At 40.5% G+C, this 140,859-nt stretch overlaps 12 protein-coding genes across 14 annotated transcripts; 4 read left to right on the top strand and 8 right to left on the bottom strand.

The window, feature by feature from the left end:
- Positions 1-4,541: 4,541 nt before the first annotated feature.
- Positions 4,542-8,016, top strand: LOC141012141 (potassium channel subfamily K member 5-like). Its single transcript, XM_073485544.1, has 5 exons — positions 4,542-4,727; positions 5,350-5,461; positions 6,509-6,675; positions 6,791-6,959; positions 7,088-8,016. The coding sequence occupies exons 1-5, from the start codon at positions 4,542-4,544 to the stop codon at positions 7,777-7,779; spliced, it is 1,326 nt and encodes a 441-aa protein (XP_073341645.1). The 3' UTR covers positions 7,780-8,016.
- Positions 8,011-12,156, bottom strand: LOC141012142 (serum paraoxonase/arylesterase 2-like). The gene is made up of 9 exons (XM_073485545.1): positions 12,065-12,156; positions 11,737-11,804; positions 11,440-11,495; positions 11,149-11,314; positions 9,086-9,209; positions 8,793-8,993; positions 8,597-8,678; positions 8,361-8,489; positions 8,011-8,283 (listed from the first exon to the last, which is right to left on the bottom strand). Exons 1-9 carry the CDS (start codon positions 12,145-12,147, stop codon positions 8,122-8,124), a joined length of 1,071 nt encoding a protein of 356 aa, XP_073341646.1. The 5' UTR covers positions 12,148-12,156; the 3' UTR covers positions 8,011-8,121.
- A 1,362-nt stretch (positions 12,157-13,518) lies between these two features.
- On the bottom strand, positions 13,519-18,322 carry LOC141011978 (serum paraoxonase/arylesterase 2-like). The gene is made up of 9 exons (XM_073485344.1): positions 18,215-18,322; positions 18,005-18,075; positions 17,868-17,923; positions 17,067-17,229; positions 16,345-16,471; positions 16,009-16,212; positions 15,830-15,911; positions 14,358-14,486; positions 13,519-14,244 (listed from the first exon to the last, which is right to left on the bottom strand). Exons 1-9 carry the CDS (start codon positions 18,289-18,291, stop codon positions 14,083-14,085), a joined length of 1,071 nt encoding a protein of 356 aa, XP_073341445.1. The 5' UTR covers positions 18,292-18,322; the 3' UTR covers positions 13,519-14,082.
- Positions 18,323-20,040: 1,718 nt separating this feature from the next.
- Positions 20,041-26,848, bottom strand: LOC141011874 (casein kinase II subunit alpha-like). 2 transcript variants are annotated; one of them, XM_073485205.1, is made up of 15 exons: positions 26,766-26,848; positions 25,946-26,037; positions 24,983-25,058; positions 24,674-24,802; positions 24,478-24,589; positions 24,296-24,397; positions 24,142-24,192; positions 23,956-24,015; positions 23,740-23,823; positions 23,541-23,651; positions 23,327-23,428; positions 22,221-22,321; positions 21,982-22,130; positions 21,756-21,845; positions 20,041-20,892 (listed from the first exon to the last, which is right to left on the bottom strand). In XM_073485205.1, exons 4-15 carry the CDS (start codon positions 24,772-24,774, stop codon positions 20,777-20,779), a joined length of 1,179 nt encoding a protein of 392 aa, XP_073341306.1. In that variant the 5' UTR covers positions 24,775-24,802; positions 24,983-25,058; positions 25,946-26,037; positions 26,766-26,848; the 3' UTR covers positions 20,041-20,776. The 2 variants fall into 2 exon arrangements, with proteins under 2 accessions (XP_073341306.1, XP_073341307.1); XM_073485206.1 differs by lacking the exon at positions 26,766-26,848 and adding an exon at positions 26,276-26,293.
- Positions 26,054-29,970, top strand: LOC141011876 (uncharacterized). Of its 2 annotated transcripts, XM_073485208.1 has the most exons (11): positions 26,054-26,261; positions 27,614-27,734; positions 27,822-27,880; positions 28,018-28,050; positions 28,171-28,218; positions 28,454-28,501; positions 28,631-28,681; positions 28,868-29,290; positions 29,375-29,413; positions 29,487-29,558; positions 29,783-29,970. In XM_073485208.1, the coding sequence occupies exons 2-10, from the start codon at positions 27,691-27,693 to the stop codon at positions 29,543-29,545; spliced, it is 804 nt and encodes a 267-aa protein (XP_073341309.1). In that variant the 5' UTR covers positions 26,054-26,261; positions 27,614-27,690; the 3' UTR covers positions 29,546-29,558; positions 29,783-29,970. The 2 variants fall into 2 exon arrangements, with proteins under 2 accessions (XP_073341309.1, XP_073341308.1); XM_073485207.1 differs by having other exon boundaries at positions 26,054-27,734.
- A 226-nt stretch (positions 29,971-30,196) lies between these two features.
- On the bottom strand, positions 30,197-31,578 carry tyrobp (transmembrane immune signaling adaptor TYROBP). Its single transcript, XM_073485209.1, has 5 exons — positions 31,469-31,578; positions 31,358-31,378; positions 31,124-31,261; positions 30,953-31,026; positions 30,197-30,855 (listed from the first exon to the last, which is right to left on the bottom strand). The coding sequence occupies exons 1-5, from the start codon at positions 31,503-31,505 to the stop codon at positions 30,799-30,801; spliced, it is 327 nt and encodes a 108-aa protein (XP_073341310.1). The 5' UTR covers positions 31,506-31,578; the 3' UTR covers positions 30,197-30,798.
- Positions 31,579-34,000: 2,422 nt separating this feature from the next.
- Positions 34,001-37,075, bottom strand: hcst (hematopoietic cell signal transducer). Its single transcript, XM_073485655.1, has 5 exons — positions 36,991-37,075; positions 36,417-36,493; positions 36,215-36,235; positions 35,858-35,992; positions 34,001-35,566 (listed from the first exon to the last, which is right to left on the bottom strand). Exons 2-5 carry the CDS (start codon positions 36,460-36,462, stop codon positions 35,523-35,525), a joined length of 246 nt encoding a protein of 81 aa, XP_073341756.1. The 5' UTR covers positions 36,463-36,493; positions 36,991-37,075; the 3' UTR covers positions 34,001-35,522.
- Positions 37,076-42,385: 5,310 nt separating this feature from the next.
- On the top strand, positions 42,386-51,769 carry nfkbid (nuclear factor of kappa light polypeptide gene enhancer in B-cells inhibitor, delta). Its single transcript, XM_073484567.1, has 12 exons — positions 42,386-42,533; positions 45,224-45,360; positions 45,466-45,499; positions 46,765-46,952; positions 47,041-47,222; positions 47,589-47,694; positions 47,789-47,935; positions 48,030-48,081; positions 49,010-49,167; positions 49,492-49,608; positions 49,753-49,917; positions 50,024-51,769. Exons 1-12 carry the CDS (start codon positions 42,518-42,520, stop codon positions 50,093-50,095), a joined length of 1,374 nt encoding a protein of 457 aa, XP_073340668.1. The 5' UTR covers positions 42,386-42,517; the 3' UTR covers positions 50,096-51,769.
- A 4,002-nt stretch (positions 51,770-55,771) lies between these two features.
- LOC141012051 (FXYD domain-containing ion transport regulator 6-like) lies at positions 55,772-66,141 on the bottom strand. The gene is made up of 9 exons (XM_073485431.1): positions 66,054-66,141; positions 63,342-63,398; positions 60,838-60,861; positions 60,587-60,613; positions 59,030-59,104; positions 56,799-56,835; positions 56,259-56,293; positions 56,105-56,141; positions 55,772-56,019 (listed from the first exon to the last, which is right to left on the bottom strand). The coding sequence occupies exons 1-8, from the start codon at positions 66,058-66,060 to the stop codon at positions 56,137-56,139; spliced, it is 267 nt and encodes an 88-aa protein (XP_073341532.1). The 5' UTR covers positions 66,061-66,141; the 3' UTR covers positions 55,772-56,019; positions 56,105-56,136.
- Positions 66,142-70,122: 3,981 nt separating this feature from the next.
- On the bottom strand, positions 70,123-112,654 carry fcgbp (Fc gamma binding protein). Its single transcript, XM_073485454.1, has 45 exons — positions 112,524-112,654; positions 109,411-110,550; positions 108,990-109,318; positions 108,309-108,903; positions 106,783-107,378; positions 106,151-106,697; positions 105,505-106,055; positions 104,880-105,429; positions 104,468-104,664; positions 101,962-102,100; positions 101,110-101,411; positions 100,387-100,963; positions 99,090-99,673; positions 98,374-98,941; positions 97,385-97,950; positions 96,684-97,245; positions 96,369-96,568; positions 96,049-96,184; positions 95,613-95,932; positions 94,966-95,533; positions 94,295-94,887; positions 93,648-94,215; positions 92,428-92,978; positions 91,803-92,352; positions 91,527-91,726; positions 90,414-90,791; positions 90,051-90,322; positions 84,085-85,316; positions 83,621-83,973; positions 82,184-82,763; positions 80,202-80,800; positions 79,517-80,093; positions 79,133-79,398; positions 78,685-79,023; positions 77,958-78,531; positions 76,753-76,893; positions 75,780-76,108; positions 75,117-75,696; positions 74,415-75,013; positions 73,454-74,021; positions 72,742-73,340; positions 72,077-72,644; positions 71,767-71,966; positions 70,530-70,910; positions 70,123-70,413 (listed from the first exon to the last, which is right to left on the bottom strand). Exons 1-45 carry the CDS (start codon positions 112,564-112,566, stop codon positions 70,123-70,125), a joined length of 20,958 nt encoding a protein of 6,985 aa, XP_073341555.1. The 5' UTR covers positions 112,567-112,654.
- Positions 112,655-112,861: 207 nt separating this feature from the next.
- Positions 112,862-127,078, top strand: LOC141011959 (uncharacterized). The gene is made up of 8 exons (XM_073485323.1): positions 112,862-112,916; positions 118,408-118,468; positions 118,934-118,969; positions 119,929-119,961; positions 122,080-122,154; positions 122,273-122,341; positions 122,561-122,603; positions 123,872-127,078. The coding sequence occupies exons 2-8, from the start codon at positions 118,417-118,419 to the stop codon at positions 123,912-123,914; spliced, it is 351 nt and encodes a 116-aa protein (XP_073341424.1). The 5' UTR covers positions 112,862-112,916; positions 118,408-118,416; the 3' UTR covers positions 123,915-127,078.
- Positions 127,079-127,467: 389 nt separating this feature from the next.
- fxyd5 (FXYD domain containing ion transport regulator 5) lies at positions 127,468-134,550 on the bottom strand. Its single transcript, XM_073485684.1, has 10 exons — positions 134,458-134,550; positions 133,068-133,113; positions 130,952-131,047; positions 130,572-130,712; positions 130,432-130,482; positions 129,739-129,807; positions 129,298-129,327; positions 129,135-129,209; positions 128,268-128,313; positions 127,468-127,797 (listed from the first exon to the last, which is right to left on the bottom strand). Exons 1-10 carry the CDS (start codon positions 134,506-134,508, stop codon positions 127,746-127,748), a joined length of 657 nt encoding a protein of 218 aa, XP_073341785.1. The 5' UTR covers positions 134,509-134,550; the 3' UTR covers positions 127,468-127,745.
- Between the last annotated feature and the right edge of the window lie 6,309 nt (positions 134,551-140,859).

The raw sequence follows: 140,859 nt of genomic DNA, 5'->3' as shown, positions 1-140,859 counted from the left end.
AGGATTTTATTCTTTATAAAGAAGGTTCAACAATCAACAGAGTGGCATGCGGTCTGAAGAAAGAAGAACAAGATGAGACAGTTGAGAAACCTTTTTGTTAGAAGAAAGGAGTGCCCTGTGTCCTTCTTATGTCTGTACCAGGTTCCGTTCCCATAACAAGAAGCACATATCTCTCTTTGTGCAGACAGTACAAACATTCAAGGAAGTGGGAAGAACATAGTGAGGACAATGTAAGACATAATAATGATATAAGAACAATATAGTAATACAATTTTCCATTACACTCCTCCCTTTTGATCATATATTGATCACTTTAAGTATATACAAACTACACACAAGACATCAAACCTAAAAATTCCCTCAGGATTCAATTTACGTTATCACATATTGTGTAGTTGAAAAGCAATAATAGCTGTTTTTGTGGAACATAGACATTCCTAGTATTCATTGCAAGCTGGGAGGAGGCAAGACACATGTAAATTACTGATTATGTCATGTGATTATTTCCAACAAAAATATAGAACACTGCATATATTTGATTCTTAAGCAAACACCGACTAATAAAATAGATAAACACATCTTAAAGAAATTTATCATGCTAAAATAGATGCAGGGACGCAGGCTCGCTCCTCTTCAGCCCCTGCGTTTTGCACGCATAGAGGGGGCCACTACCTTGGAGAGGTTACTAGCACGATCACAAGGTAGTATGATGTCATCTTCTGCTGCAAATCCCTGAGTTGATCTTTATTCATCACATATTTTATGATAAGGAATGAATAAACAATAATCACAAAAGTATAGCTGCAAACATTTGAGAAAAATGATTAGAGAACTTATTACTAAATATCAAAACTTTTCATAATAATATGAGCTTGAGAAAAATAATACTGGTATCACACACGGTGACTTTATTAGTCTCCGTGTGTTATTTCAACTCACCACATTTTACATGTCTTCATCATCAGAGTCAGGATAAGGAGGGGACCAACCAGGGTGAGGGAACAGATCAAGAGAATTATCTTCTGCATATGGAAGTGGTCCCAGTGACGCCATCCCAGTTGATGTTGAGATGGACCTATCTATGGCTCTAACAATTAAACCTCTAATACAAGGAATGATGCAACAACCACACAGTCCCATGAGAGTTAGTGCTACAATGATCCCAGTGAGTAGAGACAAGATCAGTGCTTTCCATTTACCAAACATTGTATCAAACCAGCCAAAAGTGCTGTTAATACCAGAATTTTCAGCAAGTTCTCCACGAAGAGACCTCAGTCCCTCAAGAGCATGGGTGACAGATCCATCTGGGGCTGTGTTGTTGGGAATGAAAGTACAGCAAGAGTCACCAAACATTACACAGACGCCCCCCCTGTCAGCCAGCAGCATGTCAAGCGCCATTCTGTTTTGCCAAGACATCAGAGATGTCGCTGACATCTGCTCCGCTAGTCCAGTGAGGGCATCATGCGTGTCATTAATAAACCTCTGTTGGTTGTAATAGATGTAATTTATCCAGTCCACATTTTTATTTAGTGTACACCACCAGCAAAAGGCTGATTCAAAGCCTGCAACAATCTGATTTCTAGCTTTGAATTCATCAGGGACACCACGAGGCACCCCTATAGCATCAATGTACACTGTTTTGTCAAAACTGCCAAGTGGGTTAGAGAAACGTTTCACCCTGTAATTTTGGGAGTGATGGTATTCTCCAACCGGCCACAGGTGTACCTGCGAAGCAAACATGGTTATTGCACATTTAAGACGTGTCTGTCCAACATTGACACTGCCATAGGTGCGGTTAAAACAGATAAAGGAAGCACCTGGTGCCACTTTAACTTGTCCTGCAACTGGTAATGGTGGGGAAGGAACTGAAAAACGGGGCAGCGGAGGGCAAGATTTGAACAGTGAGTGGCTGTACCTCCAGTGAGGTTGTGTAGATATTCTAGTGAGCAAACAGTCTACCAGACACACTACAAAGGGACCCACTCCTGGTTTGGGTTCAGTGCGACAATGAGGATTTCCAGGCAGACTGACCAGTGACAAATTTGCTGTGTAACCTTGACAAATGAGGCATGATGAGTTTGTCGTTGTCCCTGCATCCACTTTCCTCTTTCCACATACTAAAGGCTTTCAAATGCCTTTCGACCTCCCCCAGTTTTTTATGTGACACTCTTCTTTTTGCGTTTATCTCTTTTATTTTAAAATTAATCTTCTCCTCCAACAGATTCAGCTGTCTCATGCTGAATGTCCCTCCACAGGGAAAACCAAAATCTCTCACCCAGACCTGTAAAGGCTCTATAGCCACACTACCATAATTAACTTCCATGTAACTTATGTTTGGGGCAGCCAGGTCTGGTCCTACACCAGCTTCCTGGTTTTTGCTGGATTTACCTCCCATTGTTCTACTTGTCACTCGTCCCAGTGCACTTTATATTTATCCTTAAGACCCGGTCGTCACCGTGAATTCAGTTTGTTTACGCTACAAATTCTGAAAAAAAGCAGCCAACCAGCGGTGGTAACCTTAAGAGACCCCTTGTCTCCACCTGGTTCCACTCGGCCCTGAGTTGGCCCCCAATCCAGCGGTAAAACAGCTTAATAGGAAAAAAACACCTTTTCTTCCTATTAGCTCCGGCGTTCCCAGAACCCGGTATTACTCTGCCCTGAATTGGTTCGAGTGATCAACAGAAATCCAGCAAAAATTACTAATCTACTTAATTTAATTTAATATATATATATATATATATATTTTTTTTCTCTTTTTCCCAAACAATATTATAAATTATTTATTCCCTATTTTTCTCTTAAAGAAGTTTAATTTATTTCAGTATCTCACCGTTTGTTAGGCAACGTGGTCCTTTTTCCCTCAATAAGGATTCCAGTGATGACGGTCCGGGGCCTCAGCAGTCAGTCCTCTCGTCTCTTAAATTTTTTTTTTTTTTCGAGGTAGAGGCTGGAAGAAGTTTCCTCCAGGATGATCAGTCACTGTCCGCTGCAGGCTCCAGATCCTGTCACACAAGGAATCCCACTTCTGACACCAAATTGTTGTGGAAATTTGTCTTATTTGTGAGATATCTGAAATAAACTTGTAGCAAATACCAGTTGTCTTTTAAGGATTTTATTCTTTATAAAGAAGGTTCAACAATCAACAGAGTGGCATGCGGTCTGAAGAAAGAAGAACAAGATGAGACAGTTGAGAAACCTTTTTGTTAGAAGAAAGGAGTGCCCTGTGTCCTTCTCATGTCTGTACCAGGTTCCGTTCCCATAACAAGAAGCACATATCTCTCTTTGTGCAGACAGTACAAACATTCAAGGAAGTGGGAAGAACATAGTGAGGACAATGTAAGACATAATAATGATATAAGAACAATATAGTAATACAATTTTCCATTACACACCATTAAAGTGCCCTCTCGGATGCCCCGATGGTAGATAAAACGCGATAAAGTGCCCTCACTGGTGCCCCACCACATACAGCTGGTGCCCCCTTTATTTTTTTGCCCCTGCCCCTCAAACATCCTTAGTCTGCCACTGCCCACACATAAATCCTAGCTGTGGCTCCATCTGAGGACCTCCGATATCTCCTTAAAAAGCAGCGTGTTCCCAGGAGATGCAGTACACTTCAGTCTAGCAGCTGCTACAGCTGGAACATCTGTCTCGGTGTTACCTAAAACCCAGGGGTAAATTTGGTGGAGTGTCCCTTTTAACCCAGGAAATAGGCTACTGATGTGTTTATTCATTTACTTTTTTTAAATTTGAAATTATTTTTCCATAGATAGATAGATAGATAGATAGACTGCAGTACCAGTATACTTCCATTCAAATTTCTTGTGCAGTATATTGTCACACCTCTCACCCATTATCATGCTGAGCAGCCACGATCCACCCAGTTTACACACTTAGCTGCAGCCTTCTGGATGCTCGCACTTGGAGATAAGAGCAACTGTCACCACCAGCACACACACACACACACACACACACACACACACACACACACACACACACACACACACACACACACACACACACACACACCATTTTATTCACATGCATGCTTCACAACAGTGTGTGAAACCATATTCGCCCTACGTTGCCCCCTGTTGAATGTTTTTCTTATTGCATCTTGCAGTGTTCTGCAGTCAGGAGAGAAAGGATAGATGGATTTACATAAAGGAGTGGAAGTTTTACATTTTAACAAGTCAAGAATGTGTCAATTTGGCACAAATTAAGACAATTAAATGTGGGTTTTTTTGTGCAAAAAAAGTGAAACCATAACAGTAATTTACTATAGTTTTATGAAATAGGGGTGTTTCTGTTATTTTCTATTTGTTAATATCAATAAGATAATAAGAGGATTATTTATATGTGCTGTTAATAAGTTTTACAGCACCTGAGGAGTGTAGAGTTTGTGTCATTCACTTGGAGCAGTGTAACACAACCCATTATGATTGACCAGGAAGAAAGCAGAGCGGGTAGGATGACGACAGACCTGTGGAGGAATAATGAGAGCCTGCTCGGTGCCGCAACACTGAAGTTATGACTTTAGTATGGCTGACAAGGGTCCGTTTTTAACTTCGTGTATTATATTCTACCTGTCCATCGGGGCCGCCATATTCCAGATCCTCGAGGAGCCAAACTGGAAATCAGCCACAGAGAAATACAAGCATGATAAGGAGTACATTTTGAAGACGTATCCCTGCTTAAACAAGACAAGTCTGGATGAGATTCTGAAGGTATGGATCCGTCAGTTTTTTAATAGTTTGAAATGCTTAATTTGTCTATTTATCCTGACCAGATAACTGCAGAGCTCTCATCAGCTCTCATAAAGTTATTAGATCAAAGTAATAAAGTCAGACAATTCACAGATGTTGGCCTGCTGGGTGATATTAGATCGTATTTCTCTGGTAAATGTAAGCCCGCACATTAAAAGGGAAGTTGGTTGTGTTTGCGTGTCAGGACACTTCAGTCAGTCAGAACCAGTTTTTCCTGCTCAGGAGCAGAATAAAGAAAACACCAACCTGCAGCGGAACAAGTGAAAATAAACATGACTGAAACTTTTGTTTCTGGTTATATTTCCATGTTGCAGATGAAAATGATAAGCAGTCACGATTTACGCAACGTGCTGTGCTGAACCTGAAGGTGCGCGTCCCCCGAAGCCACAAATATTTGAATGTTTGCCCAAGGTGTGTCCCGCTTTAGTCAGATGAGGCTCGGCTCGTTTTAAGACATCATAAAGAAATAAAGGACAATCAATACGTGTGTTATCAGTGTAGTTAATGAGTAGTAGTTGCAGCGGTAGTAGGAGTTTGTGAATGGGATTTTGTTGAGACAGATTTCCTGTTGTTACTCACACAGATAGTGTCAGAGGCTGCGGGCCAAGGTGTGACCATCACCGGGGAGAAACCCCGAGAGTCCTGGGACTGGCCCAACTCCGTCATCTTTGCTTCCACCATTGTCACCACTATAGGTTTGTATGAAGTCTACAGTCACTGACTCACATGATTATTTCTTTTTTATTATTTAGATCACAAAGAAAGTAATTGAATTTTGTGGAAGGCCCACATTATTTATTTACTTACTTTTTTATGTGTGAGAGTAAATGTTTCATAAATGCATTTTGCAAAGACGTAAAGACAGAAAAAAAAGCTCAATACTACTTTGTAATCAGATTAATAAATGCTTTATACATCAGTCATAACGAACAAAAACAACAGTTTCAGCGTTTATAACCCTAAAGACTAATTTTAACCCACAACCCTGATTAAATATACATTTAATACATTCAAAACGTTTACAACTGCAGAGAATTGAATATTTTACCATTACAAGGCACCAAGTGTGCGGTTAATTCTTCAATAGACGTGTAGGCCTTCAAATGACTGAACACTGGAGAGGTCTTCCTGCAAAATGAATAACTAGCAAGTTAATAAAGACAAAGCATTTTAAACACCAGTAGGATGATACCCAGTGGCAGGGCCAGATTAAATGGACAGATTACTCTGGGCAGACTGCCCCCTATGTACACATTTTGGTTTAAGTTCCTTAAATGCCACATGATTATTATTACACTCACTAATTTAGTTAGGTATATATTTTAGCTTATCTATTTATATTTTGGTATTCATATGCAATTGGTTTGTCGTGTACTTGTATAAGTATAACTAACGTGTGTGTTTAAAAATGAATAAATAAATATATAAACATTAAAAATAACGTTTTAGACTGAAGATTCTTTTAGGTGTTTCTATTTAAAAAAAAATTTTTTTTTAAATGTATGTTAAACACTTACTCTCCTCCATCTGGACAGTAAGGTCCTCCATCTCGCCTACATCCTGCCCAGCCCAGTAGCTATTTGTTCAACCTGGAAACCCAAATTTTATCCTTGCTGCTTCATAAAGAATTCATAAATGACTTATTAACCATGAAGCCAATGGTTACTTTATATAAACCTATTCAAAAATGTGTTATAACTCTCACTTTTTTTGTGTTAATATTTTCTACTTCTGATTCACAGGTTTTGGTAATGTTGCTCCTAAGACTAAAGGTGGTCGTGTGTTCTGCATCCTGTACGGTCTGTTTGGGATCCCCCTGTGTCTGGTATGGCTAAGCACGCTAGGTTCATTCTTTGGAGACCGGGCCAAACGTCTGTCCCAGGTTCTGATCCGCAAAGGTGTTTCAGTGGTAAGAATCTGATTGAAAGCTGAAGTTAGTCTGTTGTTGTGTGAATACTGTGTTAAAAAGCAGCTCCATCGTGTAATTTTGATGAATATGTTTTTCTTTTCTCCCGTCTTGTCAGAAAAAGGTCCAGTTAATCTGTACAGCCTGTTTCCTGCTATGGGGGCTGTTTGTGCACCTGTTGATCCCTCCAATTGTTTTCATGTCCCTGGAAAACTGGAGCTACCTGGAAGGCCTCTACTACTCTTTCATCACACTCACAACAGTTGGTTTTGGAGATTATGTGGCAGGTAAGTTGAATTCATTGCAGAATGTAAGTCATTTAATGATTCACTGAGGTTATTTGTGGGTCTAAACTTTTTGTTTCGCTAAGTCCTTTGTTATAAAAGTCATGTCTTTGCATCGACTCTCGTTTCAGGTGTGAATCCAGGGATTGTCTACCCAACACTGTACAAAGTATTTGCTGAGTTATGGATCTACATGGGTCTGGCCTGGCTGTCTCTCTTCTTCAGCTGGAACGTACACATGGTGGTAGAAGCTCACAAGGTGCTAAAGAAAAGACGACACAAGCACAGACACCATGATGATGATGAGCTGCAGCCCGAAGAGGACAAGCACAACCAAGATGCAAAGCCGACCGTTATCGACATCTTCGACTTCCCGGAGAACGAAGACTACAGCACTGTCATCAAGGAGATAGGATCCACGGCACATAAAATAAAGCCTGAAGAGAACATAAATCGCTCAAAAAGCTGCAGCGACATCTTGGCCACCAACATCCTGACCCTACATCACTCGCCCAAGCACAGACGCTTATTCAGTATCAGTGAAGTGTTCGCGAATGATAAGTCTGTCGTGGGCAAAGGTGAACAAAAAGAGGGTCATTCTCTAATACAAGATAGCAACAAAGACCCTGAGCTTAAAGAAGAATTGGGGACGGATAATGAGGAGAATAAGGACAGCTGTACATCTGCTTCAGAAATTAGCGGTATAGTCTTCACTGTACCTGCCAAAGATCCTACAGAGGAGGAAAGTGTACAGCATCCTAAAGGCGGGGGGACTAGGTTTACAATATCCAAGGTAGTAGAAGATAAAGGTGAAAAAGGCTAAAAGATCTTCTCTAAAAATCGATGGAAATGAGTTTCATGTAAAAGTATCAAGAAAACAAACAGAATTTTGTGGAAATGTCACTAAATGACTCTATAAAAACTAAGGCTGCGCTGCTAGACAGTTTCCTGCTTTACAATGACATTATTTCAATCAGATTTCATTTATAATCTGCACACAATGAGCCAGTGTACAGCATGTAGCAGGTAAAATATCACCACATATCACCATCACTTTGCAAACGGTGGATCAAAATTTTATTTTTACATCCCACATCCATCCAAATCTTTTATTACATCATTTCCATTCTTAATCAGTAGTGATCACAGGCACATAAAACACAGATTATCTCAAATCACAGCGCAGGGCCCTGTGGAAAACAGTGCCAATGAGCAACTTTCCTTCGTAGGGAGCTGCTACACTGGAACCCATGATCTCGTGGCCATTATCGGTGTACTCCTGGCTCACCACCGGCTGCTCTGAGTGAATGTTCTTGATCAGGATGACCTGGAGGAAACATGAATAAAAATATCAGGCAAATTCAAGTAACAGTGTTGATGTATCATTTCATTAAAAACACTAACCTCGGAGCCAGGTGGATCTTCAGGGTTATACTTTAAAAACTTCATAGCATTGGGATGACAACCCAGCCATACGTCCCCTGTCCTCTGGTCCACCTCGATGTTGTCGCAGAGTGACCCAACAGCTACCGACTGGTTGGAAACATTACACACAGTAAATGAGAGTTGAGCTTGTTTAAATGTCAAACTACCTTCAGTTCTTTTTGCTTAGGGTAGAAAATGAGAAAACACTGCATTACCTTAACATACACTAATCGTTCCCCTTCTCGTCTCTCAAAAACATCTATCTCATGGTCGAAGATGTCTGCAACATAGATATACCTGCAAAAAAGAGCAATTATGTGTTATTATTTTAGCGTTATATGGGAAAGATCGCTGTGGAATTACATTCAATAAAAAAAGGATGCACATGCAGCGAAATGAACTGAGAATAACCGTTTGTCAGGTGATATGTTGATGCCATTTGAGGTCGCAAAGCCATCGGCTGCCACCCTCACTTCCGCTGGACTGTAGTACACCACCTCACACCAGGCGTAGCCCAGGATGATGGCCAGGGAGTTAAGCACGTCATTGGGAGTGGAGCGATCATTTGTGGCGTAGAAGCTCTCTACCCCGACTGCGACAATGTCATTTACACTGAAAGACATGATGGATAAGATATGAAGCACGCAGAGATCATCAGATATCAAATGTGTGAAACCGTGAGAGGTGTATTATACAGTACGTACCTGTGGAGTAGGGGGTGGGTAATAGTTTTAAGGTGCACAAGTGTGTCGTCCTGAACAAAATGAAAGATCTCTACTTGGCTTTTTTGGTCCGGGTGATTGACAACAAACAGGTACACAGAGTCATCTGCATACAAACAGCAGTGTGTTGTGTGTTATTCTCCGCTTTCACCTTTAGAATATACATTGTTTTCACGTTTTCATTCATACTTTGACCCATGTTCAGCTCATACCATTGCAATCGTATGTTTTACTTTACTGTAATCCTTAAAATCTTAATCCTGGCTGATTTGGTGACACTCTTGGTTACTGTGATAAGTGTGTTTTTAAGGGCCCTGACACAACAGGCAGACAGTCAGCCATTGGCCAATGTCGGAGGCGTCGATGAACAGCCGGCTGAGCAAGTAGAGTCAGCAGCCGAGCCCATTGGTGAGAGAAATCACTCTGATGCTAAGCGCATCTGTTTTTTCGCCTCTTCACCAGTGGCATTTGCAACTTTTTATCAGACATAGTCTCAATTAGAAGTGGCTATATTAGCGAGAGTGGTGTGACAATGGTAGGCATATGCTGCTTTATCATAACAAAGGTTTGTACATCAGCAGTACTGAGTCTTTGATTACAGACTACTGCCACTGGGTGGTGTGGAGAGTCATGACCTCCCACGCAGGCACCGAACATAGAGCTAGTAGGCCCTTGGTTTGCTTGGTTCGGTTTGGTGTACAGGTTACAAAAAATGACCTTTTCCTGTGGCTGCTTCAACTTTAAAACATCTATCTTGTATTTTTGTTGTTAATTTTTATTACTTTTTCAAAATTAGTTTTCACTCTGCGCTTCCTTCTTCCCTAATTTATAACCTTTTTATTTCAAGAGTTACCCAACCAATAAAAATTGGATTACCACTAATTTAGTCAAATGTCAGCATATGAGGTTTGCTAACCAAATCTGCTGTATCATAAAAGAGCCGCAAATAGCCTTCTCTATATCTGCTGGGGTCAAGAGTCAACAGATTCTTTGCCAGGTGCTTTCAAGAAAATCTGTGGTGATAACAACTGATTTCCAATTCTGTTCCTTGCTCCCCAGCAGGTCTAGTTTATTCTGCACGTGAACATTTTTCCTTTGCTTTTTTCCAGCAGAACAGGACAGCAGATATGTTGTAGACATGTTGTTAAAAAGGGCTGCCTCTTACAATCTGATTTCCAAGTGAAATTATTTAAATGTTGTTGGTTTAATGTAAATTATTGACAACCTTTACCAACAGCAATGATACATTTAAAACATATTTTGGGGGATTTAGACCAGTATAATGAATATTTTCACTCCAGACCAATCATACAACATGTTGCTTGTCACATGACTTGTACCAGCTGAATTGAAAAACAAATTATTTTAATGTAATATATGTAAAATATATGTAAATACTTTATATGAGTAAGCACTTTTCTACGACAGGCAGTGTTTCCTTGATTAAACTCATATAAATTCACTGGTGTCTAACGCTTAATGTTAAGGTTTTTACTAAATTTGATTCCTCTTCATCTAGTTCAGTTGTCTCACATGATGTGCTGTGGGATTTTGCTGCAGCCACACATTATTATTGCTACATACAACTATACAACAAGTAGACCTAAAGAATGAGTTTTTTAATTTACTGTATCAGTGCTTGACACGCAGTCATTTCTGAATACAGAGGCAAATTCTATACTAAAAAAATCTTTTAAAGATCTAATTTTTTGACCTGTCTGGTGTGTGTTGCTGCTTTTATGTAATTTTACAAACTTTCAATTAAACTGTTGAATCATTTATGAGTGATATAGTTCTTTGTCAATCTGGCATTAAACAAATATGTACAGAGTCATTAGATAAGACGTGTTACAGAGGCGAGGCTGTTTTGCACGGCTTTTGAACACAGGTGTGCCTTGAGATTTTGTCGTTCCCTCTGGTGTGCCGTGGACACAGAAAGTTTGGAAACTGATCCAATTCATTAGGTGGTAAACATTTTATGCACAGGACATTTCTCTCTTTTCGTCTTTCTATAGTGGTGAGGTTGCACTTGATTTGTACTTCACCTGCTTCATCCGTGTATACACTAATGCCATGAGGGTTGAAGGTGCTGAGGTCCAGGTCTCCCTTGATTTGCAGCTCCACAGGAGTTGGCCTTGGGTGCAGGAGGTCCAAAATGTAGACCTTCCCTGGTGCATCACAGAATGAATGTAGTGCGGGATGCTTCAACCCCTGAGTGGAAAACACTACATGTTACAGATCAGATCACACAAACACTTCCTCGCTGTTAATACAGCATAGTGCAATGATGCAGTAGCTATGATTAATGCAAGTATCCTAAGATTTTATTAACATACTGTGCTTATAAAGGCCAGTCCATCTCTTAGTATTGTGATATCCTCTGCCCCACAATCTGTAAAAAAACAAAATACAATTTGTTGTACTTTTCAGCTCTTAATCCTTGACCACCCTAACATTACCACACCACAGACACATGACCTACTGCCGGTAAACTGGACTTCAGACTCTTCATGTATGATAACATTTTACATATAAATAGCCCAGAAACATGTTTAGATTACAGAACATTTTGACAATGTAAACAACAAACTTAAGACACTGACATGAAAATAAAGCCAAGAATGTCTACTTACCAATATTCTTTAAATATTGACAGTTGAGGTGTTTCACGGGCACTTCTCTGGAAGCAAGGCTTAATTCCCTGCAGAAGAAATTAAATATAAAAAAGCCTTTCATAGGAAAACAAATGCACAGCCAGTCTACTGTGCCATATTTTTGAACCATGCCATTAGCAGAGCTTGGATCATGATAAGCTGGTCCCTCCCTATATACCCATACAGTACTAGATCTTTTACTAACTGTGGTAACAAACAGCTGTCAACACTGAGAAGCAGTTTCTAAACTTCTACAACACCACCGTATGTTGTTCCTAATTCACTTCTACAAATTATAAACACTTACTTCAGCTTAAGAAATCTGTGTCCAATGAAAGCTGCGAGGGCAGCAACAGCAGCAGCAATCAGTAGTTTCTTCATGGCAGCCATATTCCTAAGTCAAAGGTTGCACTGGGATACATTAAGAGTGTTTTAACAAAGCTGCACCAGAGATGGAGCTAGTGTGTGGACAAGAAACCCTACTGGTAAAACTTTATAGTGAGGGAACAAGTCATATACTTAACTAATGCATGACTCATTTTAATTCAATGCCATTAATTCATGAAGTAACTGTGAATTAACATTCCTTAACTGATGATGTATTAAATGTGAACTAATGACATAAAGTCATGGTGACCTTGTTAATGGCGAGTAACAGGATCTCTACATACATCCAACGTCATCATGACTCATGCATTTGTAAAGGATTATCTAAGTATTTGTACCCTTATTGTGAAGTGTTACCCTGGGATGGAATGTAACTAAGTACATTTACTGAAGTACTGTACTTGAGTACCATTTTGAGGTACTTGTTCTTTAGTTGAGTGTATTTACATTTTCTGCTACTTTATACTTCCACTTCATTACATCTTAGAGGCAAATATTGTACTTTCACTCCACTACATGTATTTGATAGTTTTAATTACTAGTTACTTTGCAGATTGCAGGCTGCATCAGAGCCAAAGTATTGCATTTTTAAACTCATTTATTATTTATTTCACAAAAATGCTGAATATCAGATCTAATAAATAATATGCAGTGTATTCTACTTTTACTTGTACTTTTGATACTTAAGCACATTTAATATCAGTTACTCTAAGACTTTTACTCAAGTACTAGTCGTACGTGTGACTTTCACATATACCAATGTACATAATATTTGAACACAATATCTTTACTCAAGTATGACTTTAGGGTATTTTAAACAACACCACCTGCATCTACTTCATGATTACATCTTGAAAAACTTGATGGTGTGATCCAAATTGGAATCAGTTATTCCAAAGAAAAACTTGTCACCCAGATATGGACCATCTACCTTTTTTTTTGTTTTTACAGTTTGATAAGTCACTATTTAATTACGGATCTGAATCACACTCAATGTGTGTCGGCACATCTTAGATTAAAATATTCAGGACTTTAGAAAACATGAAAAGCAACTGACATAAATATATCAAAACAACAAAAAGTCATATGTGCAATATTAATACTGTCTGTATACAGTGGTGAAGGTACTGTATAAAGTAAGAGGGAGGAGGCTGGACAGACCCGAGTTTCTTGTGGAATGGGAAAACAAGATATGACTTCGGTAACTGAAGATATGCAACACAGTCGCATCAACAGTTGAAACGCTGTTTTTAAAGCATCCTTTTAACTGCCTACATTCACATATTTTGTGCAGTCATCCGTCTGTGGACACACTGCCAACTTCTTTTGTGCACTTCTATTGAACCACAAGACAAACCACAGTTGCAGCACGACTCTCTTAAATTGTTTTATTTACAATTCAATACATAAAAGATGTGAGAACTTTAAATCAACAATTAAACACGTGAAAACATTCAGGAATACACCACATATGTAAAGATTTAGCATTTAGCATAGGTAACCAGATAAAAATATTCTTTTCGCCACACACACACACAGCAGAGCAATTATATGACTTTTTTTTTTTACATGTTTAATGTAAAATGTTGTTTCACAACTACTTCTTTCCTAGTAGTTCAAGTATCTTTAGTTCAATAACTTCCACATTTGACACCATTTTCAAACATCCTCCACCTATCTTCCTCCAGCTCCTCCTGGGGGATCTTCAGGCACTCTCACACCAGCTGGGTCTATTATCAGATCCCGTACACTACAACAAGGTAAAGCATTTTTCTTAATAGCTGTCATATCCATGCTATCACCAACCAATTCATCATTGCACCGTCTGGTTTAAAGCCTTGCAAAGAGGTGAGTCTTGATTTCCTTCTCTTTACCTGAAGTTTTGATTTATTTGTTTTCAAGTCTTCTCCTTTAAACCATATACCAAAGAGGCACTGCCTACTTCAAATCACAGCACAAGGCTTTGTGGAACACAGTGCCAATGAGCAACTTTCCTTCGTACGTTGTTGCTACAGAGGAGCCGACGATCACTTGGCCATCATCAGCGTACACTTGAGTCACCACTGGCTGATCAGAATGAATGTTCTGGATGCGGATGACCTGAAGGAAACACAATCATGACAGTGCATAATCTCTACAGTGAACGCAGCAAAAAAAGACTTTATGTTCAGTGTTTTTTTGTAATGTTGTCGGACAAAAGCAAAAGGACAAACCTCCGATCCAGGTGGGTCATTGGGGTCTGACATGAAAGCTTTCCATACATTAGGGTGACAGCCCAACCACAGGTCGCCAGTTTCAGGGTCAACTTCAATGTTGTCACAGAGCGAACCCACAGGCAAAGACTGGCGAGGTGCCATACACAAGGTTAGAATTCATCATCAACATTCATCACGTCTTGATTACCTTAAACAATTGTTTTGGAAATTCTGCTTTATTGACAGTGACAGCTGGCCAGACAGGAAAGACAGGATCTCTGGTGTTAGTCATCTTAAATTACAATTCTAGCACGATCAGATTTGTATCAGTGTATTCTGCTTTTGCAGCGCTTTAATCACATTACATGAAGAATATTTGCCATCAGTGCCTGATCTTATTTGTCTTGACAAGTAAAATTTTTTTAAATAAAATCCATACAACTTGTGAGTTTATAGGAATAACCTCAACCAACTGCATTTTATATAATCAAAGTTCCTTCATCATTGCACATTGATGTAAAAACTGTAGCAACTAACAAAGGTCTGTAAAACCTCAATCCTCAAATAATGCTTTAAGGCAACTTTTTCTTTTTATTAAAATTCAGCGTTTAGTAATGCAAGCTAGACACAGTGAGCAAAAACGTAACCAAAAGACGTCAATTCAACGTCTTTCAAAACGTTGAGTGGCGAGCCAGGATGAACGTTTTTGTGACGTCATTTCAACGTTCACCATTTATGTTGTTTACAATGTCATTTTAGACATCTTTTCAACTTCAGAACTTCTTGTGGTTCAAAATGAAAGATTTTATGACAGCCAATTTGTACTCCATGCAGCAAAAGTTACAGGATGGTCATAAAAACTTTAATTTTGAAACACAAGAAGTTCTTTAGACGTCTGTAACTGAGGTTGAAAAGATGTCTAAAATTACATTGTAAAAATCTTCATTCTGGCTCTCTATTGGACATCAGTCAACGCCATTAAACATGTTGAATTTACGTCTTTTGGGTGTTTTTGCTCAGTGGGGAGCTGGATAATAATTTCAGGTTATGATCATATAGTGTTATTGTTTAACAGGATTCTGATGTCTGAGTTAATTGCTCCCATGCGTTTGTAATTGAAAACTAAAACATGAGTTATTGGCGTTTTTGTATAAGTAAAGAATTTTGTCCGATAAAGTCGAACAAAGTTAACTGTAACTGAAATCAATTTATCTGATATTTTATTTTGTATACATCGGCCATGCTGTTGTGTCAATATCTGATCAATTGACTTCAAACTATACTGGCCCAATTAGTGTCAACAGCTTAAGACCTTTATAAATAACTTTAATACTCCACATACAGTTTAATATCAGCATAATAAAAGTATAAAGTGTTTAATTATTAAAGCTGATGAAACAAACTAATTAAACAGATTAAAAAAAACATTCTTATAATGTGCTGTGAGAAATAACTGCATGCTCATATAGCTGAACATTTTAATTATTTACCTTCACAGAGACCAATCCATTGTCTTCTTTCCGCTCCAGCACGTGCACATTGTGGTCAAACATATCTGCCACGTAAACATGCCTGCAGTGAGACAGAACATCAAAATGAAGACATTCAGACAGAATCTGAAGCATACTGACTGACCATATGCATAACCCTACACGTCATTCTGTCTTACTTTTTGTCTGGTGAGAGGTTGATGCCATTTGAGAAGTAATATCCCTCAGAGACCACTTTCACTTCGTCAGGACTGTAGTACACAACGTTAGACCACGGCTGCGCCAGAAAAGTCTCCACAAAAGCTTTAAGGAGGGGATGAGAAAAGTAGTGATCGTTGGTTGCGTAGAAGGCTTCTGCTCCCACTGCAACAATATCGTTCACGCTGGAGAGATTAATCAGATTGAAAAAAGACTCTTATCATTAATCACAATATAAATTTGTTTTAGTATGAATATGTCATACATGGTACTATAGTTCATGGTAGGCACGGTTTAAATTCGTCTCCACACTGTACCTGTGGAGGAGTTCATGTTTGATGGTTTTCAGATGCACCAGGGAGAAGTCCTCCTCAGCAAATTTGAACAGCTCCACTTGGCTTTTGTGTTCAGGGTGATTGACAACAGAGAGGTATATCGCATCGTCTGGTGTAGAAACATCAAAAACATTGTCAAGAAATACTGTCAAACACATTCAAAGGGGTGTGTGTGACAGACATGCATGACTACAAATAAAAATAAAAAAGGATTATCAAAGCTTTTATTGTAACAGCGACTACAATGAGAGAACCGGGGCCGACACTTATTGGAGGTCTGAAGTGCCAGTCCCCACACACAGTTACTGATTGTGTGTGTTATTATATCAACATATAATATGAAATATACTGTCACACCCAAGATACCGTAACAAGCTTTACTGCTCCCCTGGAGCTCACATTGTACCCACTGAGATTATCAGAGCAGGTGATCACAACAGGTTTGTCCACATTCTCGACACGCACACACAAGCCCAGATTAACAAAGACATCAATAGTAACGGTCTTTGGTGACAGTCAGCTGAACTGAAAATGGTATTATTATGCAATTGTGCTATTCACGTACAATGCAAAATTGCTGATGCATAAAAAAAGCAGCAGAAAGCCGCAGGTAAAAAGGATGTTCGCCCTTTAGGCTCCATCTTGTCAAGACTTGTGTGTGACATGTGTGCAACCACAAGAAAGTGAGTTAAAGTTCTTGTTACCACTTGGATCAGTGTACAAGCTGATGCCATGAGGGTTAAAGGACTCCAGATCAAAGTTTCTTGGCATGCGCAGCTCCACTGGTTTCATCCGTGAATCTTTCATATCGATGATGAAGAGCTTTGCTGTCACATCTTGGGATGTGAGTCCAGGATACTTCAGACCCTTTAGATATTAAAAATATATTATTATATTACAGAAGGAAATGATCAGGCATTAGCTCACAATCAGTCGCAACAATGATGAGAGTTTTGTTTTTCTTCAGTTAGGGAGATGTTGGCCAAGTACGTGCAGTTTTAATAGGGGTCATGAAGGAATTTTTGGATATTTGGAGACCATCAGAGGGGTTGAACCAACACTGACTCGATGCTTTGTTGAGTACATTAATAACAGAGGTGCAAGGTCAGTCGATTATTGATCAACAGGAAAAAATTGATCATTTAGATAGTCGATTAATCATTTATGTCATTTTTCTGTAAAAAAATATCCCACAAATTTGCTTTCTAGCCTCTCACATATGACAATTTCCGGCTCTTCTCTGTCTTAACTCATTGTAAAGTTAGTATCTTAGAGGACATTTAAAGATGTGACCTGAGACACTGGGAGGGACATTGATTATATAACTGTCAGAATAATCAGTGATGAAAGATAATCATTAGTTGCAGCCCTGTTAAAGAAAATAATAAGTTTTCCTTTTTGCAACTAGTTTAGTTGAGGCCTTGACTTTTCACACATTAAACAGCTGGAAGAGAGCCTGGTCTCAATTTTACCTTCAGCCACATTTGGCAGCATTCAGTACTTACAGTGCTGATAAAGGCGAGCCCGTTTCCAAGGATCGTTATATCCTCTGAACCATAATCTGAAAGCAGTTGTACGGTTCATGTTAGTGCTCATGTCATGTTTTTTGCAGCAGTTTTCTCTGACGTTAATTTTGCTTTACCCAGATTTTTGAGCTCGACACAGTTGGGGAGGTGATTCTGGACCAGCTCTCTTGTAGCGAGGGTCCTTTTCCTGCAATGTTTGGATCACAGAAGTCATATGAGGGCAGGTGACCACAACAACCAACTTTGTTTCCCTGCAGAATAAAACACCCATCAACGCAGCGAAACAACAGCCCTGCTGTCTGAACATGGACGGATGTGTGCTTTACCTCAAGTTGACGAGCCTCTCCCCGAACAGCGCCGCCACGGCAGCGATTACAATCGAGATGCAGACCAACTTTCCCATTTTTTGGAGTCAGGACGAGCAAACTTTACAGACAGCTTTTATAGCGTCCGAGTCCTGCAGCTGAGCGAGGCGTGCCTCTGCAGGCGCGAGTAATGCTGCATTCCAGACGCTCGGAAATATGAAAACGAGTCCGCACTTAAAGGGGAAGTTCATCCAAAACACAGCAAAGCAGCGCTGCAGCGCTCTCCTAAACAACTGAAGTAGATGGGGACTTGTTTTAAAACGTAAAAAAACACAACTATAAGAAAATAAAACACCCAGCGTAATCCAAATCTCCGGAAATTCGAGATTAAAAATTGATTTGAAAAGACAATTTACACCCTTTTTGCCGTTGACATCTTCACTGAGTGTAAGGGTGTAAATAACACCTTTTCAAATTAATCTCAAAGCTATGTTTTACAAGTTCCCATCCACTTCAGTTAGCCTGTTTGTTTGCTGTGAAGCTACAGAAAAGTTTTGTGGACTAACCTGACTGATACTGACTGAATTTTCATTTTTGGGTTTATTTGAGGATCTCAGGCCGGCAAACTGAGGTATGCTCCTTTAAATATCTTCTTAAAACTTTATTTTACTTTATGGCTTTTCCTTAATCTGATGCTATTGTTATTTATATTTATCTAATTTTTTCTATCATAAATTCTAGGTTTTATTTCGTTTACTTTATGTTTTTGTGACTTTGTTGTTGAAAGGTGTGCTATAAATAAAGTTTATAATTATTATGAACTTATCTTTTTTATTTTTTTCATCTCTTGCATTTTGTGCATTGCAACATTTACATCTTAAATTACTTACATCTTACATTACTTTACAATGTTACCATGTCTTGAATCATTAGATAAAATACAGGACATTTATGTTTGTTGTCAATGGCAGGCTCACCAAACTCACTTTAGCTCGATACGTTTTTTTTATTTTGTGTAATTTCCCACATACGAGAAGCACCTGAATGCAGCATGATTTGAAAACACGTCTAAAACCCGCTTTAATGATGCAGTTTGCATAAAAGCTGTGCAGCCAGTTCAGTCTGTTGGATCAGTTTAGGTGTGAATAAGCGTGGTGAGGGTTAATTACAGCTTCAATCCTTGTGGGACAGTAGCAGCAATACTTGTCCTCGTCAGTCAGATGCTGTGAACGTAAAATGGGCTTCAACTGCAGAGCTGAACTATAAGTGACCTGTTGACCATAGGTCTGATTCATATGTAATGGCAGGAGTCATCTAAGTGTGTAAGTGTACTGGGAAAAGCCAGTTTGGTTTTGTCACTGCCTGGTCTGCAGCAGCCTTCATTGTTCTCTCAGCAGGGAACATGCATGAGTCATGCAGACATATCTTCCACTTTACTGTAACTAGTTGGAGTCTAATGTGGTCTGAGGTGTTCATGTACTCCCCCTTTTTTGGCGAGGACAGACAGCTGTGCCTAAATGTGGTTCACTGCTTTGCACATTCAGCTTGTATCATTTGCCTCTGCAAATTAAAAGACTATGTAGAGAGAGAGAGAGATTAAGGATATAAGCACTGCACACTCACTTTGTTCAAAGCAGAATAAGAGATGTGAATTTATGAACACAGCGCTAAGAAAAACTGGGGATTCCACTTTGTTACATAACTTATTTGGTGCTAAAATTAATTATCAAAGGATGACTATCTTGTGGGATACACGGACTACGGTGCTCTGCTTTGAATTCACTCACATAGTGCCAATGCAACCAGTCAACGGACGGTATACTCAAGAACATGTAGTCCCTGCAAAACCCTGTTTAAATTGTTTATTTTTGAAGTTGTTTTTGTAGGTGATGACTCCTCCCAACATAAAACAAAAAAGTTACAAAATTGTCTATGTAATCAAAATCATGTGTAAGAGACTTCATAAAAAACAAACATGAACACATACATACACATATAGAAGTGAAAGTAACATAAGATTGGCAAACTATTGACCCTGTGATACTCAGCATTGGGTGCATGCAACCTGACAGTAACTGTAGAATATCTACAAAAAGTCCAATTAAAGAATTATAGCATCTAACAACTTCAAAACACCAACAACTCCTGCACATTACATGTCGTGTGCAACCAGCGAGCACTGTTAGGTGGGGCACACCGGGTTCCTGACTCTGTTTTGTGAAGTCGTGTAAAGGTTCACAGTGTAATACAGCAGGATCCCCATCAAACAGTTTCAAGCAAGACTGTATATTTGGAACATACAAAATAAATTTTATTATCCATTCTCTTCATGTCTACATCTTATTAGAATTTCTAGACAATGGCATTGTCAAATAACACACCCAAATTAATTCTAATAAGCCTGACAGGTGCAACAATACATTTCTGTCAAGTCCAGGTGTCAAGATATAACTGAATGTGAAAAGCAATTTTTTAAATCTTCTTTGTTATTTTCCAACATAAAAAGGGGAGCCATGGCCCTGGCTAGGAGAGCTAGGCAGGACATGGCCATGAGCACACATAAACACAGGTGAGGAAGTGGCTTCAGGGTTGAGCCCCGGTGGCTGCAGGGACTTGTGTGGCCAGAGTGTTGGGAGCAGAGATGACGGGTGATCCAGCAATGTTAGCCAGTGGCTGCGAGGAGGACATTGAGGTGATGCCTAGGAGACAGAAGGAGGCTCATTAATCATATTTATACGTCATCACAATCTCAAACTGGAGCTTTAACTTCAATGGCAACCAAAGACACAGTCGTATTGTGAGATAAGTTTCTTTGAAATCATTTTCAGATGATCCTTATTGTAAAAGGATCATCTGAAAATGCATGCAAAGAAAGTTTTATGTCTCATTTGAGGCCCCGCAAAAATAGTAAGATTATGGAGCTTTATTCAATGAAACTAACCAAAACTTTTACTCCCAGGAACTACTGTTTGAGCAACAATAAAGTTGCTTCAGCCGGTTGTCACCATGGTCTAAAGACCCGTGAAGATTAGGCAAATTAGTTCACTGATGTATGAAAAGCCAATGGCTGTTTTTAAACTAATTTTTACATTCGACTAGACAACGATGAACGTCAGCCATCTGTCATGAGCTTTTTTCGATAACTCCATGTTGATGCGTCGGAGTATGATGAATAATAATAATAATAATAATAATTTAAAAAAAACGTTTGCGACTGCAGATTGTTACAAATGATGGCTGAAGTAAAATGCTGCGAGTACTCAACCAATCACAAATGTTCAGTGCTGCAGGCTCCACCCCCCAAATTTGGGAAAGTACTACCCCCCAGAGTAGAGACTATTTGGGGGGTAAAATAATGACCCTGGACCTAATTTAGACTCTGGTCCCTTTCGTGGAAATGCAGCTTTATAGATGTAACATCCTATGCAGACTTTCACAATCTGACTTTTACTTAGGCTGCAAATTAGAGATCTAACTTTCTTAAATAGATTATGACATATAACATTTAAAATGTAAACCGTTTCTTTAATCGGGGCTGTCCATTCTGAGCACGATTACTTACCGGCCATCATACTTGAGGAGCTGACTGGCGTGGAGCTGGCAGCCATCCCTCCAGGAGTGGCCCCTCTTCCCTGATCTTTAACGATGGGATCTGAGAACAGATCAGAAGTGGGTTTGAGCAATAAACCAAAATACATGTTTTAACATAGTACACAAAAAAAAAAAAAAAGGATTTTAAGCCGCAGCAGGGAAATAAACAGAATGTGCAAAAAAAAAAAGAAACTTACAGAAGTAGGGATGATCCATGGCCTCTCTGGCCGTGAGGCGAGCTTGATGGTCGTAGCGCAGCAGTTTGTCCAGGAAGTCTAGCGCCTCTGTGCTGACCAGGTGCTGGTTCTCGCTGTGCACAAACCTCTCCCACCTTTTGCGGGAGTGTCTGGAGAACAAACGGTGAATCGGGTGTTAATGTGAGGTATTCATCAGCCAAAATATAGGTCCAAACATTCAAACGGCTACAATGCTTTACCTTCCGAGAATGTCATTGAACCGTGGATCCAACTCAATGTTGTACTTGTCAATGTAGTCGTACAGGTCCTCGGTGCCCAGTACTTTTGCAATTCGCACAAGCTGCAAGACAGAAGAAACATAATTATACACTTGAAAGAGTGAAGTTATAACTTAAATTCATGAAATCATATGAAAGGTATTGAGGGGTCTGGATTCTATTGCAGCCTACAGTGTTTTTGTTAGATAGGTAGTGGGTTTGTATGGAGAGTATACACCGTCAATAAAATAGGTAATTGTGGGAACCTAATAATATGTGAATTAGTGCCGTTAAATCAACAATGTGCATGTTTCATGAAAATATCTGTACAGTTTTAGAAGATTTTTTTAATCATCAAACCTAACTGAACCATTGGACATCCCTCTGATTGTTACATTGCCTACAGTCATCTGCAGCGTTAACGTTATGATTAAATTATGACATTTTAATGGCCGCAAACTTACGTTCTTTTAACAGGCAAGACTTAGTGTCATGTTGAGGGTAAAACTAATTAATTTTTTAAAGAAATTACACATGGTTTGTCTGGTGACTAGAAAAATATTTGGAGCTCAATCTCTGTGCTACTGCGCACCAACAGAACTCAAACACCATTTCAAACAAAGTGTCACAGGCACAAAGAAAAACTAAGCCAGGAGTGCCATGGAATAAAGTGGAAATGCTGCGTTTAATGCTTAAGCGTAGGTAGGGAAAACCTACAACACAAATAACACCATCCAAGGGGGTAAAATGTGCTATGACCAGTATCTGCGGGTACACACCTACATTTGTTTTTTACCCCCTTTTGTTTTACATTCAGAATACAAAATAGGGAAATGTTACTAATTAATATGTCCACCCTCACTCATAACTGCTGAGATAACTTTGAGAAAGACTTAAAATCCTGGTGCTCAAGCAGAGCTGTGATGTAGCCAACTATTCAGTGTAAGAAGAAAGTGGTTTGACCGCGTAAATAATATGCATTACGCAAGGTTGAACAAAAATACAACACCACACACTGCTCTCTTTAGGCCACAGTTTTATGACCACAGTCATCAAAAAATGCATTAAAGAGACCTGATTTTTCCTACCTGATCGTAGTTGTCATGACCATGAAAGAACGGTTCCTTTCTGAAGATCATGCTGGCGAGCATGCAACCCAAACTCCACATGTCCAAGCTGTAGTCATACATCTGCAAATCAGAGAGGGATGAAAAGGCTTGAACAATACAAACTAATTCTCTCTTCCTTTAATAATATAAATCCAAAGCACCATTTTGACGAAGTTGTGTACAGGAGCTTTACCTGGTAGTCTACCAGCAGTTCAGGTCCTTTGAAGTACCTGGATGCCACTCTCACGTTGTATTCCTGGTTTGGGTGGTAGAATTCTGCCAAACCCCAATCGATTAGGCGGAGCTGGAAGTAGAAAAAAAGTGAGTCTATTTTCAAAAATTGTAATGAGTTAATGTTACATGAGGGAAATTGTCAGCATGTGAGACAATACCTTTCTGTGTTCATGATCGATCATTACGTTGTGTGGCTTGACATCTCTGTGCATAATGCCCATACTGTGGCAATAATCCAGAGCCTATCAGGTTTAAAAGGAAAAAAAGATGTTAATAGATTTTAAGCTTTGTATGTTTCTGGCAAATAATAAACAACCAATGCAGACCATGAAATGGAGCGTAACAAATCGAGCGTGCAAAGGGCTGTTTCTTACCTTTAAGATTTCGTACATGTAGAACCGTATGTCAAAGTCAGATAGGGTTTGATACAATTGCTGGAAGAAAATAAATAATATAAATGTGTGAATACAAATATACATACAAATATGCCATGTGTAAAAAATTATTCAGTATTAGCAAATGTAAAAAAAATGTAAAAGTCAAAAAGCAGCAATATTTACCTTGAAGTCTGTGTTGTTCACATGTTCGAAGACCAGAGCAGGGGTTCGGGACTAATAAAAAAAAGAACACGAACAAATGTGTGATTATGAATGAAACCTTGCACATACTTAAGTGCTACATTTTTACAATGCAAAAAAAGAGGATAATAATTACCACAGGATCCTTGACGATATCTAACAGTGAGATGATATTTGGGCCACCCCTCAGATTTTCCAGGATCTTTATTTCTCTCTTGATTTTCTTTTTCTTGACAGGCTGGGAACAGAGGCAGTCTTGTGAAGTACATTTGCAAATCAAATCAAATAATCAGGACAATCAACTGATTATCCACATACCTTCAGTATTTTGACGACCACTTTTTCATTGTTTGTGATGTTTATGGCTTCAAACACTTCACTATATTTGCCTCTGCCTAGTTTTCTGACTAGCTGATAGTCATCCTGGTTCCTGAAAAAAAAACCCACATTGAACAATGCTGAGATATTATCAACAAAGAAAAATAAAACAAATAAAACTGAGGCAATCACTTACCCCCATTCAACAACATGGGACTCATAGTCCCAATATTCCCGAGGTCTCTGTGTGTTTACATCGGGGTAAACTCGAGAGCGGCTTGGGACAGGGCCAGACATATTCTACACAGGATCTTCTCTAAATCTCCTACAACAAAACAAACATTTGAAAAAACTGAGTTACCTAAAATGACAGCAAAGATAACAACTGAGAAAACAGTCAATTCACAAGAACTGCGTACTAATGTACAATGGTCTGCACTCAAGGATAACAGAAAACTAAAATTAAGGTGATATAACGTAATCTAATTACCATACAGCACATTACCTGGGAGGTTCCCTCCAGGATGATGTGATCGATGAATCGGAACAGGAGCAGTTGAGATGCCTTTATGGTAAGAAAGCTACACGGGCATAAAGATATAAAACACACAGGTGGCTTACTACAGTCTACACATGGGACGATATGATCATTTAATGTCACGATGACCCCGTCCAACATAAATGTGATTCATATTATTCCGATAATCATCAAAACATTCTTAAAACTACTGCAATCACTTAAACCTAACATTTTGTTTGAAAACAAATGTTTTTATTGCGTCACTGATGGGATGCAGATCTTTTTTTTGAAAAACAATTAAAAAAAAAAATCTTAAGCAACCATATATCCTAAGGTCCCCCTTCACAAATTAAGGACAAATTAATAGTGGTACCCTCATCTCCCTGTCATTTACAAACATTGGATTTAACTTGTTTTTTTTTTTTTTAGGGGGGGGATGCAATGTACAAGGCATGCCCTCAGCCGGGGTGACACACATAGGCAATTCAAAATAAATCAGGAAATCAATACAGGACTGTACACCAGTGAGCCAGACAGTCTTTTCAAGTCAGTCATGTGAGGACATTCATGATTATCTCAATAATGAAAATTCACCGCAACCAATCTATGTTTTTATCACCATCTGCAATTAAATCTTTTATCATCCCATCCCTACTACAGTCCAAACATCCATATGAGTTCAACCACATATGTAGGACTGAGAAACGTTCAAAGATTAAGAGATTTTCACATAAACTTTTTGTTCCCACTGTTTCACAGGATGTTGATCTAAATAAGAGAAACTCATTTGAAAGTATACATGTTTTTAACGTGCTACAGGAAGGTAAAAAAAAACAATCTCACCGACTAAAATGGCAGCATGTTATTTAACAGAGATATAACACAAATCAAAATTAAATTATCGGTGTTTAATGTGTCTAAATGCAGTGGCATGTAAAATATACAAACCTGAGTGTTAAATGGGGGCATCCAACCAGTCTAATCAGGAGGTACAGGGTTCAATACAGTCATCACTGGGGGCTACACCAAGGCAGTATCTCCTGTTGGAAAAAAAAAGGACAGAAAGTAGGTTGATTAAAATCAATGCTGTCAATTAAGCAAACACGAGCAAACTATGTGAGCTAGCGTATGCAAGCCAGTACAGCTACGAGGCAACGATAAATTAATGGGTTTATGAGAAGCATCCAATCGACAAAGGGTCTCTGCGGTACAAACCACTCGTTTAGTTACAGCCGGTTTGCCCGCTTAGTACTTTAATGAAAAGGTGAGTGTACGCACAAACCCTCTGTGGCCCAAGGCCTGCACAAGTGCAGTCAAGCTAACAGCTAGCTACCAAGCGAACCGGGCAGCTGGCTAGTTAGCATTAGCTCGTCAACAGCAGAGGGAAAAGCCGGTTGGAAAGTCACAACTAGCTCTCGGCTACATTATGAGATTTTCACGGCGAGAAATAAACAGCCCGCGTCAAAACAGCCAGGAAAAACATTCTGGCGGTCGTTTTTAGTGAAAAGGCGAACAACTAGCTTCGAAAAAGATATTTCCTAAAGCTAAAAAGTGCTAAGCTAGCAGGCTAGGGGAGTGAATAGCCTGCTGGCTAGGCTGGCGAGGCATACTGACTGACAACGCCTTGAAAAAACACCCTACAAACACTGTGATCGAACAGTAGGACGGCACCGCGGTTGTGTGACTTGTTCCCAGCTTTCCCCCACATATAAAACACTGAACAGTGGCTCCAAACCTGCGACGATTTGCGGTTAAATAACACGATTACCTCTCAGCGTTGTTGGGACGTCAATATGGCGATGCTTGGGATCAAGAGCTTAGTGCGAATAGCCTCTCCCACAGAGGGCGCTCTCCTTTTTTCTTTTTCATGGGGGGACTGTAGCTCTCTCTGCCACCAACAGGTCTGATACAAGCACAAACTTTTATCTGCAGTCAGTCTGCGTGTGTATTCAGTCATTTTGTGATAGTTACTTCAAATATTTGTTAGTCACAGTCGGTGTAAATTCACCAGAACGTCACTGTTAGCAACATGTTTGACCACCACAGGCCCTGATTTAACACTGTTTAGGCCATATTTCCTCCTATTGTTTCATTTTTTTAAAATATATAATGGAGAAAGTACATGAGATTGCAAATCAAACAGTTACATAACAACATACAGTAACATAACTATATCTATACATCATCTCTTAACTCCCACAACCTCCTGCTCTCCATTTTTCAGGATATCTCTACAGAGAGACTTTTCCAGACTGTGCTCAGTAGGGCCTGTTTTTAAAAGGTCTTTGTTTGGACAAAATACAGGTGACAGGGTAAATGGACAATGGTGAAATAGTGACAGATAACAATACAAGGTCTGTGGCATCATTTCAAAGGATAGAACAAGCCAGGGGGCATTTTCCTGAAGTGGCCGACCACCTGTAATCAATACATACCAGAGAGAAAGGCTAATCCTTTATGTGAGTTTGAGTGGTGAGATCTTCTGTTTTCATCTTGAATTGATATAATGAATGGGCCCTTGTAAATGTATCCTGTAGCCTGATTGTTGCCAGTCTTGCACTGTTAAACACACAGAAATAGTCACTGACTGCAACTCAATCTGATACATCTGGTCAGAATCTATAATTAACTGGAGCTATTAAAGGTGGAAAATCAGGATAAAGCAGCGGTATATAAAAAGCCTGACAGCACTGATGAACAGTGGACACAGCTGGGGACCAAAGTCAACAATGAAGCTGTAAGTCTTTCTATTTTGTCATTGACACTGCCATAAAATTCTGTATAAGCATTTCAACCTTTGAATTAATTGTTTTATTTGTTTCAGCTTCGCGTGTTGTCTCCTTCTTTTGTTTGCAACTGCGGTGGTAACGACCCCCATCAGAGGTAAATCCATCTGAAGATCTTGAGAAAAAATAATCACATTTTATTTTGACTTTACGCAACGTTTGTAATGCATGTTTAAGCTGTATTTAATATGGCAGTAGTGATGACGCTTTTTCCTTCCTTTCTATCTTCTCAAGCCCGAAGAGAAAATGTGTTAAGCTTCCTAAATGGTGAGATTACCAAGGTCATTTTTAAAAGTCACTTTATGTTTTATTTATGCAAAATAGCCATCTGAAACTGTTAAATCACTAAGAATTTTGTCACATAACCTTTTCACTATGTTGTTATAGATGCACTGAGCACAACGACTGCAAAGAACATACCTGCACCTGTGACAGGTCTGTAACACAAATGTACTGTAACCATGTGTTCGGTTTTAAAACAGGAAGGCAGCTCACCTGACCAGATCCTCAAAGTAGTTTTTGTTCCCCATGAAGATAAAATGACCAGAGACAACAACAGACCAGATGTACATTTTGTTTCTTTATCATTTAGTTTGCACGTCAGGGTGTACCAAGCAAATATATATGACCACCCCAGTGATTATCACCATATATTTACTCATATCTGCAGCATACAAAAAGCCTCCGAGTAAACCCGTGAAAGAGCCAGAGTCTGAAGGTACATTTTTGTGATTTTTTTCCCATTAAAAGATTTCCAAATAGTCATATTACACATGCCACACATCAAATTACAAACAGCTTTGCATTTATAGTTCTTGTCATCAGTAGTATTTTGTCTCATTTACAGATGTGTCAGAGGCAAAATCTACAGAGAGCTTTGACACCAATGGATTTAAAGGTATGTGGGCTTTATTTCATGTAAAATGTGGAAATAAATATCTAATTTCATACAGATAAAAGTTAATATTTCAAGGCCTGATACATCTGATAAAAGCAGAAGTTAATAACATCCCAATGTCTGTAAAAGTGCAGCCAGTATATTGATGAAGATGTTGTAAAATATTGCAATAACTTTTATTCAAAGACCCAGAAAGCTATGAGATCATGATTCCTCAAGCTGTGGAGAAAGTAAAGGTACCATCACAGAAGAAAGCAGGAGGAAATGTGGAGCCGATGGACATGAGCAGCAGGTTGGTTCAGGACCAGGGGAGCAGAGAGCACGATGGGCCACCCGGGGAACACCGAGCGAGCAGAGAGCCGACTGATCCGAACAGCGGGGAGGGAGTGACGGTGGACGGTCAACTCGTCCATTTAAGCAGAGATCAAGTGACTGACAATGCCAATCTGAGCTCCAATCTCAAGAGAAAGGCAACACCAGGAGGAGCTAATGGATTAAAGGGTATGTTGGCTCCAGGCCGAAACAGAGAACTGGCGGATCAGGATAGTGTGGAGGACAACAACCAAAGACCTACTCCAGTGGACAACAGAGGAGACACAGACTACGATGGTAAGATTACATAAAACTAAATTCTTCTCAGGATTATGTTGTGAGCAATCAAAGGCTGAAAAATTGATTTTAATATTTCCACAGAAACCAGAGAAATTATCAGCTCTGAAACTAATCCAGTCGGTAAGAACTGTTTCTCCCCACATAACTGAATATTGTGACATTGCTCACTTGTAATTACTCTTTCTGCCATCAGCACCTGCAGAGCACAGGCCCAGTAGCTTGTCTGTTCCAGGCAGGAACAGAGCCTCCTGATGATCATACAGAGGTCTGTTTCCTCTGCATTTGAATCAGACACGTGTTTTCTGCTTATATCTCTGTCCACCAACAACTCATGACATGTTGTTATGTTTACCACATAATGTAAATTTAATTTAGTTACGTTCCATCCTCATCTAATTAGAGGATGAGACGTTTCCCAGATCCGTCTTCATTAATCATCCGGTATGAATGTAATGTTGAATAAGAATTGTTTTTCCGATCTTTTTTCAGATTCTATTCCTTCCTCATAATGAATCAGAGGCCGCCATCTGTTGAGTCATATGATGCACACAGGCTGCTTCCAAATACAGTTGCTCCTGGGACTTTTTCATCCAAATTTAGACTTTTATATGGATTTATTTTTGTTTTGTTATGTGACCATGTGAAAACATTTAAGAAATAAAGAGGTTTGGACGATATTGGGTCAGATAGTTGTGGTAGTAGTTTCAGCTGGCTGATGTGTGAGAGTGGCGAGTTCAATACATTCAACAAGCCCTTTTAGCCTTAGTCTAATAAGTAACAAAATAACTTCACAAAAATGATAACAAAGAATTATTCTTAGCCCATTTTTCCTTGTTATACACGGCACAGTTTCTAAAATTAAGTTTTTCCTCTTTAACTTTAATTAAGACGAGCCTAATTGACTTGTTTAATCATCGAAAAACACATTTTATTCATATTCAACAGAAACAAGAGCAGTTACATACTTACATATTGCACCTTTAAACAGAGTACAGTTTAATATTTGGTAAGGAGATTGTGGTGTCACAAATCTCTTGCAAGTGTATTTGCATTTGTTTCGGATTCTGATTTTGAGCAGAATTTATTTGAGGTCTATCTGAAGGCTGAAATGTGTCGCTTTTTATCTCAACATCTGAAGGCTTTGTATACTGAAAGCTGAAAAATGGAAAGTTTGTATAATGTGTGTGTATAATGTCTAAATTCTCTCCTGAAATATAAACACAAGAAGAGAGAGACTGTAAAGAATGCATCCTTCATTTCCTTGGTTTTAATTTACAATTAGTTCAATATAAATACATATTTTAAGACAGCTTAAGATTTGTGAAAAAGAATGTAACACAGCGAACATCACGTTCAGCATAACACAAAATATAAATCAGTTACATGCAAAATACATATACAGTACATATACTGTATGTAATTCCCTAAAATGCTAAGAAGATGTGTGTAGAAGAGTTTGTGTAGCTTGAGAAAATAATTACAGACGTTGTGATTTTTCCATTGTTTCATTTCCTATAGTGCCGAAGCTCACTGTACACATCTGACTGGACTCCGTGTAACTCCTACAAAAAAAGTCAAAGCAATTCAAGCAAAAACAGATGATTCATAAATACAACCTGGCAAAGATTTTTTGTCTTTAAGGGCTTAAATGATGCTTACCTGATAGGGGGATTCTGTGACCTCTGTTGCCATTTTCTTTGATACTGATGGTGGTAGATTTCTACTAGGCCTACCTGTAAAAAAAAAAAAAAAAAGTGTCAATGCCAACCTGATACACGAGCAAGAACATTCTCACACATAAGCAGCTGTACACATAAAGTTAGTGCTCACCATCATGAGCGTCCCTCCGTCTCTTGTGGTGAGTTGCAAAGCAGAACACAGAAATAGCGATGAAGATGGTCAAGGCAATATCAGAGGCAATAATGCCTATTACTGATCCAATGTTTATTACGTAACAGGAACCACAATCTGTGAAACAGAGACGAGGTTGTAACACAAAACCAAAACTCACATCACCATATTCCAGCATCCCAGAGCAGCCACATGTTAAGGAGAGATAATTACCTTGCTGTCCTTCTGCAGATCCTGAAAGACAAAGAGTTTGTAAAACATCAGATGAAAACATCACAGCTACAGTCGTTCACTGTCAAAACACACACAAGAGACACCACTCACCAAACAACGAACCCACAATACAGAGGGCGTCAGACATCTTCTTCTTGATGTTGTTTTTTTTTGGTACAGGAGGAAATCGGAAGGAGAGGTCAAGGGCCACCTGTCCTTCTGTTCTCTTTCAAATGGCTGTGTTGTCGCACCCATAAACAAAGTGCTGGATGTCTGCGATGGGAGGGTTCACAGAGGAAGTAGTGTCCGAGGCAGCTGTGTGGCAGCTGTCAGCATGTGACTGTGTTAAGAGGAAGAGGAGGGAGTCCGCTGAAAGAAGAGGAAGCTGGTGTTTCTGTCTCTTCTCCGTAACATCACATTCATGTGAGCGTTGCTAGTCATAAACAAAAATCCTGTCACATGTGACCATAAGGATTCAGGCCTTCTGGCTTGTATATTGATTTTCAACATTAGAAACTGTAATAAGGTCAGTTCCTTTACACCTGCAGTTTCTGCTGAAATACATGCGATTGTATCTCCAAATAGAGCGCTTCCTCATGACATGTGGTTTAGTGTAGGTGGCAGGCCACAGTCACTGCTATAGCCTGAGAGCCATCGTTAAACCACAGGTTTATCTGTAATGAAGCTGTACTGTCAGCGAAATGAAAGCATGCCTTCATTATTTTTTTCAAGGAAACCTCTTTGTTTGAGGTCTAACTACAAATGACACAATATTTCCAGTGGTAAAATATATAAAAATACAGAATCCATGTGAAAAGTACGCATACACAGGCAACAACAACAAAAAGTATAAAAAGGTTTATTAATAAAGCAGGAGCACATGTATAAAGTTCCATAATATTAAAAACACTTCTCAAACAAGTTGCTACAGAAGCTTATGTAGACGCCTCAATTGAAAAAGCATCATCATGTACTAATACTGTATATGTCAGGTGTAAACAATTAATGAGAACAACCTTTTGTTTGCTAGGTTTTGAAAAATCCTTCCCCTAGCAGGACAATTTATCCAAGGAGGTCATGTTTTTACTTGTGTCCGTTTGTTGGTTGGTTGCTTTGTCAGCAGGATCACACAAAAACTACTGAACGGATTTCCACCAAACTTGGATGGAGGATGTGTCTCAGCCCAGAATAGACCCCATTAACTTTTGGTGCAGATCCAGGAATTTCTTCTCACTTTCTTCAACATTGTAAGATAGGGTGTTTTTCAACATTGTAATGAATTTCTTAGGGATTAATGCATTGATCTTAATGAAAACAATCAAATGTATAAAGGGGACTGGTGGGCCTTGGCAGAGGTATGCGCTCTACTGAGTGCCATTCTAGTTTTATTTTAAGCTTGTTGGTTCATCTGGACTTTTCCTCTGGTAGGTCGCTTGACCTTTGACCTTTTAGAAAAGAGCTGGATAAAAATCCACTTATTTACCAACTTGTCAATGCTTATAATTAAAAACATGACGTAATATTGTACAAAATCTTTATTAATGACTTAAAGGTAGCAAAGGAATTTCTGGAGAAAGATAACTGATTGTTGAGTCTCATTCCCAGGTCATCAATTACTGATGCTTTGGGTCAGAATTTCTGTCCGGATACCAGCCCAAAGTGTAGGTGTTTGACGACCTGGGAATGAGACTCAACAATCAATTATCTTTCTCCAGAATTGCCTTCCCTACCTTTAACTATTCGGTGAGAAACTCATGACCTGTTATAAATGACTTGACAATCAACTCAACATCCAGATTTTTCATGACCTGGCAACCCAAACATCATTCTAATTGATATCTGATGAAAATGTGTTTACTATCATTGAAAAAACAAAACAGGTGAGATGCAATTGCAGGTTTTCACGGGAAGATAAAATTAAAGGTGCTGGTGTCATCCACTAACAGTGAAAGAAACTGATAAACAATGTAAGCGTCCCAGAACTCAACCTTGAGACACTCAACAGATTATATTGGCTTATGACAAGACAAAAAAGAAAATATATAATTTTTAGCAAATGGAGACTCAAGGGGAAATTCCTCATACACAAGCAACAAGTAACAAGGGACAGTTTTGTTATAAACCTTTTAATCTAATCTCCTTGCTGGCCTCTCACAAAAAACACTCAGTGTTATCTCTTCAAGAGTGTTGTCACTGCATAGACAGCCTACCTTCAGTTAGTGATAAAATAACTCTGCACGTATAGAGTAGGTAGATCAGACAGATATCACCGAGATGTTGAGCTGGCTTGGTCAACATGTTGTGCGTTTGACTAAAATGGCAGACAGCCTTTTTAACCACAGTCACCTCAACACAGGGTGAGACATAACCTGCCCCGAGTCTAATCAGGTCTGCTTTGTTCGTCACAGTTCTCAGATGTCTCTGTCTACAGGATGATAACGTGGATGAGAAGAACGTTTGAAGCTAACCAACAAACATGCGAAGCGACCAAACGACCACGCACCAAAACACAAAAAACACTGAAAAACTTATTTCATTAATGTGCTGAAAATTCAATTTGATCAACATTTCTCTTTGTAATTGTAAAGTAAGTAGTTTGTCAGACAGACACTGAAACAAATATACAAAATCACTGAGTCAGTCTCTAATTTATTTATTTATTTATTTTGAAAAAAGGACACTTACATAAAATCTTCAGGGCTTATGAAAAAATACAGTATTTCCACCGGAAGTCAACTGCAGAGGGCGCTGTGTGGTGTTGTCACAGTGAAACTGGTGAATTTGATTTACACAGTTTTTGAACTGTCCGACACACCTCTTATTTATTGAAAAGCACAAGCACACTTTGTGACTAATTGTAAAAGGCTTTTTTATAAATTGTCCTTCTACTTTTAAAGAGTTGTAGATCCAATGCTTTGTATACAATAAGTAATAGTCAATTGGCTTTGAGTTTTTTGGTCATATTCTATGAATAAAGAGTTATGACTGTGTTTATTGTAGGGGAGATGAGGGATGGTTGTAACAACAGAATGGTTATAACATCGCCACTTTCACAAAGAAGGGATGGCCTGTGAGTATGTCATTGATTTCATATATAACCACATCCTTCCTGGCCTTGATTGTGAAATTCAATAGCTGTGTGATTAAATACGCAGATTTTACAGCCAAAACACAGATTTTCCAGTGAGAAAGTAAGTTTTTGGACCGACTCCTTAATTGGAATGCAAGTGAAACTCTTTAAATTAGAATTTTGTCACTTGTAATAGATTAGAGAATGATCCCTTGTATAAAATATCAGGCGTTTCTATGCTGATTTCAACCACCATGCTGCATATGCTGCTACAGCTAGCTAAACATGGTTCGGGATGGTGTAACACATTTTAAAAAAGTGTTCCAACTAACAGCGTAAAGACAACTAAACATGTTTTCTCTATCATATTCCTTTTTCAGCGAGCCTAGCCAGAGGGTGGAAAACATTGATAGGAGCATGCATGTACATGTACTACAATCTGTATCAGATGAGGTAAGGCAAGAAAAGACAGTGGTCTGTCACTAAATAATACTCCATGTGACATTGAGCATACATGGCAAGAACTTACAAATCATTTGACAGATACCTTAGCCGGAGTTAGTTACTAGTCTATGTATTATTTTTTGATGTGTATGTATGTCAAAGTACTGTCTTTACATTTTTAAATCAGGAAATCAACTTATAATTGAGTTCAACATCAAAAAACCCCAGTCATGAGGTGAGAACAACATGGCAGGTCCTGATGGGTCCCCGAGCTTCATGAGGAGGGGAACAAACATCAAATCCCTATTCTTTGGTGTGATCTCAATTTTACTCACATTTGTACAACTTGTTCAAGTAGTGAGGCAGGTTGTAACAGTGAAACTCCTTGTATTTGATTGCATTGATTAATGAATTCTGTGATATAGTTGGAGAAATTTGGAAAATTGCTATTTGTAGTAGACAAATAAGGGTACTTTGTGTCAAAAGTTTAGAGCTCTAACACAAAAAAAATCAGCCAGTATCCCCAGTAAGCAGAAATGTAATATACGCCAGACTCTACTTGTACACTTGAGTTAACATTTTGTGATATATATTTAAAAAAACAGGACCTAAATTTAATATAATTTCATCATGTACCACACCGTCTTTAGATTAGGTCTTGCAGTTGGCCCGGACATTCATATACACTTTGTTAGCTGTGAAGAGATGAGAAGAGAGGAAAACAGAAAAGTTACCAAATGCACAAAGAACCTGATAAAGCAGGGAGAATATTGTGATAGTAGGTATGATAGTTTTATGAGTTTAAACAAAAATGTCCTATCAACAAGAGAGATAAGTAAACAATAATATAAAAAGCCATGAGCTGTTCTGAAAGACCTATAGGGAAACCCCTGATACATTCTTCATCCACGATACATTTATTGTAACACACATTACAGACATAAACAGCACAGAAATATGACTTCATTTCAGCTTCATTGCCTCACCATTGTCTATCTTCTGACGCCGGACCCTGGCACATCGGTAGGTGACAATGACAATGATGAGGGTCAGCAGCACATCTGCACAGACAATGCCTGCCATCGTCCCCGGCTCAATCCTGTAGCAAGACACAGTGCTGTCTGGAGGACACAAGCAGACAAACGGAAAAGACGAGTGGGATGGAGGATGTCATTTAGACCGACTGGAAAAAATGATTCATCAGTTGTTGTTGTTGTCTAGCTCAGCATTATGATGTTCTAAAACATATCTATTCAGTTTATATGAATTATTATTGTATTTAATGTTTAATTCATAAAGATCGAAATCCAATGTTGTATGTGTCTTGATTTTGTTGAACATACCTGTGAGCGCCGTAGCCCGGTCTTAGAAAGAAAAGAAAGGAAACATCAACTTTTTTGCACTTCTTGCCATACAGCAGCAACACATTTGTCAGTTAAGTTTCCGTCGAGCAAAATGTTTGTGGTTTCATGTTCCTGTGTAAGACCACCTTCGTGTACGAGTTTGTGTGCAGGAAGGAGAGTGAAGCTGTAAAAATGAACTTACTGCAAAGAAACAACAGGGCGATGATAAAAACATTGCTGTGTGCCATTGCCAAGTTTGGTACTTATGTTATGTTCTTTCTGAAAGACAAAAATGAGCAGACTTTGAAAATAAAATGTAAAGATGCATTCAATAAACATTCACACACTGTGTTATAATTCCATATCCTTCAAATCTTCATTTTAATTGATTCCACTATCAAAGTAAATCACCTAAACTGTTTGATACAGGAGGTTTGACCTTTTTTTATCTGCACGACTGAACACATTTTATCACATTGTATCACACGTGTTGTAAATGCTGTGACATTTGATGAAAAGACAAAGATAATCATGAGCAACTTGATAAAGAATCTCTCTAAAATCATTAAATTAGGTCAATATCAAACTCTGTTAACTGATTTTATGTGGCAAACTCTGTGATCACAGTTATTAACTTCCACCCACGCATGCTGCTTGTTTATCTTCAATCTAAAACTGCATATAAAACCATTTAGATGTGACTCGACAGATGATAAATAAATGGTTAAAAACTGGGATGAGGAAGAGAAAGTCAGTGTGAGTCAAGATCCTCATACCTGCTGTACCCGGGCTGATCTGCCGTCCAGAATCCAAAAGATGATGTGACCCTAGTTTCCCATCAGTTTTCACTTTTGAGAGCTGACGTCACAAGTTCTTCCTTCCCCCGCTGGGCTGAAACTCTGCCTGCAAACTCAATGCAGACTGGCAATTTAATAACAGCAGATGTTATCGGCCTAATAACTGATGGTATAACCTAACAGAAGGTACGGATTATTAGAGCAGAATACACCTGAAGAAGTTTGTCTTCGACTTTGAACTCTACTTCCAAAATAACTAAGAAAAAAAACAAATGTATGTACACAAAACGTTTATTTCTATTGTTTCTACATCAGGTAACTGAATCACTCCTGCCAGAAGATTTTTAAGTTGGAACGCACAGCGGAGAACATGAGCTGGATCATCCTCAGGGCCTGTTTACTGAGACACTGACTGCTCAGAGATCATCTGCCTAGAGATCATGTCGACAGCAAGGAGTGAAGTGTGTGGGTTGTTTCAATGCCACCCCAGTGTTCGTACTTTCACAGTTTACTCTTCTGACTCTACTCAGTGCACAATGACCGCTAACCTCTCGATTCGCCAGCTTAAACATCATCAAGGGTGTTTACTTTGAGACAATACAACTGACTTCTGTCAGTGTGGTTAGTCGTCAGTTTCATTTTTGCCTTTCAATTAGATTGATTTTGACTTTTTCTAACAGCAGATGGAGCTGTGAGGCTTCTATTGACAGCCTGCATCACAAAAGAGTGGTGCCTTGGAAACTGATAATGTGACCTACAGGTTTCACACACTTCTGTTTATTATTATATCCCTCATTTTATTTATTCATGTTTTTTTTTTTTTTTGTTTTCTTTTTACTACCGCTCTTTTGTTTGGACAAAAATTGCCTTAAAGCGGCACTATGTACTTTTGGAAAAGAAATTCAAACTTTTAATATTTTCAGTGTTGATTCGGTAATAATACAAACTATTTTTTCATAACTGAATAAACAAGCTGTTCTCAGAGGAAAAAAAGGCCCTCAGAACAGTGTTTGAAGCTAGAAAGGTGGCAGGGTCCGCCAAATATAAACAAAGTATAACAGTCTGAAACTGTGTTGTCCTTTATGGTCAGTTTGTTTATTCACTTTATTCTGTCATGAAGAGTTTGTTTATTTAGGTTGTTTAGGCATAAAAATAAATAACTCAGGCAATGAAGAAATTCCTTCCCCAAAACTACATAGTGCACCTTTAACAAAAAGGCATTAACATCCAGTATCGTCTAAAATAATGCTGACCAAATTGCTGATGTACATTACAAGCCACGTAATACAAACAAGTACTTTAGATTAATGAATAGTTCACACAGTATTAAACATTGTCCAAAACTTCATATACAGCACAGAGTTGAGACACAAACATCCGTAGTACATACTGTACATATTTGTCCTATTTACATGGCCTGATCACCACACTGTGGCACCTTATATTATTTTATATCCTTTTGTGTCTTTGTTGCTTCTTGTGTTTTTCTGTTTTCAAAAACAAATGTACAAAATAATCAGATGATCACAAAGGGAAAGGAGACCAGCTTAACTAGAGCTAGAAAGGCTCCAGCTTGTTGACCAGTTGGCTAAGGAGCCAACCGGTCCCCTGCCTTCCAGAGACCATCCTTTTCCCACAATTTTTACTTTTTGAAGTGGCAGTTTTGTTCAAATGCTTTTTTTTGGTAATTGGAGTCAAACAGTCTCCCCAGGTGACGACACTGAATCGTTTTTAGTATTCCTGGTTGTCATCATCCAGTTCTAGCTAGCACCTACAGTACACATTTCAGCTGTGTTGTCTGATGGGGAGAAAAGGACCATTAGTTAATCAGAGAGCTCCATAAGACCTTTCTACCCAAAGATTCATGCATTACAAACATCTGGTGAAAAGTGGGGAGGCTATTTCAAATAGCAAAATATTCAAACTAGATTCACTTTAAAAGCAATTCATTGGACATACTTTGCTGATCTGGTTACTTCTTAAATTGGTTGAATGACTTCATTTGTAGACAACTATTTGAGCTGCATATTTTTCCAGAGAGGATTTAATTTTTCACCAGGCAAAATCTACAAATCCATGTTTTGAAAAAATACAATTTAATCAAAAACAAAAACAAACAAAACAAAAACCTCAAACATTGTAAAAGTTATAGACTGCAGCCTCTGTCCCTAATTTGAGATAATCTCTTTTAGGTGACTGAACCTCACATGACCCCCAAAGTTTTCCTGGAACCCATGTGTTTACTTTCATCAAGTAGCCTAAAAATATAATACAATGTATGTCTTTGAAAACCTGTACTTGTAATACTTTGCGTACATTTAGCCAATAATACGAGTTACACCTGATTCAAATGATCGGCTTGTCATCAAGCTCTGCTGGAGCCTGATAGTGACCCATTCATTTGAATCAGGTGTGTTGGGGCAGGGACAGAGCACGGGTCCCTCAGGTCCTGGAATGAACAAAACCGGCTAACTCTTGACTCTTCTGACTTTTTACTCAATACACAGATACACTCACAAACCACATTCATGGACTCATGCTTTTGTGAAACACATTCTAATACAAGCATTTTGAGTCAGCTTAAAAATCCTCAAGGGATCGACGAGCTATGTGGTTAGTCGTCAGTTTCATTTTAGGTCAGCACTCTGCGTTCTTCCTCTGCCTCTGAATTAAACAGCAGATGGAGCTGTGAGGCTTCTCCTGACAACATACATCACTACAGACTGATGCCTATAAAATTGAAAATGTAACTTACATGTTTCACACACTTTTGTTATTCATTAATTCCCTGTTTTTCCCCCATGACCACTTCTTTCTTTTGACTAAAACTGCCTTCCAGTCAACAAAAAGGTCCAGTCTCATCAAATATAATGCAATCCAAACCTTGTAACAGCCCCTTATAGAGTCAACATTATATACATTATCCATACCTTAAAGCAGATTTGTCCTGTATATATTAACATGTCACCATTCTATTGCGCCATTTTCTCTTTTATTATTCCTTTGTTTTGTTCCTACTTCTTGTTTTTTATTTTTCCCACAGTGGAAATTCTAAGCCACGTGTAAAAAAAAGAGCCAATCACATGTGTGAAAGTGTAACTTTCACATTTGGAAATGTTTTATTCATATGTGAAAACAGCAAATCAGGAGAGAGGGAACTTTCACATGTGACATTTCCATCTTATTTTTTTAAACTACAATGATAACGTGAATAATAATTATGAATAAGATGACTGGAAGAAGAGGTAGGATTTTAAGATTTTGTTGTTGATTTAGATGTTACAAACCTAACCCATGAATCATATGTCAGACAAGCTTTAAAGGTCTGTTTGCCTTTAGAGCCCTCTGGTCCCAGGGCCATTTGTCTCTTCTCAGGAAATCAGCTTTAACTGCCTTTGTTTTCACCTTTAAAACAGAATCTGACAAGATTTTCATGATCAAAAAGACCCTACCCTAACCCTTAGACCACACAATTTCACCTTTCATGTACTATTTTATCTAATTTCTTATTTGATTATCCAATTTTCTTCATTTACCTTTTCAATCCTTTAGTCTGGACTGCCTTTTATTTCAAATTTGTCTCACTTGTTATGTCACTTAGACCATTTATCGCTATGTTTTATACTGTTATATTTGTTCACATTTTACATCTCTTTATTCTGTAATGTTGCTTGGCCTTAGTTTGTATTTGTGGAGCAACTAAAAGCAGAAAAATGTTTAGTCATCTGGTAAAGAGAGAGTCATCACTTTGTTCCAATATGATGTTTTGATGTTGGTGATTTTCAGGTGACACAGACGTTCCTGTAAGGTCGTGTCTAGACAAGGTTACTATAAAAGAAAAGACTGGTACAAATGATCAACACAAACACAATCTGTCAGCCAAATAAACACAACAGTAAGACAAATATGAAAATTTGAAACACAAGAGCGGAACCGGCTTTCCATCGTGGGTGACAGATACATTGATACGTAGACTAACAGAAATATTTGGTTGAAATATGTTAACATTTTAACATTGGTGTAACTATATGTTTTTAACTCATGATCAGTTTGTTGGCATATAATTGAGCTTTTAAACAGATTAAGATTAAGAAGATTAAGTTTTACTATATCATTTTCCTTTTTTTAAGCATTGTCGAGTATTCTGTTATTTAATTATGTTGTTTGAGATTGAGACACAGAACAATATTGAGGAAAGAGATTCGTCTATTTTTTGTCATTAAGATGGCAACGTTGCACTAATGGGAAATCATTTCTGATTGAGTGGTAACTTATTACTTTACTAACTGATTGAAGAACATTTATTCAAGTGCCGTACAATTTTGAGGTACTCTACCTGATCACTTCTATTATGTTACTTACGTCATCAGGTTTTAGAGGTAAATAGTGTACTTTTGATATCACAACATTGATATTACAACTGGCCTTTTCTTACTGACAGATTAATATTCTTCACATAAACACGATCAAAACATGATTGATTATTGTAGATAATCACCAAAACAATTGATTCGTTGAAATCAGTTAGAATGACTTCATCTGTACCAGCTACGACTTTAAATATTAAACAACAACATTGAAATGTCACTTACAAGTTAATACATTAGTGAAATATCCAATTTTATAGGAATAACTGAAGTAAAAGTAACAGTTTCACGGTGTAAAAGTACTCTGTTACAAGTAACAGACCTGTATTTGTAACATAAGCATTACCAGGAAAATATACTTAAAGTATCAAAAGTAAAAGTACCTGTACTCACTACAAAGTGACTCCTCTCAGAGTGTTAATGTCCTGAAATATATCTTTTTTTAGAATCTTATAATGATCTAGATAATAATCTGTACACACAAGTTATTGTTTGCAGCAAGATATAAGATATTTTTATCTGGATTTACAGGCTCTCTGTTAGTTTAAGTACCTCAAAATTGTACTTAAGTACAGTACTTTGCCTAGTTCTACTTCAAACCACTTGTAATAATGTACATTTAGGAGCCATTCTCTAGGTACTTTTACATTTAATACTTTTTGCTGATAATACTGTGCTTTTACTTAATCAACCCTTTGAATTGGATTTTTCACTTCATAGTATTTCTACTTTTATTATATGATTAAATACTTCATCAACCATTGGCCTTCATTATAGTGTGTCCTTGTGTTCATTTGCATTCTTGTAATAGTTGTTGTTCACATACCTAATAACTGTTTGTCCCACTTTCTCACATTCTTTTCAAGTCTAATGACTTATGAGTATCTGACATAACGGTGAATGTCTGGCTTCCCCTCTGCTGCTGGAGGGCGGGGACCACAGCTGGGGGCGGTGATGGGGAACAACGTGCTCTGTGTGTACAAGCAGCAGCGATAAGACAACAAGCCAGTCACACTTGAGGCAACAGCACGTCACAGATCTGCTCTCACAGCTCTTTAAATCACTTTATCACGTTTTAGGTCAGAGCGGAGACCAAGAGGACGACCTGTTGAAGATTTCAAGGCAACACCGCTTCTGACATGCACTTTGATAGATGTGAGTATTTGTGCTTTTCATTTGTTTGTGAGGGCAGATTACATGTGTCACTGCTTGTGTGTTATATTTATAGCCTCACAGCCTAACGTGGAATGGTTTTGACAGTGATGATGACAACTTAAACTTAACGTTTTTAAGTAAAACTTAACTTTAGTTACTGACAACATACAGTACTTGCTTTAAACATTCATTCATGAGTTAAAAATGGCAGTTTTGACACTCACTTGAATGACTCATTACATACCAATCCCTCCATCTTAAACACATGTTGTGACTTTATTTGGGACTTTAGATGATAAATCAGGCTGAAATGAGCCTCTGTAAACTCCAAGTGTGTTTTTAGCCCATAGTTCAATAGGTATTTTAGATTAAATACCTATCAACTACAGTTAAGTGAGGCTTTCTTTCACTTTTCGCTGAATTAGATCAGAATTCGGGTGAATCCAAGAGTCAAGATGCTTGGGGAAACCCTAATGCACCTCCACCCCTGTTAGGTTGTTTTCATTTCCCCTTTTCACGGGTACCAGACAAGCAAACTGTGTGACGTGACAACCCAACTCTCTGTTGTTCATGCCTTATTTTTACGCTGGGCTGAATGATTACACATTTTGTCATGTCGTGTTGTTGAACCACAAAATGAGGAAATTGGCTCTGCACTGCTTCTCTCTTTCTCTCAACCAAAAGAGAAAGGTCGTCGGAATCCCCAACTTCCCACGCACATGACTCAATGTCCAGGGGTTTCCACAACTCCTATTTGAATGTAGCACAGAGTAGCCCAAAGAGATGGGGGCGATTGGTGTAAATCTCAAATGTGTGTGTGTGTGTGTGTGTGTGTATGTGTGTGTGTGTGTGTGTGTGTGTGTGTGTGTGTGTGTGTGTGTGTGTGTGTGTGTGTGTGTGTGTGTGTCCAAAGATGTCCTCTCACTCTTGACAAGCTCACTTCTAGTTTCTCTTAGCTGATGTTGCAGAGGAGAGTGTTGCGCAAATCCTCTCATCTGGTAATTTCGACTGTTTAATGTAGATTGTGAAGTTACATGTTGTGGCATTACATCATAGCAACGAGGCCAAAGGTGGCCTTTTGTTGTAAAGATCAAATGAGTCAGGATTGAGTAACCTGTAGTAACACCTTCTGAACTTGAAAATGAAACTTGGTGTCATCAAAATGTACTGACAGACTGATGTCATTTATTCTGATAAAGTGACCTTTACCATGTGGTGGGGGCATGTCACACACAGCAGCACAGGAGCTCATTGTTTAGGACAGGTTTTCACCTGGAAGTGAGATTGCTGAGAGAAGCTACGACTAACTAACAAAAGGCTAAACTGGCAGGTCCATGAACTCGCATTTCTCTCTCACCGTCCGATTTGCATATATAGCCCTATTTATTTATTTTTTTTGCAACCTGTATTTACTCTGTTGAATAGAGCTGTCTCGTCCCTGTGCAGCTCCCTCACCACAGCAGTCAACATTCACAGGCTCAAAAGACCAAAATGACAAGAGAAACATGTCACTTCTTCTTCTGTGCCTCCCAGACATGTAGGTGCAACAGAAAGCACAAGGCAGCTACACGTGTTGTGGTGACGTGCCTCTGACACACCAAAGGCAGGAAGATGCGGTTTGCGTTTCTGTTCAGCGTAATGGAGCGAGACAGGAAGATGTCATAGAAAATGAGCAGTGGTAATCCCATGCTTAGATTTTCTGATGAATCTGTCTGCTTTTTGCACGGCCACACAATCTGTGTTCCTAATGGAGGAGGTTTATCTTTGCACCCCGGTTCCACAGACACGGTGGAAATATCACTTTATCTTTCGCGTACGGGCTGAAGTTTTTGAGGAAACAACCTGTGTGGTCACATCATTTTAGCTGGAAACATCAGAATTCTGTTTTGTAATGTTTTTTCCTATTTTTTTATTGCCTTACCTGTTTAATGGAAATGATAGTGGTGGGGGGGAAACACACTCATTAGATAATGGATTTGATATTGATGTCTAAAGGTGAGCAGAAAGTTGTCACCATGGAGAAACTGAGCAGGCAGTACCATCCAAGTCATAACTTTTTAATGTTATTATTCAGACCTGAATTACTTCAAATCAATAATCTAAGCTTGCAACATGATTTCTATCTTCTTTCTATGGTCTCACATTTGTCAACCTACATTTGTAGTATTTGGTTTATTGACAATTTACAGCTTTAATAAAGTCTGTCTTAATGAGAGTAAGTAAATATTTAGATATGCTCACCAGTGACAGTAAACAAGACACACAAAGGAGCTATCCATACTTGAGAAAGCTCAGTTGACAGTTAAACCCATCTACATGTAATTACCAGAAATGAATCTGAAAGGACAACAAGAAACAAATAATTCTGATGAATCCTTTTGGTAATTTTTCGATCAAAAACACCAAACATTGTTTTGGTGCAGCTTCTCCAATGTGACAACTTGTTTTGAGGGGGTTTCGACTATTGCTCAAAGACAACACATTTGAGGACATCACTTTGGGCTCTGGGAAATTGTGATTTCTTTTTTTCTCTGACATTATAGATAGACCAAAGAATTAATAAGTACTTGAAAGAAGATGAAATGAAAAAACAGTTTTTCTGTTTCACATCCAAACTTGAACATCCATCAATTGTGAACACAATTTATGACCAAGTGGTCACTCCTCTTGACATTCCTTTTGTTTTCCAGCGCCGAAAGAGAAGCCGTGTTGCACTCTGCCCACAGTGAAGAAACTCTTGGAGGAGAAGAGAAGGCGTGAGACGTCCTCTGCAACCCCCTCCTGCACTACGGCCAGCACGAGTCCTGTTCCTACAACTACTGTGACAGTAAGGCAGCACACAGAGGGACTCAGCGCCTCACTAAATATTATATCTATATTTTCGTAAAGACGTGATTGTTTATGATTTCTTCTTTTTTCCCCTTTCTCCCAGCAGTTGTCTGCATCGGAACCATTTACCTGTACAGGTAAGAGTAGGACAACTTCCACACAACACTTAAAGGTGCAATGTGCGAGATATGGCCATCACTTTAGTATAAAACATTAAAAAAAGGAACTAACATTATAAACTGAATTAGAAGAAATAACATTGACACTATGTCAAAGACTTCTATGTATTATGTTGCAAATATGTCTACTGAAGTTAGCATGCTAACGAGCTAGCCCTGGGCTGTCCTGTCTCATAATATCACTTTGTACCACAAGAGGAGATAGTCCCTATTCCTGTATGTATGTTAGCAGCTACTTTGCTGCGTTTCAGAATGTCAGTCTCTTTTTTAGCCAAATAAATTAACAAAATAAACTCACAAAATGTCAAAAAATGAACTATTTTACACATATTTTTCTCATTAAACCAAAAAATACAACTGTATACCTTCTGAATTCAAGTTTCTATCTTTTACCAAACAAAGAAGAACTTAACTGTAGCTAACTATAGGCCTGACCTCAGCCGGTCTCGGGGCTATTCGGGACCAGTCTAGTGTCTGGCTGTCTTCACTATGAAGCTGCTGAGCCCTGTTGCCCACAATGTAAACACCAACACTTCCCCCTTGTTCAGTCAGCTAATAGGACCACTACCTGCAAGGCTAACTAAGCTTACTAGCTAACGACAGCGAGTAGCAACAGCCAAAGATATCTTTAGCAAAGAGCATAGTAAGCAGCAGTTGGTGATATGGTACCGCCTATATTTTCTGGAGGTGGTCAAATCTTTACACATTGCACCTTTAAAAGGATAAGTCCGGTGATATACTTTGTTTTACTTACTGTAAACAAATCACATAAAAAGATCAAAGCTAACAATGAGGTGATGCTAACGAGTATTGTGTATGCAGCTAAAGAGTGATTTACTGACATGGCTCTGGGCTACAAGTTTCTTCATGATGATGAACATGGGAACTGTATTATATTTTTGATCCTCCTTCCTGCTAATGTAAATACTCACTAGAGCACGAAATCCATGGCAGGAGATGGTCCCCAACAGATACACTTTTTCTCTGTAGCTCTCTAAAAGCTCCAGTGCCCAAATGATTTAGGAAAGTATAGTCAGAAAGTACTGAGAAACAGATTAACACATTGCTGGTTTTGGTCTTTTCATGAGATATATTGACGCTAACAAAAATGTAGACTATGAGCAGCCTTTTTCTTGTAATCATCCGATCTTGAGCATAATGTCAAAAAAATATTATCGACTGAGTCATCGATGATGAATAACAGTTCACCCTCTCCATTCTAGGTGCATCAAGCAGCTACTCAGACATGGCAGTGAGCTATGAACAGTGGCCTCCAGCACCAGAGTCTACACTCAGTTACTACAACAGCCATCCAGGATCCAGCTACATGCCGGCCTACAGCCTCCCGATGACATCTGAATACGGCACACAGCAGCAGCAGGTCTTTGGAGATACAATGCCTCAGACTTATGTAAGAGAAATCCAGTGTACTAACATGTTGTGTCTGTAAGTGCACAATCAATCAAGTCTTAAATTACACCCTGCATTCCTTTTAGCAGGAGTGCCCTATGCCAGTCGCAGATCCCAGTATGGCTTCTTCTTGGTCACTTCTGGGTCCCGGTCAGACCACACAGCTGAGTTTTGCTTCATCGATGGATGCCACCAAGCTGGAAGAGGCCAGGATGCTGTTGAGCGGGATGGACTACACCAGAGCCACCAGGCAGGATGAAGACGGAGACACGTGAGTGGTTCAAACAATCGCACATTTTCTTCCCTGATTCACCTAAAACCTCTGCTGCTGACTATACTGTGTTGTTTAAATGTGCATATATGAGTGCACAATTATAATCCTCAATTGGAGTTTTGTTTTCAGCTGCAAGCTAAAAGTGAGAACCTCATGTGCAGTTTGACAATCCTAGAAAGATGTAGTGCACATAGTCCAAATATGTCAGTGAGTCAGCCACTAATGCTCAGTGATTAGAAACTCAGATAAAATGGAAAGACAAATGCAACTGTGAAAAGGAATAGTGAGAAGTTGGTTGTGGGGATTACAATGATTTTCCAGCCTAGCTTGAAACTAATTTATCATGTGCTGTTGTTCTGTTAGCATCCTGCACATCTACGTTGCCAAGGGGCTCAGGGAGTGCGCCTTTGTTGCTGCAGAGAGGCTGCGGGATGTAGGCAGGCTTGATGCCAAAGAACACAAGGGAAAGGTATGACAAAGTGTGCAAAGTTCTCTGTTTCTTTATATCACAAACATTACACAGGATCATCATTTCTAACTTTAAATTGTGTGTGCTCGTGCAGACTGCTTTACTGGTGGCGGTGACGGCAAACCAGCCAGAGATTGTGCAAGATCTGCTGTCATTGGGAGCAGACATCAACGCCTGTGATGTTAAAGGGCAAACTGCTCTGCATCTGGCTGCTCACTATGGCTTACCTGTCGTTCTGCAGGTAAAGAATTACTCAAATACTACAGTATGACTATCACAGCAGGTCAGAAAAGTTATACAGAGCAGACCCTAACAGGAATTCTGTTTTTTTGCAGGCAATTCTGTCTAGCAGGCCGGCTGTCAACCTGGAGGCGCGCAATTTTGAAGGTAATTTCATGTTTTACCAGTTGTTAGTACAATGTAAATGATGCACTAAATGCTTGGGGTGGTAATCACAGAGTAACTCACGATTCACCGCGATAACGATAATCTCACGATACAGAATTTAGGCAATAATCGATACATTGCAAGACAATCATCTATTGATACATCACGATATCTGTCCAACTGAAGAATGCAAAATACCACTGAAGAGGCAAAGTGCAGGAATTATGTATTTATTCACTCCAGTTTCACAGAAGAAAGATGAAACAATGTTCAAAAAGTGCAAGTACTAAAAGTCTTAGTGCCTCTTTATCACACACACTGACTGCATCATTCCAGTGTGCCGCCTGTTTTAATTAAAATATCGATATCTGATATATTATCGATAATCGTATCTCATGAGGAAGTATTACGATATATTGCTGTATCAATATTTTGTCCCACCCCTGCTAAATAGTTGAAATCATGATACTACAACGACAGGCTCAAGGGGCTCTGGTTTCTCTTCTCATGCACTGATTTGCTTTGCTGAACCACCAATCAGGACGGGCTCTGCCGCAGATGCTCTGTCAGCCACAGATGCTCACTGACGCTGCCTGATTTGTCAGTTCCCTTTAAGATATAATATGAAATATTACTGCTTTGAAATGTCTAAAAATGACGAGACATTTGTCGTCTATTTTGGTGAGTTGTGTTCTCACATTATCCCAAATGTTTTAAACTTTGTTCAAACTCAGAGAAATACATCATTTTACACAAGATAATAGTACGTTTAATTTGGTCGCCTGTCGCAATGTTAGTTGTTCAACAATGAAGACTCCCATGATCCTGTGGTACTCATGTTTTCTTTTGATTGCGACACCCAAAGCAGCAGAAATTACCTACTGTGCCTTTAATTAAAATTCTACATGTGTCTCCTTTTTCACTTCAGGTATGACTCCCCTCCACTGTGCGGCCATTTCTCACAGTCTCACCATGAAGGCTTTCTCCAGCAGTGTGCTGGTTGATGTTAATCTTCAGAACAAGGCTGCAGAGAAGCTCTCCTGTGTGCAGACGCTTCTCAATTACGGGGCGTCCCTGCTCAGCCAGGTACAGGATAGTTTTCCCCATTTTCTGAATGTCATATGAGCCATTAAAACACAAATGAATGGACAGATTAGTAACCGGTGGGTCAGCAATTAGCTACAGCAACATCAAAGTCTAGCATTCTAAACACTGACCTTTCAGTCATAATTATAGTTCATAGGGGAAGTGCCCAGGGTTTATCTAACTATGATGATGTCATAGATTGACTTAGTTTCCCCCTCCCTACTCTCTCTTTTGTGTTTGACGCTTAATGTCTCAGTCTGACTTGTGGTTTTGTCTTGTGGTTACATTCTGTTCTTTCCATCACTTCCAATTCTCCAATTCCAGGAAATCAAAAGTAACAAGACCGTGCTGCACTTGGCTGTAAAGGAGGGGAATGTTGATCTGGTGCGATATCTGTTCAGGATTCCCCTCCAAAACATGAAAGACTTTGTCAACTTGAAAGTGAGTCCCACACTGACGTGACACTCAGAACTGGATTTTAAATTATGCTTGTGTTTGCGGGTTTATGTGAATGTTCAAACATCTGCGGTACTGTACAAACACCTGACTGTAAACCCTCTGAGTCATGCTGCATTTTCTCTATAGGCTCACGGCCACACAGCTTTACACATGGCAGCTGGTCTCCATGGTAACCCCCACCAGGCGGAAATCCTGCGGCTGCTGCTGAGCCGGGGAGCTGATCCCAGCATCCGCAACCTGGAGAACGACCAGCCAGCTCACCTGCTGCAGAGCGGCCTCCAGGGAGAGCAGGTGAGCTGCCCCATCATTTTAACAGCCAGCCAGAGACATACTGTCTCATCTCAGTTGTTATCAAGGGTAATTCATTTATCATCCTAATTTATCTTTTCATTTCCAGCTCAAGCTCATGCTGAAGAAACGGAGCGCTTCCTCTCGTCGACGTAACGTGTCCTTACAGGACCAGGAATGATTTGAACCACTTGTAATCCCCATTTAGAGGGAATGAGTCTTTAACATGTTGCCTCTGTTGACAAGGGGATTTATTGTTATGTTGTTTTGGGAGTCTCTGGCCTATATTTTGTTAACAAACTTGTTTAGCATATTAATCTCTAGATACAGTTTGCATTGGATTATGGATCATGAATCTTAAATTACCTCTGATTTAGTGTCTGTAAAAATGTAGTGCTTTATTTATTTTTCCATGCACAGGGTGAAACATTTTACTCCTCCATCGAGCCGTTTTAACAAACTGCTCCTGCTGTTGTTTTATTTAAATTCTGACTGTTGGAGACACTTCAATTTATGTATTTATTCTGGCCAAAAAATTGATATTTAACATTTTGAAATGAAAACCTTTAAATGAACAGAAATGAAAAACATTCTTCTACGCACAGAGTGAAGTATTATCTTCAAAAAGTAGATGCAACACTCAAAAAGTAATTTGCCTACAACAGTGACTTTAAATACTTTAATTACATACAAATTTCTCATCTCGTTTTATTGCATAAGTTTAATATCAATTGTTTCTATAACGTTGAGCCAATGTGAAAAAATTAAATCACTTAGTCTTATTAATATAAATGAATGCTGTCTTATACATAAACTTTGGGTGTTTATTCAAGTTAAGGGGAACTTCTAAATAAACTAAATGTGTTTATTATTCAAGTGTTATACAGAAAAGTCTTAGTTTCTATCTCCTGTAATAATCTCAAGTCTCATAGTCAGATAATCCAATTATTTAAATGTATTCGCATTGACTCAACATGATAGAAAAAAACTTGAACTTGTGTAATAGAATTTAAAGGAAAATTTATACTTAAAGGTGCATTATTTAAGAATTGGAGGACTGTCGAATTCATACTCAAAACAAATGGGGAGCAGCATATTACCAGAATAACCGCTAAATGCTGCTAAGTGTAGCTACCGTGAGCTAGTCAGCTCAGTTAGCTGTGCAGCTAGCGGTCCAAACTGGGAGTTCAGAGCACTGGGGAAGCACAGGAGCTTTGGACCAGGACAGGCTGGGGTCTATTACATAGACACCATTATGTCAAAACTGCTATTTCTTCACATCCTCGCGATGATTCTTACATAATGTACCTTTAAATTCACTGAAAGCCAATGTTTTAGGCTAATTGTTTTCGGCTAGTTATTTGTTTTGAGTGTATAGACTGTGCTGTGGAAGGTGGAGTAATATTCATTTTCCTCAGAGGCTACACTCCCAGGTTAATGTTGATTTCTATGAAATCGTTTAGTTCATCTCCAGGACAATGTCCCTGAAACCCCTCTGACCCTCTCGTCGAAAGCCCCCATCATGATAAGTTATCATATTGATACACTGAGTGATGGTTATGATTTCAGTCAGCATGTGTGCTTATGTTAAGAATGTGTGTGTTCAAAGTGAGAATAATCAATCCTGTAATTTAACTTTCTTTCTGTATGCATCATACTTTTGTGTGTAACATCAGGTATTTTCTATTGAGGAAAGAGAAACTTTACTGTGTAAAACTGTTATGTATTTGAAACCGATTGCGACAAAGAATGTTCTTATCACAGAGACATTACATGAGTAAGTGCGGTGACAAATTGTCTGACTAACTGTACATTTTAGTCATGAGTCATGAATAAAAGTACAACAACACTGTGTTTAAAAAGTTCCATCAGATTTTTTGAAGAGTCCCACTTAGATCTGGCTTCAGATATTACCCGGATGGAAAATACAACATCCCACTAGAAAGCTGTGTCAGTCACTTTTAACTTTTTATTTTTCAAACCCGACTTTCACCGACATTTACTGCCGTGGCAGTGACCCTTAGTCACAGGTGAAATGAGGTCTGGGTTTGACTATAAATTGAGTGATAAGTAAGCCTTTTACATATGTGTCATCTTTTACATTAGACATTGTAAATTCCTGTCACAGGCACAAAGGAAAGATCAATGTCTTCATAAACAACATGGTAATATGTTCTCATTTTTACATGTACGTCACTTTAGATCATTTAAAGTCACATCATTATTAAATCAGACTTTTATAAGATTACTAAAGACACTGATAAAGCCATGTTGTGTACAAGACCTTTATTTGAAACAGTGGTCTCATTGTTTTACAGACAATTATTTCATCTTTTTTTAAAGCTTTGCCGTCAGTAAAACAGAAGAAAAGACTGCTAATAAAACCCCCACACCAACGCTTTAATACACATTACATCCATATTATATTGTTAAAAGAATTTTCAAAATAAAATACTTTACTGGACATTGTGTGTCAATTTTCATTGAGATAGTTTGTTTTGTTAAATGTATCTGTTCTATTTATTGGTGTCTTCATTTTGCTGTCATGCTATTTCTTTCTTTAAAGTCCCAGTGAGCTAAATATGAACAGAAATCAAAAGAAATAAAGGTAAATTGTTACAACTGATCAATGCATGCTGTTCTTTGTTTCAACTGGAGAGTTTGTTGTTCTATAAATACTATTCATGCCCTTAATTTAGAGTAAAATGTATGGAAGAGAGACAACAGTTGTTGCATTTTATTTGATTGAACAACCTTATCATGTCTCATGGTTGGGAGTATTTTTCTTTTTCTTTTTGTCTTAGACGAGCTTTTAGTCCCAACACTCTACTATACTGAGCAATCTAGAGATAGATATGTTGCTCACTAAAGACTTTTTACAGAATTCAATAGGAGACTCGTTGAAACCAGGTTAGTTTCTTGATCATCCAGCTGGCAGAGGTATATCAGCCATAAGAGGAATGGCCATGGTGTGTGTTCGCTGGCGTGGCTCCTGTGAAGACCTCCTCTTTGTCGAGTATATTCGCTGTTTTCTATACAGTTTGAGGAGGCACTGCAGAAGAAAAGGTGAAGAAATCAGAGAGAATCGCAGAGAAAAAAATTATCATTATCGATCGACTGATTGATTGACTTACCCTCTGTCTTTGGAATTTGGGTAACAGAGGAGCTGGAACTGCAAACAGAAATATGGCAGGAAATTATTATTATTATTTGTTTTAATTCATCGCATTTACTCATTATGAAATAAAGCTTGAAAACTGTGGCCACAACTTCAAATTGGAGTTGGATTTGATCAAGTGTATCCATTATCAGGGTCCAAAAGCAGTTGAAGCCACAGAGTTCTGAGGTTTAACTTTAGACCAAAATGCAGCTTTTTGTCCCGTTCAAACAGCAGCTCTCGTCTTTCTTCTTGTCTTGCCATACAAGCGGCATGCGATCAACTGAGAGTACACACTGCCCACTCACTACCAACACATGAGGAGTGTGACACATTTTTAAAATTCAGAGCAAGCATCGAGATAAAGAGAACATGAAAGCACCGCCCACATGTGATTTGTCACACAAGGTTCGGCGTAAACTCTTTAATGTGTTGGAAGTGTGTTTTTTGGGGTTTGTGTATGCAGAACAGGGAGGGGGGGTATTTTAGAGAAGAGGCATCCAAGGCAGGGAGAGGAAAAAGATGTGGGAAACTCAGTTTTAGTCAAAGAACAATACTGGAAAACATATTTTTTTTTCCACACTAGTCGGGTATCCCCTTCAAGTCAAAGTCATACAGCATGCACAGGCGGATCATCCACTGCTAAGCCTTGCACAGCAACTCTTACTTGGATGAGGATTTTACACATTTTGTGAATTTTTTACCTGTTTGAGGAATGATAGATTAGTTACATGGTAAAGGTGCTTATGTAAATGTAATAAAGCCGCTGTATTGAAGTGTTGTGTAAAAGAAACTTACTCAAGGCTATTAAAATGCCAGAGACAAACATTATAACAGCGAGGATAACCCCTGTGGTCCGCAGTGTCTCATAATCTACAAAGAACAAAACCGTACGGGACAAGTCCACTTGAGTGATGATGATCAACTTATACTGTAGTGAAAAAGTTGATATGTTAAGCATTTTGGTTTTTGTAATGAGTAGTTGGTGTAAATCTTACCATAATCAAAGTCACTTCGGTCTGGAAACATGTTTTCTGCAAAGAGAGAGGCTGGTCAGTTAAAAAGCTGAATGAATATGGACTTTAAACTGTGTGCAGCACAGCGAGGTTTGCAGCTCTTCAGCTCTGCAGGCTTGGCTCCACAACTCCTCAGGAGTTTTTTTTTTTTTTTTACCACTGAGAGGAGCTCAATGCAGCATCTTTGCTCAGCAGAATAAGATGCACCAGTGAAAAAGTGGGTTACAAGCCAGCAGCGGGATACAGGGGTATCATCGAAACAGAGCTTGAGTAATAAAAAGTGTTTGAAAGATGATCTAGAGATTAAAAGACAGCAGTTTTTAATGCAACGCCGTTAATTAAGATTCCTGCAGTGATTTATTTTGAAAATAAAAGTGTGTTTCAGGCTACAGCCTTTGCCAGGTCGTTAGGATATCGGAGAGTCAATAATGCGGCTTGCATGTTGCTGAACCCTCACTCCCAAGTGGCTGAGCTGGCAGCTTGTATTTCTTGACGTTTTCTCTCTGCCATACAAGCCGGTCAAATTGAAAAAATGGAAAAACATCTTTAATGTTGTTTATTTGTTAACCCCAGTGCAGAGCTTGCTAAAGAACTTCCTTTGTTATGCATCAGGAGTAAATTGGCACTGTAGCAACAATGCAGCAGGCAAATTACCGACATAAAGATAGGGTATGAAGATAAATAACTCAAGCCATTCGTCAAAATTAATCACACATATAGGAACCAAACAAAAGAACAACTCAGACAATCTGTAGGCAATTGTTACAAATGTATGTTACACCCTTAATTATCCTATAAAGAAGAAAGAACAATCAAACCTGTGGTGGCCATGGCTGCACTGCAGAGATGTAGAAGCGCCCCGTCTGCCAGTTACTTAGCAGGTTGCTGGGTTGCAGTTTAAGGTTGGATCCAGCTGAACAGGACAGGAGGCAGAACCGCTTCAGAAGCCTCTCTGTGAACTCACCAGGGACCCTCTGCTGGCAACAGTGAAACACTGCATTCACAGCAGTGGGGTACTCCCTGTGCAACGACAAAGCAACTGCCAGGGTGTGGACTACAGGGGCATAGTGGGTCACCAACAGTAGTGTAAACAGCTAAACAAAGCAATATACTGAGTGTCATACAGGCTTTTGTGTGCAAGTGAGGGTTGGAGGGTTTCTTAGGAAAATTAAGATTTTTTTAAATATATGTTTAAGGATTGTGTCTTTTGCTCCCAGATTTCTGAGTGTTAATTATTATGCTGAACACATTCTATCTATAAAAATATAAAAGTGAGCCCTGTAAGCTCAAAATGCACCATTTTCTGTCTCCTGTGCTGTCTTTTGTGCAGTGCAGTCAGCCCACTCCTGCAACTCCAGGGAGAAAATACAGCCTACATATGCAGCTTTTCCATTAGCAGAGGCTGCCAGATTCACTATGGTAGAGAATCTGCTAATGAATAGCACTGAACAGAGATAGGTTAAATTAACTATATTTCTTTAAAGACAGCCTTCTCCAAGAGCTGCACGATGCAGCACATAAATCATTTACACGCTCGCTGCTGGTAGTTACTACTGCATGTGTAACTGAACTGACTGCAGCGTCAGCACAAGCGGGAGTGCAGCATAATAGAGGGGGGGTTCATTGGTCTGCTTCCAATGGTAGAGAAAATTAAAAGAAAGATGCATGAAAACCAAGAGAGACATTTGGTTCAAACATTTGTTTTATTATTTTGCATCAATCTGAAAGTCACAAAAATACAAATGCTAATCACCACCATATAAAGTCGGCACATTATCTAGTAACAGATGATAAAAACATTTAAAAAAAAGAAAGAAAAAAGGAGCACAGTAACATTATGAAATTGAAGAAAGCTTCATGTGTTCATGGAAAGATAGCCCTCAGCTGTGATCGAAAGTATTTGCTGCCACCTAATGGCAAAAGTCAGGAACACTGTGAAGAAAAGGGAGAAGGTGAGTTTCATCTCATTCAGCTTCGTTTTACAGAAGAAAGATTCACAAGTTTGTGTGACACTTACCAGATCTCCACTGCACTTTGCCTCTGTCTCTATCAAGCTGTGGAAAGAGTTTTAGATTACGGTTATATCGAAGAAACAATAAAATGGCAGTGCATCAACTTGTGGGGCATTTAAAAATCCTAGTTATTATTACAGAAGACAGAAAAATACTTACCCCGTGGAACAGATTCCACATCAGGACCCCTGGTCCTAAAAGGAAAACAAACAGTTATATAATGAAAATGCATGAAAGAACTGGTTTGTGCAACAAAATGGGAAGGCTTTAATCTATTTTCCAGAAAACTTGAAGGTGTAGTGTGTAGGATTTAGGGGGGATCTATTGGCAGAAATCGAATATGATAATATTGATAATGTAATTTTCATAATCATGCTCTCATTAGTGTATAATCACCTGAAACTAATAATTGTTGTGTTTTTTGATACCTTAGAACGAGCTTTTTATATCTACAGTTTCCATAGAGTCCGCAATATTGCACCGTCATGCTTCTACATTAGCCCAGAATGGACAAACCCAATACTGGCTCACGTTTTTTGTGTTTTTGTAACTGTAAAGATGGAGGGGTATTCAGTTGGTTGAAATCGCCAACCTTACTGCTAGATGCTACTTAATCCTACTCATAGACCTTTACTTCTTTCCTTTTTTTTTAACAGATAATGGTCTGGTTTGTTTAATCTGATTTTTAACTTAACTTACCTTGACTGCTCACTCTTCGAACAGGAACATTTGCGGGCTGTTTTGGGAGAAAAACACATGAAGAAAGAATTACACACGTCTAAAAATGTGACAAAAAGGGGCATGCAAAATTATAAATATATATATTTATTTAAAAAAAAGTATGAAACTTTAACAGTCAGCTGTAAACCCCTAAGCACCCTCCCCCACCCAATGTATGAGAAGAGGAGGAGGTTCCTCCAGGCTTTGATAGGTGCACGAATACTCTTGAGCTTGTGCCAATGAGCCCATCTGGGCTACACGCCTTGGGAGGCCTTATAAGCTTGCAGCTTACTGGCCTGAGCTCAAGACTACATCAATGAACCTAAATCACAGCAAAAATCCTGTTGCCAAACTATACAGGAGCCAGTATGGTGAATAACTTCCAACTAGTAGCATTAATATTATGTGCAAGCCTAAGAAAGAGTTATGTGATTAAGATCCACTTCAGTTTGCCTCTCGACATTATAGACAGATGATGCAGTCTTTACATGACTAACGGTTTAGTTGTTGTCTTTACAAATACTCGTGGTTTGCATTCGGCCTTTCACTTAAAGATGTAACTTATAGTAAAGCAGCCAGTTTGGCCCACAGACAAGCTCTTTACATGACATGTGTGAGCAGTTATAGTATACTCGCTAAACTATTTGGTGTGCTCAACAAAATAGTTGGGCCAATGACCTACATACCCTCCAGACTAAGAATAAAGCTGTGAGCATCTTGAAAGCTAACACTCATCCTTTATTCGATCACTTTGACACTAGGAGGCGCCAAAGGGTCTCTTGTGATCAATAATGTTCTGTTTTGTTTTTAAAATCCAAACCCCTAAAAATAACATTTCCGAAGTTTCTGTTCTGTTTCATGCTCTGCCTGTAAGGCTTGCCGCTGGCCCCTGGGAGTATCTGACTTTTCACAAGTGGTTATCAAAACAAGCTCTTTCCTTGGTCAAACAGATGTTCCACTTTATGTGCCATTTAAGGTCATATTACGTTGAAGTCTAATCACACATGTAACTTCGGAGTAATTTGTGAGTTCAAAATAGAAAATGTTAATTGAAATTTGGAGAATTGATTTTTTGTTAAATGCTTATGAATATACAAGTGTGTAAACAGACATTTAACAGCAAGAAACTACTTAACTCTTATTTTATACTGTTAATTCTTTGTATTCAAAGTGGACATATTACGCTCATTTTCAGTTTTATAAACTTATTTTAGGTTACTACTGGAATGTAGTCTGAGACACTGTTTTAGCTCCTGTCTCTACAAGATACACACAGTCTGCTCTCATTGGTCAGCTCGCACATGCCTGAGCCAGCACCGCTCAGCATGTCTCTGGTCGGCTCTGTTGTTTTTTCAGCTTCCACTTAGCTTAATTTCTCTCATGAGTATGGGGAAAATGATGCAAATGTGTGACGTGGCGACATAGTGTGATGTCATGAAGTCACAGAATTACAGACGAAACTGCTGACGAGGTGTTTCAGGAGCAGTGTTTTCTGTGGGAAAGAGGAGTTCCCATTGGCATGGACTTTGGGCTTTTTAACTTTGAAGACTTTTTACATGCACAAGAACCTATACAACACACTGAAGGAAAGGAAAAAACTGAAAAAGCAAATTAGATCTCCTTTAATGGCCTGTCGATCAATCTAGTGGTGACAGCAGCTCTATTCTTTTCAGCTTTGTCAGTGTGGCGATCTGCTTACATTTCGATATCAGATTGTGCCTTTCAGAGACAATTTAAATTCAATACATTTATCAGCTGGTTTTTAGTTTAATGTCACCACCCGTATAGTGTGTTTCCTTCGAAAACGAAGCCTTACACTCATTTCTTCGTCGAGAGCAGTCAGGAATCTTGACGAACAGAAGCTGAGAGACTGTGTGGCAGAGTGTGTGGGTCCCAATGAATAATTTATTGCTTGGTTTTGGTTTCAGGGCTTCCACCAGCAGTAACAGCATGTGCTGGCAGGTAGGAGGAGGAACCTTGGAAGGACACTGAGCGAGGAAAGGGGTGAAGTATAAAGGGCAAATAGCTGTGATACGTTGATACTGAGAGAGCTGAGTGCTGAGATTGTGCAAGAAGCATCTGTGTGCCTCCCTTCCAGACGTCTGAGAGAGGGACAGTAGCCTACTTGTTTTCCAGCAAAGTATGAGGTTAACTCACTCACAGTGTGGCGACACTGACCAGACAGTAGTTTAAGGCGGTCAAACACTTACTGACAATGAGGGCGATACCCATGAGGAACAGTACCACTGCGAAGACCAGGCCACCAATTCTCAGAGATTCATAATCTGAAATGAAAAAAAACAAAAAAAAACAACAACACTTTTTAGTTCTTGCAGAGATGAACAGTCACATGTGAATGTTTTGAGTTACAAAACACCACAAATTCAAAGGCCTTTTGTGTGGCGTTTAACCACATTTTAATTGAGGAGCAACATTGCAGAAAAGCTTTGCAGACCCTTAATGGTCATGTTGGGACACCACAAATTCCTGTGAGCTGCAATCACCAAAACTATGGTGAACTTAAACTCTGATGTTGTCTGTTCCAATGAGACTGGATACAACTCTGCAGGAGGAACCTTGTAATGTTGCAGAACGGGCTCTGGGTCAGTCAGGGTCGGTATGTTTTCACCTGTGTCTGTTTGTTGGTTGGTTTGTCACATATAAACTTGCTAAGATTTTGAGTTTTTGCAGTGTTTCAGCATTTTCATTCATTTTCAGAGAATTATACATGGATACAACGTATTGTAATGCAAAGAAAGATGCTTGGGGTGATTTCTATTTATCAAATTCCCAGCAACGTTTACTGTTTCAGTGCACTGATGTCATTTTAGAGAATGAAGTTCATTGTTAAACTGTAAAATATCCTGCCTCTGTTACATATCTGTATACGGGGTCGGCATCGGCCCCAAAAATCCAGTATCAGTCGGACTCTAGTTTAAAATTTAGAGTGATGCAGGGCTATTGAGTTTATATTGGATTAGGCTTGTTGAAGCTTGTTAGCTAACAAGATGGCAAATGACTGTAGGTATACCAAATCAACACTATGAAAATCATAATCATATTCAAACAATGTTTTTTTAAGTGAAAAACATGCAAAAATGGTATACCGTCTCAAAGTTGCTTCATCAAAGAGGGCTTCATCAATTCTTTAGTGCAGTGTTATTCAACCTTTTTGACTTGTGGCACTTTAAAATAAAGAACTTTGACTAATGAGTAATTTTCCCCTCTCAGGTTGTTTGAGGATTTTAGAGGCTCAAGGAGATGAAAGTACCCAGAACTTAACAAGAACGAAACCAAAAAAGATAAAAGTCAAAGAAAAACGAACATGAAATTTACATTTTGTCTTACTTAACCCTGTTAATATCTTGGGAACCCCTGAGGAATCCTGACCCACGTGTTGGGAGCCACTGCTTTAGCAATCTTCCCATAGACTGGGAAGGAACATGACCAAAAATGGTCTACTGCCCAAGTATTGATTGTAGGTATTCATAAAATATCAGCTTTCGAGCAGTTCTTTGCACTTTTATTTTAAAATATCAGCTTTTGAGTGTTTCTTTGCACGTTGTTGGATAAACTTAAAATCTGCTCTACAACACAGGGGACAGGATTAGAAATATTTGGGACTAATCCAGAAGCTTGGCCTTTGAGGTGAAACTTTTCCATGACTTCTGGAAAAACAAGTGGAAAATGCCAACTCGTCTCGACCTCCCAGATGTTTCCTGTGTCAGTGTCATTTAAAAGACCACGTTCATCTACTCAACACTCACCATACTGAAAAGCGCTGTCATAGTCCGCTGGAAGAGAACAGAGAGAGGAAATAAATGAGAAGCAGATTTACCCACTGACACACTTCAGAGAGTACTCATGATGTGACAGCTATTCAGCAGTTTTAAGGCTTCAGTCATTCATCTAGTCATTAGCCAGTTTGAGGCCAGTGCCAATTTACATGCCAGCTGAAAGCGAGTGTGCAGCTTATCTTAATTTGACTTTTCTAAGCTTCTGTTCAAATAATACCCACCTTTGTCGTTATCTGCCGCTGAAGCTGTGAAAAACGAAGCAAAATCATTAGTCTTCATGAGGCATTCACATGGTGTTGCAAGTACTTGTCAGCAAATGGAAAATATGGTGGTAAAGTGGCAAATTCACTCCCGAGATAGACCAAAAAGGTAAGTATCGAACTATCGAACTATCAAACCCAAACTTGTTTTTATTATTGATTAATCTGCCAATTATTTTCACGATTGTTTAGTCCATAAAATGAAAAAAAAGGCCAAAGTGACGTCTTCAAATTACGCATTTTGTCCAACCAACAGTCCAAAACCCAAAGACTCTACGTTTACTCTCATAAATGACAAAGAAAAGCAGTCAAATCTTATGTTTCAGAAGCTGTTTGACATTGACTGATGACTGATGTTGACTGAAAAGACTGAAAAACTCTCTTTTTTTGATAGACTAATCGATTAATTGACAAATTGATCCTTACACGTAAACCCATATGAGTTTATGCATTATATTATCCTTCAAGAAAATAATAGATAATAATAAATTCTGCAAAAAGATCCCAACTTTTATGATAAAGAATCACTTGCTATTTTTTTACAGCAGACCTGTTCCTAAAGTGTTTTATAATGGTTCTTATTCATGTAAAAAATCTTGGAAGTTAAAAGGTCAACGTCAGCACCAACAGAAGCTCCACTCTCCCACAGAAAACACTGCTTCACACCTGTGACATCACATTACATCTCCATGTCACACATTTGCATAATTTTTGCCCATCGGCTAGTTTGGCACAAAGAGAGCTGATTGAGTATTTGATTGGTGATTGGTATTTGGAAAGGGAGCCCAAAAGGGACAGGATCTAAAACAGAGCCTTTCAGAAAGAAGGGGAATACAATGCTGCAGCTCTTGACAGTATGAGAATACTGATGTGTTCTTTGAGCATTAAAGCATCTAAACCTATTCAAGTGCTAACCCAAAATAAGATTATGAACATGAAAATTAGCATAATGTCTCCTTTTAGACCAAATCTTCCAGAATGGTCACATTCTCCACAAAGAGAAATGATGCTTCTCTCCATACCTTTGCTTAACTTCTGTGTATTCATTGTTTTGCTCTGTGTTATCTTGTGTGCTGTTCGGGATGTGGGAAAGTGCAGCCCCCTCTGCTCTACCACATCTCTTCTCCCATGTGGAAAAACATATTGGCTGGGTTCATGCTCCAGTCTTTTAAATCTTGCTAGAAAGCGTACTGTACTCAAGCTGAATCGCAATTTCTGCCTTTTGTTCAGTGATATCAAGAAATGATTAAGAAATAATGAGCATAATTAGAGAGACAACTTCACTTGGTCTAATGATGAAAACACATTGTTTATATGAGAAGCCATGTTAGGACTGAGTGACCTTGGAGTAGCACACTGGAGGTTTCACAAATACTTTTCTACTCGTGCCAGACAACATTCCACATCATTAATGTGTTATTTCTTACAGCTCTCATTAAAATATTCAACAGACTGTGAAGAGCGTTTTAAATGTCAGACAGTCCTGGTTGTTGTGTTATTATGTATACACTTTGACGACTGATGTTGAATACAGATAAATGATAATCTGTTCAATCAAGTAAAAAAAAGTGTAAGTTTGACTACTCCAACAGCTCATCAAATCAAGCTTGATGCTAAATTTGACAGATTTTCTGGCAAACAGTAAAAGAATCATGCCGCTGATGTATGTGGTTCAATACAGTCTGACATTAACTGTTACAAATGAGTATGATGCAGCTGAAACCCTGAGCCGAATTGTTTTTTTTTTACACTCCAAATCCCATTTACTGCAGAGCACGAGTTAACTTTGACCTCATTATCAAGCAGTAAATACTAATGTTAGTCTCGAAAACACATTTTTCCAGATTGGTGTTGACAAGTCTTTGAAAATAGGGTCTGACTCCAACAGACCGAAGTGTCAGAGGAGATAACAAACCCCCCAGTGTAGGCAAATCAGCTTCACATCAAGCTCAGCTGATGACATGCAGGGCACACAGAGAAACGAACCGAAGCCCAGACCCTGCATTAACACCGGAAAACTTGGCAGTGGTCTGAATAAATGATTACTCAAACTGCAGTATAAAGAAACATTTACACTACTCCGACATGGCCTTTTGTCACAGCAAAACACTGCCATGAAATGATTTAAAATGGAAAATACATAAAGTAAATCACACTGAAAACAATATCACTTTTAATGCTAACAATAAGACAAGGCACTTTAAACACATTTGACCAGCACATGGCAAGCAGCCATACCACATGAGTAAGCAACGGAAGCCAGAAATCAGATGGCCATGCACTGCCAGCGACCATGCAGGAAAACTTACCAAACACTTCCCTGCCAAACGCTGATCCTGTTATACAGACAGGAGGAACTTAAAACATAACCAAAGCTACAGAAAAAGGGGAAGCAACTGAAGCTCGCACAGGTCGGTTTCAAAGAGGATATGATGTGAAGCCGCTTAGTGAAAAGGGATGCTCACCGAGTGCAGGAGCCAGCCACGAGCTGAATGCCACCAACACCACAAGATCCATTGTACCTGTTGATGAGAAACAGCGATGAAGATTTATTAAGAAGTATGTAACAATTAAGTGCAGTAATAAATGTCTTAATGCGATGTAGAGGCTCGGTTCTGTCCTCACATTTTGGGGTCCTTGCTGTTTTATGAGGGTAATGACCTACAGTGACAGGAAGTTGAGGCTCTTCTCATGTGATTTATAGATAAACTTCGAGACTTACTGACTCTCTTCAGACTAAAATAACCAAACTAGAATATAGAGATGTTCTGATACCATGTTTCCTTCCCAACGATCTGATTACAGTGCTTTCAAATACACAGTTTTATTATTACTTAACAGCTCTATACTAACCTTGTATGGATGTGAAATGAATGCAATCATTGTTGAATGGCCTAGCTCAGGTTGCATGCATCAACATACAACTTTCTTTCATTATTATCTAGTTTGACAGTCACCTATAAATGAAAAAGAAAACAAATATCACTAAATGTTAGTTTGCAGACTTGTGTTTGAACTTACACAGGTCACTTGCCGTTTATAGATATTGGCTACTTGTGAAGTAAAAAAATCTATTCTGGGGCTAGTAAATCACATGATGTTGGATCAGCGCATAGATATGCATAATCACAGATACCCAGTCCAGCACTTTAGGCAGCATCAGACACATTTCTTGTATTCTAACCTCCCTACTACAATAACGAGTGAAACTGCCTTGCGAACAGAGAAAAGCCTGTTTTCAAAAATCCTCAGCAGCCCACCTCTAATACCTCTCAGAGCCTACCAAACAGCCAGTTCAGGTTACTAAGGGCGAATTGTTGTTTCCCAGAGCAGTCGTGGATCAGAAATGGGAGAACAAGCTTTACTCAATATGATATTATTAAATGGGCAAAAGGAAGAGTCCAAAGCGAAGCAGCAGAGGCTGAGATACCCTGGTTTTTAGCCCTGTGTGCAGGCCAAGCTCCAAAAAACACTAAACCCCATAATGCAACAGAATAAAGTGTTTCATTACTTTTCAGTCTTCAGTAAGCCCCCTCAGGAGCCACAGAGGATAAAATACTGTTCTCACAACATGCTAGTAACGAGCACACTGAACTTCAGCGGAGTGTCCCTTTAATGAGACCACACCACACAAAGCTCCTTCTTGACTAGACACTTCGTAAATGGATCATTTACGCTATCTGAATACGTGTCTTAATACTTTGGCCTCCTGACTCTTGGTAAGTGAAGAGGGTCTATTTCAGGCTCAGTAAATGGCGCTTGGCAGTCGAGGGGTGCAAGGCAAGGCTGGTGTTAAGTTGCATGTGATATTTGGTCAGTGGGTTTGGATTTGTTTTGCTGGGTTGTCTAGTCTGGAGCACTAACCTCCTTGGGGCTGTTTTTCTGTCCAAATGTAATCTGGGACATTCTCTGAGGTTCTTTTACACGCACATGTTTACAGGCTAAGGTTCCACTACCAGACTCGTGATTGGGCTCAAGAGCTGCAGGAGGACCAAGGGGCATGGGGCATGGTTGCAGTGTTGTTCACTTCACAGCCGCGTGATAGAAATGAAAATCCAAAGACGTGACAAAAAAAATGTAATGCAGGTAGGCACAGCTCCACACTGAAAATCTAAGCCATGGAATAAAAATGTTTTGCATTGCAAAGATCAAAGCCTACGTTAGCTGGTTCCCCTCCTTGGCCCTGAGCACTGCTGGGGATTCATGCATGACTAAAGTGGGGGGTGTGAACATGGAGCTGGAGTGGGGAGAAATGAACAGTTCAACCCCCAAGCAGGATTAACAACAAAGGCCTGCCAATCAGCTTTAATCAAACAAATACATGGGGAGTTATTCCAACAAGAACCAATCCAATAATCTTGTTTGTTAGCCTTCTGAGTGATGCAGAGGAACATAATGGGGAGGCAGGAAAGACACCCATATAACAACACACAACAACAACAAAAACATTAATTGCCGTGGATTATAATAAAGTGGGAGGAACATGAACAGTTTGTAATTTAAAATAAAATGAGGGTCGCTTACATGAACCCTTACAGGTAAGCCCATGTGACAGTGCATTCACACATCAGCACTCAGGTGCAAAAAGCTCCTTCAAATTAAGGGTTTTGTTCCTCCAAAACAAAAGATGAGACACACACAGGCCTGTGATCATTCAAACTTGGGCGCATGTGACTCATTTTAACGAGGGTGATAAGTGCGGGAGAGAGTCATGTTTGCCAGCTTTTAAACGTGATCCTGTTCTGGTTCAGGAAAATAAAAACATTTTATAAACAAACAAACTAAACAAGCATAAAGTGTCCGGCAGGGCCCAGCGCGCCACCTTAAAATGAAAATGGAAAACGTAAACAACAGAAAAAATACGCAACAAAAATGCAAAACCAAAACCAAGGCTGTGTGGGTAAAAAAGCGTTGAATTTTTGTAGGTAATTAGGCTGAATGACCACATGTTCACTCAGGCATTGTTGGAAGTTGGGGGTTGGAGGAAGTCTTGTGAATGCGCTGGTTTATGAACAAGAAACGGAGAAAACCTGCAGACACAAACTGTGTGTTTTGCAGCTCTGACCTGCAGATTTCAGCTGTGTGAGTCTACGTGTCCAGCCGCAGCGTTATGTCAAATGTATTTAAGCAAATGCATTCACTTCATCAACAAAATGTGGACGTTTAAATGAACTTACCGTGCATCAGCCTCCTGTAAACTCTAATCTAAGGTGGGATCTGTCTCTGCCCTGTGAGCCGAACTTTGCCTCAACTTGAAGAAAGTTTCCTACTTGTTACTTCAGCCAAGACAAGAAAATATGTAACGCTAAACTTTCTGTTTTATAAGAAGCCAAAAAGTCAAAAACACGCGTTGCATTCACAGGAGACCCTTCAGCACTCAGCTGTAGCGAGTAAAGATCTGTTCTTCCTTGGTCTCTGCTCAGGAATGAGAGACGGAGAGAGAGGGGGGCGGGGTGCAAGTCCCAAAATGATCCTGTGCTGCCCTGCTCAGAGGTAAACAACAGAGAGGCAGCCACAGAACAGGGAGACTGTTCCCATCTGGTTTGGTGCCTGCATTGATAATAAAACATGATTTCCTAATGACCTGTAACTCAGGCTCATTTCCCCACCACAGCCAAATATAAGAGTCACAGGCAGACAAACACAGGGCTTGTTGTGCTGTGATGTGATTTACAGGCTTTTGGAGAGTGAGTGCAGTGAAGTGAAAGTATAAACACTGGTGCACTTTCACGGCCAGTGCAGTCTGTCAGTGAGACAAGTTTTCTCTCAGCTACATGAAAACTGTCTTCCCGAGGTCTCTTCCTCACCAAACTGCCAGATCTCCCTCTTCGCTTGAAGCAGATACAGAGCTGAGCGGGCTAGGCTTCGATTTCACTAGGTTTCGTCTCAATACAGTTGTGTCACACTGTGATATCCAGTGTTATCTGTCTACTGTTGTGGTTAGTTAGCAGTAGACATTCATGGCATTTTGTTATTGCACTACTCTTGCACCAGGGACCTGTGGCACAGATAGTTTTCCCATTAATACATTAAGTTTACACAGGATTTCTTCTTCATTCACCAGCTGTGTTGCATGCAGAAGACTTAAGAGTCATTTATTTTTTTTAAAGCAGCTACAAGAAACTTTCATTTAGTGTTGATTCTGGCGGCCCCTGTGGATAAAAGCGGAAGTGTTCCCACTGCAGATCTCAAATTTGGCTAGCATGTACATTTGTTTTGGAAGTGAATGAAAGAAAGACGCATTGTTTTTCTTACACTATTTTCCTTTTTTCCCCCCTCTGTTTGTAGTCCTAAACCCAGAAATCAGTCTTTACAGGCAGACTTCAGTTACAAACTATTCTAACTCTAACTTTACAGCTTTTATTTGCTGCTGCTTCCTTTTGAAGTAAATACTGATTGCAAGTGTAATGGTGGTAGAAAAATGACAGAGATTGGTAGATGTGTAGATTGGTTCCCTGTAAGCCTCGCTTTCACTATATTATACAGCCTGTCACTGGGCTCGATTTTTCCTGCAAAAATGAATGTGGCATTACGGCACAAAGGAAGTGACTGTGCCATTGCGCTACTGAAACAGGAAGAGGCATTGTTTTCCCTGTTCGCTATCCCCAAATAACAATGGAACAACTGGAATAACTGGAAAGCGAAGAGGGAGAGTTATAGAAACCAAGGTAAAACAAGAGTTAATGCACAGCGGTGTTGTGTCAAATTCTGTTCTTCACTAATATGTGTTTCCCCTTACCACTGGGACTTGAGATGGTTCGAAACCGGCACTTTCCACTAGATCAGTAAGAAACAAAACCTGCCCACAATTTGATCCTGTTCACATGGTGGCCATTTTCCTCTGAAGTTGTAAGAAGCAAGAAATCTGGGCTACATTTTGAGGTAAAACATCATATTTGATAACCCATTAGCTAATGTTAGCATTCAACGGTCGGTTAGTGTTTCACTTCCAGGCTTAAAGAAATGTGTCCAAGATATGTGTTGATATTTTTGAACTAATTTATGCCTTTCCTATCGTGTTACACTATCAAACAGTAAAGTTAACTAGTGGTTGAATGCTAATGTTAGCTGTTGTCTGACAGAAGCTAATGAGTCATCAAATATGTGGTTTTACCTTGCCAAATGGCCCAATGCCCCTCCAGATTTTCACTTTCCATTGTATTTTCAGTCAATGATATGTCAGATTCTCTATGTTTATGCAGCTTAATCCAGAACACAGCAGTACCACAGTTGAACTTTCTACCCTGAGTGTGACGTTAGAGGAAAATGGCCGCTGTGTGAATATGGTCAGTTTATTTTTTACTTTGGACAGTAGCCAGGCTGCTAGTGGTAGTTAACACTGTGTTTATGACAGCGGTGCCAACAGTTATTTCACAGGGAAATGTTAGGAGGGGGTAGTTCAAAAGTTGTCTTTTACTGGCTTAACAAAGATGTTATCTGTTTGTATCTATTAGTGTATCCATTTGCAGCTATGTAATAACTGTAATATGAAGATGGTGAAACAAAAGTTAACTTTGTTTTAGTGTCATACCACCAGACTACGGAGCAGCTTCTTTTTTTCAGGCTTTGAGACCCTTCAATTCATCTTCAGCAGCAAAAATAGTTTTAATTTTATGACTTATCGAGCCCAGATAAGTCAGAATCTGACCCGGTGACAGGAATTAAGAATAAATATAATAGAAATAGCCAATATTCTCACTGATCGTCTTGTTTGCCAATAAAGGTCATATAGAGGTATCAGTGTTCAACTGAGACTGTTTCATAACAAGCTAAAAACTCCTTGTAGTATGTTTAGTTTAGACTGGCCGACAGCAAGTACTCTAGAGATTCTTGTGGAAGTACAAATGACAATCACTTGGTATGATGAACACGTATTTATTAGTCAGAACAGCAAAGAGAAGTTTTGTAAAACACACATTTTTAAAACAAGGCAAGTATAGTAGGACAGATACAGTGTAAAAGACAAGTTGCTTGAGGCTGTTCTGAGGAAAAAAGATGCTATAGTTTACTCCTCCACTAGGTGGAGATGTTGGTCAAGAAAGGGCTACATTTTTTCTACCACTCCAAGGCAAACAATAGAGGACCAGACTTTACTGGACTGTAAACAACCACAACCACAACCATTTCACGAATCAAGAGAAAGTACTGAAGTGTGATGAGCAAGACTGGCTGTAAACAAGAATAACTTCACATTCATCTTCATCCTGTTTAATGGGGTAAAAAAACACAGATGTAAGCGCATTGTACAGCTGTTTAATTCATGAGGAAACATCAGTTCATAGTTTGTTTTTCTTTTTTTAGAGGAAACAATTTCAGTTTTTACCTTTGCACCAGATGCTTTCTATTGCCGCAGGACCAACATCTCTACAGGCCACTGAAATGGAAAGGAAAATTGCAGTCAAAGGGCACTGGAGCAAAGTAAAGTCATGTTCGCTCAGGCACAACAGAGATTACAAGCAACACTTCTGAAAATTGTATTTTTAAAGGCATATGCAAACACTCAGCAGGGGCAGCTCTGATTCTTAGGGGTATTTTCTTGTTTTTTTTTTAGAGTGATGAGAAAATGCCTGTGAAAAGACAACGACGTTGAATGAAGAGGGAAGGGGGATACACAAACTCAATTCTCAAAGGGACTGACTTAAGGCTGAACACAGAACTAAAGATGAGGGCTCAAATTAATATTGCACCCAGATGAGTCTTAAGTGTCCTTGGATGACAAGCAGTGATTGGATTGCAAGCTTGGTAGCTTTTGATGGCCATGCCTGTCAGCCTCACCTGCTTTTTAATCAGTAATTACCATAGGGGATTCTCTGGCATTTCTTAATTAAATTGGACCAAATGCAATTAAAAACCACACTCTCATTCCTTTAAAAGGGCTCTGTGGAGTCCTTGTTTAGTTCTTGCTGTTAAGAGAATAAGCGGTTGAATGGTTGTAACACCGTCCCATCTCTCGCTGATCTGTACTTGATTATTTCAGTGGTCAAATTAAGTTTGCAGTTTACATAATAAAGGGCGAGGGAGAGTTCAAGCTTAAAACTTCCACTCTGACTGGAATTGAAGGTTAAAAGCTTGGATGAGGAGGCAAAGTTGTTATGTTATTAAAACAATTAAAGTTAACATCGGGAGTTGGGGAACAATGTGATGAGAGCATGTGGTGAGGAAGATTATCATTACCGTAGCACTAAATATATATCTGCGTCTGTTGCATTTACACAGAGGGAATGTTGCGCTGTGCCTTTCAAACACTCACCAACTAGAAAAGTCCCCAGCGCTCCAGGAGCCGACAATCACAGACACATCAGTGGTGATTTTCCCATCGGCAGTCTTCATGTCATCTTTGGAGTTGTTATTGTAGTTGCCACAGGCACCACACATTTTACCAGACAGGCTACTGTCAATAATGACGGTGACCTCCTGTGAAATTGAGTAGGTGACCCTCACAGCAGACGCCCTCTCGATGATCACAGACCTCTCAGAGATTTGGACAGATACATCACTCGTCACTTTGCTGGGAAGAGACACTTTTCTGCCATTCACCTGGAGGACGTGAAGACAGGGAAAGAAGAGAAGAAAAAAAAATCAATTGAGTTAAAAAAAGAAATTCATCAAAATGATTACTTTCATGGTGAGAGATTGCTTCCAGCTTGTCTTACCCAGGTTGCGTGTTGGCTGTTCACCGCGATGCTGGTTTCCTTGAAGTACACATACACAGTGGCAACAGCAGGAGATGCACCTTTATTGCAGATCCTGACATCCACAACCACACGGAACCACAGCTTAGCCGTCTCGTCGCACAGAGACGCCACTTCAAATGCCCCTTTAGCCCCTATCGCTCCAGACATGCCATCAAAGGAGGTGAGGTGGCCGACGTGGCTGACACTGCATTGGCCCTGTTTGACGTGGCAGCCTCTGACCCCGTCTCTTACACCACAAACCTCTCCACTGGCACAGGACAGCTTTTCACACTTCACCAGCCCAGAAGCCTGGCACTCACACTTGGACTTGCAGTCTTTGTCCACCATTATTTGGCCCACCTGGAAACATACATTTTGTAAATTGTTAAAGCGACCCCCAAAATCAAAAATACACATTTTTCTTTTTTACTGTTGGGCTATAGATTGTTTTGGTGTGAGTTGTAGAGTTTTGGAAGTATTGGCAGGTGAGATGTCTGCCTTCTCTCCAGTATAATTAAACTAGATGGCACTCAAAGCGCCAGAAACTAAACAAAACAAATACATTTTAAATAAACTCAACAGCAATGTCTCTTTCCTAGAAATCATGTCGCAGTTATTTAAGATAACCCACAGACCTTTTTGGGAGCAGTTTCATACAGGGACTATTTTCTTTCCGTATCACCGTGCAGAAGGAAGTGTGCATCCGCTCATGGACGAGCGGCTAGCTAACTAAGCTAGCTAACTAAGCTAGCTAACATTACAGCTCAGCTGAGCAGGACCCAATTAATGTTTACATCCTGTGCTGTCACCAGAAAGAAGGAGAAGAAACTGCTCACAACAAGGTCTGTGGATTATTTTGAGTAAATGGGTCATGATTTCTGGAAAGAGACACTTCAAATGTAGTTTTTTTAGTGCTTTGAACACAACAAGCTATCTGAGTGCTATCTTGTTCAGTTTTAAAGTAGCGAAGGCAGACATCTTAGATGGCAAAAAGCACAACAGGTAAGAGGAAAAATAGATATTTTTTTTATTTAAAATAATTTCTTTATTCAGGTTAGTAAATATAATCTTTAACATCTGTATTCACTTGAAAATTCTCTAACAAGAACAGCAAATAACATTTTTTAAATGCTAATTATTTTCTCATGACTCCCTTTCAGTTGTAGCACAGTTACTATGAATGAGAACAAAGTAAACAATCTGAGTACAGTTTTACCGTTAGATATCTGCCAGCGTGCACACACCCACAGTTTTCCAAGGGAATACATTGGACGCCGTCAGAAACAAAGCCGGCGTTACATTGGCATCCTTCAAAACAGCTTTCGGAACATGTAATCGGGGAAATGAAGCTTGCGCATGTCCCATCACAAGTTTGGGCACACACCTCATAGTGACTGTTTTGAGGGCAGGAAGCAGCTACAAGAGAGAGAGACATTTGCTAGACTTTATCTGCACCTGAAATGTAAAAAAAATAAATACAAATAAATGAAAAGGTCTTAGCTAAAATACTGTTGTGTGGAACTTACGGCAGAAGGAGTTGCTCCTCCATGGCTGCAGCTGCACTCCTGCGCTCTGGCAAGCCAAAGCGTAGGCCTGGACACTGTCGCACAGAGTGTCTTTCTTGCCGCCCACCGCACAAACATCAAACACACAATCAGACACATATGCTGCTGGGTCAATTTTTTTATGGCAGGCTTTGAATGGCCCATTTGGTGCACTCATGATGCCACAGGAGTCGGGTTTTCCGTACAAGGTAGCCTTGGCTTTGTCGCATACCGGACACTGACCTCCGCAGCCCCCACACACATGCCCTGGCAAGTCTACCACCCATGCCTTCCCGAAGTCATCGACATTGGGTGTTATTCTGCCACTGGGAAGTCTGAAGTCATCACTGCTCTTCTTGTCATAGTCGCCGCAAAGACCACACATTTTACCCTGGTATGTTGAAGGCACGATCACCTCGACATAATAGACAGTGTCATATAGGACTATCAGTCCAAAGTCTGTCCGGACCATTATGTTGCGACCTTCCTGGGTGACTCTCAGGCGGCCATTGTCCATGGAGAGAGGAAGGTTTAGAAGTTCATCATCCACCTACAAAGAGGAGGAAGGAGAACAGAATCATTGTGAGGAAATACATAAACATGCACAAATGAAACCACACATGTGCTTTGAATGTTGCTAAACTCACAATAACTTTCCATGGCACTCTCTGCTGGATGTAAATGACATATCCATAGACTTCCACTGCAACAGACTTGGTAACAGCCACTTTTCCGTTTCCATACTTCTCATTCCCCTGAGTTACAGTGAATGGAGTCAGATAGCCTTTGTCATCATCGCAAACCTTGGCCAATACATAGACACAGGTACCCTGGAAATCAAACCTCCGTCCATCAAAGGAAGTGTAATGAGGGTCACCGGAAGCCACACACTTGGCCTGCCCCTCAGGGTGGCAGCCTTTCACTCCATTTACAAGCTTACAGGTCTCTCCTTTACGGCACTTGGCCTTTTGGCAAGACACCGCGCCATTCTCTCCGCAGATGCATTCCTCCTGACACTCGGTTTCAGGGTAGAAGACTTCTCCTCTCCTGTAGTAGTGACCATCGTAGGAGCAGCCACAGTCTTTCACAGGCACGCAGGTATCCCCGCTCAGCAGATAGCCCTCGTCACACTCGCAGCCTTCTGTACACACCCTGTGGCAGGTGGCAAGGGAGGTTAAGCTGGCACAGGTGTCTGGGCAACCCGTAGCACACAGGGTATAATGACTGTTAGCTGGACACTCCATTGCTGTAGGAAATGATGAGAAGAAGGAGAGAGAAAAAAGGTGAAAGCTGAGAGAGATGTTTTGAAATAAGATTTGAAGAGAACAAAAATTAGTCAGAACACAGTCCCCAACTCACGACAGAAGTCAGCTCTTCTCCAGGAGTAGATGGCGACTCCTGCGCTCTGACAGGCAGAGGCGTAGACTCCCACAGCATCACAGACTGATCCGTGGTGGCCATGGTAATGACAGGCATCATACACACAGTTCTCCAGGTAAGGAGCAGGGTCCACATGCTTGAAACAATCTCTGAAAGGCCCTGCCTTGTCAGCGATAATGCCACAGTACTTCTGGGCTTCGTACTCTTTCCTCTGGGAGTCTGAACAGGCCTGGCACCATGCCCCCTGGCAGACTGATGAACAGCCTGGTACGAGAGCCACCTGCCAGCTCTCGCCGAGCTTGGCTCCATTATTGGTAGTCTGGCCGTTCCGCATGGTCAGGTCATCCTGAGCTTTTCCATTGTAGTTGCCACACAGGCCACAGACTGCGTCCTGGTAGTTGCTGGGCAGAGTAACACTCACTGTGCTCCGCCAGTCAAAGGTCACGGTGATACCAGCAACTGTCTCCACTACAGCCGTCCAGCCACTGAGAGACACTACCAGCTCATTATTGTAATCCAGCGGTAACGAAGCAAGCTGCCCATTGAGCTGAAGAGTAGAAAATGAGGGAGGGAGGAATATTTTTAGGAGATTATAGATTTAATAATTCTGCCGTCTTTGCTAATCCGTTCTAATGTGCAGTTAAATCTTAGTTTAATTAAGTCTGCATGGATCAAAATTTGAATATGCAATTAAATATATATGCAGAAGAGCATGAGGGATGTCAGAATTAGCACAATGACAGAAGGCATTATGATCTACTCATTTGAACGAGGCCCAGAGTATTTGTCTTGTTTTTATTTTTAATACTGTAACTACATGCTGTGTCCCATTTCTAGTATATCCAAAAATACACATGAAAAGTGCCAGATTACTTATTGAATCTTTCATCAAATCACCCCGTATGATTCACATTATCCATATCTCCGCATCCATACTTACCAGGACCCTGTAGGGGTATTCTCTGCTGATGGTGAGGGTGATGTCATATATGGAGAACTTGACAGTCCTTGTGTAGGACACAGCCTTGCTTCCCCGGTGGTCGTTCTGCACAGTCACCTTGAAAGGCACAAGCCCAGGCTGCTTAGAGCACAATCCCACCAGCTGATATACACACGTGCCCTGGAAGTCAAACCTGCGGCCATCAAAAGTCTGGTAGTGCGGGTCACCTGAGGCTGAGCACGTAGCGTGACTAATGGGTCGGCAGGCACGCTCTCCATCCACTACGGTGCACCTCTCCTTGGCAGAGCAGGACGCCTCGCGGCAGGTCACCATGCCCAGGGTCGTATCACACTCACATAGGCGACCACAAGCCTCATCAGCCCAAAAGTGCTGGCCTGGCTTGTAGTAGCGGCCCTCATAGGAGCAGCCACATGTTTTAGCAGGGATGCAGACACCAGCGCTGAGGACGTAACCCTTATCACACACACAGGTCTCCACACAGGCACCATTACAGGTCTGCTTCTCCTCAGGGAATGGGCAGGATGTCTGGCATGGGCTGGCACAGTCTTCATAGTGGCTGTGACGCTGACAATTCATCGCTGGATAGGAATTGGATTTAAAGGAATTAACCAAAAAAGAACATCAATATTTGATTGAAATCTTTGATTAAAATGAGCGAATGAGCTTTTCATAAATACTCACGGCAGCCAAACTTCTTCCTCCAGCCCAAGATTTTTACTCCCTTATCACGACATTGTTCACTGTAGGAGGCCAAAGCCTGGCACAGCATCTTTTTGTCTCCCTTATTCATACACATATCAAACACACAGCTGTTCATGAAGGCCTCGGGGTCCAATTTTGCATGACATTTCCGGAACACACTATTGGTCTTGGCTGTGAGGGCACCGCAGAAAGCCTCAGTCTTATAGAGCTTCATCTGGCTATCGTCACAATTTGGACAGTTTTTCTTACACGTGTCCCAGCATGGATGGTTCTTGTCCTGCTCAGGTGTTTGCCAGCTCTTGCCCCATTCGATCACTGAGGAGACAGCTTTGCCGGCTGGATTCTGGAGCTCATCACGGTGGTTACCGTTGAAGTTGCCACACAGACCGCAGACGCTGCCGTAGTAACTACTAGGCAGCCTGATGTCCAGCCTCCAGTTCCAATCGTAGGAGACGACCAGGCCAAAGTTTGTCTCCACCACTGCAGAGTGACCACGCTGAATCACTGACACCTCACCCTCACCCAGGTACACAGGAAGATTCAACTGCTCCCCGTCCACCTTAAGGGAATAGATCAGAACAATGTATATAATGCACTCACTGAAGCACTAAAAGTCAAACACATTAGACAAGAAACTCTTACCGTGACCCGACCGACTTGGTTCTTGCGGACGATGATGTTGTACCCGTACACAGACACATCTACCTCCCTGACGTAAGAAACCGCTGTGTTTCCACGGTTATCGTTCCTCTCAGTGACTGAGAACGGCACTAGACCATCCATATTCCCGCAGGTCTTGGAGATAACATACTTGCAGGTGCCCTGGAAGTCGTAGTTGAAACCATCAAATGTGTGGTAGTGGGGGTCACCCCAGGCCCAGCAGACACCTGTGTACTCAGGGATGCACACAGCTTCACCCTTCTCGACACGGCACTTCTCCTTGACCCGACAGTTGGCATCTTTGCAGGGATCTACACAAGATAAACAAAGTAGGGAAATCAATAGGAAGAATATTCCATAAATAAGAATAAGAATTGTTAATATTTGTTAAAACAAATATGCAGTATTTGTGTCTTGCCTGTGTTGTAGCATGCCCTGATTCCTTTCTTGACCATGCATTTGGTGCTTTGAGGGCAGGAATACTTTTCACACACAAGGCCTTTTTCTGGATTACAGGTGCACTTTGTGTCACAGTCTTTATCATACGTTACTTCACCAGGCTGGGGAGCGCAGGCAGGTTCATTATACAGGGGCAAATAATACACAGAGGACATGCAAGTTAAAGAGGAGTCAACATTATTTCATTCTTATTCCATCTCATCAAAATAAATAAATAATGTAGACAATCTGCTAAGTCTCAGGAGAAATCCTCAGTGCACAGAGCTAAGATTAGACTGGCTAATGTCCACCACTGTGGAAAAAGTTCAACTTTATTGCCCTGTCAGTTTGAATGTTGCTATGGGTATTTGCTAAAGTTGCTGTGATACTAACAAGCTATCATTTGTACATTACTGTGCATGGAATAGCTTTGTACCAACAGAAGTGTTGAATAGTACCTTGTAAGTTCTTCCATTGTCGTAGCAGCCACACTGAGCCTCTGGAACGCATGTCTGACCATTGAAGAAGAAGCCAGCATTGCACTCACAGCCCTCTGTGCAGCTCTCGGAGCACTGGACGATCTCTGTGAGGCCCTCGCAGGATGCAGAGCAGGCGTCTGCACACACCTCATAGTGACTGTTGGCTGGGCATTTCATGGCTGAAATAAATTAGACAAAACAGGGAAAACATGTATCAAACCTGGTTCTTATTTTTAATAAATGAGATATTAACAGTCCCATAGTGTACAAAGTAAGATTTCTATGTGTTTTTGTGATTATAAAGCAGGTCTAGGTGCTATATAAGTACTGTGAAAGTATTCAAATCCAAGGAGAAATGCACACATCCCGTATTCAGAAACTATTCTTTGAAAAGAGTCGTCAGGACTTCTGTAAGGTTGTGATGTCACAACTATACAGTCACCATCCTCAGCCGTGCCCCAGCTGGCAGAGCTGATACAGAAACACTGGGTGGTGCCTAGGAAATTTGACCAATCAGAGCAGACTACATTTAGGGAGGGGGACCTAACAAAAACAGTTCACCCAAAAGTGAAAATTCATTATCTGGTCACTCTCCTGCCAATGGGGGTCAGGTGAAGTTTCGTAGTCCACAAAACATTTTTAGAGCTTCACAGCAAACAGTGTTGCAGCATTCCCGAAATTACTTAATCAATTTGCTGGGATATGTTTTAAAACATAAAAAAACAACCGAAAAAAATATAAAATGACTCCATACAGCTTTTTTCGAGTAATCCATGTCTCCACAAGCCCAAAGTGATTTGAAAAGACATTACTTAGACCCAAAACTATTTGGGATCTTAGGGCTTTCGAAGACTTGGATTATGCTGGATGAGCTGTATGGAGCAGTTTTATGTTTTTTTATTATGTATTTATTTTTAAAAGTCATCTTCTTTTATTGTCATCTACTTAAATTGTTTAAGAGAATGTTACAGTGCTGTTGTGACGGATGAACTGTCCCTTTAAAGAGACAAAAACGGAGCGTTAAGTCAGAGGGTGAATAGACGTGCTGCAGCAATGGACTGTATGAGAAAAATAATGTGTTTTTCGAACATCAAAGCATGTGAACATTTTCTAGTACACACCCAAAATAAAGTATGAACTTGAAACTGAGCATGATATGGGACCTTCAATACAGTATGACAGACGAGAATAAGAGGTTGATTTGAAGGAAAAAACAATTGATGAATTTCTCTCTGTCACTTACGACAGAATGAAGGCGTCCTCCAGTTTTTGATGTCCACTCCTGCCATGTGACAGTTGAAGGCATATGCCGCTACGCTGTTACACAGCACCTTTCCATCACCGTTGGAAGCACATACATCAAACACGCAGTCGTCAAAGTATGGTTGTGGGTTCAGTTTACTGTGGCAGGCTGCAAAAGGACCTTTGGGTGCTGTAAGAATACCACAGTAACTGGAGCTTGAAAAGATAGCCTTGCGAACTGGGTCACAGTTAGGACAGTTATTCCCATTGCAGCCATTTCCACACACCACATTGGGGATGGTGACCTTCCATGATGTTCCAAATGCATTGACGTTTGTGGTGAGCTGACGGTTGGGCAATTGGAAGTCATCTTTTTGGTCTTCGTTGAAGTTGCCACACAGGCCACAGACCTTACCGCGGTAATTACCAGGTACTGTGACTGTCACATGATAGACCAAGTCATACGTGACAATCAGGCCAAAATCTGTTGCAATAACATAACGCCTGCCTTCTTGATAGACCTGCACTGCTCCATCATTGAGATTCAGAGGAAGGTAGTTAAACACTCCATTTACCTAAAAGGAACAGAGTTACTGATTAGAATGTTAAAAAATATATCTGTCAAACTAGTTTTTACATCTGTCAGCCTTTTCCACCATCAACCACCATGATGCACACAATAGATTTCACTGTATTGTTTCAAATTAGGACCAAATGTCATTGCTCACCAGGACTCCATGCATATTGTTCCTCATGATGAGGGTGAAGCCGTAGACATCCACAGCAACCAGCTTGGTAACAGACACCACTTTGTTCCTCATCTGTTTCCACTGCACATTCTCCACCTGAACAGCAAAGGCCACCAAGTGGGTGCCTTCTAGCCCGCAGCTCTTGGAGAGTGTGTAGGTGCAGGTGCCCTGGAAATCAAATCTTCGTCCATCAAAAGAGCTGTAATGGGGGTCACCTGAGGCATGGCACACACCCTTACCAACAGGGTGGCATTTTTGGACGCCGTTTTCTATTTTACACTTCTCATTCGGGCCGCATGTGAACTTCTTGCACTCGACCTGAGAGAGACAGTTGAAGAACAAGACAAGTATTATAAAAATACAAAAAAAGAATTCCATTAGTATAAAATAATTATTCATTTAAATCGTCTCCTTTAGCATCCATTACCTCTCCATCATTTGTGCACTTGCATTCCTCCTGACACTGTCCATTGGGATAAAACACTTGGCCGATGCGGTAGTAGCGGTCTTTGTAGACGCAGCCGCATTGTGAGAAGGGAACACAGCTGTCTCCACTGAGGATGTACCCCTCGTCGCAGGCACAGGACTCCTCGCATAAAGTATTGCAATTTGTAGGAGAGGATAGACTCTTGCATGTGGCAGGACACCCAGTTTCACAAATCTCATAGTGGCTATGCACTCCGCATTTCTTCGCTGTACACAAGGGACGCCAAAGACAATGTGAATGTTTTTTTTTCCACATACTACAGCAAATAAAGATTAATTTAGCTTTTTATGTAAATTATTCTATGAAAATAATAACATTTCTCACCACAGAACTGACTGGTCCTCCAGTTGTACACTTTGGCCCCAGCTTCCTGGCAGGCAGATGTGTATGATGTAATAGCCTCACAAAGCACATCCTTTCTGCCCTTATATAGACATACATCATACACGCAGTCATCAAAGTAGCTAGCTGGGTCCACCTTAGTGTGGCAGTCACGGAACGGCCCTTTGGGGTCTTTCATCATACCGCAGAAATCTCCTTTTTCATATTGAACCTTCTCTGTGATGTCACAATCAGGACACACCCCTTTACAGCCTTCCACACAGCCTGGGATTTCAGCCACTCGCCAGCTGGTACCAAAAGCTGCTGGTGAGACTGGTTTGCCTCCGTTCTTTGGAATCAGGTCATCCTGGGGATTGCCGTTGTAGTTGCCACAAAGGCCGCAAACGGCTCCCTTGTAGTTGCTTGGCAGTGTTACAAACACAGCATACTTCCAGTTAAAGGAGACTCTAAGGCCGAAGGTTGTGGTGACCACCGCGAACCAGCCATTCTTAAACACAGATACCTCTCCTGCCTTCCCTCCATTCAGGGTGGCAGGCAGGTTGACCAGCTCATTGTTCACCTGGAGAGGAGCACACAATTGTATTTATATGCAGAGACTGAATATTAAAGTGACTCACAGGAAAAATTAAACCTTTCAGATACTAAACATGATGTACATAGTTCTTACCATAATCATGCCCTTGTGGGTCCTTGTAATAACAATGCTGAGAGAGTTGATCTTGATCTCCACTAACTTGGTGTATGACACCACCCTGCTGCCCCTGCGATCATTCTGCACCAGCACTTCAAATGGAACCAATTCCGGGTTTTTGGAGCAGAGTGCAACCAGTTGGTACACACATGTGCCCTGGAAGTCAAACCTCCTCTTGTCAAAGGTCATGTAATGTGGGTCACCTGTGGCCTGGCAGGTGCTGCGGGAGTATGCTTCACATTTTGTTTTGCCGTCAACCACCTTGCACACCTGCCCTGCCCCGCAGCTTTTATTCTTGCACCGCACTTGTCTGCTCCCACCAACACATTCACACCGTTGTTGACATTTCTGGTCGGCCCAGAATGACTCCCAAGCAGGGATGTATCGACCCTTATAAGTACAACCACACCGAGCTTCGGGCACACACTCACTTCCACTCAAAACAAAGCCTGCGTTACAGGTGCAGGTCTCCACACAGGGGCGTTTGCATTTGGAGGGAGCTTTGGGGTCAGAACAAGTGGCAGGACAGGCATTTCCACAGAGCTCATAGTGGCTGTTGGCTGGACATTGAGCAGCTTTAGGGAGATGAAAGAGAATAGAGTGAGAATGTATATTCATTTGACTATTAATTGAGATTGAATAATCAACTGTATTTACAATTATAAATACGCCTTGTGCTATGTACGTATCATACATCTATAAATCCTGCACACTGTATATAGAAATGTAGACATGCATATACTGTACGCATGTACGGGGCGGCTGTAGCTCAGTGGGTAGAGCAGGTGACCAGTGACCAGAAGGTCGCTGGTTCAAACCCCGGCTCCCCTGGGCGGAACTGAGCTACATGCCGAAGTATCCTTGAGCAAGATACTGAACCCCAAAACTGCTCCTGGCGCGCAGTTGGCACCTTGTGTGGCAGCCTCTGCCGTCAGAGGGCCCTGCGATGAGCTGGCGACTCATCCAGGGATATACCCTGGCCTCCGCCCTATGTGAACTGGATTTGGCCCCAGTAACCCGCAACCCGCAATCCCCTGAAAGGGGCGATAAAGCGGCAACATCTCCGCGACCCTCACGGAAAAGCGGTAGATAATGAACTGAACTGAACTGAACATATACTGTACTTTACCTCCCACTTCATGTATGTATTTAATTCTTTGACAGTGGTGGAAACAATATTTAGATATTTCACTTTAAGCAGCTACAAGAAACTTTTGTCCTTTGTCGATTCTGGCAGCCCCTTGGACAAAAGATGACGATGATGAAACAAAGTAAACTTATGTTCCAGTGCCACATTGCACAAAATGCCAATTTCCATATAATGTTGCTGGAAGTAGCAATGCCATTGTGTAAAAAAAACTTTGTCACACGTCCTGCATTCAAAATCTTTTTTAAGTAAAAGTACCAAGTACTTTATTTAAAGGACTAAAGGTAAAAGTGCTAATTGTCCCATTCCAGAATAATATTCCTTATTATCGGATTATAATGACTGAGACATTTGTGTGTTTATTACTTTAATGTTGCAGCTGGTTTAAGGTGGAACTAATTTTAATAACAGTGTATCCTGCTGCTTAATCTATAATAGTTTGCCTATAAATCTATTTTTATTTTTATATTAATAATCTGATTCTGCAAAGTAACTCATACCTAAAATATCAAATAAATGTTATGGAGTAAAAAGTACAATATAATATAATAAAATGAAAGTACCTCAAAATTGTATTAAAGTACAGCACTTGAGTATATGTACTTAGTTACATGCCACCACTGTCGTTTGCAGAATTTGTATTTTTTTACACAATACACTGTATGTTGTTGGTCATTGTATGTCTATTTCTGTCTTCCTATTAATTGTTCTGTGTGTAAGTACATTGAAAGCAGTGAAAAACCAGGTAAAATCTGTTGTATTTGTACACATACTTGATGAGTATGATTCTGATTTAGTAAACATTACTTACAGCAGTGTGCCATCTTCCTCCAATCTTGGACCTGGATCCCAGCTTCCTGGCAGGCCTCAGTGTAAGTCTCCAGTGCCCTGCAGAGGAATTGTCGAAGGCCGCCTCCCATGCACACATCATATTTACAGTTCTCCAGGTATGGTTGTGGGTCAATGATGGCATGACATTTGCTGAATGGCCCATTTTCTATGAGTGTGATGAGCCCACAAAACTCAGCACCCTCCCACTTTTTCATCAAGTTGTTTTCACAGCGCTCACACCCACCCACACAGTCATCTCTGCACGGAGCATCTTTCACCAGCCCCGGCACCTTCCAGCTGCTCCCAAAGGCCAGCGCTCCACCTGCCTTGGTGCCGGAGGGTGTGGTGAAATCATCAGTGGGGTTGCCATTGAAGTTGCCACAGAGACCACAAGTCTTACCAGCGTAACTGTCAGACAGTTTGACCACAAGTTTGTGTTCCCAGTCATACTGGACAGTCAGACCAAAATCAGTCTCAATGACCACAGAGCGACCGCTCTGGAACATAACCAGTTTGTCGTTCTTCAAGGTTATTGGCAAACTCCACAGATTATTGTCAACCTGGACAAAAGAAAATAGACAATATGTCTTAAAGATATTTCATTTAATATTTCATTGATTTAAATTAGGGAAGCACATAATGGATTTTTCTTCAGCCATTGCAATAACTGATAATTACCTGCTTTTCAAGGCAAATACCAATAAGATAACCGTTAGTTTCACCTTTTTGTTTTTTTAAAAACCTGCAGTTTATGATAATTAATCATCCCCATATATATATATAAATATATATATATAAATATATATATATATAAATATATATATAAATATATATATATATATATATATATATATATATATATATATATAAAAATCTTGAATCCCTAATTTGAATATATACATTTTAATGTATCACACCAAGAAAAAAATAAAACTAATTTTCATAATAAATTGAAGTCAGGATTAAATTTAAAATATGGATATTTGATATTTTACCAGTGTTGTTAAAGGAACTCAAAAGTCATACTTAAGTAAAAGTAAAGATATTGTGTTAAAATATTACTTAAGTTAAAGTAAAAGTGAGTAAAAGTATCTGATAATAGATGTACTTAAGTATCAATAGGAATTTCGAGAGAAATCAGTAAACTTAAGTTTCAGAAGATTAGGTAAAAGTTAATTATACAATCAGTTTAAAAAAAAATTAAAAATCCCACTGACAATAAAACAAATTAATTCAAAAATGTGTTTCTTCGGCTCTGATGCATGCAATCTGCAAAGTAACTAGTAACTACAGTTAACCAAAAAAATGTAGTGGAGTAGAAAGTACAATATTTGCCTCCAAAATGTAGCAGAGTGGAAGTAGCAGAAAATGGAAATACTTAGGTACTTTTTATTAATAGATATATATGAAGGCTTACCCTCACGCGACCTGTCTCAGACCGAACTACAACGATGGTGACGCCATACACCTTCACTGTGACCAGTGCGACATAGGAGACCCTGAGGCTTCCCCTGTTCTCATTCTGAGCGAGGACCTCGAAGGCTGGGAGACGATCATCCTTCCCACAGTTTTTAGCAATGACGTATGTGCAGGTACCCATGAAGTCATAGCGTTTCCCGTCGAAGGTGCGGTAGTGGGGATCTCCCATGGCCCAGCATGTACCAGGTTTGCCTGTCACCGGCTTGGGGACACAGGAGGGATACCCACCCTTCATCTCACACACCTCGGTGGCACTGCAGGTGATACTGCTGCAGGACAATGATCCACCTCCTGGAAAACCATAAAGAGAATACATTAATGCCCCCATCATTATAGTTAATTTATGGGTAATGTAAAATATTCTCTCTCTAGTCTTAAAGAGCTATAATATGTGCACCTCACCTGGCTGTATACATTGTCCTGGGGAACCATAACCATTCATCAGGCTGACTCCTACAGCATAGAGAGCAAAGGGGGAACCAGAGCTGGATAGTATGTGTCTATTTTTTCCGGGGGTTCTCTTGTAGGACATCTGCGCATAAGAGAAATCTGTGTCTTGGACCTTTTTCCACTGGACGTTCCTGGGCAGGTTTGCACCATCGAAACGCAGCTCTGCCTTCGCACTGGTTTGTGCTACAATCAGGGCTTTGTTATCAAAGCCATCCAGAGCCTCTAGTGAGTAGGAGGAGCAGAAACGCTGTGTGGGCAGGATGGTCGTTAAGAAAGGGTCTTGGTAGTTACGCCAGCTCAGTGTGACACCATTGAAGAGCATGAGGACCTGGATTCCATGGTTAGCCTGAATGGTTAATGTTTGAGTTTTGTAGTATTGGCACTGCCGCACCTTTCCTCTCTTCAAACTCAAGACATCTTTACGGTTTCCATTACTGAGAGTGACTTGGGTGGGCTGCGAGGCCAGGAGGTAGACACTGTCAAATTTGGTCTGGAAGCTTATGGGAGGCACGATGAAGTTGGATCCCCAACTCTTCACGGGCAGTAGCTGCTCATAAACATGATTACATTTGGAGAAGTGCCAGGTGCAAGTGTGACCGGTGACAACAGCAACAGGGTGCTGGGAGGCAACTCTGGTGCCAGAAAGTTCATAACTGCTCTGGAGCTGGACACTCTCATATGGCTTGAGATATATTACCATTCGGCTGCCGCGCCTATATCTACGGCGCTCGAACCAGATTTGGTTTTCAGGGAAAATCTCCACCTTGTTGCTCTCTTTTCCATTCGTCACAGAGAACTCTTTATAGGTACGATACGGGGTTCCAGAAGGTGTAAAGATGAAATATTCTGTGCCCCATTCAGTGGTGGGATACACCACAGAGGTGTCTGCTGTGTACCGTTTGCTGTTGAAGGAGGTTACAGTCACATCTGCTGAGGCTTCAATGCGCACCGTGTTGGGAGACTTCCGGCAGCCATACATCTCGACACTCGTGGGGAGACTGATGGTGACTGTTTCTCCGGCATTTAGAGTTTTCTCTTGCTTGAACTTCAAGGGAGGCACTTGCACTGTCACTTTAGCATTGGCCTGAACAGCAGTGATGAATAGCTGAAACTTAGGACTGTCGTAGTGTGGAACATAGTTCTGCATGAATGACAGGGCGAACTCCCTCCCTGCCCATAAAGCACTAGATGGACCTGACAGAGGGGGGGGAAGGAGGCAAGTAAACGACAGGAAAAACACATGTCAAAAGAAGACTGCTAAAATGAAGTAGTCAGGTACAAAACTGCACTTCACAAATCTCGTGTAGGAAGAAAACATGTCAAGAAAAGCATTGGGAAATGAATTAGGCTGTTTGTGCCAAGGCAATCAAAGGATTCACAGACTGGTAACACAGAATTTGGCTTGAGACGTCTTGGATCGCATACACGGTACAAAGAAACAATATGACACCAAAGAGAGAGTGACTGAAAAATACCTTCATTTCAAAGTTAAAAAGCAGGGATAAATGCGGGTCTATAATGGATGGATTGCTTTTTTCCTTGATAACCATTGTGAGAGATTTAGACTGAGGAATAGTCACTTGACTGCTTCTCGGCAGCACTCAATAAGTCACTTGCGCAGACAATATAATTGCATAATGGAAATATTATCAATATCTGTGCCTTTGCTGTGAAAAGAACATTTTCTGGGCTCAGTCAGGGCCTGGGGGATTTAGATTACACTCCTGTTTCACCCATTCAGTATAATAGCTCCAACTCAATAGCAGCTGAAGGTAAATGCTATTCCCAACAAAAGCAAATTTCAATTTAGATGGCTATCCTTTATGTGCTGCACTCTCAAATTCTTCACCTGTTTAACAGTCTGCTTCATTCAAACCAGCACCTGGGCTACGGCCGCACAACAATGCTCTCTACTGATGGGGTTGACAACCTGGATAAATTGCTTGAAATTGAGCGATCACTTGGCTTCATGTCCTGCTGCGAAATTCTGAGCCAAGGTTTGAGGAATGCTGCTGTGATTGATTAATTGAGCACATCTACATTAAGTCAGGTTTAATGTTTGTAAATTGTAGGCAGGAGATTTAAAGAAAAGGATTTCTCAATGTATTTGTCCAGTTTAACACAGCTTAAAATTGTGACAAACTGTAAAGAACAAAAACAGATGTATCACATTGAGATGAAAATGGCTAATATTCGAGTGGGTCCTGCCACAGCTGAAAAAAGAGAAACAAAAATACACTTACAGCTCAATAAGGCCCCCAAAGCACAAAGAAGTAATAGGGTCCCCATGACTGAAAGACAAAAATCCTTGTTTTAGTACCAGAGGCATTTGAAATTAATATAAATGCATTAATTTGACCAAACAGCTAACATAAGTAATCCCAGAATGAAAAGTGCTTACCTTCTCAGAGGCTGAAGTGTGATGAATGTTTTACAGTCCCATCCTTTTATATTCTCTGCCGGACAGAAATACAACCTATCAAAAATCATACAGCCTAGCAGGCACCACTTTAAAAAAACAATACCCTTCCTCTTAAACAAATTAAGGCAGAACTTGGCAATGACTTGTAGGTCCTGCTGTATGTTGACATAGGTGTGAGGTCCAATACCAACTACATGTGTTTGATGAATCATTCATCTTTTTCTTCGGAGACACCACACCCAGTGACATCCACATCCTGGACTCTGATGAGAATCCCCGCATGAATGTCAAAACAACTTGTACTGATGCAGAGGATAAAAATTCAGTATTGTTACTTAATTTTTAATTAGAGGGAAAATGTAAATTAATGAACCCGAACAACTATTCTTCAGGAACTCCTTTTTTGTGTGGAAAATCTCACAAATACTGAAAAGGGCATTTAGTTGTATAATTAATACATTAATCATGCTATTATTAGAGTTTTATTTCATGTCTATTCAACATGACCTAGTTTTGCACTTTTATCTGCAGAAATTCCAATGCCACTTGATGTGTAACACCAGACAGATATAGGTCAATTTGATTATTGTACAGCACTATATTGTATATTCTGGTGTAACCAAATAAAATAATCTGTAGACTGGGCAAGGCAAGAATGTGATAAGACCACTATCAAAAATTATCTTCAAAGTTACCCAAGAGTCTTTAAGTAGAGTCTAGTTAGATAATCAAGCTGGGTTTTGAGAAATAATAAAAAAAGAAAATGATAGACAGAATATTTATCATATTCATATCTCACAGCACAGACCATATGCGTTATTAATGAATGTGTTTGTGTTAAGCATGAATATTTAATCAAATCAAACAAAAAAACTATCAAAATAAAGCAAGACAAAAAAATCTGAACAAAACAACACAAATCAAAAACAATCAACACTTTCCCACCTTATTGAGATGTTTCTTCTTTACACCATCATCACACCCTGAACTACTCTTTTTATCTGACCTCGACTCATTTTGACAGTGCTCGTTTTCATTTCCCGCTCATCCCATCCGTATTGCAACCAACTCTGACATTTTATACCTTGTTTCCATGTGCTTCTTCCTTATCTCAAGCTTCACATACATTTTTCTTCCCCATTATACTGGCAGCTGGGTTGCCAAATATTAGTTTTTTCTACCGTTTGCTTTCTGTAATTGTAATTTAATGTTTTTTTCTGTTTCAACACAACAAATAAATACAGTTCATTTAGTTAACTAAAATGCAGCAAGGAAAACATTCAATGGAAAAGAAGAGAATGAGAAATTATACAAATTGTTTTCCAATGCATAACCAGCTGACCAAACAAAAACAGCTTGCCCAACTTATTTTTTTCTCTCTTCAGAAATTGACCTTACCTACACTACAATAAATCTTTACCTTGATGCGCTGTAACATTGACATCAGCTTATTTACATTACTGCTGAGTGACAGTTTGTTTAAAAATGATGATAGTAAGCAAACATCGCCAGACAGATAAAATATATTCAAGCTTACTGTAATATTTGCTCCTAATGTGCAGGATTCAGATGAATAATCCTCGAAAAGAAAGTCCAGAGTTGGCTTTGCGACTTCATGTTCAGTGTGTCTCCTCCTGAAATAGAGTATGGTTCTGTGTTTGCCGGGCCTGATTCAAACATCAAACCCAGAATGCAACACTATTCACAGTATAATACAATATTTTATGTGAAACGACAAGCTGCCCCAAAATATTGCCCAGGATGCATTGTTTCTAACAGTATGTTACTGTGAGAATTTGGCCGATTTTGTAAAGTTGTTCCATAAAGTAACACCTTTGACTGCAACACAATAACGTTAGCATTAGTCCTCTGTAGGTTACACATTGAATAATAAAAAGAACAGCATACGGCGTGTAAGGTTGACTTTATGCAGTACTGCATTTGACTTTGACATTTAGTGTTGGTGTAATTTATGTGGCTTCCATCATAATTTATTATCCATTACTATGGCAATACATTTCAAACATACTTTGAATTTAAGCGTCATTTATGATTAATTTCTTGTTGGAACGACTGGAATATTCTAAATTCTGTTTAACTTAAATTCTGTTAATTCATCAGAATAATTGTCAATTCTTTCTCCACTGTGTCCAAAAGTTGGTCCAAATTCTTAACATTACAAAATAAACAATTATCATTACAAATAATATAGTTGTTAGTATTTTGGAAACCTCACTTGTTATTTATGTACAGAAGAAACAATGGTCCCAACATGGAGGCCTGGGAGCCCACTAGTGTAAACCCACTGTGACGTGACAAACTGGTTTGTGGACTACAGTTTTGAACCCTCTAGTTTGGCATTGCGGCCGTCGCCACCTGAAGTGACCATATTTGGTCAAGAAGGTGGAGCTTGGGTGGAGACTAACTGGATCTGACAGAGACTGTCAGTCAGAGGTAAAGTCACTTTGCAGACCTGTTACATTACAAAAATGCTACATAACACAATAAAGGAAAGGCAAAAACCCTATAAGCATAATATGACCTCTTTATTCTTATTCGATCATGACATATTTCAATAATAAGTCATGATCTACGGTGCAAAATGCTTTTTAAGCTTAAGTTTAGTAGCTGCCAAATAAAAATGTTAGACATTTTTTAAAAATGTGACCATGTACCATGAATTCTTCTGATTTACTTTCAAAATGCTTTTCTGCCACTTGTATTTAAAAAAAAAAAAAAAGTCACACCACCCATTGTGCATCAGTGTTAGCATGTAAGCCCTACTCAATGCACACATAATACTGCCAAAATGAACACAGGTCATTCTGTAAACAAAATGTGTGAGATTTACAAATTTGTCACGCTTCCAAAATGGGTGGATAATCCCATGGAACAGATCAATAAAATGTTATTACACCAACATTTCTGTAGAAGTAGTTGTTGGGTTAAACGGGTGGTTTCTGTTGGTTTTGGGTGTCAACCAAGAATAACCACACGCAGTGTGACAGAAAGTAAATACAACTTGGCCCTCAAGTTTGCATTAGAATCTTCTTAAACTAATGAACAAAAACTCAATATTTATTTGGAGATCATTGGGTCATAAGATCTTGGGCAGGGCAACAGTAAGCCTTATTTAGTTTCTGTACACACATTGTGGATTTAGATTAAGGTGTGCCCTCATTATTTTTTTTGTTGAAACCTTATCAACACTAACCAGAGATGACCTTATTTAAAAAAGGTGTATGGACTCAACTGATAAGAGCACCTCCAGCGTTATGTAAAATCTAAGACAAGGTCCTGCCATCCATCAGAGTTTAAATGACACACTATGCACAAAGTTGTTTAAATTGTTTTTATATTTAAAACAACACACTACCAGGACATTAAAACCATCAATCATCATCCAGTGAAGCCACTGTGAAAAGAGAATATATTCATTATTTAATTAATTTTTAAACATATACGCTCATTAGCCAAAGCACAGACTATCACTTACCAGCCAGGAAAGTCAGGGAGAACCCATGACCTGAGTGAACTGTGAGAGTGGAGGTCATTCAGGTCTCCACAAAGGCCACACAATTTCTCCGAGTACCAGGAAGTGACCTTGACTGTTAACATGGTAACACCAATCTCTATCTCCAGCTCTGACTCCATCCCAGTGTCTCTCCTCAGGATCATTGTGACCTCTGACTTGTCCTGGTTCACTCCAGATGTCAGGGACACCCCTGATGGTAAAGTGTGAGGGAGGGACACAAATTTTCCATTTACCTGTGGGGGGGAAACAGTGAGTTAGTTGTGACAACCTTTGGAAAATTTCTGTGTGCGTTTTCGGTCATCAAAATCCTTAGTGGAGTTATACCTTCACTGTGCCATCCCTTATGGCAAATGATGATCCATGCAGGAGGATATGAAACACAGTAACAAGCCTGGAAGAGCTGCCCTCACAAGGTCCATGGTAAGAGATCACGCTGAACCAATGCACACTTGCCTCATCACAGAGCGACATCAGACTGTAAGATAACTGAGGTTCCAAGACCAGCTGCTGGCCACTGAGTGAGGAGACTTGGAGACTGGCCCTGAGCTCACAAGCTTCAGCTTCGTCATGACAGCTCCAGAAACCATTTCTCAGAGCACACTGCTGCCCAGGACTGCAGCCTGCCTCCTCACATATCACCCCACTCAGAGGGTGGCACCAGCACCTCTGGGTGCAGTCATCAGTGTACAGTTGCTCATCAATCTGAGAAGAGAGAAAACACATTCTGCAGCCGTTTTGAGATGCTCTATGTGAGCTTAATCACAGATAATTCTGTATTTATGCCAGTGGTGTTGCACTCAAACTGTGGGGGGCTCCAAATCGCACAAAATGCCAATTTCTACATAATTGCTTTAAGAATCAAGTTCAGTTTGAGGTATTTGCACTTGGCTTTTGCTTTCATGCCACTTTCTACTCCACTATATTTTAAAAAGGGAAATACTGTACTTTCTGCTTCACTCCAATTATTTGACAGCTTACACACACACACACACACACACACACACACACACACACACACACACACACACACACACACACACACACACACACACACACACACACACACACACACACACACACACACACACACACACACACACACACACACACACACACACACACACACACACACACAAAATCAGTTAGTCGACTGACAAAAATAAAACAATAATTTAACAAAAAACACTTGATTCTTTCCAAAGTGTGAGGATTTGCCACTTTTCCTTTAAGTAATTTTTTTTTTTGGACTATTTGGTTGGTTAAGACACACCAGTTTTGTTTTTTTTCCAATGCAGGACTTACACTTGTAACAGTATCTTTACAGGGTGGAATAATTTTCTCTGTGAGGATCTGGTTATGTCCTCCACCATGACAGATCAAATATTCCCTAGACAATGTAAATAGCATTTGCAGATTGTATTTCACTTGTATATTTACCTTGAGATATCTACCATGAAGAACACACCCACACTGACTGTAAGGTACACACTCGCCCCCATCAAACACATTTTCATAGTGGCACTTGCAGCCTTCTGAACAGCCGGTTTCTGAGTAACCAGGATGGAGCAGAGCAGGGCATGAGTTGGAGCTGGAGTCAACACAATCCTCCAGGCTGCTGCGGTCAGGACACTGGAAAGCTGGTGGCAGGAAATACAAACCATTTAGAGTGGATAATATAGTCTTTATTTAAAAAGATCATAATTATTCACTTACCACAAGGAGTGTTCTCTCTCCATAGTCCGACTGGTATTCCTTTAGCCTGGCAGGCTGCAGAATATGCTTCTAGTGCGAGACATGCTGCCACGTCCCCTGCCCCAGAACAAATTGCCCTGATGCACATACGGTGGTAAATATCGCGATCCACATCACTATTCCAGCAATGGTTGAATTCAATACTACTCATTAGCAGGATATCACAGACCATGCTGTCGTGTGCCGACAGGTTGCACTCATCACACTCTCTCCCACAAGTGTCAGTGCAGAGCTGTCCGGGAGCTTCTGCCCAGCTGTGCAGGAGCTCTGCAAAGCTTTCGGTAAGATGACCAGTTCTCACCTTCAAGTCATCATACCTGTCCCCATTGAAGTTCCCACAGAGGCCTGAAGCTGTGCCGTCATACACCTGCGGTACAGTTAACCTGAGGTATTGGGTCGAGGACAAGTCAATTCCCACCCCAGATAGTGTGACGATAACCAGACGGTTTCCAACTTGGTATGCTTTCAGTTCTCCATTGTCGAAAGGTATGCTGTGTTCTTCTCTATTTACCTGAAAACACAGAGACAAGTTAAGGCTGCAAAGACTTTATGAAACTCATCTTTAACAAGTTATTACACAACTTACTTGTATTTTCCACAGAGTTTCGGGGTCAATGGACACTTCAAGTGAGTGCAAATGGAACACCAATCTGCTGATTCTGAAAATGCCTTTTCTCTCCTTTGTGAAGCTAAGTAGCAGAGTGTAGTCATGAATAGCTTTAGAGGAGAGGGCTGACACTACATAAGTACAAGCTCCATGGTGAGGCAGAACAGTACCATCAAAAGTGATGTAGCCAAAGCCAGCAAACACTTGGCACACCCCATACTTCAAGGAAAGGCCGTCTTTGAGAGAACAGTTTTCTACATGGCTGCAGGTCACTTCTCCTCCTTCACAGCTACAGTTTTGGCAGCTTTTCTCAGAGTAGAAGTGGCCAGCAGGGTGATAGTGTCCCTCATGCATGCAGCCACAGTCAGAAACCAGCACACACTGGCCATCGCTCAGGATGTAGCCAGGGTCACACTGGCAGCCCTCCTCACAGCCGCCGCTACAGTTTTCTGGAGAGGACAGTCCAAGGCACACAACGGGACATCGAGGGCCACACAGCTCGTAGTGGCTATTCTTAGGGCATGACATACCTGGGGAAGGGAGGGGGGGTAAATAATTCTTCCTTCAACTTAACAGAATCACAAGACAATTGTGAATGAGATGTAAATCAAGTTAAGCCTCTCAATATACTTTCATCCTTCAGAATTTTCCTTCTACCATATTTCCACAAAAAAGCCCATCCAAATGTCCCCCCATGGGCTTTCACAGTGTAAATGTCTGAGTGTGTAAAAAAACACTGCAAAAGCTTAAAATGTTAAACGTGGTTGAACAAAACCTTGTGAGAACCGAGTCATTTCTGAGGCCGTTTAAAAGAGGTAATTATATTTTTTACCTTCCATTTATAGACAAAGTAGTATTGCTGTCAAACCAGATCAACAATATAACACATGAAAAACTTTATTCACCTTTGGCATGTATGTGATTCATATTCTTATTGTTAAAGTCTTATGGATTGGTGACAATTGTGGGCCTTGAATAAAATGGTCACAAAAGCCTGAAAGTAAACAAGTGAGCACTCAGTTATTTGCCAATTTCACAGTGGGACAGCCCTGAACCTAGACAGACAGAGAGACAGTATCACAAATTGGCTTTGAGTCTGAAGCTGAACACCATAATCAGCCATGTCGTTTTATAATAAGGCAGTTCTAGGTACATAGGCAAGTAAAATTTAACGGAAAGAATCAGACACAGATACTCACCACAGAAAGTGTCACTCCTCCACTGCCTGACGCGCAGCCCAGCAGCTTGGCAGGCAGCTGCATAAGATGCAATGGAACTGCAGAGGGCTGAGTAGTGTCCATTATAAGTGCAGGAATCTGCTACACAGCTGTGGAAGTGATGCTTGGGACTCAACACTGAAGCGCAGTCTGCAAAGGGTCCTAGTTCATTCAGCAACACCCCGCAAAAATCACTGCCTTCAAAAAGCTTCTGTACCACAGCAGGACAATGCTTCAGTCTGGAAGAACAGTTAGACCTACAGGCCTCTGCTCTTTGAGACCTCCAGCTGTGGGCAAACTCTAGTCTATTTTGGGCGAGCTCTCCATTGGGCATCATTTGGTCATCAGCAGGGTCAGAGTTTGCATTTCCACAGAGACCAGAGACAGAAGAGCCGTAACTGCTGGGGAGGATGACCATTAGAGTGCCGATGTTGTAGACGATCAGCTGTAATCCCACATCAGTGTGAATGATGAGCGATGAAGGTGTACGGTAGGCATTTACATGGCCTGTCTGGTGGGAGTAAGGTAAGGGCTTATACAGTCCATCAAACTGAGAATGAAAAGAAGCAGAACTCATTAGAAATGCATACAGTGGTTCATTTAAAAGACTGTCTATGTAAAATACTCACCAAGACCTTTCCTGGGTCATCTTTTCTCACCGTCACCTCCAAACCATAGATTGAGAGTGTCAAGTTGAGGCTATGAAATAGCCTTTTGTGGCAACTTGCATCAGAGATAGTGACACTGAATGGTGTTAGCCCAGTTAGGGTGGACTTTGTTTGAACCAATGAATACGCACAACTGTCTCTAAAGTCAAAATGATGACCATCAAAGGTTGTAAAATGCAGCCCGGTAACAATGGTACAGTTCAGGGGGTTTTCTGGCTGACACACCCTCCTGTGACGTAGCTGCTTGCAGACCATTCCTCTGGGGCACTGCGCTGGGCGGCAGTGGACCTCTCCAGTAGCTGGTCCACAATTACAGAGCTGACCACAGTCTTCTGGCTCCCAGAAAGTGGCGTTGAGGCTGTGATATTTGCCTCTGGAGTCTCTGCAGCCACACTGATGTGGACGCACACAGCCAGTGGGACTCCTAACGAAGCCAGGGTTACAGAAGCAGCCCCGCACACAGATCTTATTACAGAAGGTGACATTAAATTCACAGGATGGAGGACAGGCTGAGCCACAGGTCTTGTAGTGGCTGTTTGGTGGACAGTGTGCATCTGAAATGATTTATTGGAGTGTTATTTAAAATATTCTATCACAATAGTTGCCAGAAAATTCAACTTCAACATACTTACCAAATATCACTTCACCATGGTAACCATCAGATTCTTCACAAACGACGGAATATGAATGTATGGCTTCGTGAAGAGCAACTTTTGACCTTCCATCATGCATGTGGTTGACTACGCAATTTTTATAGAAGGAATCAGGGTCGACTCGACTATGACAGTGGGCCACTGGACCTTTCTGATCACTGAGCACTGCACACTGCTTCCAGTGACTGGAGGCAACCCCAGAAACATGATCGGCAGATAAGGTCTCTTCTTCCAGTTTCTCCTCAGTGAAACAGTTATCAGCATCGAAGAGCTGGTAAGCCTGAGCGAACGCCACACTTGTGTTAATGGGAGGAAAACCAGGCGTAGCTTCAGGATACTCATCTTTAGGTTCACCGTTGAAATTGCCACACAGCCCATAGACTTTGCCCTTGTACTGTGGGTCCAGTTTAACAAGAACAGTGGAGTTCCCATCAAAGACTACATGTAAACCAAACTCAGTTTTCAGTAGAGTTTTGCCTTCCTTGTGAGAGACCTGGATCTTACCCCTCAATAGATTAACAGGAATATAAGCCACTTGACCATTAACCTGAAAACAAAAAAGGGACACTCATTTTCTGAATGACAAATCTGCTCAGGTTTTACTTATCTTACTAACATTTACTCACATGTATGCTGCCCTTTTCACTCCCGAGCCTGATGATGAACCCATAAGCTTGCACAGTGAACGCCTTTGTGCAGGATGTAGCCCTGCTGTCGTTGCAGCCATTCTTCATGGAGAGACTAAAGGGTGTCAGACCACATGCTGCCCCTTTGCTGGCTGCCATTAGATAGGTACAGTTACCCTCAAAGTTAATGTTGAGCCCATCGAATGTGTGGTAATGCTGGCCTCCCCAGGCCCAACACAGACCCTGACGGCTTTCGCAGACAGGTACACCATTTATCAGGTAACATTTCTCCGTTTCATCACACTTTCCTTCACAGGGATCTGGGTTTTGGCAAATAAGGAAAATACATTATTTTCAAATAGTTATTTTAGTTTGACAATATGAAAAGTAATGCATGCACCAGCAAGGAAATCAACATTTCATTTTTTTTGCTCACCATCCTTGTGGCAACCCATGATTCCATCTGAAACTTTACAACTGTGCAGTGCAGGACATGAGTGCTGCTCACAGACAAGAGGAGGCCCACAGGTGCAGTTAACAGTACAGTTTTGCAGCAATTTGCTCTCAGAGGCCTGCAAATAGGAACATGAAAGAAACCAATACAAACAAAACTGAAATGTGTTTACTGAAGAGGTAAAATATAAGTACATGTCTTAATTTACTTGCACTTTAACTTGAATTAGACCATTTCTGTTTGCAATATTTTAATAACACTCTTCTAATTAGGCTGCGCACAAAAAACTGTTTAATTCTGACCTTAAACCTCCTCCCGTCCTGTTCGCAGCCACACTGCTCTGCTGCTACACAGGCATGGCCATCATAAAGGTGTCCAGCATTACACTGGCAACCGTCCTCACAGTCCCTGGGGCACTGCACTGTCTGGCTTATCTCAGGACACAGTGAAGAGCAAGCATTGGCACACTGGCTGTAGTGGCTGAATTGAGGACACTGATAAGCTGTAAAATAAATACAATATAGTCTGCCATCAACAGGATAATAATTTAGGGCATTTAATCATTTTAAATTTTACTGAAATTTAACTCAAATAATATACTAAGCTGTTAGATTTACCACAGCCTGTGATGTTACTCCAGGGGTCAACTATCCCTACTGCCTCCTTACATGCTGCCTCATAGGCCCACAATGCATCACACAGGGCCCAGTGCTGTCCATCTGCAACACAAAGGTCTTTCATGCAGAGGGAGTGGTATTTCTGTGGGGACACTAAAAGGTGACAAGAGGAAAAGGGTCCCCTGGGATGGGTGAGAAGGCCACAGTACAGCTCAGCGGTGTACTGTGGCAGAGGGGACTGGCAGAGTTCACAGGGGCTGCCACATGTGTCATTACAGGACGATTCAGTAGCAGACAACTTCCATGATGGCCCAAAGATGTCAGGATCAGAGATGACCGTCCCACTGGGCAGCTGCAGGTCATCTGAAGGATTGTCATTGTAGTTCCCACAAAGGCCACAAGTTGTCTGGTGGTAGAGGTCAGGGATGTTGACCCGAATATGGTTTTGTAGGTCTGATATAAGTTCAACTGACTGCGGGGTCTTGATAGTGATCCATCCATTTTTCTGACGAACAGTGACGTTGTTCTGTGAGAATGGCAGGTTCTCATAAACTCCATTTACCTGGGTGGAATAATTCACTTTAAGGATAATATACAATACAGTTTGTGTATGCTGTGAAAACTACTTCACAGCTAAAGTAATTGCTAAGAGATGAACAATAAATCATGTTGAAGGGATGTGAAATCATTACATGAATTACCTGAATTTTTTCAGGAAAAGCTGCTGATGTTTTTAAATGCATTTTATTGACTTGCATGTAGATCTGCCGGCCCTCAGCATGGTTGCCCTGTGCAGCTACGAAAACAGGCTCCAGTTTCTTTAGAGAGCACATCTGCACCAAGGTGTAGTTACATGAACCGTGAAATTCAAATGCTTGTCCATCAAACGTGGTGTAGTGGGATCCATCAACAGAGCAGTGTGCAACTTTGGATTTGGGGTGGCAACCTTGAACACCTCTAATAAGCTTACACTCCTCATCCTCTCTGCAGGAGACATTACGGCAAGTCATGTGGCCCCCAGCCTTGCATAAACAGCTTTTTTTGCATGTAGACACCTCCTGTCCTGCCCTGAGGTATTCTCCATGGTGAAAGCAGCCACAGTTTTCTGGAGAGACACAGAGGCTGCCACTGTGAACTAAACCTGCTTCACAGAGGCAGTTCTCTCCGGTGTTTTGAGGTACCTCTAGGGTGTTATTCTGCCAGCCGAGGCAGAGGTGAACAGAAGCAGAACTCATGTTGTAACTGGTACTGGAGGGACATGACAGGGCTGTAGAGATACAGAGAGACATCAGTCACTTAGGGAGGGAAGACAGGAAAATGTTGTAAAGGTTAGGGTTGACCAGTGATGCATTAGTACCATCTAGTGGTCTGATGGCACCTAAAAAAGGTTGTGGCCTCAATACCAATGAGTCACAGCACACTATCCAATCTACACTAAATTTTCTAACTTGCAATGAATGCACAATTCACTTTACAAATCAGGTATATGCCTGTAGGTACTTAAAGAATGTATTCTCCATTCTCGTTTCCTTATGTTATGTGATCAATAACAATAAACAATCTAAACATGAAATGGCATCTGCAAACTCGCCATATTTCATTTGGTGTGCAATGATGCTGAACTCCAAACAGCACAGTAACAATTGTAAAGGATATTAATTCAATTCACTGGGAGCACATTAACACTCACAGCAGAATCCAGGGCTCCTCCAGGCATAAACTAGAGCCTTGTGGGAAAGGCAGACGGCCGTATACACTGCCAGGGAGTGACACAGTGCAGGCTGGAGCCCTCCGTGAAGACACAGGTCACTGACGCAGCCCTTGTAAAAGCTGGAGGGGTCCACTTTGCCATGACAGTGTCTGAATGGTCCATTAACTTCCAGAATCTTCCCGCAAGCCTCCGGGTCAGAGAATCGGGCCAGACGCTCAGATGAACATTTTGGACAACTTCCTCCTAGACAGCCCTCCACACACCAGGGATCCTGCCCACTTCTCCAAGCGTTTCCAAACTGCTCAGGGCTCAGATGCTCCTGTGTGCCGTTTGCTGTGAGGTCATCAGCAGGATCAGAGTTGAAGTTGCCACACAAGCCACAAGTAGCATTAGCATATTTACTGGAGAGATTAATGCCAACAATGCCCTCTCTACTGAGACTAAATTCAAAGCCCCCGTCTGTGTAGATGTAGGTGTGCAGCCCCAGAGAGAAAGCCAGTGCAGCAGGGCCGAAGTGATAGGGCATGCCCCTCTTGACACCATCAACCTGTAGGGGGTGCCAAAATTGCATTTTAAATTCAGCAAAGGGCAACATGTTTTCAAAAGGTAATCTTAATGAAGTCCAGTTTAATCATTTAATAACTTATTTACAAAATTAAAAGATAAGAAATTCACAGCAACAATAGGATACTCACCTCTATATTCTCAGTGTTCTTGCTGTTTAACTTTACAAGCACACCACTAACATTGACCAGGACATGAAGTGCTGACTCCAGGTGTCCATCTGTTTGTATATGAACCTCAATGCCATCAAGGCCTTGCTTCTGTCCACACATGCCCACTAACTGGTACTGACAGGTGCCATGCAAATCATAGTCATGGTGGTCAAAGGTGACTATGTGATGACCCGTGTACATGCATGTCTGCCAGCGGTGCAGTACACAGCTTCTGACACCATCCTGAAGACCACAGTGTTCATCTGGGCCACAAGAATCTGAATGGCACAGCATCTGGTGGGTGTTGGGGTCACAAACGCACCATTCGGTGCATCCCTCATCAGCCCAGAAGGTCTGGTTGCTGTGGTAACGGTAACCATTGTGAGTGCAGCCACACTGGGACGAGGGGACACAGGTGTCGCCATCCAGGATGAACCCTGGGTCACACTGGCAGGTCTCCACACAAGCCAGCGTGCAGGGCCTTGAACCGAATGGGTCCTGACAGGTGGCGGGGCAGGCTGTGCCACAGAACTTATAATGGCTATTCAGTGGGCAGGACATGGCTTATAGGAGAGAGGGAGAGAAGGAGAATGATCAACAATATGGAGGAAGACTGCACACATCCTGACACTGTTTATGTGTTTTAATAGAAGCAGCTGTTGGGCTCTTTAAAGGGTAAATCCACCAATTTTACACATCAAAGTGTGTTTACAGGTCTTGAGTACTACTGTATATTTGAAAAAAGTAGTATAAAAAGCCATTTGTTGTTTCAGAGGAGGCTGCATGTAATCTGATAAACTGCCTCCAGTGAAGTCACTCAGAGGTCAAGTTGCATTGTGGGTAATAAAAGGCACAAGGTTTTGGAAAGTAGGAGAATTCGTGAGATAAAGTTGATTTCTCTGGTTCTGCTGTATCAGATCTGTATCAGATCATTTGTTTTAAAACTGTTATGAGTCCAGTGTTACAGGAGTTCAATGTAAGATCAGTTAACTGCTTTCCACAATGCAGTAGTACTCCAAGACCTGTGAACACTTTTGTGTGAAATTGGTGAAGTTACCCTTTAAGAGTAAGTGGAAATGGGGCTTATTAAAAAAAAGGTACATTTAGGATCTTTTTATGAATGTTTCAGTGTAGTTATGTGTGAAAGCACCAACAAATGTAAAGCAAGACAACTGTACACTAATAATGTATGTTAATTATAATAATACAAGTAATTTTCATTTGTAAGAGACATGTTAATTCACAAGTATTCAATTGATAGCCCAAATTAGCTTACGGCAGAAGGTGATGTTCCTCCACTCTCCGATTAGAATCTGAGCATTTTCGCAGGCAGCAGCGTAGGCCTCCAAGATCAGGCAGATGGCCTTCTGAGTGTCATTACTGGAGCACAGGTCAAATATGCTCACTGCTGTGGAGATTTTAGCGTAGCTAACAACCTCACGGCACAAGTAGAATGGATTTTGTGGCGACCAAATGTACTTATGCAGGGAGATCCACTGACTGGCCACATTTTTCTCCTGTAGCTGTTCAGTGGAGCAGCGTGGGCATGCATCCCCACAATCTGCTGTGCACAGAGCATCTGAATCAGGAACTCTCCAGCTCCAGCCAAAGGTGGTAGCATCGACAGCCTCGCCCTGTGGGGTCCTGAGGTCATCTTCTTCAATGCCATTATTATTCCCACACAAACCATGGACTTCTGTTGTATTAGAGAGACTGATCATGGCAATATGAGAGTGGTCATACTTGATTTGGATGCCTAGACTTGTATCCACAACGACAAACATGCCAGCCTGATGAATCTTCACAAGTCCAAACTGTAGAGTCACTGGTAGTGACCTTTTCTCGCCATTTACCTGTCAAGAGAGCAGAGTCACTTCGTATGCGTGTTTATAAATCAATTAAGGTTGCTTGGCATTGTGTAATAGAAAAATTAAATCACAGACTGACAGTAAAGGTAGGATGGTGATGTGACTATTGGCATCCCCAAATTTAAACTTACCTGAACGTAGCCTTTTCTGTAGATAGCAAAGCTGTCGTAAGCCACTCTGACATGAATAGCTTGCAGAGAGGAAGCCTTGTTGGTGGTCCTGTCTTTCTGTGCCCCGACCCAAAATGTCACATTCTTACTGGTCTCATTCAATATTTGGATCAGAGTGTAGGTACAGTTTCCTTGGAATTCAAACACCTTTCCATCAAATGTGTAGAAGTGGGTGCCTCCCAGTATCAAACATTGGGTTTGCTGAGGTTGGCTCTGGAGACCACACGTCTCTCCATTTTCACAGATTTTAGAATCATTAGGAGCTGAAATATAAAAAGGAAAAAGTATCAGATTAATGGCAGTTTAGAGAAAGATAGAGATCAGTCCTCAAAATAAAAACAACTGCTGTGAGTAATTAATGGATAAAGTTAATGAACAAATCGGCTTCTTTTGAGTTTTAAGTGCAAGTGTTCAGTAATCAAAGAAATAAAAAAAGAACTGCACTGTTTTGATGGCATCAAACATTAATACACATTGAATTATTTGTGTATTATTTGTGTGCCTCCACGAGGACAAGAAAAATCATAAGTGGTGCATTATTACTGATGATTGACAAGCAGTGCAATCACGCTCAAACCCACAGGCAAACAGGAGACTTAATGGACTATTCAAAGGGTGGAGGCTTTCACCTAATTTTGGGTCAAATAGGACTGTGAAAAACAGCTTTGTTTTTCTGTCTGGGCTGTTTTGCAACCTCATACATACCACAAAGTAACAACATCTGACCAGTAAGTGTTGCATGGTGTTGCTGAGTGAATGACAGTTAGCCTGTTTGGAAATGTCACCCAACCCAGCAGAACCAGCTGGGCTTACCTTTCCTTGCACAGCCCCAGGTATCGTTAAGGGTGCAGCTCTCTCCCTCGGGGCAAGAGGCTGGCTTACAGCACATGGTGGCAGTGGCAGAGCAGTTACAGCGCTCAGAGCATCCCTCAGCCCACGATATCTCCCCGATCTACAGAGAGAACAGTGAGTCACTGTTTGTGTGCGTTACCTAACTGTTCAGACCAAGCGAACAAACAGCAAAACACAAAAGGCCTAGGATTTTGTGATTACTCATGCACAAGGGCGTAGGTTTGGTCTCAGCTTTGGTAGTGACATTACCAGGGGTGGACTGGGACAAAAATTCAGCTCTGGCATTTTCTGTCCAGACCAGCCCACTATATTATCAGCGGACACCACGAAGAAGTCCACAAATCTCGTGGCGTCCTTTCTCACACATACTACAAAGGAGAGTCATATTCCTTGATAGCAGTTAACAAATAAAGCACGTAGCTATGAACTCAAGGACTAAAACTGACAGCTATAGCAATCAACCAATCAATCTTTGTTCATTATAGTGTCAAATCACAACAGAAGTTATGTTATGACCAGGGGTGGGACGAGACTAACGGGAAGAACCCAAAACCAGAGACGGGGTGGAGTTTTTCTCACATCATTACTTACATTTGCACAACAGTTGGTGCATTTCTCAAAACAATTAGTACAAACTGCAAAACCTTGTTGATAACCTGCAAAAGCATGTCACATGCTCAAAATAGAGGTCATTCCTCAAAACCAAGTATTCCTATCAATGAAAGTGTGTGTGTCATAAAAAAAAGTCCTGACACCATCATTTATGAACAAGGTAGTCAAATGGCTTTGTCGTGTTTTCATTAGGACACTTTACTAGTGTTTCCCAATGCAAAAAAGCCAGATCTTTGTGACCTGAAAATGCTCAAGACTATACACTAACACTATACACAGCCATTTGAAAACTACAGTAAAAGTAACACATTTACACACAAATTATACCTATTAGATAGTTATCACCTCAGTAAACAATAAATGAATTGAAAGATTACAATAAATTCAATGGTAAATATTGCAAATTAAATGTATTATTTGCTATAGGTTTACTTGTGTTTTGTATCTCTGTTTACAGCTCATCAGGCCACGTGAATGTTTACTGTTGCTATGGCAACAAGAGACCGCTGACGTTAGCATCTGTTAGCTAGCTTAGCTAAATCATCTGAACAATAATAACCCATAATATCACAATTCGGCGTATTTGAACAAAATCAACCACAACTACCAACAGTCACAGCCCTTTAACTCTGGGCTGATGTGCTGCCACATGTTAGATTGTCAAAGTTAGAAAATAAGGACTTCAGTCCCTGAGGAGCTACGTTAGCATTAGCGGCAGCTACGTTAGCATTAGCGGCAGCTGCATTCATCAGTATGTTAGTGAGGTCGCATCACATTCAATGTAAAAACGTTTTTTTACTTTGTTTTGGACATGTCTCAAACATTTAGCCGAGCCAGCCCCAGGCTGACGTTACTGACCCTGTCTGCCTCCACTCGCTCATCATCGTCAGGTCCTCCTCCCTCGTCTCCCGGCGCAGCAGCACCTGTGGCTGCTGGCGGGTCGGTGTCACTGGTCCCGGCACCAAAAAGCTCCGTCAACTTCGCACATTTAGCAGCCTCCACCTCCAGAGACTTCAACTTTTTAATCGCTGTTTCTCAGCTGTTTCTTCCTCTTATCCATTTCAAGTAGCGGACACAGTTTGGAAGATGCTCACTACTACCACTCACTAACGTTACTACTGGCTCAGCAGCAGACAAATATTGGTAGTGACTATTTTGCAATCCTCTAACATTGGTTGTGACATGTCACGACCATCTATATAGAAACCTACGCCCATGCTCATGCAACATGTACAGGTGAGGCATATGCACGTTTGGCAAAGACATTTATGAGTCATGAAATTAACAGTGCATGGAACAACTAGGGTACGTCACTTGTTGAGCGCGACTGTGGCAACATGTTTATAACTGAACCTTCAGTGGGATCACATGTTAATTTGTCATAGCAGCACACACCCTTATTGAACCAAACAGGTCAATCAGAAGTCAGACTAGAGTGCTTTTTCAGAGCAGATCACATGCTAAATATACAGTGTCAGTGGATTAAGAAAAATCTTACATTAAATGGCGTGATACAAGGAAAACTTTAATGCTAGTTGGTATTGATGCACAACAAGAGGCCTTAAAATAAAATATTGGCACCAGATGGAACGTTTAAGCCATTATGAAAAGCCCGATAAGATGACAAACTGCCAAAACTGCAAAAGAAGTTGTTTTCTTATTTTGCCCAGTAAATGTGCATATTTTGAAAAGCAGTGAATGTCTGTAACAGCAAGTTGGCCAACACATGGTCTTTGCAATTAGGTGGTAAAAAAAGGTGCATATATTGGAGTAAATTAGTTGGAAAATGTTGGATATTGGCAAAAATCTAATATCTTGTTAGTTGGTATAAGCTAAATAATGTGTAGCTACTCACCTCATAGTAGTGCCCATGGTAAAAGCAGCCACATTTCTCAGCTTTGACACAGCCATTTCCACTCTGCATGTAACCAGAGTCACATTGACATCCTTCATAACAGGCCCATGGGCAGGGGATATCGGATAAAATACCACAGGACTCAGGGCACGCACTGACGCATATATTGTAGTGAGAGTTTTCAGGGCATGAGAGCGCTGTGGGAGGGAGAAAAAGAAAGGGTTCATGTGCTGTACAGAGTCCGAGTAGCCTTACATCAATCTGGCAAGTTCACTGTAGAGAGCTTGCCAGAGTTCTACGAGTACAACAGAGGCACGTGTGCAGACCTGTATGAATTACATGCACTGGCATACCACAAAAGACTAATGAAGCAACACATGTATATGTAAGAATCAAGATTTATGATACTCACAGCACTTCTCACCCCTCCATGGTCTGACTTGAGCTCCTGCCTCCTGACATGCAAAAGTGTACTCCATCAAACTACTGCAAAACAAGTCTTCGTTCCCATTAGACATGCACAAGTCATTCACACAGTTCTGAAAGAAGGGCTCTGGGTCCACAGCGGAGTGGCATCCACTAAAGGATCCTGCAGGAGCAGGCATATTGCCACAGAGGTTATCTGATGCAAATTCAGCTGCCATGGTAGAGTTGCATGCTGAACAGCGATCGCATTCTTCAGAGCAGTTTGTTCCAGGTGGTGAAAGTGACCAGGAAGATGCAGAGATGGAAATATTATTTGGGAGACTGCCATTTGTGTGGTCATCTGTATGAACAGTGCTGATGTTTGCACACAAGCCACACATTTTTCTACGGGAGGCAGGGATCACTATTTGGATCAGGTGAGGCCCTCCATACGTGACAACAACCTCAGTGTCAACAACCACACGAGTCAACAAGCCAGAATGAAGTATTGCTATGTGATCCAGCTGGACAGGAAGACTCCACAAAACACCATCAATCTGGGAAAATAAAAATGTTAAGGTAAAATCAAGGCACACTAAACAGTTTGTGTTTGTAAATGTGCAAGTGCTTACCTTTACTTTCCCCAAATGCTCCATCTCCAGTGACATGTTCACTCCATGGACCCTGAAGTGCAGCTGTCCTTGCTGGATAATAACAGTGAGGTCAGTCTCTTCCTCATCACAACTCTGAGATAGAACATAACGGCAGTTTCCCATATTAAAGTCAAAGCTGTGTCCGTCATAGCTCCTGAAGTGTCTGCCACCCATGACTGTGCATCTAGCAGGTTGTGGTGCATGACATGCCCTCTGGCCATCCTGGATGGCACATTTTGTTCCATTTGGACACGTGTGGTTTGTACACTGTACTCTGTTGTGGCCTACACAAGCACAGTGCAGCTGACAGCGCTCGTCAGGGTAAAAGTTCTCATGGATTTTGTGGTAAACACCATTGTAAATGCAGCCACACTCAGAGTTGGGTACACACTCCCCATCACTGTGAAAAAACCCAGGTTTGCAGAAACAGCCTTCTTTGCATTTCACTGCCAGAGGACTTGTTTTTTCTACACAGTCAGACATGTGACTGGAGCACAGGTGGTATTCGCTGTTCGGTGGACAGGAGAGCTCTACAGAGAAAGAAAAAAAAAAAATCAATTAAAATATTCCTATTCTGTACACATTTAACATAAAACAACAATGACATTTCTCTGTGATTACTTACCACAAAAGTCAGAAGCTCTCCATGCATCCACTATAACTCCCATTTCTTGACATACAGCAACATAGCTGGACAGAATCAGACACAGGGTTGTCTGGTTACTGTAACAGAGGTCATGAACACAGTCATCATAGAAATCTTGTGGATCAACTGTTTTGTGGCAGCTCTGGAGCACTCCCTCTGTATCCAGTAGCCTTCCACAGAAATCCTTCCCCTGATAAAGAGCAATATCTTGAGAATAACAACCTGAGGTGTTCAAAGGCACATCCACACATTCATGTTCACTGCCGATTTGCCAGTGTCTAACAGCCTTGGAGAGATCAGATTCGTCGTCGGTTGTCAAATCATCTTCTGGATCAGCATTGAAGTTCCCGCACAGGCCACAGAGATTACCAGAGAAGATCCTTGGCATTTGAACAGTCAGAAGATCAGAGCGGTGTGTCACAACAACGCCAAAGTCGGTCTCTACACACTTTGAGAGTCCAGTCATGTAGAGCTTTACTTTGCCTCTGCTCAACGCAGATGGAAGATGCATTAGCAGGCCATTTACCTGAAACAAGAGGAGAGATGTCAACACCGCAAGTGGAGCACACATTAGTATCTCTAGATGGACTACTGGAAATAAATTAACCTACCATTATCTTGTTACTCCAATCATTTGAGATCTCAATGTAATAACCAGAAACCACAATTTTAACATGCCGAAAGGAAACATTTGTAGCATCTCTAATCTGGTTCTGAACCTCCACACTGAAGTCTTCTAGGTCCCCCCAGCTGGGACAGTGAGAAGTGAGTAGGTAGGTACAGTTGCCATAGACATCAAAGTTACGCCCATCAAAGGTGGTATAATGAGGATCTCCTTTGGCTATGCACAGCCCAGGCCCATCCAAGTGGCAGCCGAGGACTCCATTCAGCAGCTTGCACACTTTACCATCCTGGCAATGAGACGGAGCACACATGACCGTCTTGGAGTTAGGCTGGCAGACACATTTTTTCTGGCACTGTTCGTCGACCCAGAAATTCTCCTTGGGGAGATAGTAGGAACCTTGGTGGAGGCAACCACACTTGCTATGTGGGACACACTTGCCACCACTCAGCAGATACCCTCTGTTGCATTGGCATGATTCCACACAGGGCTTGGAGCAATTATGATGGGCCTCCGGGTTACTGCAGGTGGCAGGGCAGGCAGAACCACAGATCTCAAAGCGGCTGTTCATTGGACATGCCATAGCTGTGAAAGGAGCAACAAAATCTTCATCACAGTACAGGTGAACATTTTTTCATGCACTGGCCAATGAGATGTTGGGCTGTTTCTCTTCAATAAACACATCTTCTTTCAGACTAGTGGAAATCAAATGTCAAAAATACACATTTAGGTTGTTTATTTTAGTTCAGTTTTCCGAACTAAAATAAACAAAACAGTTTTTTTCCCCTCATCTCAAAGCCATATGTTAATGTTAGTGGATATTTTTTCCCCAGGGCGAAAAGGTGTATTTAAAAGGAGACATATTATGCTCATTTTCAGGTTCATACTTTTATTTTGGGTTGCTACTAGAATAGGTCTAAAACAAATAAACACATCAGTTTCCTCACACTGTCAAGTGCTGTAGCACTGTATTCCCCCATCTGTATGAAATGCTCTTTGGGAAAGAGGGGCCCCTGGTCAGCTCACACATGCCTGACCCAGCACCGCTAACAACAACAACAACAACAGAGTAGCGGTGCCAAATCAAATCTTTATGTGCCAAACTAGCTGCTAGCCATAAGTTATGCAAATGTCTGTCATGGTGATGTAATGTGATGTCACAAAGTCACAGAATTAAAAGGAAAAAACGACTAGGAGTTTCAGGAGCAGTGTGGGAGAGAGAAGCTTCTGTTGGTGCAGACTGTGACCTTTAAAGATCTTTTACATGCACAAGAACGTTTATTAAAATGCAGGGAAAAAAAGCATTATAGGTCTCCTTTAAAGGCCATTTTTTCAAAATGAGTTTTCCCCCTCTTCACTTCTCCACTTCACTAACCTTACATACAAACTTTGCAGTTATGTTCCTGTCTATTTTCCTTTGACTTTAATATGTCAACATAATGAAATAAAATGAACACCCGATTCACCTGTAGTGTCTCCCCTTAAAATAAATAGATAAATAAATGTTAAACTCACAGCACTTGGCGATGGTTCTCCAGTTTTGCACTCTAGCCCCGACCCTCTGGCACATGTTGGCATAGGCCGTCAATATCTTGCACACAGAAGATGCAGCATCGTTAACACATAGGTTGTTTTCACAACTACGAACAAATGGCTCAGGATCAATGTATGTGTGACAATCTGCAAAAGGTCCAGTACTCCTCTGCAGTAGAGTGCACCCATTCATGAAAGAGCTGCCTTTAATGCCAGGAAAAGATTTGATTTGGCTTTGAGTGCACACTGGGCACGAGACACCATAACCGCCGCAATCCTCAATACAGGAGTTTGCGTCAGTGTTCACTACCCATGGGAGGGTAAAATCCACAGTCTGGGTCTCATCAGTGCCATTAGAGGTAATTACATCATTTGAAGAGCTGTGATTAGCATTTCCACACAAACCGCACAGGACTCCAAGCAGCTCTGGGCCAGCGTCAACCTGGAGATGGTGCTTCCAGTCGTACTTCAGAGCCAGGCCGATGTCTGTGTCTAAGACGACGCTGGAGCCACTTGGATAAAAGTTCAGAGACCCATTTCCCAGGGTGAGGGGCAGGTTCCTCTTCTGTCCATTAATCTATGAGTTTAAATGCAAGAACAGACATGAGTGCTTAACAGCAACAAAAAGTGTATATTTAGTGCAAGTAAGTTCAGTACACTCACCCTAACATGATTTTTGTCTCCTTTAACTATGGAGATACTGAAGCCCTGGATGCTTATCTGCACCATGTGGATGGTGGAGACGCTGGTACTGTTCAAATATGCTCTTGCTATATTAATCTGCAGTGGAACAGAAGCATTTAAGCCTGGACAGGTAGTTTGAACTAAAGTGTAGTTACAGTTTCCCTGTAGGACAAAATCTCTTCCATCAAATGTGCGGTAATAAGAGTCACCCCATGCAGAGCACATTTTAGTTTTCAAAGAACAGAGTGGTTTCCCATCTTTGATGGAGCACTTCCGTTTGTGACCACACTGCAAGTCTTCACAAGAAGCTGAAACCGAAAGGGACGTTAATTATTCATCTGAATGTAAATGTTACACAAATTAACAGTCAAAATGTCATTCAGGAAGCCACAGTACATACTTTTCTCACACAGTGCTGGATATATTTGTCTGTTCATGGTGCTCAGATAGTATCCCACATTTGTGTCTGTGTGAGGAGAACTGGGCTCTGCATTATCAGGCAGCTGAGTAAAGTTTTGGGAGAATTCAACGCCAGACACTGTCTGAGTGCTGTCATCCTGCTGCTCACTCATATCACCTGAATCAAACATAGGTACAGTCTGACAGATATCATCAACAGATAACAGTACTGTTAGTGCTGAAGGACACGTTGCATTGTCATGTCCAAAATAAACAAGCTGAAGAGGACTGTCACTGGTAATGTGGATTTTATCTGAGGTCTCAAGTGGGATGACCTTCATTATGCCACCAAGAAGAGATGCATTCTTTCGCCCGGTGCTGGTCGTGATGTCCACTTCAGATTTAATAGCAGTTGTTGCCAACAGGAAACTGGAACTCATTCTTGTGTTTACCAAGGGAGGGATAATGTAATCAAAACTCCAGTGAGAGGCTGGTTTCAGCTGAGCAAATCCATACAAGCAGTGCCCAGGTGTGTGTTTGGAGCAGGTAAAACCCACCACGACACAAACAGCTTCTTGGGAGGTTAACTCCGAGCCAGAGAGGCTGGAGTTGCTTTGGAGGTAAACACTCTGCAGCACCCCTATATGCAACTTCAGGACACTACCTCTGAGGTACATATTGCCTTTAAAGATCACGTCACCTGAGAGGAAGATATCCACTGATGTGTTGTGGTCTGAGCTCGTGATCACCATCTGGCTGACAACAGTTTGGTTAGAGAAGTGAGGAGTAACAGGATAGTAGTGGGTCCCCCAGGAGGACACATCATGAAGGAGGCTGTGGTCACAACCTGTATGGGTACAGAATGAGGCGAGGGCCGTAACGGGCCATAGAGACGTCACACTGAGGAGGAAGGAGGAGTTACCGCTGGTCATTCTCACAGACATAGGCAGGTGAATCGTCTTTAACTGGTTAGCAGCGAGGAAAAAGTGCTGCATAAAGCCGCTTTCCAGAACCTGCACAGTGACTGAGGTCCAAACATCAGTAGCTGTGATGGTTACTTGATGGCTAACATTCGCTGTTGGGTCATTATGAGGGGGAAACATCATCAGAAACTTCCTACCAGGCCTGGCCCCAGACAGGCCTGCAGAGGAGAGAGAATACAAAATTGAGTTACACTTATTATTCAATATAAAACGTTTCAATACTCTCCCACAGGAAATGTGCATCCAGAGCGAACAATAACACGATTTACAAACAAAGATGGACTACTCTGACAGCAGTTGATGATTTTATGACAGCAAACACCACCCTGGCACGGAGGCGATTACATCTATTCACTGAGCATTGAGCAAGTTTCCCAGTGTGCACAGCAGGCCTGCTTGTGTAACATATGAGTGGTGGTGTCAGATTTCAAGCAAGCTCAGCAGCCAATGAAGCGCATAGTTCCTGGTTCTTGTGTGAGTACACCTGAGTTAGCGTGCACCCTCGCTCCATGATAACAAGGATCTTGACGTTGGAGCAACAACATACCAGCAGTGTGGTGAGGCAACTCTGAACGACACCTTTTTTAAAACGTGAGTTCACCTTTCAGACAATATCTTGAACTTTAAATTAGTATGTGGTTACTTAGAACTACTGCATTATTTCTTTCATGTTTGCTAACTTTTAGCACAAGCTTATATTGTGTGTGGAGTGTCATTGCAAATGGTAGTAGAAATAAATAGAAAACAAAAGCAAAGGGGTTGATATTCTTTAACGTATAGCAAAAGAGCTGGGACAAAAAAAAAAAAATCCCAAATTAAAGTTGGTGTGGTGGGATTTATTGACTTCTATTCACCTCCCAAAGCAGAGAAAAGACAGCTAAAGATTTCTCAACAAAGCAATTACCTGACCGTAATTCCCTCCAACTGTGCAGAGATTAGTATCTTTTGTTGTTACGCGGGCTGGGACATAACCACACCCCATTCATCACTCAAAACTAGACAAATACAACTTCTCAGGGTACACAGCAGAACTGTTGAGACTTGAGTGTTGCAGGTGAAAGAGGAATAACCCAATGCTAATGCAAGACTGCAGCAAATATTGAGAGTAAGGGTGATACTGGTAAAAATGGATGTAGCTGAGTGAAGAAACTGGAAAACTAGTTGGTTTACACTGTGATGTTGTGCACATGACCTTTGGAACTTGTTAAATTGCAGCACACCACCTACAAAACAGAAATCTGTCACATATTAGTGATGGAATGAAATCAAGTACGATTTGGACGCACTTGTACTTGACCATTTCCATTTGCTGCTACTTTACACTTCACTATCTGAGGAAAATACAGTACTTTTTACTCCCCACATCAATTTTATAACTTAAGTTACTAGTTACTTTGCAGATTACAAGCTGCATCAGTCAAGGTGGTTAATTTTTTATTTATTTTTTTTGAATGACAATCGGAAAAAATACTATGAGCAGACTAATTAGTCGACTCATGATATACAGTGTATACATAGATGTTAATATAGCCTACTGTATGTATAATTTACTGTTACCTGTACTTTTCACACAATATGTATCAGATAGGCCTACTTTAAGACTTTTATTCAAGGTGCCACTATTCGTAAGATTGACTTCACTTTTACCAGAGTAATATATGAATAAGATTGGGGATCAGGGCCGATAATCAGGGCCGACATTCAGCATTTTCTGATTATCGTGTGTGATTTTTTCTGTCACATTGCCGATAAAATAAACTCATTTAAAAATGTGCTACTTTGGCTCTGACGTAACATCCTCTCACACGGTATCCCACTAGACTATGAACAGGGAATAATCTGAATCTGCAAAGTAACTAGTAACTAAATGTAGTGGAGAGGAAGTATAAAGTAGTAATGGAAATAGTCAAAAACACCTGCAAGTTGTATTTGAGCACAGTTCTTAAGTCAATTTTACTTTGGTTTATTCCATCACTGGTTGTTCGAAATTTCAACACAAAGGTTTTCATTTATACTGCAAATAAGTATCGGTCCCAAATATCAAATGTCATCGGTATCAACCCTGAAAAAAGCCATATTGGTCAACCCTTAAGTATGACTTTTGGGTACTTGAGATAATGCAGCCACTTACCAACTCCCAAGAGAAACAACTGGAGCAGCAGGACAAACTGCATTTTGGTGCAGAGACAAGAAAACTTACATGAATGGAACAACTATAGCAAAACTGATTTTGAAGCTACTTGCACTAAACTTAGTGACGTGCTGGCAGCACGCTGCCAGAGAAACGTGTTGAGATGATCTGTTGGCACACCTGTTCTTGATGACATGTCAATCAGCACCTGTGGACTTCATCACTCGTCGACTAATTAGGCTGCACCTGCCAGCTGTTCTACATTATCAGATTTGAACGCTCACTTTTATTTTTATGGCAACTTATGGTCCATTTCATCTGAAAAAAAAAAAGAAAAGAAAAGAAAGAAAAGAAAATAAATACCATCATCACCCAGTTTTACCGGAAATCGAGGCGAGTTACCTAATTTTCCACCCCACTGCTTGACATTCTTGTTTTTATTGATGAGCTAAGCTTGACTGCAACTGCAGCATCTTCACCTCGCAGCTCTCAGGAAATTGTTTGTGACAGCAGTTGTGAATAGACTCGGGCGGGTGTTTCCCGAAGTAGCAAAAACCTGACCGAGAGGAGGAGGCGAGAGGCAGTCCAGCTTCAAATATGAGGTGGATGTGAATCCCCCTTTTGTACGTGAGAATAAAGTTTTGCCCAGAAGTTGGCAGGCGGCAGCTCTTCCTGTTAACACGTCGGCTCCAGTGTTGAGTGTGTACGTGTGTGAGACCGGCACTGTAACGTTAGCGCTGTGGTGAGTAGTTTCAGTCCAGAGACGAAGGCAGAGACACGAGGATATGATTTTAAAACTTTAATTCCCATAAACGGAATATACACTTTTGCTACAGAGCTGTCTTTCTACTGTGTTGGTAGGTTATTTGTCGTTTTAAATGCTGGCAGTACTTGTAATGTGATGATACACAGGTGTAATGCCTTCTAATGGACTTTTTTTTTTAATGAAAGCATGTAGCCTTCACTGTGCTGTCTTCATACTTTCTCCTTCATACTTTATTTTCTCTGCTCTTCAGAGCTCTCTTACCAAGTTCATTCGTGTGAGTTGTCTGTCAGGCTATCTATGGAGAGAGGTTCCAGCTCAAAACATTCAGTACATGTGACAATAATTTGATTTCAACCACTTAAAAGTGAAGACCTCTCCTTGAGGAAGCAGGTAACAGAAGGTGAGGGGGGTTCATTTTAAAAAAAGTATATCTTGCAGCAGCCCTTATCTCACTTCCTGTCTGTGTGATTCCATTCTGTCTGCTCGTAAGTGCCTTTCTGACCTGAATATCAGCCTGCAGACGAATAACAAGGTGTTTGTCTGTTGTTAATCGCAAGAGCTTGCTCAGGGAGTGTCAGGGGTGAAGTGTGGGGCACCAGATCTTTGTTGAACCCTTTTACATCACCTCGTCTTTGCTTGTTCCTCAGAGGGAGCGTTTCAGTGTGACTCGGATGGGTCTTGTGATAGTGCTGTTAACAAAACAAAGAACAACAGCTTTGTCTCCATCTGATAAAAAAACCTGAGGTGTATGTGCCAAGAGTCCTGTATGTCCTGAAATCTGTTTGTTGTTGTTTTAGTCATGGTAGAGGTTGAATCAGCCAACATGTGCTCAAGAATCATATCTGGTTGTTCGTGTGCGTGCATGCGTGCGTGCGTGTGTAAATGTGTGTGTGCTCACAGGTTTTATAGTTTATAGTAGAGAGAAGGGCAAGCAAATACAGGATGTGTGTCTCCAAGATGGCTGTCATAAAGACACACTCATATCCTCAAAGTCATTTACCTGTTGGCCTGATGCTCAACGTGTCATCGATAAAACCACTTGTATTGGGAACGGCTGCTCAGTGTGTATCAATAGTGGATCGCTCGCTGGTTTGCATGGCACCAAATACTGTGAGTTTTGGATTATTTTATTTTTATTTTATCAATAGTTTTCCTTGTTTCTCTGTTTGCGGTCCACTGGCATAGCACGGTATGTTATGTTAAGGGGTAAAAAAAAGGAATTTGCATCGACCTGACTTAGATAAACAGCTCCTGTAGAGATGGCAGAGCTGAGCAAACATTTCAATAAGAATATTTTCTCTCCTCACTGAACCAGAGTAAGAGCCCACTTTTTACAAAATTGAATGGCAATGAATAACACATGATCTGGGTGCTTCTTTCCCTTTTTTGCTCGCTCTTCTTCCTTGTTGTAGGGCTCATTCTTTTTCAGAGCAAGGCTGTTTTAGCTTTGACACATCTTCACAATAATCAAGAAGTTTTTCTTTGCTATCTTCTCTCAATTTTTCTTTTCATTTGTTTCCCTGTGAACTGTCTCGGCCACAGTAACTCATATCTTTGCACGTTAGTGATTGTTATCGCCGGTGTCAAAGTCACGTCAGCGATGCACAGTGGTTAAGCAGAGGGCTGTTATCAGTGCGAGCAGATAAGAAAGAGATGGGCTGAGTCTCTGCATGTAGTTCTGTTTATGTACATGAAGTAAACCTTCTGCTTGTGTCTGTTTCTTGTTGATATAGATTGTACTGGGTGGGTTGGGAGGAGTTGGAAGTGTTCATCATTCAAAATTAAAACCTGGTAAACAAGATTTAGGTGTACTATGGGCCGGCCTGGCCAGACAGGTCTGAGATTCAGGGTTAATCCTGTCAGTGGAAAACTACATTGGGGAAAATGGAACACAAACAAGACATATTCACCCTCCAGCAACAGCACAGTGTATGCTTTTCTTGCAGAACTACACTGCTTTTTTATGATTTTTAGATTTCTACATTTACCTTCTATGATCTTTGCATCTCTAGCCAGAAGGCAGCTCTGGCATGTCTACTTTATGAGCAAGCCACTGGTTATTATATGTTGCAAATTGGGTCTGGTATTAAAGAGCAAATTCAATCGGCATTCAAATGTACAAGAATATATTACCCAATTTGAAAAATAATACAGGCGTCAGGAGCCATTTTGATACAGAGGCAGTGGACTGGGTTGATAAATATTTCCAAATTGGATCAGCTTATTATTTCACCCAAAGCGACTCTGAAAAGCAAATTGGATACAGAAGGGGATTTTATTTGCAGCTTCTTAGGTTGTTTGCGTTTGGAGATTTACTGCAGCTATTCAAGAGGCCAGAACAGCCCACACTACACTCTCTCTGCAATCAGCCTCAGTTGTGTGATTAACATCTTTTTCCAATATAGTCAACCAAAATAGTTCTTAATGCTGTTCTGCTAATTTAGCATAACGATAATCTTGTTGTGGACTGGGCTGCGCTCGTTCCTTTGCAGCCCTACAGGGTGGACATTTGTCTCACATGAAGGTTTCAAGACATCAACAACTACCATGGCAACATTTATAGATGAGATTAGAAATTTTAGCCAGATTCTTAATGTCTGGGTCTTTCATAAAGCTGTCGGAAACATTGAAAGAATGAACTGATGTTTACTGGTCTTCTGTCTCCAGTCTGCCTCCTTTTCACTTTTACTTTCATTCACCACATGTGGTCATTTGAATCCACACGCATTACAGTGAGCATAAATCACTTCCTTAAATTGTATTAATGAGTGGGTTACAGTTAGTCGGTAACTGCTGTGTGTGGGTGTAAGGTGGGTGTGTAGAGGTCTGAGTCTTGTTTGTTTATCACCACCTTTAAGGGTAACATCCTTATTTTTCCCCATGTTTTTGCATCTTAGTGAATAATGGGGGCAACAGTATTTGAAGTTAGGTCAGTATTGAGCGAGACTGTAGTGATGTCTGGGTTTTGGTAAATTAATATAGAACAGAATAATAGGATATTCCTATCACATAATAGTTAAATACGATCAAGAAATGTCTTTCTCTGGTAATAACATTAAGAGTCAAGCATGGAGAGACTTTTGGACCTTGGAGCAGGTACACACTTCAATCAAACTAGACAGACACAAAAAATAATTTAGGTTCAACTTTCTACTGTTCCAACAATCACCAACTCTGGTTTGATTGAAATAAACCTTTAATTCATAGGGGTAGAATCAGCAGAAAAAACAAGAATATTTTTACATCTACCGGGGTGAGTTAAAGGTTTATTTCAGCCTAACCAGAGGTGGTAACTGTGGGAAGATGAACCTAGATAGTTTGGGTGAGGTTTGTTTTGCTTCTGTCGCATTCGAATGAAATGTGATTTACAATGATAAAATTGTTTGGGTTTTGTTAACGGAGTCTGGTGACTTTCGTGAAAGCGATAGCTGCTGTTTCTGGTTGAACAAAAAGCATCTTAATCTTTGACTAAAAGGGTATCTCTCTGCAGGGATCCTTTCTATAATTTTGTGGGACAACAATCTGAGTTTTCATTAAGACCGATTATCAGCCCTGTCCAGTTATTTGGCCGATATTCAGCTTTTTATCTGTGAATTTTCTGTCAGATTGCCGATAAAATAAACAAATTCTAAGATGTGCTACTTTAGAGGCCGCTGCATCAATGTCCCACCCACTACAATATTTGATTGGTAACATGTCGCAATTAATAGCCTCTAAACAATAAAATAACCAGAATCTGTGCAGTAACTAGTAAGAAAATGTATAAAATAAATTTCGTGGAGAGGAAGTATAAAGTAGCAAAATGGAAATACTCAAAGTACCTTAAAGCTGTACTAAAGAAGAGTACTTGAGTAAATTGTACAAAGAGTTTCATTTTTACTACTAATGAAAATCAGTCCTAAATATCGTTTTTCAGTCTCCTTGATTTCTAATAATCGGTGTCAGTATCGGTCGACCCCTAATCTACAGTAATGGTATTTAATCACAGTGTTCTTTCATTTGTGTTTGTTCATAATCAAATTCTTGTCACCACAAACACATGGGAAAATGGGGTCCAGGTTGAAAAATACTGAAGTTACCCTTTAACAATGCAGGTCACCTCAGTTCTTTCCACATCGTCATTAACTATGGAGGAAACAGGGACACAATGGGCATGGCTAACAATGAAAGGGAGCTACAGTGTAACACTGGCACAAAGGTCAATGGGAGAGTTCCTTCTGTGTACAGTATCAAAAATTGCATGAGTGACTATTAGTTCCTGATCCAAAGCCAGCATCAATGGCTAAATGTGGCCATTGAGGCTTCTTCCGGGACCTTGACCGGAAGAGAGTTCACTCAATGTTTTCCCACTTAAAAATATCCCCATTCATATTGTGTTGGATACAGCTGGGGCTTTGTTTGGCCGGCTAAGGACATCTGCGTTTCACATCTACGTGGTGGTGATGGGGAACAGAGGTAGGGTTTGTTTTTAAGGCCCTGTGCCATGAGGAAGTTGAGATTTCTCCTTTAAGAACAACACACACACAAAATAAATCCAAACCATTGTAAATGTGTCACTGATGAGGTAAAGTTTAGTTAAAGTGAAATCGAGCTCTTACTTTTCTCAACATGAAATAAATATTGCCCAGCAGGATACAATAAACACAGAAACATATTTATTTGATTCCTTTTGTTTTGCCAGTTGAAGTCATTGGGCACTTTTTTTTTTGTTGCTCAACACCTGGCACAGCACCTGGCCTTTGTATAGGGATGGGAAAATGTTGAATAGACACTTGTTGCCAGCTCTCAGAACAGTTTTCCGCTGAACACTATGGGAAATAACGTTGTCTCTCACTGACCCTTTCACTGCCTCCCACCTCAGATTACAATCTCGATATGCATGCATACTTTTAAACCAGTTAAAACAGCACAAGGACTTGTTGGGCTGGAATTTGGAGTTTTCCACTGACTTGCAGTTTGTGATCCTGAAACTGAAAGTGCCAGCCAAGCCCCAATAATAGACAGCACCGCGGCTTTCCATCACACCCTATCTCTAAACCAAAACACCAAGATTTCACACACATCAATGACTGAATATTAATAGCAGATATTTTTAACTTTTCTTTTTTCCCCCCGCAGCATTTGAAGATGATGCGATTGCTGTTCCTGTGTCTGCTGCTGCTGCTGCCAGCCGCTACTGGTATGTTCTCATCTCTGTGACGCTTTCAGGTGATAAACATCTAATCAGGGTCTGTGCATCCCAGCACCGGCATGTTTTGCTCACCTACCTACGTATGTGCACCGTCTATGGAGATTAATGTATGCACACGCTTTTGAATTATACAACCACCTCAAAAAGAAGATGCTACTATGAAGCATATGGTGTTTGTATATAGAAGAATAACACTAAAGAAAAAGGCAGATAAATTAGCAGCAATGATGTTCTTTCGCAGTATAAAAGATGCCAGAATATAACAGACTTCACCACCTTTTATGTGATACAGGTATAACATTAAGCTTACTGTAGCAAATACTTTTGTGCTGTGCAGTCCATGTATCTGAATGTAACAGCACCCTGGAGCAGACTAACCTGTAAAAACTGTATCACAGGTGCTGTGAATGTATTCTAATGCTGTGCCTGTGTGTTTGTTTTTTTTCTTTGCAGCTGTTTCAGAAGAAAGTGAAGGATCAGCTGATGGAGGTAAATACAGAAATACTTCATGAAACTTTTTAATCAGCTGGGCACAGTTGTAACTGTAGTATACTGTAACTGGTTCTCATATGAAGTCAATTAAGGGACACAAATACATATGATTTAGATTGTTAAGTATTTAAATCAGAGATCACAACAATAAGAAACAACAAAGAACGTTTTTTGTTAATATGTTTTGAAAGGAATTATCACACTTATTTCACTCTCTGGTCTTTTTCTTGTTCCCACATGTGTCTTGTCCTGTTGTCAGTCACGATATTTCATCCTTGTTTTGACTTTAGGTGAGGGTAGTGGGTCGTTTAGGCCATACATAAAGTAATTACACGGACGTCAAGGATCAAACAGACATGTTTGTTGACATGAACTGAAGAATTTCATGTCAAATAGAACCCAATAGTTTCTTGTCTGCTAGACAAGAAAAAACATACCTTTCCTAGGTGGTCTTGACTCCTGAATGTAAAGGAAAGAGTTGCAATATATTATTGAATGATATATGTATTTTATTTCTTCTTATTTCATTATTTCTCAACATGTCCATGGGCTTTACACAGGTGCACACCAGAGCTAAATACTTTGGTGTGATGGCTTTAACATGAAACTCTCATTTCTTACTCAATGATTTAACTTCCTGATTTTAGAGTTTTGTTATCTACTCACAGTTTCGGTCACATGTTTACAGTTTTGGTTTCTTGTTTGGAGTTACGTTATTTCCTTCAATTTTAGATCGTTTTATTTTTCTGTGTACAATATTGACTCTTGTCCATAGTTCATTTTTTTGCTCTCAGACATTTGGTCCTAAACTGACTCATAAATCCATCGATCAATCGTGTTGCTGAAAGATTAGAGGCGTTGTAGATACTTGGACTATTGTACAGTAGAAGTACACTGTTATTATTTGAAAGTGCTCACACACCTTCACAAGCATCTGATTTCTTCTTATTTCACAGATCTGGACGATGAAGATTTAAATGAAGCAGCATGTGAGTTATTGATCAGTTGTTATTATCATTATTATAATTAGATCAGTTTCGAAGTTTGGATTGGAGAGCAGTAGGATTTTCTAGTTTCTCCATGCATCACACCCACAAACACTGTAATGGCAGCTGTCCAGAGGAGAGTATGTGAAGGTTATGGCCTCTGTAATTATTGCCAGTAAGTCAGCATAGTGTGTATGGTGCTCCAGGCCAGTGAGATGTGTGAAGGGCTCTGGCCCCTCTTGGCTTTCCCTCCTCCCAACCATTAAGCCCTGAATGGAATCAATTAGCTCCCTGGAGGGGCCCTGCAGATTCTGCCGAAAGGCCAATGAACACGTCGTCTTCTCCACCATCCTGCCGGCCAGCTAATCAACATTGGCATTCTCATTCTCTCTCTACGCTTCTCTCCGTCACTCCTCATCTTCCCTTTGATGGACATTTGATAGAATTACAGATCTGTTTAGAGAAGGGCTGCAGCCAGTCCACTCTTGGTGAAGCAGTGTTTCTGCAAAGAGATACGATTGCTGTGAAGCCTCAACACTCTCCTCTGTAGACACAAACACACAATACTTAATTTCATATGTTTCTTTTTTTTTCATTCTTCTCAAGTAAAGTGTAAACACTTAGGCAACACACAAGTCAAAATGATTACCTGCATGACCTAAATAAGTAGTCCAACACTAAATATTCTTGTTTACTTTCTTGCTGTGAAGATTGATACTACACTCATACTTGTGTGGTTAAATAAAGTTGCTAGGACATCACTGCTAATGGTGCGTAGGAGCCACCAAGGCTAACAATTTAGCAAGCTAGAGAGCAGGATAAAGATAAAGGCAGTAAATGCAAAGGCATTAAATAGATGAGGCCGTTGGGAGCACATCAACATATTTCCCGGATATATCATAAAATTCGAAAGAAAACTTGCAAATGACCGGCCTAATTTGAAATTCAAAAATCTTCTTCAAACTTTTTAATCACAACTCTGATCAACACACAAGACTAAGATTTTCACAAACAAAACAATTCTATGTGAGCATGAGCCTAAGGCAATAATGCAGTGCAATTTAAATTATTAATATAAATAACCAATGTACTCATATCAGTTTGTTAACTTGCATATCTTTTATCACATGCAAACACATGCAGTTACATGATACGTTCCGATGTTGTTGTGTTGAAGTCTGTTCCCCAGTCAAATTATGTTACCCTGTTAGGATTGTGTTTCCTTAATTTCAGCAGATGGCACACACATCAATGGGAAACAGACTTTAACACAACCCCAGATAAAAATGGGTCAGACAAAAAATGAATAACATGTAATTTAACTCAATTGTGTTATCAGTTCTGATTTACTTTTTTAAATGAAAATATGAAATCATGAATATTTTATAGCCATTTCAAACGTAACCACCTGCAGTACCATTACCTAACTTCGCCCACACTTTGGGAATCAAACGACTAAATTACAATAAATGAACTTGCCGTCCATTGAACTAGGTGCTTTCAGACTATTTCCACCAACAAAGTTGTGAATCCAACAAGAGATTGGCGTTCATATGGACTGTTATCGTGAACACTGTAAACCCAACTTCATTTACAGGCAGCATATAAAGCTACAGCCAGTAGCCGGTTTGCTTAGTTTAGCATCTTTGTTTAGTGAGAAAGCACAAGCTGTGGATTGTGTGCTGGACTGGTCTTGGCCAGGCTAACTTCCTTTTTTGTACAGATTAAACAAACAGGCCTGTGTTGATTAATGAGCTGAGGTGTTGGTTGGTGACATTTGTTACCTTTTGACAGAACCAGTGTGTAGCTGTCACCCTCTGTTCCCAGTCTTTATGCTAAGCTAAGCTAGGCTGCATGGTTGTAGCTTCTCATTTACCGTTCAGACATGAGAGTAGTATCAATCTTTTCATCTAAACCTAGGAAAGACGGCAGATGACCATATTTCAAAACTCAAAGATTTGTTTCGGCATCAGTAGCGATGCTATTTCAATAACATGATGAGACTTTTTTTGTATGCAGTAGAAGTACTGCAGTACAGAAGTTATATGGGGGGCTTGAGTAGTGAATACAGTGCACTTGAAAACAGAATAATAGTCATCTTGTTCTCTTTGCCTTTTAAAGTCATTCCAGACCTTCGTAGCGGACCAGCAACTGACTCAGATACAGCTAAAGCTACAAGTGATGGTGAAGGCTCAGGTAAGAGAAGTGAAAAACAAATGTCAAAAATGATGAAGGATTCATAACCTCGTACACTGCTAGCTTCACTGCTTGTTTAATACACTTACAGCTAAACTTTTTATGTTTTCTCCTCTAGATCAATTCACCATGATTGTCATCATTGTAGCCGTGACCGCGGTGACTCTTTCTGTTGCAGCAGTAGTCAGTAAGTACTGTATTTTGTTGAGACATAATGTTGTGAATTTTGATTTAGTGGCCATTTCATTCCCACAATTGACAAATGTTCTGCTGTAAAGCCTCTCAGTGCTTACAGGCCAGAATCACCGTAGTCCCTGTGTGCCTTGTAAAGCTGTTAATACCTAAGAAAATATGTCTGTACTTTTCTCTTGTATAGTTATGACCTTTTCCATTTTTTTCCCTGCAGCCATAATGTTAGTAAGACGCCACATGCACAAACAACAGCAAGGGTAAGGTCAAATTCCTCCACTGTTAAAGTTGATATTTGATTGTAAACATTTTTAATCAATATATTTATATCCTTTTGTTGGGTTCTAGACAGATTTGAAGTCTTCTTTTTTGTGTCCTTTATTATCACACACAACAATTCTTCCATTCTTCCATATGGCCTCTACATAGTTTATCAGCGTGTTACTGAGAGATACATGTTCCACTTTACGCTAAGTCAGCCTGCAGGTGACAGAACCAGTCTGGCAAGTAACAGCCTTTCTGCTGCCTTGCCAATTTCCCTGAATTCATCCAACTCGTCAGCATCACAAAACCAGAGAAAAACATGCAGGTGGCAAAAAGCACCCGCATCCACCCATCTGAGCCCGTCTGGACTTGTACAGCAATTAGTATCACGGCCTGAGGCCACCACTGAACACTCCCTACCTCTAACCCTTTCCATCATAGTCATCAAACAATAGCCTTAAGACAGTGCCACCGGGTCTGTATGACTGAACGGGACAGGACCTAACGTGTTCCAAAGATTACCACATGAACTGAGGTCTGAGTCGACTACTCAGAAATAAAACAATACTGTAAACACGATCCTGGCGTCATGACAACAATCTGCCAACAGCAATCTGACAGCAGAACAGCCTAAACCAGTTATACAGAGTGAGGTTCTCGTTTCACTTTATGCCTCCCTTCCACACTTTGCTTATTTAACTGCAGTTAGCTGTGGGACAGCTTTCTGCAGAGTAATCAGGTTTCTTTTGTTCTGGGGTGCAGCAATAAATGACCTGCAGTTTGGGTCAGAAGGGTTACGGAGTTCAAATTAGTCTCCAGAGATCTCCAAGCAGCAGGAGAACTCCCATTGTGGAGCAGACACCCAAGACTGTCTGCAAGGGTTAAATTCCTGCGCAGGATTACTGGCTGCCTCTTGGGGCTGCAGTCAGCTCTGGCAGTGTTTGGTGCTGACTGATCGCTCTGCTGAAAAGAGGCTTAATCACACAGCAACCTCTGGCTTGTTGGATCAACAGTGCCTTGCCAGGTTTATAAGTCCCACCTGGGGATGAGCTGTGTTTTGAGGTGATGCAGTCACCGTGCACCTGTCAGAGCCCTGCAGCATGAGGCAGACGTGCAGTTTCCTGAATTCCGACACGCAGCGATGTTCCTTCTGTCTTTCTGTTAACCTAAAAATATCTTAAAGATGACATACTTTTGCTTTTGCCCTGTCTCACCCTTCACCCCCCTGTATTCACTTCCTGTGGCATGTCCTCTCTCTCGTCAGGATCTACTCGGTGCCCACAGAGCAGGACCAGAAAGGGGTGTAGTTCCTGGTGGAGTAGCAGTCCTCAAACACACAGATGAGAGGAGCAATGCACCAGGCTATGTCATCTCCTACTCTTTGACTCAGGACACTTCTTTGCACAACAGCTTGCTTCTCACTATTCAGTTCATTGCTCGCTCTTACGCAAACTCTTATCAATACATATGCAATAAGTGTTTTTACTGTTTTATACTTTTGTCTTTGTCCCAGTCGCTTCTAATCCACATACACACAATTTAGCCTGGGACACTTGGAACATATTCAAACCTTCTAATTGGATTCTATTTGAGGAATCCAAATCAAAGCCAGTGAATATGGCTTAAAGCTTCTTTTGTTAAAAGGGATAATTTAGTCACAGCCAGCGCTCCCCCCTTTTTTACTACCTGAAAAATTATTCCCACCAGCTATGCAGTGAAATCTGTATTTGTGTTTGATTCGGTGCACGTGGAACAGACCTTGCTGTGTGAAAAGGTCGATGAGTGAGACAAACCGCGCCAATCCACACTAAGCCAGCCCAGTGCTCACTTCATTCTCCTATTCACTTGTCTGACATCTTCTGTTCCTGGCCCATTAGCAATGACAGGAGGCAGTGCAATAAGAAGATAAAAACCTGTCCCCCCCCCCCCCTCCCTTCAACCTTGGTAAAAAAAAAAAAAAAAGAGAAAAGAAACGTGTCGAAATAGCCAGTCTGAACATCTTCTTGCAAGGCATCAAATTAATCGACCGCCATGAGTGATGATGTTTTCTTTTCCCCCTCTCTTTTTCGTTTTGAAAGGCTTTCACTTCAGTCTTGCAGATTGTAAATAGCTCTCTGAATGCTGTAGAGAGTTAGATTAATGCCTCACACGCTGGCAGAGAGGAGCTGGGTGCGAGGGAGGGATAAAATCTCTCGAATCAAATAAAGTGTTGGGAATGATTGGGAAAATACCAACAATGCTTTTGTTTCATTCATACGGGGCATGATGGCTTCTCTGTTTTCATTTAAATGGAAATCAATCATGCTCTGTGAAAGAAAGCTTTCTATCAAAGAACCCAGGGCACTGGCTGCCTTATTTGTTCATATATGGAGAAGGGAACTTTCTGTGGCAAAGGTTGAAGGGGAAAGGGACACGCTCCTGTTAGACATGACAGTATTTCATCTGCGGCCTCATGAGGAGCATTTGTAACGCAGTCGGCAACACTGGGAAGGACTAGATGGGGTTAAACACTGGATCTCACTTTGCTCTTCCACTAAATCTTGCAGCTATTCTTGCCACTGTGGGCAGGCCTTGGCTCCAATCCAGTCAGATTTGAGAGCAAAAACAATTGTGCAGTCACGTCTTCATCAGGGTGTGCAGTGGTTGTACAGGTCTTTGCTGTAGTGGTGATGCATCCTTATTTACTTAACACAAACAAATTGGCAGACGTGATTGTTTGTCTGTGCCTTTGTTTTACTTGAGCACTGTGTGTAAAGTGTGTTACTTCTCAGCGTAGCGTAGCATTGCCCAATAAGCCTTCAATATGTGTCAGCATTTCAATGGGAGGACAATTGGACAAAAATTGCAGCACAAAACATTTCAGTTTTTTACGTCTTTGTAGTTACATATTCATATTTACTGATATTCACTATTTCTGTTATACAAACAAACCACAACACCATAAGATCAGCAGCAGAGTGTTCTCTTTGATTGCTTTTTCCAAAATGTAGAAAGCAAATAGACATTTATAGATAGTATTTTGGTCCAGCCTGCTCCACGTATATGAACGAACTCTGCTGTTATTCCCTCTCTGTGGTGACACTACTGATGTAAATGTAAGAAATTGTAGCTTCTTTGTTTCCTCCTCAAAGCGATGTATGTATGAAAAGGTTATGCATTTTTTTTTTTTTTAAAACTGGCAATTTTTCTGTCCATTCTGTCCACAAGGGATTGCAGAAACAGATGAGTTTTCTGTTTTCTATACTTGGTTGTATTTTCTTACTTTGCAGCACTTCCTTTTCCTAAAATGCTGCACATGTGCTGTCAAATTGAAAATGTTTTACTCAACTTGCTTGTGGTTTATTCTGTGTTTTCTTAAAGGGTAAGGTAAGGTCAACATTATTTGCACATTTAAGTGTGTTAACACGTCTTACGGCGTGCCACTTCATATGCAAAAAGAGTACTTGTGGCTCCAGAGAAGCGGCACGTAATCTGATTATTTTCCTACAGCGAAGTCACTCAGTGTCTAAGCTGCATTGTGGGTAATCTCGGTGTCAGGTTTTGAAAAGCTGTCCACTAGTCTAGTGTCGCATTCCTATAGCACTGTTACAGGAACACAGTGGAACCAGTGATACTGCCTTTTTATATTCCACAATTATTCTTTCTTTTCAAAACCTGCTGCCCACATTACCCACAATGGAACTTGGCCACTGAGTGACACCACTGGAGACAATTTATCAGATTACATGCTGCTTCCTCTGGAGACACTAAAGGTTTTATGCAGCGTTTTTCACACAGTACTCAACAAAACCTAGAAACTCACTTTTTGTGTAAAATTGGTGGAGTTACCCTTTAAGGTGCAGTGCATTGAGCAATTGTCTGACCCTTATGCATTTTTTTTAGTTTTTAATATATAATATATTGAAAATATTTACAAATATATTGAGCTATGCATCTGCGTTGTCTCTTGATTGAAAAAAATATTGTACTTGGCTAAATGGTCTTTTTATATACTTGTTGAGTTTGAAGGGTGATGTCTTCTCTCCACTGTTTATTTTATAAAATGTGTGTAAAAACAAACAAACAAAATGTGGTGGGTGGGATCACTTATTTGCCAAAAACTCATCTATACATATATAGATATATATATATATATATTTGTATTTTAGTGTCATTTTGCAGAAAATAACTTGCGTTCATATGCACTTGTGTATCCAGGTAGCCCATACTGTATGTATTATTTGTGCCAAGGACATTTACAGTTGTTTTTCATCATCAAATAATTCAGTACAATACAGGACCTTTTTTATATCGCACAAGAAAACAATTGCAGTAGGTGACTGTATATCACTAACTGAATCCCCCTGCACAGCTGCTGTCGCCTTCATTTTGTTCTAATACCAATTAGAACAGTGAATACTCCTGTATATTATGTAGGTATGCTGAACTCTGGATTTTATTGATTTGAACATTAAATCTGTTTTCAAATTTGCTTGCTTTCTACAAGTTTGTTGTCTGTATCATTTTGTCGCCATATGGATGCAAAGATAAAGCGCCAGTGGATCTTGTTTAATCTAGGGCTTTACTCATTTACACGCATAGAGCCACTAAGAGGCTTAGACACCCCTTACTAAACATCACGTTTTTGTTGAGATTGAAAGAGTGAAGAGCGTGCAGCCAGCATCATATCAGGAAGAGGAAGTGACCCAGCTTCATTTTTAGATTGTGGCAGACACAGATGTTGTGTGATATTGTCAAATAAGAGCTATTATTAGGTTATTCTTCATAACCTTTAATAATAATCCTGGCTTTGAGACACTGGCTGTCATCAGTTATAAGGTATAAAGGTGATTAGAAAAAAACCCGCTCTGTGGCTGAAGGTGTGATTAAAACATGAGTCATCTCTTTATTATTTGCCAAGATAAATAATCACTTTACTTTTTTAGTGCAGTTTTGCCAAGTATAGACACAACATTTGACAAAGATTAAGCCGGTGATGGCTCAATTTTTTTTCACTTGGCAGCATGATTCATGTTTTGACACTGTTACTAAGCAGCATACATTCAGTCAGTCCACATGTGTACACACACACTGCTAGGTGACTGAGTGTTTCTCTGTCGATCGACTCCTGGTTGGTTTCTTGCAGCTCTGTAGTTTTATCAGTGTACACCCTCTGCTCTCTCTCCTTGTGCCGAGACTACGTGATACGACCTGGAAAATCAACACGCAGAACATTTAAATAATCAAACACTATCAATTATATTTATTAAACACAAACAAACCAGATAAGAAACATTTAAAAAAATGCAGTTTACAGTTGGTCTGTTATGGTTTCGCCCAACAAATAGCTTAATCATAATCTTTTTGATCTATTAGTCATCACAGAGGTTTTAGTCAGCAGTCTGTTGAGCTATTATACGTCTGAAGTGAGTGATTGTTTACCATCTATCATCCAGTAGCCTGTGATGTAAATTACTTGACTCATTCAGCTGCAGTTTCCCAACAGCATGATGTAAGCGCGGCTACCCTTCATGCACATGGACCCTAATTTACATCACTTTTGTCTGTCAGCTTTCATTGCCTTATTAATCAGCAGTTGTGCTAATCATGCACCTCTCGAACATAATAAAAAATATGAACATTCGCTGGCATTATTGAAATAAAAGGCTGTAAATACTTACTTAGATGACTTCTTGTGACACTTGGGCAGCCGGCAGACCCTGCCACCTACAGACAGAGATGGGCAATGGAGTGAGAAGGGCAGTTGGACGTAAAGTGGCAGTATGTAAGAATTGGCTACCTGTCTAATTCATGCTCAAAACAACAAACAACATTGGGGGCTGTATATCATCAGAGTAACTGTTAAACCCCCCCTCCAGTCAGTTTTTCTTCCTCAAGATCAACATCACTGACGTGGATCAACGATAGCATCGATATTAGCATGGACAAGCAGTATGAATATTAGCAGGGAGAGTGATGTCATTAAACAGAAGTTCTTTTTGTGTATTGAGTATCTGCAGAGTTTATTCATGGTCAGACAACGTCACTGCTGCACTTTTCCTCTGCTCTGAGCACCGTCGCTGCACCATCGACCACTCACATACTACGCATGGACCTATTTCTTGAAGGAGCCAAGCTTGGATGATGACGTATGACTCGTACTATAGTCATACGACATTATTCCATATTAGCAACAGCTTAAATTTTGTGACTTTGGGCACAAAATTTGGTTATTTATCAAAAATATTTGGAAAACAGTGTGGCTCATCAACATTGCCAGGAAAGAAAATGCCAAAATACACTGGAAGGGGACTGCCATTAGACAGTTAGCTCAGTCTGGACTAGGAGCTCAGAGCACTAGGGTAGTGTTGGTGTTTATACTGCCGACTGGTTAGCATGCTAACTTCAGCAGATATATCTGCAGCACCATACATACACACTGATGTTTCTCCACATTTGTTGATCATTTTTGTGAACTGAATTCTTACATGTTGCACATTTAATCAGAGGTTACACAGGACAAAAGTAGCTTTCAAAGTCATACTTACATCCGATCACCATGATGCCCAGGACGAAAAGTAACGCTGCAATGGCAAGTCCAGCCTGGCGCAGGGATTTATAATCTGAACATACAAAACACAAATCAAACGCTCCACCATAGACACAACAGGTTGATAACACAACAAACACAAGTAAAGTGTAGCTTCTTACCATAGGTGAAAGCGTCGTCTCCCAGCCCATCTATAAGGAGTAAAAGTAGAAAGAAAAGTACTGAATTAAGTTTGACTGCTGAACACAGGAAGCCTCTACAGGAAGAAAAAAGAACGAGGATCACTGGGGAACAACAGTCAGAGATAGCAGAACAGATCTACTGGCCCTGCTGACATGCTGTTGATGGTGTATCAAAACCATATCTGTGGTAAGCCAGCACAGCATGAGGACACAAATATCTTATCTCTTCTTGCATAAGGTACAATCAAGTACTAATCTGTTGGCAATAGAGGAAGTGAGGCGCTCTATTCTGCCTCTCCACCATGGGTTTTGTTTGGAAGACAGGGAATTGTGATACTGTCAGTCTGCCATGAGATAACAATAAAACCGCATCGCCTGTGGCATTTAAGGTAAGTACGGAGTAGTAAAATTTTTTGTTACCCCAGGCAAAACTGGTCCTGGCATCGATGATTTTCATAGTTGTGGATGGGGAGGATGTCACAGTGGATGCTGAAGAAATAGACAAGTAAAAACATTAGTTTCCATGACTTTTTAAAAAAATATTTTCTGGATCCCTTTTCCCTCTGTATTTAATATTTATGAAGTCTAATATGTATGAGACACAGGTTTTTAATGCAAAAGCATAATTCAATATAGGGGAGCATATTTTTTCTGGGACATACTTACTTCCTTATCTTTGCCATACGAGTCCATACATAATTATGTCTCATAAAATTCCAGGTGCATTTCTATGTTTAACTCCATTTTTAATTGAATTTCTGAATATTTCAGTGGAACGACTCTCAGAGGAAATTCAGGCTGACACTTTTTAAAGCTCTCTCTGTCGCTCTCACTCATTCTAGTTCTCCCTCTTTCCCCGCTGCTGTAAAATGCAGCAGGAATACTCCTCTGTATATCTCAACAAGGACAGGGAGTTTAACATTTTCTAATTACCTCATTATTAGTTTTAAAGCTTGCTGCATTCTTGATGAGAATGTCTACTGTAAGCCTTTGCTACTGGTGTGACTGGATGTTATAGTGTAGTGGAGTGCTTATGGTTTGTCTACTATCCAAACTCAATGGCTCCACCAACTGGGTGTTTAAACACATGAGGGAGGGGGTGAAGAGCGTTACCTGGTCGAGATGTGATCTTTGTCTCCAGTTTTGTTGTTTCCTCTTTGGGAGCTACAGGGACATGAACATAAAAAAAAACATCAGGTTAAACTGAAATTATATCTGTTAGAGTTAACGCTTCGAGGGACACACCAGGCTACCTTTTGTAGTCATTTCTGATGATGTGGTGTTGACAGTGCCTGGTTTGACGGTTTTTGTCTGCTTGATTGTGGTTGGTTCAACAAAGGAAGTTCCAGGGGAGGAGTCAGCATCTCTGGTGACTCTGACTCCCACTCTTCTTCCTGTTGCATCAAGAAACAAACCAAATGAAATGAAAGAAGTCTGACCTTTTGTCATAAGATTAGATAGATAGATAGATAGATAGATAGATAGATAGATAGATAGATAGATAGATAGATAGATAGATAGATAGATAGATCTAACATTTATCATTATGCATAGTAACAGTAAAAACTTAAATAGCCTGGAGATCGAAAATGCTGCAAAGTGGCATTTCTCAGAACAGCCACAAGTATCGTACCAGTGGGACTTGCAGCAGTGGGCATTGTTGTTGGGCTTGCCGTATTGCTGCCCTCAGACGTTTCATCTGCAAGTGTGGGATTCTGAGCCCTTGAATCTACGGGGGAAAAAAGCCACATTTAATCACCAAAAACACAAGTCAGATGAGGCCCTTATAGCGAGGCCTCCATTCAGTACAGTGTACAGGAGGAACAAAGGACAGTGTTGTTTTTTCCAGTGACTCTCTCAAACAATGCTGTGATGTATTCCTGGCAGAGGCCAGACTTTGAGAATGTGTCTGGCCTTGCAGGGGAGAGAGGCCTGCAGATGCATGGAGAGTATGTCACAGTAATAGTCCTGTGAGTGGGCCAGTGCGGCACAGTTACAAAGAAGTGGCTCTCGCAAAACCTCTGGCTGCAACAGAGCTGGATTGTTGTGTGTGACTGCAGGACAGTGAGGCCGTTGTCCGTTTACTCACTCAGCACCTTCCAATTAGTGTTGAAGCTCTACAAAACCTCTACTTTCTTGGGCTGATGCTCTGATTCCCGCTACTATAATGAACCCGCATGATGGGACTTAACTAATCATGTCATGATTTATTGCTGCCACTAAGTTCTGATATGTCAGGTATATTAAGTGTGGATGAAAACCTTCATTCTGATTGTATTAAAATATGTGGCCGCTAAGTGAGAGGTGTTAGAAAAAGTCCTCTTGGTGTCATCATAGTGTCGTACAAAAGATTATTATAGTATCGTATTTGTGACAAGCCTTCATGTAAATTCTTCAGTATTTAAAGGGGAATTCCACCTACACATAAGGATCAGTTTACTCATAACAAATGTGAAAACAGTAAATGTCTTCTGTTGTTCTTGATGCCATGCATATGGGCATTTACCAGCCAGGTAGGGTCTACAGACCATACTCAAGTCTAAAAATGAAATATCTTGGCCCTTTCAATCTGCCACTTTCAAGTCCCACAATTTAAAGGTGCAATATGTAAAAAAAAAGTTTTTTAAAAATCAGAAATGAACTAAATAATCAACAGAAGGTGAAGAAACAAGTACTGAAATTATGTCATAAAGGTCTATGCATTGTGTTGCTGAGACATCTACTGAAGTACTGAAGTTAGCGTGCTAACCAGCTAGCCCTGTTCTGACAGCCCAGGAACCCCATAGACTGAAAAATATTCAAAAACACCCTGACTGGTTAGTGTCATTGCTTGAGTAGAGTTAGTAGAGTCAGAGCCAATCAGAGACAGAGTCTCTGGGTCTGTATGGAATACAGGTGGGGGAAAAACACAGTAAAATCAAAATAATGGGCCTGGACACCGTTTGGACAATGGCATGGCACCATGTGAGACGGGGGTCTGGCATCAGTCAACACCCGCTTCTGGAAGCCTGATTAAGGGTTACAGAGGGGTGACCCCTCCAGATGTCAGGAGCCAAACCCAGCAAGAAAAACATCTGTTGTTAGGTACAAAATGGTATTACACCACAGAACAGGCCAGGGCTAGCTGGTTAGCTAGATGTTTATTCACATTTTGTTTATAATTTTAGTTATTTTTTGTTTTAAACTAAAGTTCTTACATATTGCACCTTTAATGGAGGTGAGTTACACTAAATCAGTGGTGTACCCCTTTAACTTGGTAGTTTCCAAGATGAAGCTTAAAGTGACACAATACTTTTGAAAGAAGAAATGACACATTCTTTCTCTTACAAACAATATGTTGAAACTCATTAGCAATAAATGAGGATGCCGTTCACAGTACAGATCATAAAGCCCACTGAGGCAACGTGCTTATGATTTTGGGCTATATAAATACAATTGACCTGACTTAAAACACACCATTGCTCAGTTTAACACACTGAGGGGTCTTAGAATACTTTATCTAGCATAACCAGTAGCTTGTTGGCTAATATGTTAGCACATTTTAGATAGATACTGCTGTGTAACCGACATTAGCGAGTCAGTTTACTGACTTTTCGCTCCCTGTGCTACCACAGTATGAAGCTATATTTTGGCACTTTGCATACCATTATCCAGTTATTGTGAGCTGTAAAGGCTGCATAGACCAGCTTTAAAATCAATTCAGTTCTAAGTGATCTGATTCACGACCAGCTAGAATGTTTTGCACTCACCTTGTAACATGACAAACAGGACAAAGGTCATGGAAACCAAATAAATCTGAAAGAAAACACATTTAATGGGAGAAGAGGTGAAACAATGATGTGTAACCCGATCTCCATCCAAACTGGTGTCTTAACAAATTGAACTCAAACACAACCTAGGATTGAAACGACCCAGAAGATCTAATCCAGAGCCTGTCAGATATTGCAGCTGACTCAATAAATGACGACAGATCATACAAATGCAAACACTCTGGTGCATCGGTTAGAGAGGATTGGAGCAGATACATGATATACCCAGACAAAATGTCTGCTTGTTAATTTACACAGTGTCTCTTTAGCCATGGTTATGGTGTTACAACTGTTCAACCAGGGCATAAATACAAGCTGAGGATCTGCTTAGATTATCGCAGCAATCGCTCAGGAACATTTTGTACAAATCTGACAGACGGGAAGTTGAGGTTTAATACCACATGGCCATTTCTCCTTCCTGCTAAAGCAAACAGGCAACATCACCCACACTCCGTACGCAGCATGACACAAAACAGACTCTTACTTTGAATGTCAAACTTTATACGATACACACATCAGAACCACTCTTTTTTCCCCATTTGTCAAAAATGAGTGATCGAGGCCGCACATTGTGTATGCAATCCTCCCACACGTGTCTGCGTTCAACTTTATGGCACTGTTGATCAAACTTCATATTTTTCCAGTTTGCTGCTGTCACCAATTAAAAAAAATGGCATTGGATGATGTGTCAAAACAAGTCTTTTTAACATAATGGAAATCCTGTACTGGTGAGAAACATTCTCTGAATCAGTGGGAAAACATGCTATTTCCTCCCCCTCACAACATATTGCCCCTAGCTTGAAACAAAACACTATAGAAAAACAGAAGTAGGCAAAAAACCTGTCCAATATTGTGTGATTTTATAGCAATACAAAGAACAACTGCCAGGCAGGTGCAGAGACAGGTAGAGTGACAGATGGAAGTCTAGGCCAGTGGCTCGGTTTGGATCCACCCCAAGCAGAAAATGAATCTCGATCTTTGACCTATCCTGGTGGCAGCTTGTCCTCCGGGCTTGGAACAGTGTGACAGGTGAGCGTCTGTGGCCGTCATGAGCTGTGACAGCTCAGATTAGCAGGTCATGCCAATCTTCATTTCACTCCAGAGCATATGTCAAGATGAGGCCTGTTTCCCCTGGGCTGTACAGGCGTCTTTCCCTTCCCCTAGCCTGACCTGCCCGCCCGTTTGTCACATCCAGCACTCTCACTCACTCTCTGTCTGTCTGTTCATCCGTTTGTCTGTCATCCTCCATCAATCTCCTAACAGTCCGCTTCACCAGAAACACCCCTAAGCTCTCTGATATTTAGTCATCCATCCGGGCTATTATGCTTACCTTAGTATCCATCCTGTGAGATGCCCGAGTCCACAGATTTAGCCTCATCATCCACGATGCTTTTCCTCTGTATGTCACTTGTGGCTGATGGGCTAACTGCTAACCAACCACACCCATGTGCTCACCAGCACTACTTCCTCATCCAATTGCCTGAACTGTTACAGTCTCTCGCTCACCCACTTGCTCTCATGACATGGCCTCCTCCTTCTTCTTCTGTAGCTTCCAGTTTTTCACTCTCACTCACTCTGCCTGCAGTTCAGCCGTCTCTCAGCATGGTGGGTTGTCTTCCTACTTTATTTCTGTAGTCCCTACGGTAAACAGTCTCTCACTGTGTTTACCTGTCTGTCATCCTCTATAGCTTGCTGTTTCTCTACATGTTTATACAGTCTTCTCCTTCAACAGGTCAATCTGTCATTTGTGTCCATGTCTTTACCTAGAAATGAATGGCGCCATTGTTCAGAGAAATTGTCTCTATATTTACAGTCATTCAAAAATACAGAACATAGTTCAGGCATTTATAATTATATGGCTTCCTTTTATTAATGAAAAGCCTTTTGAAATATCCTCCCTTGAGCACACTGACATTGAAAACATCGACAAAGAACCGTATGGTCTTTAGTTATAGCAATACCAATTATCTCAATAGGCATCTGACTAAGCAGTTCTGTTATTTGAGTACATTTTTAAAAACTCCCTGTTTTGCTACCAATCAGCCATACTTACCTCCATGACATATGACCATGGTGTTGTTTATCACATTGAATTCCAGCTATGCAGTGACATACCCAACATTTTAAATCCTTGGGTTTTTTTTTCAGGTTTTTCAACAATTGCTTCAAGGCTGCAGGATTGAAGCATGTGTTTTCTGACCTAACTGCATTACCCAACTGAGAAGCACAAACCTAGACTGTTACAGCAGACAAAGACTGCAATTCATCCGCGCTAGCAGAGGAAAGGCTTTGTCCCGAGTGCTATTGGATCGACTTGTCCTCCATCACATTTTTATGGTTTCTCTGAAATATTGTTAACACTTTTTAATAGGTGTTCTTCATTCAGTTTGTATTGTGACCTTCCTCGGTAGAATGTTCTCTTCTTCTCAAGTTTTCAGATACTAAATAACAACAATTATGTCGAAAATATTTCATATTACGAGTTACAAGTGTCCAACCACAATCTGCTTGTAAACATCATGAAGAGCATAGGTCTGTTCAAATCATTTCCCCTTTCAAACATCCAAGGACTACCATTTAAGAGGCTCTATTGGCAGATATAATATTCATCCTTTTTTCGAAATAATACATCGATTATGTATAAATAATTTTAAAAATGTCTGTCGGGAACAAAACGCTTGTTTTGTTTATGTCTTTGTAAGAATTCTGACGATTGGTTCCAGCTTCTAACAAGGTTTGTCAACCAATAGTATAACGCTGTTGGTGTCACATGCTATCTGGGTTTCAACAGCGATCAACAGTCTTGGTTGTTGCCAGTTTGTGGAAAAAAAACAAAACGCTGAGTTCTACAGTACGTGCCCAACACTTCCCTAATGTTAGCTAGCTAGTGTTAGCAACATTAACGTCAGCAAGCGTAAGCAGCAACGTTGACTTTTGCTAGCTAACGATAGCAAAAGTCAAGACATAGGCTATAATGATGTGTGAGACATACAGGGACATACACTTTATATGTAGTTTACATATTTTCTCATACATTATATTTATGTATTTATGTCACATTTTTCATGGCCACTGTAGAGGAGGGGTGAAGTGAGAGGTATTTAGCTGGTTACAATCTACACACTGGACCTTTAACAACATTTATGCCTCTGTGCTGAAGATAGCCGTGGCTGGAGGCATTATGTTATAATGTTTATTGCCCCATTCTTCGTGAACGCGACATCTCAAGAACACATTGAGGAATTTTAGTTTTTTAAAGGATGAATTGATTAGATTTCTAGATTTCTGGCATTACTCAACAATTCATATGAAAATATGATCTGGCCATTATTCAACACAGGAATAGCAACTTGGCTGGGGCACAGAGGCTTTCAATCGTGAGTCAGTAATTCCAGTTTCCATTGTTTTAATCATTCTTGTTGGGCATTTTGATTACTTAGATGATCACAATATTTTGTTCAGCATTTTATTTTTCAACATCAGACAATATTTATTTTGTGTTTGGATGTAGTTTTACATACATGTGTAGATAAACATTTGACAATACATTCAGATACATACATCAGACACAGGTATATATAATGAGGTTTTTCCAAATACAGTAATTTATGAATGTGAAAATGTAAAAAATGTGTAAAATGTATTTGAGACTGAGTTAATAGTAACCGCTTGCTATTATCTTTTTTGTTCATCTCTTCATCCTGGTGTCTGAGTTTTGTGCATTTAAATTGGTTAGATGTAGACAGAGACATGTGAATTCAAATGTGCTTACATATGAAAAAAAAAAAGACACCCAGGTTTTAATGGGACTTGAAGAAAAGATATGTTTTTCTTTTCCCCAAAGATAAACAACAATATGTTGTTTATCTTTGGGGAAAAATGCCAAAGAGAAATGCTTGTCTGGATTTGAATTTGGTTTAATAAATCCTGCCATATCTGCGATTGAGACAAATGTGGACTGTAAGTGTGGAGTGTTTTAATAAAGCATTCTCTCTGAGACACTCGTCTATTATATACCAATCTTTTGTGCTGTACTCTCATTTTGACTCTTTCCATGTGGTCTGGCGCTGCACACACACTATGGCCTGTCATCAAAATCATCTTTTATTGAAGAGGATCACACGCTCTGCTAATTTCAATATGCTTTCAGATCAGCCCTCGTCAAAATGAACAATTAATCGTGTTTTTACTTTGTAGTCATCTTTCATGGACTGCCGTTGTGTTTATTAAGTTGTAGTCTTTCATCCACATTGGACGGCAAACAACAAACTCATTACTGACAACAGGAGACGCAGCCACAAAGTGAGTCATAATAACTGCCAGTAAAATCATGTTCTAATTTGTAAAACCTGTGGTTGCGTTTGATTTGATTTCTATGTAGTTCAAATTGAAAAATCTGAATAAATGAGAGCAATGACAGGGTTTGCAGATATTTGAGTTAAATTTGAATTAGCTCCCCACTGGTAGCACAACCTGTTAAAGTGATAACGGAGCATTATTCAATCTCTTATTTGTTTTTCCAAAATATAAAACATTCAGGAGAGACAAAAAACAAAAAAAAAAACAACATGTGAAAACGCTCTCTGAGCTGAGGTAATTAAAGTCTCTTATTTGTTTCTCTTTTGACTTAATTGTGCACTCATGCAGCCTGCATGTTTGGAGCTCCCTTGAGATTCTTCTGAACACAGCACATCAAAATGTTCACGAGGCAAGTGAGGAAAAATAGAAGTTGACATACAGTATTGAGCTGTCAAGCTTTCAGTTTAGCAGATTACCGCTTCTGCCTGAGCCGAAATGATGCATCAAGAACAGGCTTTGGTATGAACTCTGCAGTCAGCTTGACAGGAACTTAAACAATTGTTCAGTAATGAGACAAACATACCTTGACAGCTCATGATGGAGAATAGCGAGCCTAATTGAGGGAACGCAGCTCTGTGAAACATTGAGATTTATCTGCAGGCAGTCAGGGCCCCATTGAGGAAACAGGATTTTGTAGTTTGGACAAATGTGTGGGCAATAACAACCTCACCACTATTTAAATACCACCCCTCACAAAGCCTAAGTAAGTCAATATTTTCAGGGCAAATAATGCTTTGAAAATTAGTCGCATATTTTTCAGTAACAACATAATAAAGAGGACTTTGGTTCAGCTGGAGAACTCATTAAGCAGCTACCACAACATCTTCATCAAAAAGGGGACATTTCTATTGAGGCGAATAAAGATTAGACTGTTTTTTTTTCCTTTCTATGTGTGTCTCATTGCACTGTATGTGTCGTCTGTGCTGAGCTGTCCGCGTTAAGTGCGTGCATGTGTGTACTCATGAGACTGATGTGACGAATCGTCCTTGAGGGAAAAGCAGAAGCTGGGAGCAGGAACAGAGTGCACACGCACAACGGCTCTGCACAGATATAATAAGAGCACAGTCACTGTTACTGTTTGTGCATACTACGAGGCAGCAGGAACCTAAAAGAGCCATGGAAACTTTGAGGAAGTTTCTGATCTCTGCACAGCCGACATTAAAAGATGAAGTTACAGAAATACAAAGAGCTCACAAACCCTGTTACTATAATACAGGAAGACAGCATCTATTTTTGCTGGTGTTCTGCACGTTTTTAATGACAAGCAACAAAATGTAACTTCCTGGAGAACGATCCCCAGATCGTCAAACACTGACACTTTCGGTTGGCAGCTTGGGACAGACACCAACCCGAAGCATCTTTTGTTGCTTTAAAAATGTACATGGCAACAGCTATTGGTCAGACAGTCAAGGCCTTGAGGCTGTGGAATGACCTGCCAGAGGAAATTAGGATGAGTCAGTACGATCTTTTGAGAGCTCTTCTAAAAAATATACTTTTATCAGAAATCTAGTTCTAATTTTACAGCTTTAACGAGAGCCCCTTCCACACATGCAGTCTATCCCTGATTGAACGCAGTAAAATTGCAGGGTTAAGCCCTTGAATAGTTACGTTCGTCTGACGAACGATGCTTTCATGTGGAGAAAGCAAACCAATCACAAAGATTTTTTTTTGTCGTAGTTATAAAAAAGAAACCATCATAGTATATATATTTTTTAGATTTTATATTTGTATCATTTTTGTTTCTGTAAATAAAGATTTTAATTATTGCATGGGTTTTAGAGCATAGGTATACAGCTACACAGTGATCTGCTTTTTCCTGAACTACAAATTAAACAATAATGAAAACCAAAGGAAAAGAGAGGGGCTTTTTGTAACAGTGTCCCCACTAGCAGCTTAGCCTAACCCTCTCTCTTCCTGTTCCTATCTCTTTGACTGTCCACCCTCAGTGAGACAAATTCCCTGCATGCTTTTTCTCTCTCACTGATGCTGTGAGCTCAACTTCAATCCGAGAGAAAACAGGATTAGAGTCTGGCCCTAGATATGGCTTTACCTCCTGAAGACATAACCATGCTAAATACCACTCAGCACTATCCCATTGTAGAGATTCCCGAGGACTAACCGTGAGGCCTGTAACTCTTTGTATCAGACAAGGAGGGAGCAGGCCACTGTTGTCAGGTTGCTATCTGGATACATGTTGGAATATGTGGACGGCGGATAGGTCAAAAAGGATGTTGTCTGCTTGGAAGGCACCGAGAGTCTGTGCTGCTTCTGCCCCAGTGCCAAGCACAGCGTTGTCAGACTATTTTTGTGTCTAACTGATTCATTTCTACCTGCGGGCCAAAGTTGGCCGGAGGGGGGGGGACTCTGGGTAGTGACCGTGACTTGGCTCCAAGAAAGGGGTGAAAGGTGAAAGAACAATGCGTGGTCAAGAGAGGGGGGAAATCGAGTGAGATCGCAGAGGGAGAAGAATATGAACGAGTAACTGCTTGTGGTGCATTCTGCAGATTAGAAACTGTCCGTGTTCGGCACATACAGTACAGCGGCATCATTTCGTCATCATCACAAGTCTTTTTTGCAAGTCCAAGTCAAGTCTCAAGTCTTCTATTGTCTGCTGCATGCCATCAGGTCTGCTTAGATCAATCATTCCTTTATTTAGCATAGTGTCAGCATTAATTAGCTGTTGGGTATATGATCTCTTTAAACAGGCTATTTGAATGCAGTGTACAGTGTAGACTGACTATTGAGGTCCTCAGGGGAACAGGAAATTATTGCTAACATTATTAGCCATGCGTTAATAACTGTAACCTATTTTTAAATAACTAAATAAGTACAGCCATATTGTCTAATTACACTGGGTCTCCAACTAATGACAGTTTATAATCTATGGCAAATTAACAAATCGCTCTAGCCTCGCAAACCCAGTCTAACTATAACCTAAAAAGCCTGTAACGTTGCCTAGCAACCTAACGTTAGATAGGTCATGCTGAGCTAAACGAGTCTGCTAACGGTCCGTAGATGCTAATGTAACTTTCAAATTTCCAAGTGACTCACCTATCAGGCAGGGTGTGTTTTCAGGTGCCTGATAAAATTAGATGTAGTCTATCCAGCATCACATATTTTGATACCACAGACTTTACATTCAGTGATTGTCTTGTTTGTCCTTTTGTGAAGTTACTACAGCCGAATGGTACGAAGAATGGCACAGCAGCACATACTAGATGTGAAATGATAATAAGGGAAGGAATGCATTCAGCTTGTCAGACATTTCTAACCAGTATAAAATAGAATTAAATAAAAATGAAAGCACTCAAGTGGAGTCTCAAGTCTGTTTTTTCAAAGTCATTTCTTAGTTTTGTTCAGCTTTAGTATACAG

The sequence above is a fragment of the Pagrus major genome, chromosome 17 (assembly GCF_040436345.1).
Source record: "Pagrus major chromosome 17, Pma_NU_1.0".
NCBI classification, from domain to species: domain Eukaryota; kingdom Metazoa; phylum Chordata; class Actinopteri; order Spariformes; family Sparidae; genus Pagrus; species Pagrus major.
This window is presented reverse-complemented; position numbering and strand designations above follow the sequence as displayed.

What these genes read in the sequence shown, in the direction of transcription:
- nfkbid (XM_073484567.1), top strand. An exon ending in GCTTACCTGTCGTTCTGCAG is followed by an intron (nt 47,936 to 48,029) that starts GTAAAGAATTAC and finishes GTTTTTTTGCAG; the next exon opens with GCAATTCTGTCTAGCAGGCC. An exon ending in AAGACTTTGTCAACTTGAAA is followed by an intron (nt 49,609 to 49,752) that starts GTGAGTCCCACA and finishes TTTTCTCTATAG; the next exon opens with GCTCACGGCCACACAGCTTT.
- LOC141011876 (XM_073485208.1), top strand. Translation starts at nt 27,691, where the DNA reads ATGAACAGTGGACACAGCTGGGGACCAAAGTCAACAATGAAGCT. An exon ending in GGTAACGACCCCCATCAGAG is followed by an intron (nt 27,881 to 28,017) that starts GTAAATCCATCT and finishes TATCTTCTCAAG; the next exon opens with CCCGAAGAGAAAATGTGTTA. An exon ending in CATACCTGCACCTGTGACAG is followed by an intron (nt 28,219 to 28,453) that starts GTCTGTAACACA and finishes TCATATCTGCAG; the next exon opens with CATACAAAAAGCCTCCGAGT.
- LOC141011959 (XM_073485323.1), top strand. Translation starts at nt 118,417, where the DNA reads ATGATGCGATTGCTGTTCCTGTGTCTGCTGCTGCTGCTGCCAGCCGCT. An exon ending in AGATTTAAATGAAGCAGCAT is followed by an intron (nt 119,962 to 122,079) that starts GTGAGTTATTGA and finishes TGCCTTTTAAAG; the next exon opens with TCATTCCAGACCTTCGTAGC. An exon ending in AAGTGATGGTGAAGGCTCAG is followed by an intron (nt 122,155 to 122,272) that starts GTAAGAGAAGTG and finishes TTTCTCCTCTAG; the next exon opens with ATCAATTCACCATGATTGTC.
- fcgbp (XM_073485454.1), bottom strand. Translation starts at nt 112,566, where the DNA reads ATGCAGTTTGTCCTGCTGCTCCAGTTGTTTCTCTTGGGAGTTG. An exon ending in ATTGGAGTAACAAGATAATG is followed by an intron (nt 106,698 to 106,782) that starts GTAGGTTAATTT and finishes CTCTTGTTTCAG; the next exon opens with GTAAATGGCCTGCTAATGCA. An exon ending in ACAGCCAACACGCAACCTGG is followed by an intron (nt 70,414 to 70,529) that starts GTAAGACAAGCT and finishes CACGTCCTCCAG; the next exon opens with GTGAATGGCAGAAAAGTGTC.
- LOC141012141 (XM_073485544.1), top strand. Translation starts at nt 4,542, where the DNA reads ATGGCTGACAAGGGTCCGTTTTTAACTTCGTGTATTATATTCTACCTG. An exon ending in TCCGCAAAGGTGTTTCAGTG is followed by an intron (nt 6,676 to 6,790) that starts GTAAGAATCTGA and finishes CCGTCTTGTCAG; the next exon opens with AAAAAGGTCCAGTTAATCTG. An exon ending in TTTTGGAGATTATGTGGCAG is followed by an intron (nt 6,960 to 7,087) that starts GTAAGTTGAATT and finishes CTCTCGTTTCAG; the next exon opens with GTGTGAATCCAGGGATTGTC.
- LOC141011978 (XM_073485344.1), bottom strand. Translation starts at nt 18,291, where the DNA reads ATGGGAAAGTTGGTCTGCATCTCGATTGTAATCGCTGCCGTGGCGGCG. An exon ending in GAGAGGCTCGTCAACTTGAG is followed by an intron (nt 18,076 to 18,214) that starts GTAAAGCACACA and finishes CAAACATTGCAG; the next exon opens with GAAAAGGACCCTCGCTACAA. An exon ending in TGTCGAGCTCAAAAATCTGG is followed by an intron (nt 17,924 to 18,004) that starts GTAAAGCAAAAT and finishes AACTGCTTTCAG; the next exon opens with ATTATGGTTCAGAGGATATA.
- LOC141012142 (XM_073485545.1), bottom strand. Translation starts at nt 12,147, where the DNA reads ATGGCTGCCATGAAGAAACTACTGATTGCTGCTGCTGTTGCTGCCCTC. An exon ending in CACAGATTTCTTAAGCTGAA is followed by an intron (nt 11,805 to 12,064) that starts GTAAGTGTTTAT and finishes TTTCTTCTGCAG; the next exon opens with GGAATTAAGCCTTGCTTCCA. An exon ending in AACGATTAGTGTATGTTAAG is followed by an intron (nt 8,490 to 8,596) that starts GTAATGCAGTGT and finishes GTTTCCAACCAG; the next exon opens with TCGGTAGCTGTTGGGTCACT.
- tyrobp (XM_073485209.1), bottom strand. Translation starts at nt 31,505, where the DNA reads ATGTCTGACGCCCTCTGTATTGTGGGTTCGTTGTTTG. An exon ending in ACGGAGGGACGCTCATGATG is followed by an intron (nt 31,027 to 31,123) that starts GTGAGCACTAAC and finishes TTTTTTTTACAG; the next exon opens with GTAGGCCTAGTAGAAATCTA. An exon ending in TCACAGAATCCCCCTATCAG is followed by an intron (nt 30,856 to 30,952) that starts GTAAGCATCATT and finishes CTTTTTTTGTAG; the next exon opens with GAGTTACACGGAGTCCAGTC.
- LOC141011874 (XM_073485205.1), bottom strand. Translation starts at nt 24,774, where the DNA reads ATGTCTGGCCCTGTCCCAAGCCGCTCTCGAGTTTACCCCGATGTAAAC. An exon ending in TGAACAACACAGACTTCAAG is followed by an intron (nt 24,016 to 24,141) that starts GTAAATATTGCT and finishes ATTTTCTTCCAG; the next exon opens with CAATTGTATCAAACCCTATC. An exon ending in TCGATCATGAACACAGAAAG is followed by an intron (nt 23,652 to 23,739) that starts GTATTGTCTCAC and finishes TTCTACTTCCAG; the next exon opens with CTCCGCCTAATCGATTGGGG.
- fxyd5 (XM_073485684.1), bottom strand. Translation starts at nt 134,508, where the DNA reads ATGATGAGGCTAAATCTGTGGACTCGGGCATCTCACAGGATGGATACT. An exon ending in CTCACAGGATGGATACTAAG is followed by an intron (nt 133,114 to 134,457) that starts GTAAGCATAATA and finishes GTTTTCTTTCAG; the next exon opens with ATTTATTTGGTTTCCATGAC. An exon ending in CCTGTTTGTCATGTTACAAG is followed by an intron (nt 131,048 to 133,067) that starts GTGAGTGCAAAA and finishes TTTCCCCCGTAG; the next exon opens with ATTCAAGGGCTCAGAATCCC.
- LOC141012051 (XM_073485431.1), bottom strand. An exon ending in AGCGGCAGATAACGACAAAG is followed by an intron (nt 60,614 to 60,837) that starts GTGGGTATTATT and finishes GTTCTCTTCCAG; the next exon opens with CGGACTATGACAGCGCTTTT. An exon ending in TCGAAGAGTGAGCAGTCAAG is followed by an intron (nt 56,294 to 56,798) that starts GTAAGTTAAGTT and finishes TTTTCCTTTTAG; the next exon opens with GACCAGGGGTCCTGATGTGG.
- hcst (XM_073485655.1), bottom strand. Translation starts at nt 36,462, where the DNA reads ATGGCACACAGCAATGTTTTTATCATCGCCCTGTTGTTTCTTTGCA. An exon ending in CGCCCTGTTGTTTCTTTGCA is followed by an intron (nt 36,236 to 36,416) that starts GTAAGTTCATTT and finishes TTTCTTTCTAAG; the next exon opens with ACCGGGCTACGGCGCTCACA. An exon ending in CCGGGCTACGGCGCTCACAG is followed by an intron (nt 35,993 to 36,214) that starts GTATGTTCAACA and finishes TGTGTCCTCCAG; the next exon opens with ACAGCACTGTGTCTTGCTAC.